General features: G+C 37.7%; 3 protein-coding genes across 3 annotated transcripts; all 3 read right to left on the bottom strand.

The window, feature by feature from the left end:
* Positions 1-7,583: 7,583 nt before the first annotated feature.
* On the bottom strand, positions 7,584-9,157 carry LOC120366005 (calcium-activated chloride channel regulator family member 3-like). The gene is made up of 3 exons (XM_039473951.2): positions 9,020-9,157; positions 8,660-8,807; positions 7,584-7,972 (listed from the first exon to the last, which is right to left on the bottom strand). The coding sequence occupies exons 1-3, from the start codon at positions 9,155-9,157 to the stop codon at positions 7,584-7,586; spliced, it is 675 nt and encodes a 224-aa protein (XP_039329885.2).
* Positions 9,158-23,086: 13,929 nt separating this feature from the next.
* LOC101038388 (calcium-activated chloride channel regulator 4) lies at positions 23,087-55,974 on the bottom strand. The gene is made up of 14 exons (XM_039473678.2): positions 55,735-55,974; positions 45,868-46,008; positions 45,583-45,730; positions 42,134-42,242; positions 40,379-40,556; positions 39,806-40,024; positions 38,193-38,420; positions 34,590-34,767; positions 33,147-33,253; positions 31,231-31,446; positions 30,074-30,341; positions 27,619-27,789; positions 26,119-26,352; positions 23,087-25,761 (listed from the first exon to the last, which is right to left on the bottom strand). The coding sequence occupies exons 1-14, from the start codon at positions 55,891-55,893 to the stop codon at positions 25,322-25,324; spliced, it is 2,796 nt and encodes a 931-aa protein (XP_039329612.1). The 5' UTR covers positions 55,894-55,974; the 3' UTR covers positions 23,087-25,321.
* Positions 55,975-91,916: 35,942 nt separating this feature from the next.
* CLCA1 (chloride channel accessory 1) lies at positions 91,917-130,277 on the bottom strand. The gene is made up of 14 exons (XM_003921348.4): positions 130,036-130,277; positions 125,651-125,791; positions 125,333-125,480; positions 124,011-124,116; positions 113,704-113,881; positions 109,796-110,014; positions 108,622-108,849; positions 104,723-104,897; positions 102,193-102,299; positions 99,915-100,130; positions 99,064-99,325; positions 97,789-97,959; positions 95,029-95,268; positions 91,917-94,226 (listed from the first exon to the last, which is right to left on the bottom strand). The coding sequence occupies exons 1-14, from the start codon at positions 130,195-130,197 to the stop codon at positions 93,835-93,837; spliced, it is 2,745 nt and encodes a 914-aa protein (XP_003921397.1). The 5' UTR covers positions 130,198-130,277; the 3' UTR covers positions 91,917-93,834.
* Positions 130,278-130,998: the final 721 nt, after the last annotated feature.

Here is a 130,998-nt window from a genome sequence, read left to right as displayed (position 1 = left end):
GACTGCACATCATTGTGAATGTACCAAAATCCAGTGAATAGGATTATTTACATTCTAGAATATTATTACTATTAATATATTAACATTCTGAGATAATAATAGTAACTGTTGCCCAAGCTGGAGTGCAGATGTGTGATCTGTGCTCACTGCCACCTTTGCCCCCCGGATTAAAGCAATTCTCATTCCTCAGCCTCCTACATAGCTGGGATTACAGGTGCACACCACCATGCCTGGCTAATTTTTGTGTGTTTTGTAGAGACAGGTTTTCACCATGTTGGCCAGGCTGTCTTGAGCTCCTGACCTCAAGTGTTCTCCCCAACTTGGCCTTCCAAAGTGCTGGGGATGTAGGCGTGAGCCCGTGCACCCAGCTAGAATATTGTTTTTAAAAGCAGAAAATAATATATCTTTCACTGTAGCTGTTTAAGACACCATAGTACTTTGAATTAGCTCTGGTAACAAGGTTTTTCTAATCTCAAATCTTACCATATGGCTGCCTTTCCCATGTAAAGTTAAGGGCTTGTACTTTAAAATGGTTTATTTTTTGTTATGTGAATTTTATGTTATTCAGTTAAATAAATCATGGTAATATTAGATTATAACTAAAATAAAATATCTCTTGGTCTATGTGAGATGAATACAAATGATATAAAGGAGAAATCCTACTAAAAGCATTGCAATTAGTAAATGAAGAACAAACGAAAACATAGAAATCACCATTAAGATAGCATAGTAGGCTGTGCATTATGACTTACAGCTGTAATCTCAGCATTTTTGGTGGCTGAGGCAAGTGAATTTCTTGAGCCCAGGAGTTCAAGATCAGTCTGGGCAACAAGATGAAACCCTATCTCTACTAAAAATGCAAAAAATTAGCCATCTGTGGTGGTGCATACCTTTAGTACCAGCTAGCTATTCAAAAGGCTGAGGTGGGATGATTGCTTGAGTCTGGGAGGCTGAGGTTGTAGTGAGCCATGATGGCACCACTGCACTCCAGTCTGCGTGACCTTGTTTCAAATAACAGCAACAAACAAACAAAATCCCATCACAATAATAACTGTTGCAGGTGAAGCCCATCTTTTCATATGCTTATTTTTGTTATCTCCTTTGCTGAAAATCTGTTCAGACTTTTTGCTTATTTTTTTCACTGGTTTGTTTATATTTTTATTAGAGTTACAGGTTCTTTATTAAATATATTATTTGGAAATACTTTCTTCCAAGCTTGTCTTTTCATGTTTTTTTCTAACAATGTCTTTCACAGTACTAAGTTTTAAATTTTTGATAAGGTTAAATTTTAGATTTTTCTTTTACAGATCATGCTTTTGGTATCATTTTTAAAAACTCATATTTGAATGGAGAACATATCAAAATTTTCTTTCACTTTTTTTTGGTCTTAGAAACATAGTTTTATATTTTGTATTTAGGTCTATATTTTGTAGTAAGTTCTTTCCCTATTTTGAGTTAATTTTTGTATGAGGTGTTATATATGTTTTAAGAATTTTATTTCTTTTTTTTGCATAAAGATGTCCAATTTTTCCAGCACTATTTGTTTAAGTGATACTTTTTCCTTTGAATTTCCTTTGCACTTTCATCAAAATCTGTTTCCGTTAACTCTATGTCTGCATATCTATTTCTGGACTCTATTCTGTTTGATTGATCTTTGTCTATTTGTTAGCCAATACCATATTATCTTGATGATTGTTGTTTTGTAGGAAGTCTTGAAGTCAGCTAGTGTAAGTCCTTCAGTTCTGTTCTTCTTTTTCAGATTTGTTGTGTTCTTGTCATTTTAGGTCTTTTGAATTTCCATTTAAGTTCAGAATTGTCCTCTCACATTCTATCAGAAAACCTGCTGGAGTTTTGATTGAGATTTTGTCAAATTTACGATCTATTTTGGCATAATTACTATTTTAACATTATTGATTCTATGGTAGGATTGTCTAGAAAGAACATTAGTAATTTTTCAGGTTCATAAACATGATATGTCTCCCCATTAATTTACATATTTAATCTCAGCAGTGTTTTCTACTCTTTAGTTTGTAATTTTTGAACACTTCTCTTATTATTCTAGAACATTTCATATTTTTGATGTAATTAAAAATGTTGTTTTTAAAAATGTTTCAGTTTCCAATTCTATGCTTTGATATAGAAATATAATTCAGTAATTTTTTTGTGGATTGCTGTTACATATTCAACTTTGGTAAACTGAGATATTAGTTTTAGTAGCCGTTTTGTGGAATCTGCTGGATTTTTTTTTTTTTTTTTTTTTTTTTTACATAGACAGTCATGTCATCTGTAAATAGAGACAGTTTAAAAATTCTTTCCAATCTGGATGGCTTTTTTAAAAAACTTATTTTATTACACTGCTAGAATACTGAATAGAAGAGTGAAGTTTGTTCTGAATTACAAAATATACCATGACTATAAATGAAAGTCTATAATGATGTTTCTAGACACCCTCCAGGTTATTTTAATCTTCAGCCATTTTTGAGATCTATTAACTTATAAAAACTTTGATTATTTCTGAGATCTCCAACCTCATCTGCTTTCACTCTCTTCTTACACACTCGGCTTCAGTTCCTTGAATATGCCAAGCTTATTACCATTTTAGAAATAAGGGTAATGGTTGACTTGGGAAACCACAGATGAGCAGGACTCACTCTCCATTTCTGCTTTTGTTTATCTCATCGTGTCAGTATTGATCTCTCAGACTGACTTTCTCCATAAGGCAGGAACCTTGACTACTCAAGTTTCTAGACTCACATATTCCCAGTCTGAGAAAAAGAGTGTATGTCTCCTATTTCAGTTTAAAAACATCTGGTGAGGGTCTATGGTTGCATTGCCTTAGGCCACATGCTTGCCCTCTGAACCAATCTCTACAACCAAAGTGTTAGAGTTCTATGACCGGCATGTCCAGAGGTAGTTGTACACTCTAGCAAGGGAATCAAAGTCCTAAAGCACCAATGAAGACTACGTGTTAGGCCAGGTGTGATGATTCCCACCTGTAATCCCAGCACATTGGGAGACTGAGGTGGGTGGATTTTCTGAGGCTAAGAGTTCAAGATCAGCCTGACCAACATGGCAAAACCCTGTCTGTACTATAAGTACAGAAATTAGCCAGGCATGGTGAAGTGTGCCTGTAGCTATTCAGGAGACTGAGGCATGAGAATTGCTTGATCTCAGGAGTGGTGGTTACGTTGAACTGAGATTATGCCAGTCTACCACAGCCTGGTCAACAGAGTGAGTTTCTGTCTCAAACAACAATAACAACAAAAATCTGCATGTTAGAATGGCAAATGAAGCAAAGGGAGCAATTGCAACCCATAAGAAAGGTGGGAGGTGGCAAAGGGGTGAATTACTGGGAGCTCTGGAATTTCCCTGGGCTGTGTCTTCTGCAGTTTTACACCCACACAAAAACTTGCAGCTTCCCAGCATAGCCTAACAATTGATAATATTCTCTTATGCAGGGCCTCTTTCATAATATTTTTCTAATGCTTGATATGAAGATATGAAGATCAAAAGAAGTGTTACTCTGCTGAGCAATGCCATATTCCTTGGGGCTCAGCCACACCCACCCCTTCACAGAGCCTTTCTTATTTATCTCACACTCACTGGCCTAGTGCAGTGATTCTGCAAGGCCTCTACTGAGGTTCTTGCTTTTAGCATCTTTTATAGGTTTTCATTACTTCAAGGAAACCCCTCCCATGACTGCTGTCTGCCTGCCCTTCCCAGCCAACCACATCACACAGATACGGAGTGATCATTTTCCTTCCTTAAACATTAAAACTTGCTGTAAACCAAAAGGTATCTTAAGACAGATCTCAGTCAGTTTAAAGGTTTATTTTACCAAGGCTAAGGAAATACCTGAAAGAAAAAAATGCAGAATCACAGAAGGAATCTGTGGTCTGTGCCTTTCTCCGAAGCTACTTTTGAGGGCTTCAATATTCAGAAGGGAAAAGCTGGCTGAAGGGGAAAGAGGGAGAGTCTGGTGATCTACATGTTACAGGGGAAAAGAGGTAGTTACTGGAATAGTCAGTTATGTATTCATCTCACACTCTGTAAATCAGTGCTTTACATAAGATAAGAACAGCTAGCTGTGGAGGTATTTAACATTTTATCTGTAGCTATCTGCTTAGGATCAAATGGAAATGCAGTTTCTTGCATGACTAGGCTTTCAGCTCAATTTATATTTTTTTTTTGGCAGAGTGACTTGGGTCCTGAGTTTGTAGCCATCAAATATAGCTCATGCAAGGAGAATACTCCAATACATTACATTAAGTCTGTTCTCATAGACAAATATGAGATGGCTAAGAACTTCGCTCCCATGCAAGGAACATTTAAAACATTATTTCTGAGGATGTGCCTACAATAGGCACTCAATAAATATTTGCCTTGTTGAATTAAACCTGAAGAAATGACTTTACTGATGGGAAGTACACATGTTAGAAGGAAAGAGGAAGTCTAAGGTAGGCCAGAGGGAAGTTCAGACAAGCAGGTCAGCTCAAAAACAGTGTTCCAAAACTACCTGCAAGTAAATGGCTGCTTTACACTTGCATAAGCCTGAAAGAACTCTTTTCTATGACAATAGCCAGATGAAAGTTTTATTAACTGATACTGTTTTTATGTATGGCCTTGCCAAATCTCATAGGCCGTGAACTGTAATCCCCAATGTTGCTGGGGGGACCTGGTGGGAGGTGATTGGGTCATGTGGGTGTGTTCCTCATGGCTTGATGCCATCTTCACAATACTAAATTCTCATGAGATCTGGTTGTTAAACATATGTGGCACCTCCTTGTCCCCTTGCTTCCACTCCTGCCATGTGACATGACTGCTCCCTCTTCACTTTCTGCCATGATTGGAAGCTTCCTGAGGCTTCCCCCAAAGCAGATGCCTATACTATGTATCCTGTAAGGCCTGCAGAACTGTGAGCCAATTAAACATCTCTTCTCATAAATTACCTAGTCTCAGGTATTTCTTTGTAGCGATATAAGAAATGCTTAATATAGAAAGTTGGTCCCAAGGAGGTGGGCCTTGCTAAACAAATACCTGAAAATGATAAAGCAATTTTGGAATGAGGTAACAGGCAGAGGTTGGAAGAATTTGGAGGGCTCAGATGAAGACAGGAAGATGAGGGAAGCTTTGGAACTTGTTAGAGACTAGTTAGATGGTTGTCACCACAATGCTGATAGTGATATTGTCAAGTGAAGTCCAGTCTGATGAGGTCTCGGATGAAAATGAGAAACTTATTGGGAACTGGAGCAAAGGTCACCCATGTGCTGCCTTAGTAAAGAACTTGTCTGCACTGTGTTCATGCCCTTTGAATCTGTGGAAGTTTAAAGTTAATTGTGATGACTTAGGGTATTGTTTCCCAGTGGAAGAAATTTCTAAGCAGCAAAGCATTCAGGTTGTTGCCTGGCTTCTAACAACCTATCTTAGATGTGGGAGCAAAGGAATGACTTAAAATTGAAACACATACACACACACACACACACACACACACACACACACACACTCACACTGTAGACAGAGTCTGTCTCTGTTGCTCAGTCTGAAGGGCAGTGACTCAGTCTTGGCTCACTGCAACTTCCACCTTCTGTGTTCAAGCAATTCTGCCTAGCCTCCCAGGTAATTGAGACTACAGGCACCCACCACCATACCTGGTCTACTGTTTTTTTGTTTTATTAGATACATGGATTTACCATGTTGCTCAGGCTGGTCTTGAACTCCGGAGCTCAGGCAATCCGCCTGCCTTGGCCTCCCAAAGTGCTAGGATTACAGGCGTGGGTCACTTCACTGGGCTGAAACTTACATTTAAGAGGGAAGCAGAGCATATACATTTGGAAAATTTCCAGCGTAGCCATGTGGTAGAAAAGAGAAGCCCATTTACAGGATAGGAATTAAAGCAAGTTGTGGAGTGTCCACTTGCTAGAGAAACTTGCATAAATAAGAAGGAGCCAAGTGCTAACAGCCAAGACAATGGGGAAAAGGCCTAGAAGACACTTCAGAGATCTCTGAGGCAGCCCCTCCCATCACAGACCCAGGAGTCCAAAAGATCTGAATGGTTTCAGGAGACAGACCAGGGATGCCACAGCCCTGTGCCACTCCAGGAGGCTGCTCCTCACCTCATGGCTGCTCCAGCTGAAGCCATGCCTCAAAGGCACCCAGGTACAGCTTGGGCTACCACTTCAAAGAGTGCAAACCATAATCCTTCACGGCTTCCATGTTGTTTTAAGCCTGTAGGTGCACAGAATGTAAGAGTGAAGGAAGCTTGGAGGCTTCCACCTAGATTTCAAAGGACGTATAAGAAATCCTGGGTGCTCAGGCAGAAATCTGCTGTATAAACCTGAGAGAAATTTTCTATGACAGGTGATAGAAAATGTTCTATGACAATTTTATCTGAGAAGTCCTTACAGAGAAACTCTATCAGCACAGTGCAGAGGGAAAATGTGATATTGAAGACTCCACACACAGTCCCCACTGTGTAACTGCCCAATGGGTTAACTTGCCTGCTACCTAGACAGACCCAATTCATCAAGGGAAAGGAATTACAATAGAGAAAGAGTACTTCACACAGAGCTGGCTTTGCAGGAGACGGGAGTATTATTATTACTCAAATCTGTCTCCCCAAGCATTTGCGGAGCAGATTTTTTTAGGACAACTTGGTGGGTGGAGGAAATCCAGTGAGACAGGAATGCTGATTTGTCAGGGATGCTATCATAGGGAGTTTAAGCTTCTTCTTGAGTTGAATCAGTTGCCAGGTCGTGTCTACAATATTATGTGAGCCAGTATCGATCTGGATGGTGGCTGATCTATTAATCCAGGGTTTGCAAAATACCTCAAGCACTGATCTCAGGAGCAGTTTAGGGAGGGTCAGAGTCTTGTAGCCTCTAGCTGCATGACTCCTAAAATGTAATTTCCAATCTTGTGGCTAATGTTACTTCTACAGAGGAAATCTCGTTCCCAGGCATGATAGAGGTCTGCTTTGGGAAAGGAATGTTACCATCTTTGTTGTAAACTATAAACTATAAATTAAGTTTTTCCCAAATTTAGTTCAACCTACTCCCAAGAATGAACAAGAACAGCTTGGAGGTTAGAAGCAAGATGGAGCCAATTAAGTTAGATCTCTTTCACTGTCTTAGTCATAATTTTGCAAAGGCAGTCTCAATCAAAGCATTGCCTAGTGGAGTACGTTTACTTTCAACATCTCATCTATTCATAATAGTGCCTGTGGCACCTAGAATTATATTTAGAAAAAAAATCCATTTAATACCTTATCCTTATTATTATCCTTATTATACTTTTCATTTAATAAGTATATCCTTATTATACTTTTCATTTAATCTTGATCTTTTCATTTAATAAGTATATCCTTATTATACTTTTTATTTAATCTTGATCTTAAAGAAAAGGAAGTACGAAAAGTACTTCCTTTTCTTTAAGATCAAGATTAAATGAAAAGTATAATATTATATTTACAAAGAAGCTCTAGCAGCTTAACTGATTTCAGTGAAACAGATTTCTCTTAAAAAGTGATGAACCAAGTGAAACAAGAGTGGGTAGGGTTGAACACCTATTCTCAGATATCTTGTGGTTTAGCCTACAGCTTTTTCCTTTCTCCTCTGCCCATAACATGTTTTAGCATGGTCCCTGTGAATACTGAAATTGTTTTCTGTTTCTGATTGATCTTGATGCCAAGGTAGAATCTCTAGAATTAATTGGAGACATACATGATGGGGCAGGTTGGCTATTGCAATGAACTGTATAAACATTCTCAGGTAGTTACCTGAGACAGCCTTTGTTTGCCTAGCATAGAAAATTAGTGAGTCATAAGAAAAAAAATTTTGAAAACAGATTTGTTCAATATAATGATACCTTGTTGCTTCAATAGTGTTTCTTCTGGAAATATAGAATGGCCGGTCCTCATTGTACTCATCAAGTATTCCCCACCGGAGATGTGCCCACTTGTGGACAAATACTCTGCCTGTGAGAAATACTGCCATTTGTATATTCATAGTTACAATATTTTAAGACAATTTTCTTATATTTCTCTTTAACCTCTCCCCAACCTAATTGAGTCAGGGTACTCCAGAAATTGATGCCTCTTATTAGGTCAAAACAGTTGAAATAAGTGCCAATAAATGACTCATTTTGTTTTAACACACACATACACACACACACACACACACCACAGAGAGATATAATTAAGAATGTAACTAGCATATTTTCAAGTAAAGATATTACTTAATAGCTATTTTTCTCTTCTTAATTTTGTTTTCTTAAACGATGGGATCTTGTTCTTGCTCTGTTGCCCAGGTTGGAGTACAGCGGCTTGATCATAGCTCACTGCAGCCTCAAGCTCCTAGCCTCAAGCAATCTTCCTGCGTTCACCTCTTAAGTAGCTGGGACTACAGGTATGTGCTACAATGCCTGGCTAGTTTTTAAAATTTACTTTTAGCTTTTTAGAGACTGGGGGCTCTACTCTGTTGTCCAGGCTGGTCTCTAACTCCTGAGTGCAAGTGATCCTCCTACCTCAGTCTCCTGAGTTGCTGGGATAAGTGTCAGCCACTGTGCCTGGCTTCTTTAAAAATTGTTTAAAATACCATTAAACATAGTGTTCTTTTTTTCACCAGTGGAAATAAGAACAGAAGCACATCATAGATATCTCTACCTCGAGGCCCATAGATAGGCAAATTATTATTCAACAAGAAGTTTGGAGTAAAATGTATATATTGTCCTTTTTCTCCACATTGTCCATATTGAAGTGTATAGGGATCATCTCCGTATTTCAGGTAAGGATCAGCAACTATGACATCTGCCTAAAAAGCGAAAGAACAAACAAAAACAAATTTCAAGAGGTACAGAAACGAGATTTTAGAAAAAGGACTTCTATTCATATCCATTACAAAATGTTATATTATTAATTTAATTACTAAATTAGTGATTAGTAATTAATAAAGAATTACAAATACTGAGTTTTTAAAAGCACAGGAGGAAAGAAGCAGTTTAGGAGTTAGATGAAATAGCCTACCTGGTCATATGATTCTTGTTTTGGCATTAAGTACTCAGGTTTTGATTTCCAGGTCATTGGAATTAAAATGCTTACATTCCTGAAATAAGTTCTTCGTTTGGTGGCATAAAACAGATAAGTAGAAGCTTCAGTTACCATTGCCTGACAAAATTTAAAATACCTTTTGCCCAACATGGCAAAACCCCATCTCTACTAAAAAAAAATACAAAAAATTAGCTGGGTGTGTTGGCCGGTGCCTGTAATGCCAGCTACTTGGGAGGCTTAAATCACTTGAACCCAGGTGGTGGAGGTTGCAGTGAGCTGAGATCCTGCCGCTGCACTCCAGACTGGGCAATAAGAGCAAAAACTCAGTCTCAAAAAAAAAAAAAATTTAATGACTGCCCTGCTGGGTTTCAGACTTGTATGAGCCCTGTAGTTCCTATTTTTGGCCAGTTAATCCCTTTAGGAACAGGAATGTTTATCCAATACTTGTATCCCCATTGTATCATGGAAGTAAATAACTTGTTTTGACTTTACAGGCTCACAGATGGAAGGAACGCGTTTCCACATGAGACTTTGGACTTGTAGTTCTGAGTTAACGCTGGGATGAGTTAGGACTTTGGGGGAGTATTGGGAAAGTATAACTGTATTTTGCAATGTGAGGAGGACATGAAGTTTGGGGAGACAGGAGTGAAATGATGTAGTTTGGATATATTTCCTTGCCAAATATCATGTTGAAATATAATCTCTGGAGTTGGAGGTGGAGCCTGGTGGGAACCAATTGGGTTGTGAGGGCAGATCATGCATGGCTTGGTGCTGTCCTCGTAGTAATGAGTGAGTTCTCATGAGACCTGGTGAAATTGTGTGGCCCTTCCCTGCCTCCTTGCTCTCACTCCTGCTGTGTGATATGCCTACTCCCCATTGCCTTCTATCATGATTGTCAGCTTTCTGAGATCTTCCTAGAAGCAGATGTCGGCATTATTCTTCCTCTACAGCCTGCAGAACTGTGAGCCAATTAAACCTCTTTACTTAAAAAGTACCAAGTTGCAGGTATTTCTTTATAGCAATGCAAGAATGGCCTAACACATTACTATTTCCTTTTTTTTGGGTCACATTCTATTTGCCAAGGATGCAACCTTCCACTTGAACTATAGTGATCAACCATTTACCATTCAGACTTTGTAAATGTGAATACTGCTATAGCAAAATAGTCAACAGACATTCACCTTTTTCTGAATGCCAAGAAGGATAAAAAGTACACATGAACAATAGAACACAAATGAGGTAGAGCTGAGACAGGATTAGGATGTCACTGAGGTGTATAAATGGGCTAGTTTTCCAAAGCAAATTGAAGCAAATACACTTAAGTTTTTTATTTCCAGTACCTAGCACTGCATTGACAAACTTAAAAGTCAACTGAATTCATAGCGAAGGCTTTTTCCTTCCTCCTACAATCAATTGTAATTAATTAATTAATCTTTCTTCCTCTCAAGTCCAAATTATACATTCTTCGAGGGTAGAAATCACATTTGCCTTGTTTACCCTCATGGCTTAGGACCTAGTGCAGATAGTAGATGCTAAGCAAATATTGTTGATATGGAAATTAAATTGTAGGAAGTCAGGAAAGAATAAAAGAATGATTGAACTCTTACTATTTAGCTGCCAGGTATTTTGATAGATGCAGTAACTACTTCACATTATTCTGCATAGCATTTCTGAAAAAAAAAAAGATACTATCATAATTTTACAGTTAGGAAGACTGGGAAGGATAACTTATGTTTCTATTTACTGTTTGCTCAGTCCTACGCTAGGAAATTTATATATGTTATCTATAAGTTGATCCTCAAAATACCGTGAAATAAGTGTTTTTTACCTTACTTTACAAATTTAAACAAAAAGCTGGCGTAGAGTTAAGAAGCATTGCTTCTAAGATTTAAATACAAATTTTCTGATTACACATTGAATGCAAATAATTAAATTTTCACTGAATGAATTCATGGATCAATGATTATTAATTCATTTATTGATACATATTTGTTTTTCTATAAAACTCTTATGAAAAGCAATGTTGCCAGTAGCACTTACCCTAAATAACTTTAAAATCTTCATCTGAATAATTACAATTTATATTTAAAAACCTTCATTTTAGCCTCCACTTATAACTTGAATAACATTTAAATCATCTCAGATTTAATTTTTTAATCACAATCTCTTCATATGATTTTCAAATTCTTCATATGACCTCTAAGTGATACATTCCAGTATTTAAGAGGTTCCATTTTCATATGTATATCCTCATGAAAACTCAATTTCTCTCTTGAGAAAAAATGCAACCATAATATATTTAAAAAATCTTATTCTTTATTTTGCAGAATAGCATCTTGCCTCTATGTTCAATGTCATTTTGTAAATAAAACTGGACTTTAAGAAAACTTATTTTAATAGCAACAACACTATTTTAATTTTTTTTGTTTGTTTCATGGCCTTAGGAAAACATTCTAATAATTCCACATTCTCATTTCCTGGTCCCAAGGTCTAAAGCCTTCCTCGTTTTTTATTTATCCCACCAATCTGTCTGCTAGACTGACGTTTACTGACGCCTCGTTCCTTTTCCTACATCTAGTAGAAGACTTCTTTTCATGGTTCTCTGTTAGAAGAATTTCCTTTTCAATGGAGCTCACAGCGTTGGAAAGTGTGGGCACAAAAATGCTTGCATGGTCCTTTGGAGGAGCTAAATCAAAAGGGCAAAGTGACACATTTGAGTTATATTGTTCTCTAATCTGTATTTTATTGTTAAAGAAAATGAAAAATAAAACTTTAGATCACAGACAGAATGTATCCTGTATATATGTAAGCACTTGAAACTTTTCTAATAATTATGTATGAAAGATCTAATCAAATCTCAAGAATTAAAGTCAGATTCAGAACAGAATTTTAAAATGTTGCTAATCCATTTTAAAATCTAAATGAATTAGTCATCAGCAGAATGCAAATTAGAATCACAAGATGCCACTGTGCATTCATTATGAAACCTCAGTAAGATGGACAATTCTCTAGGCAAATACAATTTATCAAAATGGAACCAGTCTTAGGAAACCTGAGTAGATCAAGAATTAATGTTTGCTCAACCAATCAATAAAAAAGATGAATGCTCCACTTAAAAAATGAATCAGACATAAATAGTTATTCATAAAATAAGCAAAACCAGCCAATAAACATGGAAAACCATGCATTCATTAGTAAGTATAGAAGTTAAAAAGATCAATAAAATATCATAAATTATCAAGTGACACAAATTTTTAAAAGGACGGTAACATCCACATTTGCTGAAGAAATTTGGAAGGCAAATACTGGCTTATACATTTGATAATAAAATGAATTGTTAATATTTTCTTTTGAATAAGCTGTCAATGTGAATTAAAAAACTTGAAAAAAGTTATTTGCTGTAAGAATTTCATCATAGAGAAAATTATCTGAAAAGAGTAAAGAATTGAAGTGAATCTAAATTTCCTTATATAAATTTTGTTATTAATATGAGTATTAAAAATGAATTTATGTTTTAATATGTTAATGAGTGTTGAACTTTAAAAGTTGTACACTAGTATAATGAGAAACAACAAAATACCACTGCACACAGCAATGTCAATGAATCTCACATACATATTTGAGTAAATGAGGCCAATCAACAATCAATATGTACTGTATCATTCCACTTCTCTAAAGTGCATAAACAGGCAGAAACAATCTCTGCCATTTGAAGCCAAGATAACTTGACTTCAACTTGACATTATCTCATATAGGAGATGATAAGTGGAAGAGAGAAGAAAGGGAGCACCTGGGATACTGGTAATGTTCTTTTCTTGAGATCAGCCTTGGTTACATGATTGTATTTGCATTGTGAAAATTCATGTAGCAAATGACAGAAGCCAAGGTTCACATGTACAAAGCCCTAGAGAAAAGATAGAAATGATGTAAACGAGATATTATATAACAAATAATTTAAATACCTCTCCTTGGCCCAATTCTATGCCTCCATCTAAGACAGCATGGATAAAATATTTAGTTCATATTCTATTATCTTTTCCATTCACTTAACAGTTATTAATTGCTAATTTATTATATAGCCTGGTCTAGTTCTAGTTCATGAAGTGAGCAAAACTAACAGGTCACTGCTCTTATGGAACCTATATTCCAGTGGGAAAGATAAACAATAAACATTCTAACATTCCATTAAAACTTAAAATATCAGCTAGTGTTAAATGCTCTACAGAGAATTTGATTTTAAAAGTTATAGTGGTGACTGAGTTGTTGCTTAAGAATAGGGTGACAGAGAAGGTCTCTCCAAAGAGATAAATTGATATCTGAAAAAAAAAAAAAAAAAAAAAGAGTCAGTAATTAGTAATCAAGTGGAAGGAACATCAAGTTCAAAGAAAAAATGACTTCTGGGGTTGAATGCAGGCACCTGGTACATCAGTGCTGATGTTTAGGTACAAATATAGAAATGTGACAGGATGATATAGCCAGATAGGAAAAGGCTGCATTTCTCAAGTGTGAATTAAGTTTTTAGCTGCATTTGAACGAGTCTGGCCTTGATATCTCCGTAACTGATTTGAAGGACTAATGTTCTTGGCAGATATAAACAGGGTCATTGGAGGAAATGGTGTTGAAGGGACCTATTAGGCAGAAGAAAATTCGTATAAAATTAGAATTGACCTAAATAGAGGCTGATTGGGAGATGAAGAGGAAATGTGAAACCAAAGTTTGTTGTTGCAGTAACAATGGGGCTATAGTTCAAGATACTTTTCCCTTAATTTAAGTGGAATGACTCAGCATTCCTGTCTATAGGTATAATATTGTTTTCCTGCTTAAGCTCATACAGTAAAATTGTTAAATTTTTAAAAAATTATTATTATACTTTTAAGTTCTGGGGTACATGTGTAGATCATGCAGGTTTGTTACATAGGTATGCGTGTGCCATGGGGGTTTGCTGCATCCATGTCCCGATCATCTACATTAGGTGTTTCTCCTAATGTTATCCCTCCCCAATCTTCCCACCCCCTGCTATCCCTAGTTTATTGAGAGTTTTTAGCATAAAGGGCTGTTGAATTTTGTTGAAGGCCTTCTCTGCATCTTTGAGATAATCATGTGGTTTTCGTCTTTGGTTTTGTTTATGTAATGGATTACGTTTATAGATTTGTGTATGTTGAACTAGCCTTGCATCCCCAAGATGAAGCCTACTTGATCATGATGGATAAGCTTTTTGATGTGCTGTTGGATATTTTTTGTCAGTACTTTATTGAGAATTTTCACGTCAATATTCATCCTAGATATTGGTCTGAAATTTTGTTTTTTAGTTGTGTCTCTGCCAGGTTTTGGTATCAGGATGATGTTGACATCTGTTGAGTACCCTTCAGGGAAGAAGCTACCAGAAGAAGGAATGGACAGCAATCTTTGCTGTTCTGCAGCCCCCACAGGTGATTCCCAGGAAGCAGGGTCTGGAGTAGACCTCCAGCAGACCTGCTGCAGAGGGCCCTGACTGTTAGACGGAAAACTGAAAAACAGAAAGAAATAGCTTCAACATCAACAGAAAGTCCACATCCAAAAATCACCAACTTCAAAGACCAAAGGTAGAAAAATCCACAAAGATGGGAAGAAACCAGCGCAAAAAGGATGAAATCACCAAAAACCAGAACGCCTCTTTTCCTCCAAGGAATCACAACTCCTCACCAGCAAGGGAACAAAACTGGATGGAGAATGAGTTTGCAGAATTGACAGAGCAGGTTTCAGAAGGTGGGTAATGACAAACTTCTCCAAGCTAAAGGAGCATGCTCTAACCCAATGTGAGGAAACTAAGAACCTTGAAAAAAGGTTAGATGAATTGTTGACTAGAATAACCAGCATAGAGGAGAACATAAATGACTTGATGGAGCTGAAAAACATAGCAAAAGAACTTCATGAAGCATATACAAGTTTCAATAGCAGAATCAACCAAGCAGAAGAAAGGCTATCAGAGATTGAAGATCAACTGAATGAAATAAAGAGAAAAAGAATCATTAGAGAAAAAAGCATGAAAAGAAATGAAAAAAACCTCCAAGAAATATGGAATTATGTGGAAAGACCAAATCTACATTTGATTGGTGTACCTGGTATCTGAATGTGATGGGAAGAATGAAACCAAGCTGGAAAACACTCTTCAGGATAGTATCCGGGAGAAGTTCCCCAACCCAGCAAGGCAGGCCAATATTCAAATTCAGGAAATACAGAGAACACCGCAAAGATATTTCTCAAGAAGAGCAACCCAAAGGCACATAAAAGTCAGATTGACTAAGGTTAAAATGAAGGAAAAAATGCTAAAGTCACCCTGAGGGAAAGGTTGAGTTACTCACAAAGGGAAGCCCATCGGAGTCACAGCAGACCTCTTGGCAGAAAACCTACAAACCAGAAGAGAGTGTGGGCCAATATTCAACATCCTTAAAGAAAAGGAGTTTCAACCCAGAATTTCATATCCAGCCAAACTAAGCTTCATAAGTGAAGGACAAATAAAATCCTTTACAGACAAGCAACTGCTGAGAGATTTTATCACCACCAGGCCTGCCTTACAAGAGCTCCTGAAGAAAGCACTAAACATGGAAACAAACAACCAGTACCAGCCACTGCAAAAGCATATCATATTGTAAAGACAATCAATACTTTGAAGAAACTGCATCAACTAATAAAAAAACAACCAGCTCACACCAAAATGGCAGGATCAAATTCACACATAAGAATATTAACCTTAAACGTAAATGGGCTAAGTGTCCCAATTAAAAAATCAGACTGGCAAATTGGATAAAAAGTCAAGACTCTACAGTGTGCTGTATTCAGGAGACCCATCTCACATGCAAAGACACACATAGGCTCAAAATAGGGAGAAGGAGGAAGACTTACCAAGCAAATGGAGAGCAAAAATAGCAGGGGTTGCAATCCTAGTCTTTGATAAAACAGATTTTAAACCAACAAAGATCAAAAGAGACCAAGGGCATTACATAATGGTAAAGAGATCAATGCAACAAGAAGAGCTAAGTATCCTAAATATATATGCACCCATTACAGGAGCACCCAGATACATAAAGCAAGTTCTTAGAGACCTACAAAGAGACATAGACTCCCACACAATAATAGTGGGAGACTTTAACACTCCACTGTCGATATTAGACAGATCAACAAGACAGAAAATTAACAAGGATATCCAGGACTTGAACTTAGCTCTAGACCAAGCAGACCTAACAGATATCTACAGAAATCTTCACCCCACATCCACAGAATATACATTCTTCTCAGCAACACGTTGCACTCTAAAATTGACCACATAATTGGAAGTAAATCACTTCTCAGCAAATGCAAAAGAACAGAAATTGTAACAGTCTCTCATACCACAGTGCAATCAAATTAGAACTCAGGATTAAGAAAGTCACTGAAAACTGCACAACTACATGGAAATTGAACAAGCTGCTCCTGAATGACTACTGGATAAATAATGAAATGAAGGCAAAAATAAAGATGTTTTTCGCGACCAATGAGAACAAAGACACAATGTACCAGAATCTCTGGGACACATTTAAAGCAGTATCTAGAGGGAAATTCATAGCAATAAATGCCCACATGAGAAGCAAGGAAAGATCTAACATCAACACCCTAATGTCACGATTAAAAGGACTAGAGGAGCATGATTAAGCAAACTGAAAAGCTAGCAGAGGACAAGAAATAACTAAGATCAGAGCAGAACTGAAGGAGATAGACACACAAAAAACCCTTCAAAAAAATCAATAAATCTAGGAGCTGGTGTTTTGAAAAGATCAATAAAATAGATAGACTGCTAGCCAGACTAATAAAAAAGAAGAGAGAGAAGAATCAAATAGATGTGAAAGAAATGATGAAGGGGATATCACCACCAATTCCACAGAAATACAAACTACCATCAGAGATTACTACAAACATCTCTATGCACATAAACCAGTAAATCAAGAAGAAATGGATACATTCCTGGACACTCACACCCACCCAAGACTAAACTAGGAAGAAGTTGAATCCCTGAATAGACCAATAGCAAGATCTGAAGTTGAGGCAGCAATTAATAGCCTACCACCAAAAGAAAGTCGAGGACCAGATGGGTTCACAGCCAAATTCTACCAGATGTGCAAAGAGGAGCTGGTCCCATTCCTCCTGAAACTATTCCAAACAATATAAAAAGTGGTTAGTTTTTGTGGTTCTTTTGTCAGCTTTGTGATTGATTCATTAGAACTGATATTTGGGAAAAGGCAGATTCCATGTTTTAATTTAACAAGCATTTATTGAGCTTGGTGATGGCATTGGGGATATGATGATGAATAAGAGCTTATCTTCTACCCTCAAGAATCACAGCCTCTGGAGGAAATAACGACAGGTAGATGGCAGTTATGAGACAGAGAGTTAATGTGAAACCCAGGGGTGGGAGTGAGAATTAGGTAAGGTAAGAGGAGTTTAACCCACCGGGGCAGGAGATTGGAGGAATTAGGGGATGCTTTCCAGGAGGAGTGACTCCAAAAACCTGAGAATGAGCATGAGTAGTTATTCAGTGACTGCAGGATGTGGAAGTAGAGGGGTAGTGGAGAAGTTGGCATCTATAGAGAATGAAAAGCACCTCACAGCCTTGGAATGAGAGATACTGTAATGTATTCAAAGAACTAGAAGTGGTCCAGGGTGGATGGAGCCCAGTATATAAGGTGAGAAGTTGTGAGACATGAAACTGAAGTAAGCTGGATATACAGGATGAAAAGCATCATTAATCATACCACAGGGTTCAGACTTCACTGGAATCAAGCAATGGTTTTGTTGCCTGATACTCACAGAAGCTAATACTATGGCACTGGCTTTTGAGAAAAGTAAAGAAAAAAGCCTTATTGAGAGTCAACTGGTAACGAGACATTAGGCAAGTTCAAATCCATCTCCCTAAGTAGGGGTGTGAGGCCACATATTCTAGTCTGAGAATAACAGTGGGAAGGATAGGAAAATGCAGTGAGGAGTGAGCTGCCTGGGTCATGCAAGAGGTGGTGATGGGTTTTTGGCTTTTAAGTCCGTAATGAAACAAAACAGGTTTTTCATTTCTTCTTAGTTACATCCCTGTTCCTTGACTCAAGTACATAGTTTCCACCTGTGGTAGGTTTTTCTATTCTGCTAGCTTTAGGATCTTGAATCAGACATGCTTGGTTCATCTAGACATGTCCATGTTACATGACATGCAACCTGGGGGGCCATGGCACTGCAAAGCAACTCATCCTTTTGTTACTAACAAAGGTAAACCAGACTGAATTGGGTCTGTGGTTACATTACCTTGAGTGCAAAGGAAAGTCATTAGAAGGTTTTAAATAGGAGTGCGACAGGATCATATTTGCACTTTAGAAATACTTCAGCTGCAAAGTGATTAGTGGTTGGAAGCAGCCTTGCATTATTAGCATATATATCTTGTGTGAATCAGAAAAACAACTTGTAAATTAGAAAAATGTGCCACCTCTGGGCAGATTAATGATCCAGTAGTGCTTCTGCAGCCCTGATTCTGAGTTTGGACTGTATTTCAGGCCTCATTCCCTCCTGCCCTCCATGGGTGTTTTCAGGCAGGGCACATTCTTCACAGTGGTTCACAATGGCTGTTTTGAAAAGGGTTTTGTAGGGAATATAGGTAAGAGATGCTGGGGGTATGAACTAGTGTTAGAGACAGGTGGAAGGCTTTTCATATTAAGAATTGACAAGACTTGGTGACTGACTGGATGTAGAGAGTAAAGAAGCAAGAATAGGAATGTCTCTGTACTTGTATGTGTGTATTAGAATATTCCGCACTCCATTCTTCCTCTTTCTCTTTTTTACTCTGTCTTCCCAGAATGTAGTCCCATTTTCCAAAGTGTTCACTATATAATTGAGAGGGATTAGGAGTTAGGGCTCGTGTCAGATAGTAAACAAATAACTGCATTTGGGTGTCAGATTTCTGTGTGAAGAATGGGACACAAACGGAGTGTTCTGTTCTGAGAGTGAGGGAGCGAACCAGGAGAGACAGGAGAAATGGGACTTTGAAGAAGGGGAATGTGGTTAGGAGGCAGAAAGGGCAGCTGAAGAGGGTGGAGTAAAGAAGAAGTAAAGAAGGAATGGTAAAGTATGGCAATTCTGACAAAGGCCCAGAGATATAAAACTGTGTGGACTTTTTGGGAAACCTAAAATCTTTAACTGATTACAGCTAGGAGATCAGTGGGGATGGTGTAATAAGAGATGTGGAAGTGGAAGCTAGGGCCAAATGATGGTGGGCTTTGCCACTATTCGTTTGACAAATATTAGCCATCATACAAGGTGCCTGCCAAGATGTGGTGAATACCTCAAAGTCTCTGCCTTTGTGGCATTTATACCTTATCTTGAAAGCAGTATGGGAACTGTTGTGGTTTTGTTAAAATTCATCTGTGGGGAGTATGGATTGGGAAGGATAGACTGAAAAGAGAGACCAGTTAGGGATCATCTTTTTAGAAGATGTTGGAGGCTGATTGAGGCAGTCACTGAAGAGGAATGGGGAAAAGATAAGGGTTAAGGAGATTTCACAGACAAGACTAATTCACTGATTTGACATAAACAGTGAAGAAATTGGAGGGTCAAGAAATGGCCTCCTGGTCTCTCGTTTGAATGACTGGATGACAAGGTACTTTTCTTATCTCTTTCTTTTATTTTCTGTCTGTCTTTCTCTCTCTTTCTTTCTTTCTGTTTTCTTTCTTTCTCTTTCTCTCTTTATTTCTTCTTTTTTTTTTTTTGTATTTTTAGTAGAGATAGGGCTTTGCCATACTGCCCAAACTGATTTCAAACTTCTGAGCTATCTGCCTTGGCCTCCCAAAGTGCTGGGATTACAGGCATGAGCTACCATATTCAGCCTTAAATAGCATTTTAAATGTCAGCAAAATGCTTCTAAAGTCACGTCCTATACAACTGTTTTTTTTTAATTATTATTACAACTTAAGTTTTGGTGTACATGTGCAGAATGTGCAGGTTTGTTACATAGGTAACAAACAGAACATAAAATATGTAGCACTTTGCTTACATTCTTCATGGGGTTAAATGTGTCAGGAACTAATTTGCTAATCATCACACAGATTACTAAAGAAAACGGTATCAGGATTATAAATCAAGTAATTAAATAGCAACAAATACTATCTGAACAGGTATATTTACTAAAATGCTTTTACAGATGCTAAGGATTTAAGATGACTTCCTGTTTCATGGAACAATATAGAGTCAATTATGAAGAATACATATTTTTCATGTGTCAGCTCTAAGAGTAGACTACCAGATGAGGATATGGAAACTGTATCCTCATGTGCTTTGGGAAACTCCAGGGGCACAGTTTGTAGAAAGTATGATTTGCATGGATTCCCTTAAAGTTCTGTAATATGGTAGCCATAGATGAGATTCATGGTTATGTGAAAGGAAAAGACAGAGCTATACAGAAGTCAGGAGTATGTAAGGCACCAGTGAGCAGGTAGCATTGGGCACCAGGAAGTAGAGGGTGATGGTAAGAGGAACATGATTGGGAAGAAAGACAAGGACTTGCCAAGAAGTTCAGCATAGGAAATGACTAGACATTTGCTGAAAGGAGGGAAAATGGATGATGGTAAGGTGAACAGAAGTGTTCTCTGTAAGAGGAAAGGAAGTGGAAAGACAAATGAGGAATTTGGTGCCTAGTGAGTAGGTCTGTATAGCAGTGGGTTTGTCATTGTTTGCTGTTTTTCAAAAACATACAAAGTTTTTGCAGTGATGATATTGAGTATTATTTTCATGAAACCAATTTATTGAACAGTCTCAATTCACTAGGATATAAATGAAAAAACATTTTTTTGAGTTACCATAACAAACTGTGTTCTGTTGAGTTCCTCTATTTCACTAGGTAGCAATTACCAACATCAGAGCCCAATTCCATTAGTACTGTCGTTGTCAGTTTGTAAAAAACACAGTATCTGTGAAGCACAATTAAGTGAAGTCCAATAAAACATAGTAAGTCTGTATATGTATACAGTGTGGAATGGATAAATCAAGCTATTTAATATGTGCATTAGCTCATCAAATTATTTTTTTTCTTAGCTAAAATCTATTATTTTTGTGAGTTTCAATTATATAGTATATTGCTATAACTATAATCACCATGATGTACAGTAGACCTCTTAAACTTATTTCTTCATCCCACCTCAGCCTCTGGTAACCCCCATTCTACTCTCTGCTTCTGTGTGTACAATGCTTTTAGATTCCACATATAAATGAGAATATATGGTGTTTTCATGTCTGGCTTATTTCACTTAATGTAATAGTGTGGCTTTGCTGAGGCAAGTTGAATAAACTGAAGCTACATCTCTCAGGAACCATATGAATCTGGGTAAGAGTTGCTCAAAAATAATTCGCACAAAATGTGGAAGGGAGAAGTAAAACAGCAGCCATAACTGTCTGCTGGAGAAATGAGAAGAGGCAGTAGGAAGCAGGTGCAGATGGACCAGCATCCTTGCTCCTCTACTCCATTTCTCACTCTTCTTTCTGAATGCTGACATTGCTGACTGACAGTGATCCTAGGCCCACCACAAGACTCTTGGCAACAAACCCACAGAGATTTTGTTATGCACAGGTAACAGTCTTCTACAGACTTCTACAGTGGCTCTTTTCATGGTCCCATTCCAGTTCCTGGACATGCCTGGATACCAACATTGAACACCCAACACAAACCTCGGCATTTCAGATAGGCTTGTTAGACTTTTTTTCTTACCTTCCATTTCCTTTCTTCAGTGCTTTACTTCCTCATCCTAATTCTTATAATAAATAAATTCCCTACTCTGTAATACTTATAGTGGCCTGTTTCCCTGACAGTACCCTGACCAATAAAGTTATTGGTTATTTTGATAATCTAGCACTCTGGACCAAACCATCCCAAAACTTGGTGGCTGAAAACATCAATCATTTTCTTTTTTCCCATGATTCTATTGGTTATCTGGGCTTAAATGGGAGGTTCTTTTGCTGGTTAGGCTTAGAGTTGGGTGACTGTAAATGGAATCATCTGGAGGTTGGGAAACAGGGAGAGTTAGTCTTCTTTTCTTCTCCATGTTTTCTTGGAACCTCTCCAGTGCTCTCTTTATTAGCATAGCTGTATTTTAACTTGGTAGGTCAGGGTTCCCAAGAACACTAAAATGGAAACATCTATCATTTTTGCTGTATTATGCTAATTAAGGCACATCATTCACGCAGCTCTATGTAAGGCTACAAATAATTGGAATTGTGGATATTTGGAAACTATTTTGGGAACTAGCTACCGTACTTTTCTTTTGGCTCCAATAGGCCTGGATCACTTCAGTGTTGCTTTGAGTTGAACTCCTCTTAGTCCCATTTTATACTTGTGTGAATGTTCATCAGGCACTGTGGTTTGGATTCCCACACTTACACATACTCTTCTAGAGTACTCTGACATGTGACAGCAGTCATCTCAGTGGTATAAATAGAAGCATTCAAAGGCGGTTCTCTCAGTCCTAGCTGAGCAGTTGCGACTATGAATGTGCATCATCTCTCTGTGCTAAAGCTTGGGGAGACCCTGGGGGTAGGTGTTTAGCTTGTGACACTGTAGACTGCCCACCTCCAGGAGTATCACTGACTTGGATATCTGGTGATACAGGTTTTTTTCTATTCAGGAAGCCTGTAGATGTTGGAGTCTCTGAGGTCAGTACAGGATTGGTCCTCTTCCACACAGGGCTGCCTCTCTTTCTTAATGGAATAGCTTAGATTTATTTTCTGTTGCCAGATTCTCTGTGAGAGGTGATGAACCTAAACTTACCTTCCCAGATGTGGTACTTCTTCATGATTAACTAAATCAAGTATTAGACCATGAATGCTCCTAGGCAGTTTTAATGGACAGCCCAGGCAGACTCCATACTGTAGGTACAATCGCTAGTTTATCCTGGACTACAGCTAGGGCTGGTTTTGTGTACATGCCATCTGTGCAGTTGCTTGGAGCTCTGTGCTTAGAAGGGCCCTGACTTGGTTTAATGTTTTGCTGTTGCTGCTTTGGAAGTCTTACTAATTTTAAAGCAAAGGCCTCTTATTTTCATTTTGCAGTGAGCAGCATAAATTATGTAGCCTGTACTGACTACAACAATGGTAACCATTTAGTTATCTTTCTGATTCTTAAGAATTCATAATTAACTATTTGATGCAGACCTGGGAATAAACAAAATCAAAGCCTGACCTGGGAGGAGAGAGTTCACTACTGGGACCCACCTCAGCCTGGCTATTGCACTAGAACATCAGAAGGGGAAATAACCAGGCTGGTACGCTTTGCCTCCAGAGTAATGGGATGAATGGGTGGAAAGGACATAAAGAAAATCTGACTTTTATATATGATTTTTGGTGCCAATATAGAATTTCAGGGCTTCACTTCCCTCTTGGTAAAAGGCCAGGTGTTCTACACTTAATACTTTTCCTGCATTTTCTCCTGTTCATCCCTAGCCATTAGCACAAGATTAACAGGAACCAGTCTGTTAGAGAAGCTAACAATTCCAATGGACCTTTTGCCTCAACAGCTTAGTCAACAAGTTGCCCTAGTGTGCAGCTCATTTTCCTCTGCACATTTTCTTCTGCATGCTCTGAGAGGAAGTCAGACTTTCCTAGAGTCAGGAGTCTTCTACTTACTTCTTCCCCTGCTCCTTTACCACTTCCAATTTAAACTACAAGGCCCTTTTTGTCAGCCCTGCTAATTACACCAAATTCATTATGCCAGGTCAAGATCTATGTTTGAAGATTGTTAAAAGGGACCCCTGGACTCAGCTTATATGGCTTTCATTTTTGTTTACTTCCAAATAGCAAAGAATTCCTACCAATGCTACATGAGATAAGAAGGCAGATGTGTGGATGCTGTTCTTCAGGTCCTCTTTAGTTCCTCCAGATGCTGAGTTATGATCATAAAAATTCCTGTTCAAAATGAAAAAACCACCCTTTGGAAGAACAAGGAAATTGTATGCTTGTAAACTTTGACTTAATGTCTACTTCATTCTATGAGGGGAATTCATTCTGCACCATCTTACACCATTGTTACATGCTCTGTGTTCCATTTTATTTACATCAGTAGGGCCTCTGGCAGACCTGGCTATGGTCTGCCGTATAAAACTGCTCCTTTCCACTTACATTTTCTGTTTAAGAGATCTCATTAGTCAATATGTTTGTGACCCTGAGAGATGAATGAAAATGTTATGTTTTGAAAATATTTAGTTTTGAGGCTGGGTGCAGTGGCTCGTGCCTGTAATCTCAGCATTTTGGGAGGCCGAGGCAGGCAGATCAGAAGGTAAAGAGATCAAGACCATCCTGACTAACATGGTGAAACCCTGTCTCTACTGAAAATACAAAACTAGCTGGGCATGTTGGTGTGCACCTGTAATCCCAGCTACTTGGGAGGCTCAGGCAGGAGAATCACTTGAACCCGGGAGGTGGAGGTTGCAGGAGAGTTGCTTGAACTCTGGGAGGCAGAGCTGAGATTGTGCCACTGCACTCCAGCCTGGTGACAGTGTGAGACTATGTCTTAAAAAAGAAAAAAAAATTTAGTTTTCTTTATCTGAAAACAAGGGCTATAGATAGGAGCTTCAGGAGTTCTTTCCTATAATAAAACAAAAACTATGCAGATAGGTATGGCTTTTTAAATGAAAAGAGATAGATATATGTTTATATTGAAATAAAATCAGGAAAAATTATAGTTTCACAGGTGGTAATCGAATTTTTTTCTATTATTCTCCTTAGCTATGAATTGTAGTAAACACAACCTTGGCAATTGTAGGGTATAGGTGGAGGCTTTGGATGAATACAATATCATCAATTTATTCTTAATAATACTAATACAATATTTATTTTTTTCCAAGTGTTTATTTGCTTTCCTTTAATTGTATTTTGACTACTCAAATAGATCCTTTACATTTCTTGATGAAATTTGAAATATCATTTCAGAAAACTTTTGTATCAAATAATATACAACCAGGAATGAGTATGAAAAAGGGTTTTTGTTCATCTCTATTTCTTACAAATAAAATAACAAATAAGTACAATTATTAAATTTAAATTTTCACACAGTTCTTTACATATCCATGGATGTTTTATTTAATCCAAGTATCCTTAAAAATTATTTTAGACATTTAAAATTATTTTTGTGAGTTTATGATCACACACGGGATGAATTTTGAGATTCAGAAATACCTTTTACTTATCCTGTTTTGTTTTCTAAAACCCTGTTCTAGGTCTACTTGTAGATTTTTCCCTTGTTAAGATTCAAATGGTGGTACTTAAAATAATGCTAAGAATTACAACAGACCCAACCACAGACAATACCAGGGTAGAAATATTAACTCCAGAATGATGATTTTTATCAGGAATAGCAGTAGTATAATTTTTATCTGGAGTAGGAGTAGTATAATTTTTGTCTGGAGTAGGAGTAGTATAATTTTCATCAGGATTTGCTTGAGGGATAAACAAAGCTACTTGAGCAATATTGGAGACTTTCGATGTCAAATTGCTTTTATCTATACTTTTAATGGCAATAAATATGTGGGTTGCATTTTCTTCTGAGATATTTCCTGGTTTAAATGCAAAGATTTCCTTGGAGTTGGCCTCCTTTGGTGACAGATCAGTAGTATTTACTTGAAGAGCATCATCAAAACTGTCTCTTAGATCAAGGATACTTCCACTTATTCTTATGATATAATGTTCAACTAAGAAAAAAAAGTTACAAGAGTTTAGAGACTGGAGTGCAGCATATTTATTTCTTTTTATTTATTCTCAAAAATGTCTAGTTATGCAAAACATGTACTCATATCAAAAGCCTTACTCATTTTTTAATAAAAGCCGAATTCTGATCTTAAGCTCTGCAAACTGCTATCTTCTCTGTGTAAAAAGTAGGACCATGTTAAAATGTGTCACTTGATTGATTGAAAAATATCAGATTATAAAATTAATGCTTCGCTAAGCTATCAATTTAAAACCATTCTCCCCTCACCCACTCTTACACCCTTGTTTTTGCAATTAGCACTTTTCACTTAAGTCAAAATCACATTACACTTCGTCCTTACCTTTTCCAACATCAAAATCATCTCCTGGTGCTGTCCATGTAAGAACAATCTCACCTTCATGAGGTGTGGCATCAAGGTCTGTGATTTGACTTGGGGGGTATAGGTCAGGCAAGGGAAGGCTTGGGACTTGTGATACCACAAATGCACCTCCGGACGCTGTTCGGCTGAAATTCTCCAAGGTGGCCTGAGTATCCTCATTATTTTCAGGTCTTGGTGGGTTTGCTTCAATTTCCCCTGCATTACACATTTCCTGGTTTATGATGGGCAAAACTGCTGGTATTTTTTAGAATTCAGTGAATCACCTTCTCTACCCCACTTGTCTTTTCCTTTTTAAAAAATATATACAGTCACATTTTTACTAAGTTTTGTGACAATCATAAGCATCCAATTGGTGAGAGAATCTTTGCTTGGACATTGTAGGACAGAATAAGATAATATATTGCTTTAGAATTAGGGCTACACTGGATGAGACTAATATTATATAATTTAATATGTGCCTTTTTTAAAAAAGGAATTGCTTTACTTCTTGAATTATCTGCTCTCTGAGAATATACCTGGAAAAATCATTGCCAGTTCTTCTCCACCCAATTGTGCTAAGACCCTCTCTCCATGCTGCAAGTGCTAAGGAATAATTCTTCTGATTGTATTTCAATTGCTAGTAGAAAACCCCTAAGAGTGATAAGGGACTAAATAACAGCTAGCAAATTATGCATTCTTAATTCTTATATCACTTTACTGTACATATTTTTTCTTTTTGACTTAATAAAATCCAAATAAATGTTTACTCTTATAGCATACATAATCTGAAGGATAAATTCTGCACTGGCTTGTGCTTAGACTCATAAATTGGTCTGTTTCCTTCATCTTGAGCTAAAAATTGGGCATATTACTGTTGATATACATAAGATGTTCCAAAGTCACATAACAACAACTGATGTTTTTGAATGAGATCATGTCTTTTGCAGGAACATGGATGGAGCTGGAGGGCATTATCCTCAGCAAACTAATGCAGGAACAAAAAACCAAAATACTGCATATTCTCATTTATAAGTGGAAGCTAGATGATGAGAATTCATGGACACAAAGCGGGTAACAACAGACACTGGGGCCTGCTTGAGGGCAGAGGTGGGGAGGGGGGAGAGGAGCAGAAAAAATAACTATTGAGTACTAGCTTTAGTACTTGGGTGATGAAATAATCTGTGCAACAATCCCCCATGACACGGATTTACTTATATAACCAACCTGTACATGTACCCCCAAACCTAAATTGAAAGATCAAAAAATAATAACTGATGTTTTTTGAGTGCTTGAGTGCTTATTAGGTGCCAGACATTACACCAGATGTTAGATTAATTTAGAGGCAAATCCTAGTCTGACTGAGAAATTTATTCCATCAGGAATAAAGTTTATTCCACTAGGGAAACAGACTGAAGCCTTCATTATATCAAATCACAATATTATTCAAACTATCACTGGATTATAAATATCATGAATACTCACCGTTTACTACCCAGCCTGGTATGTATGCAGCTCTACTCAGTGGATCCCGCAAGTTTAGCCTGGCAGTGTTTGTTCCTCCATGAGCCCGTACTTTTAAGCTGTATCTGCCATTTTCTGTATATGCTGTAAAATATCTGGAGTAGACCCCATCATTCTTGAAAGAATCAGCGCCTTGTTATAGAAATGAAGGAATAAAGTATTGTAAAGAGAAATGTATGCATTTTCTAAGACAAGCAATCAGCCTCTATAAGCATATTCTCTAGATTAGGCTCAATATTTTGAGGTTGATCCTTTGGAAAATATTTCCATTATATTCTGCCAAAACAATATATTGTTGAATCAATACCTTTGAGCTATTTTAATATCTATTATATCTATATAACACACATACGCACATTGATATTTATGTACACATAATAAATGCCTAAATACTTCACCTTTCTGTCCTTATTCATTCTTATACAGAATATTTCACACAGTACTCTTATAATTTCTCCACCACTTGTTTCGTTTTCAGCTTGCTTTCTCTCAACACATTAATTATGTCATCTCTCTGTTTAAATCAAAAGGGTCTCTACTAAGGAAAAATCCTAGATTTAATTCTTGTAACAGTCAACTAAAATTACTTAATTTGGGTATTTTTAGAGATATAAAATTCCCAGACTTCCTAGGGAAAGGTCCCAGCATTCTGTGTTCTTACAAGCCCTCCAGATGACTCCTTTGCACACTGAAGTTTGTCTGCAGAATAAAGACATTTGAAGACTAAAAAATGTCTGCTCTATGTCATTGTTAATCACCAATACCATCTCAGGTAAAGGCATTCCAAATTAGCAAATCTCCCCAATTAGCTAATTGGTCATTGAGCAAAATGTTGAAAAGGGAAATATGGTGCATTTAAGTTTTAATGTAGTATAGATTTGCAGAAAGGGGAAAAAGAGGCAAGGGATAGTTATGGAAATATTGGTATATCTGAAGAAGACATGGAGGTATGCAAAAGAACAATTTTACCTTCTCACTTTTTCTCAGGGGCAACTCTAGTTGAAGATATGATTATAAAATGATTGAATAAATTACATTGTGAAATATACTGATAGAAAACTCAGGTGCCTATCAATACAGTTATTTCCTTGCTCATAAACCTCTTAACAGAAGGTTCCATTCTTAGAACAATACAGAATCTAGGGAGAGGGGTTTTAGGCATCACCCATATGTAAAGACCAGGGAGACAGAGTATGGTCAACACTGTATCTTGATTCCTACCAGCCAGACCTGGTATCTGATGCCCCAGTGGTGAATCCTCTTCTCCTTTGGCAGTGCTAGCTGCCCTGGATCCCAGTCCTCAAGACTATATTTATACTTTGCTCCAGTTGTTTAGAATTACTTCTGCTTTCTTTCCCTGCCAGGGACCCAAGTTCTATCACTTAATCACATCTAGTTTGCTTGTGTTTCACTCTCTAGCCAGGATTTCTTGATGCTGTCCTCAGCCTCCTGAATGAGACCTTCCTAACTGGTGACAGATGTTGGCTGCTTGGATGACAAACAATAATGATAACAAAAAATAACATGTATGGCCAAACATGGTGGCTCATTCTTATAATCCCAGCAATTTGGGAGGCTAGGGTGGGAGGTTGGCTTAAGCCCGGGAGTTTGAGAACAGCTGGGGCAATATAGTGGGATCTTTTCTCTTCTGTAGATGTTTTCTCTACAAAAAATTTAAAAAGTTAACTGAATATGATGGCACACACCTGTATCCCAGCTACTTGGGATGCTGAGATGGGAGGACTGCTTGAGCCTGGGAGGCAGAGGGTGCAGTGAGCTGAGATGGCACTACTGAACTCCATCCAGCGTGTGTGACAGAGTGAGACATTGTTTCAAAAAAAAAACAAACAAACTCAAAAACCAAAAACTTTAAAATTTTTATTCATTGATTTATTTTTTGGATATTTTTGTTTTTGTTGAGATGGAGTCTCTCTCTGTCGCCCAGGCTGGAATGTGGTGGTATGATCTTGGCTCACTGCAATCTCCACTTCTCCAATTCAAGCAATCCTCTGGCCTCAGCCTCCCAAGTAGCTGGGATTACAAGTGTATGCCACCACACCTGGCTAATTTTTTGTATTTCTAGTAGAAATAGTTTTTAACCACATTTTCCAGGCTAGCCTTGATCTTCTCACCTCAAGTGATCTGCCCACCTTGGCCTCTCAAAGCACTAGGATTACATACGTGAACCACTGTGCCCAGCCCAAAGACATCGATTGAGTGCTTACCACATGCAAGACATTTGCTAAGCACTCTGTAGATTTTACCTAGATCAAATTTCCTGCTGGTCCTGCTATTCGTCCTTAATCTGCATCAATTCTGTTGCCTGTTTTACTACCCCACAATGCCATAGGCACTCACGACATGTTGAGTTAGGAAAAAAAAAATATTGGCTTACTTATGAAAACCTGTGAATTACCTGCACCATTATCCAAAAGTTCCACAACTTCCGTATTTCCACTCTGTGATTCAATGAAAGCAGTCACATTGGCTCCAAGAACAGGTACATATCCTTGTAGAATTTCTGCATAAACAATCATTGGGCTGGGGAAACTGTTTATGTCCTTATTCATTTTAGCATTCACTGTGATTGGAGGCACAGAAGAATTTGCTGCTCGAGAAGTTACTGTAATAGTTAATATTTCTGGGTTTGCTTTGGCTTGAATATTATATGCCCAAGTGCCCACCTAGAAATGTCAACGGAAATATAGTAAGTATCCAAAGTCAAGCTACTTTCTATGTTTTCATTATGTAATTCTAAAATAAATTATGTAATTGGAGAGTAGAATAAAGAAGTTTTTAAGGATGTTGAGGCTAAATGGGTAAGAGCTGAGGCAGTTCAGCCAGGGCATGCCAACTGGTATCATTCATGATGTGTATACTTTGCTACATCTCAATTGGAAAAAATAAATTTTAGAAGGTTATCCTTGATTTTGGCCTTAGAGTTCACAGATTCATCAATCCTGGTAGGGCTAATAAGGAAGGACCCTGTAGCTCTTTACCCACCAAGTTGTATAGACTTTTCCTACATTTCCTTCTTAAAGTTATTTTTAGACTATCTTGACTACCTTTTCTTAGTCTTTTTTTTTTTTTTTTGAGACAGAGTCCTTGGTCTGTTGCCCAGGCTGGAGTGCAGTGGCATGATCTCGGCTCACTGTAACCTCTACCTCCCAGGTTCAAGCAATTCTCTGCCTCAGCCTCCCAAGTAGCTGAGATTGCAGGCATCTGCCACCATGCCTGGGTAATTTTTTATTTTTGGTAGAGATGGGGTTTCTCCATCTTGGCCAGTCCGGTCTTGAACTCCTGACCTCATGATTTGTCTGCCTTGGCCTCCCGAAATATTGGGATTACAGGCATGAGCCACAGCTCCTGACCTCTTCCTTGTTCTTGATTCATAAGTTCTTTTTTCTTTTTTCCCACCATCATAATTTTAAGGACACAGGCATAGAAAGTACATACTATTTTATCTTAATTTTGAAGTTGAAACAATCTTTGGTACTCACATTTATGACATTAAACAATTTATGTTCAGATTTTTAAAAATGTTGTCAGGAAGTCTAAAAGCTGATTGCTTACCTTTGCAGTTCCTGGAATACTGAGATAAGCCATTTTGGAAGCTGCATCCACTGTGAAATTTCCCATTATTGTTCCACTGGGATCCCAGAGAGAAATACTGGGAGGCAGGCTGTCCCATGTGATGAGAAAGAATGTGTCCTTTCCCACTGTGCTATCAATTATGACAGTGTCATTCATCCAGTCATTACTGCTCAGTGTTAATCCCTTACTTTCCAGCTGTTTAAATAGATTTCAAAATTAATGACTTCAGAAGACAGTAATTTTATTCTTTTTTCAAGATGGTTCTTAATTTCTGGCCTGAGAACAAGCTTATAAATGGCAAAGCACCTTACACTTGTGATCTCTCTGCAAGTTGGTTATGATATGACAGTTATCAATTAAAAAGTGAGAAAGTAAAAGACTTAGAGCAGAAGCATGGGTTTTGCAGTTGTGAATATGACCTTATTGTTTTTTTCCGGTTGTCTTGGCAAGCATTCGTGGATATTTTCCTGATGTGAAATTTTGAAATAATTTTTTCACACAGATAGAGGGAGTAGCACTGGACTGATAGTTAAAGGTTGGACTCCTGAGAAGAGAGGAAATTGAAAATAGAATCCTTCTCTGAGAGGAACTTTAGAGAAAGTTGTCCAACTTTTTGTTGATAGCTCTTAGTCCAGGAGAGCCAACCATGTTTCTTTAGTTACTTATTTTTTAAACTGACAAAGAAATATGCATATATTGTGGAATGGCTAAATCAAGTGGATTCACATATGCATTGCCTCACATATTAATTATTTTTGTGTGTGTGGTAAGAATGCATTAAAAAATCCACTTAATGATTTTCAAGTATACAATACATTGTTGTTAACTACAGTTGCTACATTTTATAACAGGTTTCTTGGTACTTCTACCATTCCTTTACAATAAACAGAACAGAAAATAGTATCTTCAGAATCAGTTCTCTCTCCTTACTTGTCAATTTCAGTCACCATAATCATCATTTTCTCAGTCAACCAGTGTGGCCACCTCAGAAATGACCTTTATTATCCTTCAGTTTGTTCTCTGCACACTACCAGGCTAGCTCTCACAACAGTTTTTAACTTGTTTCCAGAGTATATCTTTAGATCAGATGTCCAAACCAATCTGCACATACTCTAAGCTCACATCCTGTATGTAACTTCTGTTCTTTCCAGTGTTGAGAAACAGAGGAAAATAGGTTTGCTTTGGGATCATGGCAAGTTTCAATATAGGCAATGAGCTGAGAGCTGGAAAACACAAGACAGAAATCTTGGCATAAAGTGACATGACATAGACTTGTAGGTATGAAAAGAAGAGAAACATTTTTTGTCTAACATGTTTTGAGGGAAACAGGCTGTGTTCACAGAGGACATGAAGAAAGAAGAATCAAAGTTTACTTAAAGTTTTTGAATCTAAGTAATAGAAAATGCTATCAAGATCCAAATGAGAAAAAATATTAAGTTCAGAAGAGAGGTGAATAAAACAAAAAGCCAGTGAAAGAATGTGGTTGAGGAGGTAACAGAAGACATATGTTTGTAGTTATCCAATGATTATTCACCCCTTCTTTCTCTTGCTTAATTTATTTCCAAGATAAACTTCCTCCATTTCCCAACCAGGTTCTTGAGTTCATGTGTCTAAATCTACTTCATAGAAGTTAAGCATGGGGAAAGCTTGAGAGCCTAAACTTTTAAAATACGTTCATTGAAAAATAGGTGCTTTATTTCGGAAACGTCCATTTTTGGTGAATAATTTGACATTATTAGGTTGTAATGTCATTTCTTAACCAAAGAAAAAGTTTAGATTTTAATTAAAAATTTATTTTGAGAAAAATATGGCACTCAAAACTTATTACTAACAAATTATTTTTTCTTTGTTATGGCAAAAGTGAACGTGAAAACCAAAGGAATGGGAACTCTGACCTGAAGGGACTTCTGGGAGATATCGGCATTTCCTGATGTAAGGGCCCCAAAAGCATCAATGAGGCCATTGTTCTGGGCTTCATCTGAAGCATAAAAATGACTTCCTCCTAAAACGTAAATGGATTAATTAGACTGCTTTCTAGAAAATATGTACATATGTTTTAGTGATTATTAAGGTAATACTTAAAACAAAAATCATAGTTTCAGTGTTATTAAAATAGACCAAAGGCACATAGTTGTGCAGATTAAATCTGAAATGCTAATTTTAAAATGTCAGAACTAGAGAATGAAAGCTACCATGATACCTCATTATCAAAATCTTAGGTAGCTAAAGTGCATGATAATTATAGAATATGAAAGATGTTACAATTCCAGGTATTAAAGCTGACAAACTTTACACACAGCCCTTTTAGAGAATCTTTTATTTCCAACAAAGTTGACTTTCAGATATTTCACTCAGTGTAGATATGTGAAATCTTTTCTTAAAAAATGTGTCAATCTTTTGTTTTAGTTCTAACAAAGTTGACTTTCAGACATTTCAGCCAGCAGAGATTAAAATCAGAAAATTAGAAAGATTAAAGAGCTGCTACATTTAGGCATTGTCACAATAACTGGCAATGAGCAGATAGAAAAATGGAAAGCAAGAGAGATAAATCCAAAAAACTACTACTTTTAAGGTGCTACTTGGAATAGAAATAAATTTTACAATGGCCATGAAAGCACTTTAAGATGATATGATTTTGTATAAGCATTAAAAAGCAGGCATATATTTAGTACCATTAGAAGCCAATTCAACATAATTTATATTATGTCATAAATTATATATTCTCTACTATGTTTAAGAAGGTATTAGAAATACGTAATCCATTTTCATCACATGTCTGTGTGTCTAAAATAACAGCTACCATAGTTAATGTTAATATAAAAACTTCATTGTTATGTAGATCTTTTCAGCCTGAGCTTCTGTTAATCACATACACCCGCCCCATAGCTTATGCTCTGGTCTCACGGATTTTCACCATTCCCACCACATGCCTTGCATTGTCACCCCAACATGATATTTTTTGCCATTGACCTGATCATCTTTTCTTACCATTTCTTCTACCCAGAGGAATTCAACACCTTGTTCAAAGCCCAGCTCAGAATTTAGCTAGTTTCTCATGCGTCCTTTCCCTGGCTGTATACAACTCTAGCAATTTAATGGCTTCCTCTGCTCACATAGAACTTTATTCTTCTATATTCCTCTGTTACAAAAGAATGTTATCTGATTATGTTATTTAATTAACATTTTTTATTTTTACTCCAAGTGCTATGAGAACAGCTTGGGTCTGGTCCCCAGCTTCAGTGCCTCCAGGGGAGAAACTCAAGAGAAATTGTTGAACTCTCAGCCTTTACATTTATGCATTGCTATTGAAGGCCTGGAATAAATGAACCATGTTTTACCTGTTATATTGCTCATCTCTATTACTGCTTCATCAGCATCTTTTCCCAAAGCGATAAAATGAACAATGGCCCCACTTTGTTTTACTTCATCAATACAAGAACTTGCAGTGTTATCCTCCCCATCAGTCAGCAGCACTATTTCAGAGCCATCGAGTTGAGAGTATAGCTCTCCAATCACCTGTAAATGTAATTCAGAGCACAGTTATCAACAGGCATTCCCAGATCAAATAGACCAATGGGAAATGAGACAAAAATTACAGAGAAAACAAACACAAGTTACACAGAATAGAAGAGATGGCCTCTATTTTAAAATAATAATTTTCAAGCAATAATTTTTTGGGGAAGTTAAACATTAATTTCTTTTTAACTCCCAGCAGCAGGGAATATTTATTTAAATGAATTAGGTGGGACCAGGCTTTGGAAAATCCTTTCTAGACTAAATGATGATAACATCTCAACCTGGGAAACTCAGGTCAATCAGATACCAAAGGTATAATTACAGTATATGACATTAAATAGTGTTCTGTTTTCTTTGACTGGACTACCCTCTGACAGATAAGCCTTCAGTTTATAAAGTCTGCTACACTTATAGCTAGATGCCTTAAGAATCCACTTCAACATTTTCAAAGTCAGTGATTACAAATTAGTAAACCCTCACTATGCTTATAAAGAAAAAATATGGAAAGTTCTAAGCATGTGGTTAGGGACCTTGTTATGCAACTTTGATTTACTTCTAATAATAACTGGCACAGAACTAAGCATATTGGTGATGCTCAAATAATACATGAAAATTATATTTGTAGCTTGAATCCTTTTCCTAAATGCCTTCAGTTTGAAACTCAAAGTTTTGAATCTAGGTGCCTGTAAAAGAGGATAAAGAGAACTTATCCTAGGATAACAACTATATTTCACTTTTTTTTGAGACTTTTAATTGGTAGTGGCATTTTGGAGCACCATTTTGAGATACTGAGTCCAGGCCAAGAGGCAACAAATGACAGATTATCAGTGTCTTTCTTTGGCATGGAGTGGAGGTGTTTGTGGAGATGTGCAGAAAAGGGTTTGGAATGTAGAAATCCCTAAGAAAGCTGGATTGGGGGATAAATTGACTACCCTTATGATATTTTTTGCATGTTTTGAGGCAAAGAATGACTAATACATATATTGCAATATATGGGAAATATTCTCTGGCATGCATTGAAACCAAACAAAAAGATAGGAAAATGCTTTTATACATGTAGGGCATTTGTAGCATCTCCATTCACACTTCTCCCATGCATTTAAGTACAAAATGAAGATCAAAGATGAAGCAGAGTTCTCTCTTTCATCTCTCCTTTTCTTGCATGTGTTTATTTAGCAAGCATTTACAATGTGTCAGTCACTGTGCTGGGGATTCAGTAGGAACTACATTCCTATATTAATAAATAATTGGGTTCAATTTAAGTGTTTATGGAGCTTTGTGACAGAGACTGAGGAGATCTACAGATGAGTAACAAAGACAAAACTAATATGTATTTGCCACAGAATATTCTATAGTTCAAGAGAAATAACAATGTAGTGTTAACAGTTTACTGAATACTTGCTATGTGTTAACTGTGTTTTATACGTTGTATAATTTAATCCAAATCCAAGCTCCAAAAGTGTCTTCCTATTACTACTGTTACTGCCTACAATTTGTTTTATTCAGGGCAATTGGAATCATCTTCCTGGGACATAAATAGATTATCAAACTCTGACACTTTAAACCATTCAGGAGCTTTCTGTTTTTCTTGAAACAAAATACAAGCCTCATATTTTTTGAAGTTTTGAAAGAGCTAGTCATTATTTACTTCTTCAACCACATTTCACACCCCCTCATTTGCCAAACTCCAGTGCCATTAGCTTCTATCATTTCTTAAAATAATCTAGTTTTTTCTCACCTTTTTCCTAAGACACTTTTGCACTTCCTTTTTTAACTGAAATACTGGCTTCTTCTCATCCTTCAAATCAGAGCTTAAATGTTAATATTTAGAGAAGCCTCATTGGCCTCTCTAACCAAAGTAATTCTCCTTTCCCTGTTATTCTGTCACATCTCCCTGTTTGGTTTATTCACAACACTATATAATCTGCAGTTGTTATTTTTATCTGTCTATTTATTTTCTGTTCCTTACTTATATAAATGTACCACAAGAGTGAAAAAGCTTTGCTTGGTGAATAAATTAAAACATGTTCGTATTTTGAATGAATTAAAACATGAGCAACCTTATGTGCTAGCTTTAATTATCCTGTTTTACTGATGAGGTAATTGAAGACTAGAGAGGATAAGAATCATGTTTGGGGTCATAAAGCTAATAAATGACAATTGTGATTTGATTGTAGGACTTCATGTTACAAACCTAAACTAAAATGTTATGCAATTCATGGAAGAGAGAGATTCAGTTGGGTCAGGAGTAAAAGGGAAGCTACATGAAGGAGAAAGGATTTTGAAGGATTGGTAGAATTTTAACATGCAGAGACAGGCGTTGGGGTGTGGGAAGGAAGCATTTTAAATATAGGAATTTGCATGTGCAAAGGTTTGGAGACTGTTAGTACACAGTGGACTTGGAGAACAATGTGTGTAGTAAGTTGGTTGGAGAATAAAACAGAGAGGGGAGAATTGAGAAATAAGGCAGTAAAGATACCTGAGGGCAATTTTACTGTGTTGGGGAGACTTTTTAGTAATGTCAGACTGAGAAATTGAGACAATTTTGTAGACTGTGAAGAGACAGTGAAGATTTCTTAACAGTAAAATGACATAATTGATATTAGTTGTGGGCTCAAGATGACCATTTGGCTAAAAATAATGTTGATGATAATTATACATATGTTTAATTAATATAAATAATTATATACTTATGATAAATTATATATTTATTGCATATAATATTTGAACTATATATTTACTATATAATATAGTAAATATTGTTCTAAGTATGTAAATGTATCATTTCACATAATACTTATAAGTATTCTATGAGGTAGGCATTCCTATTTCTTATATTGTATAGATAAGGTACTGAGAGTCCAAAGACACTGAAATGTTAGCCTAAGATTACACAGTAAGTAAGTAGCACATCCAGTACTCTGATGTCAAAGTTTTTGGTCTAACTCATATGTCTTACCCTAAATATGACTCACAGTCTTGCTACATCAGCTTTAAGAGGTACAATAAATAGTTTGCCCTAGCTGAATGTTACAGAAGCTCAGATGAGAACCAACTTAAAGTGGAATCGTACTATGTCATCTGTGTCACTGCCCCAAAATTGATGGCTTTTGCATCTAAGCACACTTATTTAACTAACATTTATCAAGCACTGACTATTGCATGGTAACAAGACAGCAAAGTCCCTTGGCTTGTAAGTGAGTGGCAAATTTATAGTTGTTTTTTCACCCATGGGTTTTTCATTCATTCATTGATCCATTAAAACCTCAAGAGAATTTTTTTCTGTATACTTATTCCTGTGCTTCTTAGGATTACTTATATTAAAATTAGGCAGCAAGCATGTGCAGCAGCACTTAATGTGAAAATCTCCTTCTTAACATGAAAAAGAAACAACAAACAAAATATATTTGCAGTACGATTTTCACCTGAAATGCGGATTTAATTCCAGAGCAGATGGAAGTTCCTCCCTGAGCATATGTAGGTAACTTTTCCAAGAGTGTATTTCTTTCATTGCTGCTTATTACTTGGATTAGCTTATTTATAATAGTGGCAGTACTATCAAAGTGAACCATCCCCACCCAGGACCCATTTTCAACAGTCTGTAGCAGGAATTGTTTTGCTGCTTGATTCATTCGATTCAGACGGTTATAACCCTAGATCAAAAAGACAAGAAAAACAAACAAGTAATTTTTGACTGGAAAATAATAGAAGATCACATAAAACGAATAAACAGAATTTATTGATAAGATGTTCTATGAACAGTAGTCAATGTTGTTAAATAATTGATAAAATTTAAAAAAGGTGGTGTGTATTATTGGACACATTTTGCATAGTAAGGAGCACAGGCTTTTATTTACAGCTGATTCTTAACTGCTAAGTACCCAAGTTAGTGGTGGAAGCTAGGGTGGGGATTGAGTTGAAATTGGGGTAAGGATACACATTTTAGAGACTCTCTAATTATTCCTGGGAGCTTCTGTGCCTTTTGTCTTCAGATAAAACAATACTCCCTAGCCTATAAATCAAACCAGATGATTGTGGACTCCAACCAGAGACTGGAATCACTCCATCCACGAGAAAGTAGACTGCTCAAAAGGTAAAACTTAACCCAAGCTTCATTTTAAATTGAGAGGCCAAGCCCCTATCTTCCCACTTTCTATTCCTAACCTCTTGCTGTCTGTCCCCTTTCCACCAATGGGTTTATTGGAATTGGCTCTTTGGTAATGCTCAGGACCCAGCCCACTTTCAAAGGTGATTGTCTAGGGTGTAAGCTTCTTCACGTGTTTATCTTCTCCAGTCCTTATCACCATATTGATCTGTTACTCCTCACCAACTTATGCCTACATTTCCTTCTGAACTCCCTGAACCGAATGACAATGAAAAACTTCTATATCTTCATTTAACATGCTCCCTCCACTACCTGCATTATAGTGGCTCGATTCCTTCAGCTTTCTCATTCTCTGCCTTTTTTAATACCTTCCCCCATTTGCTGAAGACCTTATTCCTGTTCTTCAGCATGCATTGTTCTGCCTTAAATGTGCCATTTTTCTGGTTTCTTATCACATTGCAGTCAGTTATTTGCCATCCATTCATTTCAACAATTATTTATTGATTGCCCATATGTTATTAACTTTATTCTAGGCAATGGGAGTAAAAAGATGAATAAAACATGGTTCCAAATTCTAGAAGATCTTAGGCTAGTGGAAGAGAAATGTGTAACACAAATATAATATACAGTAATAGAGGTATGTGTAGGGCATCGTTGGGAATCAGTAGGAGGGCTTTAACCAGCCTAGAAGCCCAGTCCATTTTCTGGAGAAATCGAAGGAGGAAGTGACCCTTGGATTAGGTATTTTTAATTATATTGGCATCTTTCTTTTACTGTGATATTTTGCTGCAATATCTTGAAGTCATGGTCATAGGGAATGATGGTACTTTATGCCACTTTACAATTTAGAACAATCTAGGTGCAGATAGAGTTCAATGTGTTATCAGATCTTCAAATATCCCACATCCCCATATCCAGAAGAAATGAACCTACCCCCATGCTTCCAGACTTATCAAGAACTAAGCACACAATTCTTTGACTGATCTTCAGCAATGAGAAGACAGGTGAAGGAGGTGATGTCACCATGGGTATTGTGTTTTTAAAGTCCTCAGAATTGCTGATCACCTCCCATGTACTTCTAAAATTGCACTTTATGTTTTGTAGGCTTGGAGCTTCTTGATTATGGTTTTTTTCATTACAGAATTCCACAACCTAAAAGGTTAATAAAATGAAAAAGTAATTTAAATATACCATGCATTTGAAAATCAAACTACAAACCTGAAAACTTTTTAAATGTGTTCTGCAGATATATTGTTTGTTGAATCAAATATGATTTGCTGAGCATCAATATTGCAATAAGGCAGATTTACCATAATAAGAATACTGATAACTGTAATAATCGATAAACACTAGATAACACTAGTTCAGCACTTCCTTTGTGGTAGCCAATGTTCAAAGAACTCTATTTCAATATATGTAATCCTTAGGTCACCTGAACATTTACTTTAAAAAATGACAATATGTCATTTGGTTATAAATTCTGGAAGCAATTATCACCATACTTACAGAATCAATACTTTGCATAAACATTATGGATGCTTTTTCTGTTTGTACTTTATCAGGAAAGAACTGACAATCTTTTTCATAAAGTTTTGTTGTAGAATCAACTCTGCACGTTCTAGTAAGACAGCTGCCTCCTTGACACGTAAAAACTCTATTTATACCAGAGATGCCTGTGGAACACCTGAAAATATATGACAGTTAACCTTTGAGGCAACTTAATCATTAACGCTAATAGAAATCCTTAGTGGTTCTATTCATTATTATCAAGATGTTTATTCTTCTATGTGTATCATGTACTTCCTATCCTGGCAGTAGAGTTTAAGGGTTCCAATCAAAGTAATTATCTATTTTTTAAGAAATTCTAGAGGGAAAATTTATGTGAGACCTCCAGATAAACACAATGGTCGAGTTCTCTGCTGGTATTAAAGCTGCTGGTCTCTTGCTTAGACATCTCTCCTGCTGGTCTTTTGGTGGCAAATACATTGTAGGGACCTGGATAAGAGACCTTGTGAGATAATTTACTCTGAGTACCACTTTAGTTTGAATTTCTTTGTAGATTTCTTCCCAAAGAAGATACTCCCAAAAGAATGGTACACGGCATAGACACAAGTGTTTTGATGATTTAAGGAGCATTTTTATCCAAAGTGAAATGTGACTGGAAGCGAAGATTAGATGCTGCCAAGAAAGATGGTAGAATAAAAAGTGATGGAAACAGTTTAGACATATGTTTTATGTATGAAATTGCCCACAGGTAGCCACGATTGCAGCAAATATGGGGATGTGAACATATTTTGTCTTTTCAATAGGTTTTCAGTTCAAATTCAGGAACCGGTTAGTAGTTTTTCTTCAGCTATTTAGGGATTTTCATAAATATGTCCATGCTTCTATTGCCCCCAAATCAGGTGGACATATTGAAGCTATCTATGTGGAAAATCTTGATGAATATTCTGCAGCAGCAGTTAGACATTTAAGGGGAATATGATATAAACAAATGCAATAAATGTAATACTCTCTAAAATATGTGCCTGAAAATTGGTGCAATGGGGCAGAGGAAGGATGTTGATTGAAATCATATACCTTTCAATTACACATTAGTTTCAAGTCTTCAGCCCCAGCAAGACATCTAACATTGATGAGGCAATAGCACTAATTTTAATTTTGAACCAATTCTTCCCAACAATTTTGCTCTTTTGACCGCATAATCAAAAGGAGAGTCTATTATTAACTATCATGCTAGATGGTATTATTAAATAACATTTATAATCTCCAAGAAATTTCTGCTTGGCTCCTTGAAGCTGCTTGATTTCTAACTCAGTCCACATTTAGCACTACTTAACCATGTTTGTGCATTATTGTGTAATGTAAATAACTCTGATCTTATCCCAGCATATTGTGAATCCATTTACATAGTGCCCAACGTCAGTGCAAGTGAGTTCTGGAAGGTACGTTAGAGAGGTATAAAATATGTTAAATTGCCAACCAAATGCTTGCCACTAAAATTATGTATGCTTTTTTCTCTTTTTTTTGTTTTTGAGATGGAATCTCGCTCTGTGTGAGGCAAGGCGCCTCGCTTTGGAAGCTCAATTATGTATATTTTAAATACCAATCAACTATTTTAAGATATGCTTTCTAAAAAAAAGAAAACATCATTTTGTAATATATTGTCTGCATTAAGACTGATTTTGGAAGAAATTAAAGTAAGGAAAATAAGAACAAATAAAAGCCTGAAGTCAGTTTAGAAAATTTAAATAGCCATGCCTTGTTGCTTCAATTTTTTTTGACTTAGCGCTGTAGAAAGGCTGATCTTCATTGTACTCATCAAACACTCCCCACCGGAGGTGAGCCCACTCATGGACAAACAGTCTGCCTGTGGGAAAGCATTTCAAATACATGATCATAATTCCAGCAACACATTTTGTATCAAAATCTTTTAAGAAGCTTCTCTTTAAATTATAAACTATATTTAGATTTTTATTTTCAACAACTACCAACATTTGTATTTTGGTGTATAAAAAAGCCGATTGCATTAAATTACATTATATTATGCTATATTATGTAATACATTATCTTCTTATTCCACAACATGTTAAATCAATGAAACACTAAGGGAGTATGTGCTATGAGCAGAGCAGACTGGGATTTGTGTTTTGGTTCTTGAAGGTAAAAAGTCTTAGATAGTACAACGGTTTATGGCTCTTCAAATTATAACCAACATAATTAGATATACAGTACATCTGTTGTACTAAAATACCATGTGGATGCGATTAGAAAAAAATGTCTAAAACTGCTCCCTATTATGATTTTATAAAACGGGAAACACTGTTATGGGCCAACTACAATTTCGGGGATGTTAAAATGAAGAACTTCATTTATGGTACTTAGCACATGTAAGCATTAATTATATGAAACAATTATTAATAATTTTCTATATATTCAATGCAATACTAGGTATTAAGAAATACAAAGATGTGTGAGATTTAATTCTTCAGGAAATTTTGAGAGAGGGAGTTCAAATAAAATGATATTAAAAATATTTTATTGCACTTTAGGTTCTGGGGTATGTGTACAGATCATGCAGGATTGTTGCATAGGTACATACATGGCAAGGTGGTTTGCTGCCTCCATCCTCCCGTCACCTACATCTGGCATTTCTCCGCATGTTATCCCTCCCCAAACTCCCTGTGCCCCACTGTCCCTCCCCTAATCCCCCACAACAGACCCCAGTGTGTTATGATCAAATGTTTTTTTAAGATAAGAATTTTACAATAAATGGAAGAATAAAAGTAAATCCACAGCTTGAGATGCTGAAATAAGGAAAGTAGAATTTTCATTTTAGCAATGTTGAGAAAAACTTTAGAGGAAACAGAGTTGGAGAAGGAGAGATTGGAAATAACGTCTCTTTTGCTACAATATGTGTTTCTGTAGCTCAAATTACCTCCTATGAATCTGACAATAGGAGGAAAATACCATAGTATGAAGAAGTCATGTTTCTTTTTTAAGTCCTTGCTATTCAAATTGTGATCCTGGACCACATCCATCAGCATCACCTGGAAGCTTGTTAGAAATGCAGAATCTTCAGGCCACCCTTAACTTACTGAATCAGAAGCTGCGTATTAACAAGGTCCCTAAGTTATTCTTCTACACATTGCACTTAAAAAACACTGGTTTCAGGTTTTCTAGGCAAATGGAACCAGGTTTGTGGGAGCAGAATTAGAACCTTAGTAGGAAAGGAGAAAGCCCTCATATCAGCTACTGCAGTAGGAATTTGGTGGATGTTAAGAAAAATTTAAAACTCCCTATACCTGGCTCTCTTCTTAGAGAATCCCCTCAGACTTGATTCCTTCTCAGGTTTCCCTGCCTCCCACCTTAATATCAGCCCTTTTGACTTAGAATTCCATTCCCATCTACATCATTGTCTCATTTCAAGCGATTCCTGTTTCCATTTCTAATAACATTTCTCTTTTCCCCCTCCCCCCACCACATGTCTGTGTGTACTTTTAATATGTACTGTGGCAGCCTCCAGCCATACTGCATTGCTTGCCTGGGTGATCTAAATGATCTATTGTGATTGTTGGTGTTGGTATTGTGATTATTACAAAACTGCATAGATTCTGAGAACTCTCTTAGTAATCTTATTTATCAAAAAATTGTTTTTTAGGATATGGTTTGTAGAATGTGAGGTTTTTCTTTCACAAACACATATATCACATTATGCATTTGTGAAAAAGAAGAAAGATCTGTCTAAGAAGAAGGGGTGACCTGTCAGTAAAAGAATAGGGTTGAGGTGTGGGATATGGAAAAATCAAGAACTGATATGGGGATATGGATCTTATAAATTAGAGAAGCCTTTCTCTTCTAAGAAAGGTACAGGTAGAGAAGGTATAGGTAGTAATGAGTTTGGAAATAGGAATAATATAGAGACATCTGTTTTATCAATCAGTGCATTAATGATGAGATTGAGAAGAGTGGCTGGATATCTTGAGAAAAATGGTAGAAGATTTAGGTCAGCTGCTATAGGAATTGAGAAAGGGAGTTGAGAAGAGCTGAGTAAAAATATTGTAGAGTAGCTTTGAGCACTTCATTGAGCTTGGAAAATGTGTCTTTATAATCATATCAATTGGTTTTATAATTTTCTTCAACATTCTTGAAAACATAACAGGAGCCAAAAATAAACTAGATGGATAATTCAGAAGATTTAGTAAACTGAATGAAACACAAGAATAAAAGTTGTAAGAGAATTGAACTATTTATACTTGTAGTTGAAATGACTGACTTTGCAGGACATGCCTGGTAGAAAGAAAGTATAACTAAAAGGGCAAAAAGGATTAGAGGTGCCAAGGAAAATAAACATGGTCAGGATAATAATGTATGCGGAAGATGTAAGATTGGGACATGAGGAAATTATGGAGTTTTCAAGACTGGAGAGGGAACTGGTCCAGGTAATGAATAGGACCAGATTTAGCTGAATGTTTGGCAGAGACAAGAGACTTAATAAGTGTTCAATGAACGGGAATAGAAGAGAGTGATATTGGGGTATAGGGATTCAGAAAGGTTCCCACTGAACAGTCACACATGTGCAGCACCCTCTTTTAACAATAATTTGCATTTTTGTCCATGCACTTTAGTTAGTTTTGACAAAATTATTTTAACATTTAGATTGAACTAGATGACACTGCCATTTTTATAGGTCAAAATGATCCATTACAGACAGTGTCATCTGTTTCAATTAAATAGGCTGATGATATCAGCAACCGATAGCCTAAGTGTGTTTTCTTGACCAGTAACTGGCAACATGACTCTTTCCAGCTTACTATACATCTGGCTTTCATGTAGCTTACCTCTGATTTGTTAATATCCAGCTATGGAGAACTGGAAATATTAAAATCTAAAAAGCATGCCTTAAAAAACATTTATAATTGCTTTTCTCTGTTTATATTTTTGTAGACACTCTACTGAGTACATTTATCTGGATTCTCTAGTTTAATGTAGAATAAATATTTTATAAGGTAGAAACGTTTATCTTTGCCATTTTGTAGGGAATAATCACAGAGGCAGTAGGTCACTTGCTTAAGGTCACACATAGCTAGTAAGTAGGGGAGCCAGGATTTGATTCTAAGGACTTTGACCCAATGGCTTGCACACTTAACCTGCATAGAAAGTTGTATGCTGCAATCATTAACTAATTGTTTTTTAAGCATAATTTCTACCTGATGGTCCATATTCATTCTGTTTTTTTCCAAGTAGAAAGTCAGGGGTGAAATGAATATGTTCGCCTTTCTCTCCACATTCTGTGAACTGCTTGGTGTATGGTTCATCTCTACCTGGGAGTGTAGGTGGTGCAACTATAACATCAGCCTGAGAATGTTGAAAAAGATTGTTAAGCACCAGAAATAAAAAGATAATATTCAGTTAGAAAAACTCTTAAATAATTTGTGGCAAAACTGTGGAATATCAGTAAATATAATTTTTTAAGAGAAGATTTTAACACTTACATGTTTATAGTTTTCATACTTTGGTCTTTTGTACTGAGGGTTTTCCTTCCAATTCTCAGGGACTAATATAGATACATTTTTGAAAAAGAATCTTTTTTCTGTGGCTTCAAACAGATAAGTAGAAGCTGTAGTCAACATATCCTGTCATTAAAGGCAAACATATGTGGGAATGACAAAGTTAGAGTGAACTAAATTAGCAGGGTTTTTTGACAGGCATTTCCCAATTTAAGAGTGGACAGAAAAGCAACAGACTGATGAGCAGGGTCTCTGCCTCATTATTCTAACTCTGCCACCTGTCAATCCTAAACCATCACTTAATCCTGCATGTTGAAAAGCTTCTCAGTCATAATCCTGCCTTAAAAGTCATGTAAATGACTCCAATACTAATGTTAGTATCTTCTGTGTGACAGATCTTGGTTGATTTATGCAATGCTCCGAAGCTCAGTTTCTTCATCTCTTCAGTGGACTATTACTGTCTATCAGTATGGTTTGCATAAAGATGGAATCAGTTATAAAGTACCCTACAAATAGGCAGTCTTAAAACTGTTCATATCATTACTATTTATATGAAATCTTACTAGAAAACAGCCTTAGTTGATGCAAGTTGAGGAGGACACTCTATAGGAATGGATCATTGAAGAGGTTTCTCATTATCCCAACCTTAGGAGAAGGAGCTGGGTTGTGAGCCTGTGTGGGTGGGAGGTGTGATGAAAAAAATCCCATAGTAGAAGCAAAACTTTGATCAAAGAACTATTGCTTTGCCACCAATCTGAAAATAGTATCACCTTATATTCAGAACTAGGAACTCGTTTACAAGGACAAATAAGAAAAATAGTCTCTCCCAGGGAAAAGCAAACTACTTGGAAAATGTATTTCAGGATATCATCCATGAAAACTTCCCCAACCTTGCTAGAGATGCCAACAGCCAAATTCGGAAAATATAGAAAACTCCTGCAAGACTGTACACAAGAATATCATCCCAAAGACAAAATAATCAGATTTTCCAAGGTTGAAATGAAAAAATGTTAAAAGCAGCTAGAGAGGAAAGGGCCGGTCACCTACAAAGAGAACTCCATCAGGCTAACAGTGTACCTCTCAGCTGAAACCCTACAAGCTGGAAGAGACTGGGGGCTAACATGGTTTGGCTGTGTCCCCACCAAAATCTCATCTTGAATTTTAGTTCCCACTATCCCCACTTGTTGTGGAAGGGACCAGGTGGAGTGGTTTTCCCCATCCTGTTCTCTTTGATGTAAGTTCTCATGAGATCTGATGGTTTCGTAAGGGGCTTCCTCCTTTGCTTGGCTTTCATACTTCTCTATACTGCTGCCATGTCGTGAAGGTCATATTTACTTTCACTTCTGCCATGATTGTAAGTTTCCTGAGGCCTCCAGCCATGCTGAACTGTGAGTCAATTAAATCTTTTTCCTTTATAAATTACCCAGAATCAGTTATGTCTTTATTAGCAGCATAAGAATGGACTAATACAGGGGTCTTTATACAGCATTCTTAAAATAATCTTTAACCATGAATTTCATATCCAGCCAAACTAAGCTTCCTAAGTGAAGGAGAATTATCTTCCTTTTCAGGTAAGCAAATGTCAAAGGAATTCATTAGCACCAGATCTGACTTATAAGAGATCTTGGAAGGAGCACAAAGGAAAGACTGCTACCAACTAATATTAAAACAGACTTAGACACACAGACCAGTGTCACTATAAAGCAACCACTCAAACAAGTTAACAAAATAACCAGCTAACAAAATAATGACAAGATCAAATCAACACATATTAACATTAACTTTCAATGTAGATGAGCTAAATGCCCACTTAAAAGGTACAGGGTGGCAAGCTGAATAAAAAAGAAAGACTCAATGGTACTCTGTCTTCGAGAGAACCATCTCACAATGGCATAATGACACCCATAGGCTCAAAATAAAAAGATGAGAAACCTACCAAGCAAATGGAAAACAGAAAAAAGCAGGGGTTTTAATCCTAATTTCAGACAAAATTGATTTCAACAAAGATTTAAAAAAAGACATAGAAGGGCATTACATAATTGTAAAGTGTTCATTTCAAGAAGAAAATCTAACTATTTTAAATATACATGTGTCCAACACAGGAACACCCAGATTCATAAAGCAAGTTCTTAGAGACATACAAAGAGACATAGACTCCCACTCGTTAATAGTGGGAAACTTCCACATTCCATGAACAATATTAGATCATTGAGGCAGAAGATTAACAAAGATATTTAGGACCTGCTCACCACTGGACCAAATGGATGTGATAGATCTATACAGAACCCTCCTTTCCAAAACAACAGAATATCCATTCTTCTCATCACTACATGGCACATACTCTAAACTCAACCACATAATTGGACATTAAAAAATCCTCAGCAAACGCAAAATAACCAAAAGCATACCAAACCCATTTGCAAACCACAGCACAATAAAAATAGAAGAGTAAGAAAATCGCTAAAAACCATGCAATTACATAGAAATTAAATAACATGCTCCTGAATGACTTCTTTTTTGGTAAATAATGAAATTAAGGCAGAAATCAAGATTTTCTTTGAAACTAATAAGAACAAACATAGGACATACTAAAATCTCTGGAACACAGCTAAGGCAGTTTTAAGAGGGAATTTATAGCATGAAATACATCAAAAAGTTAGAAAGATCTGAAATTAATAACCTAACATCACAACAGAAAGAATTTGAGAAGTAAGAACAAACCAACCCTAAAGTTAGCAGAAGACAATAAATAATCAAAATCAGAGCTGAACTGAAGGAAACTGAGATCCAAAAACCATTCAAAAGATCAACAAATCCAGGATCTAATTTTTTGAAAAAATTTATAAGGTATATATGCTAATAAATGAGAAAAAAAGAGAAGATCCAAATAAACACAATTAGAAATAATGAAGGGAATGTTACTTCTGACTCCTCAGAAATAAAAATAACTATCTGAAGCTACTGTGAACACCTCTATGCACACAAACTAGAAAACCTAGAAGAGATGGAGAAATTCCTGGGCACATACATCTCCCAAGACTGAACCAGGAAGAAACAGATTTCCTGAACAGAACAAATAACAAGTTCCTAAACTGAATTAGTAATAAACAGCCAACAAACCAAACCAGCCAACCAATCAACCAAACAAAAAAAGCCCAGGATCTTATGGATTCACAGCCAAATTCTACATGATGTACAAAGAAGAGCTGGTACCATTCCTACTAAAACTGTTCAAAAAATTTGAGGAGGGATCCTCCCCAACTCATTCTATGAGGCCGGCATCATCCTGATATGAAAACCTGATAGAGACCTAACAAAAAATGAAAGCTTCAGTCCCATATCCTTTATGAATATTGATGCAAAAATTCTCAACAAAATACTGGCAAACTGAATCCAGCAGCACATCAAAAAGCTAATCTACCATAATTACTTAAGCATCATCCCCAGGATGCAAGATTGGTTCAACATTCATAAATCAATAAATGTGATTCACCACATAAACAGAAGTAAAGACAAAAACCACATGATTATCTCAGGAGATGGAGAAAAGGTTTTCAATAAAATTCAACACCACAATAAAGTAGGTGTTGAAGGAACATATGTCAAAATAACGAGAGCCATCTATGACAAACTGACAGCCGATATTATACCAAATGGGCAAAAGCAGGAACCACTCTCTTTGAAAACTGGCACAAGACAAGCATGCTGTCTCTCACCACTCTTATTCAACCTAATACTGGAAGTCCTGGCCAGAGCAATTAGGCAAAATAAATAAATAAAGGGCATCCAAATAGGAAGAGAGAGAGTTAAACTATCCCTGTTTGCATATGACATAATTCTGTACATAGAAAACCCCACAGTTTCAGCCCAAACGCTCCCTCAGCTGATAAATAGCTTCAGCAAAGTTTCAGGGTACAAAATCAGTGTACAAAAATCACTAGCCTTCCTATACACCAACAACAGCCAAGCTGAGAGCCAAATCAAAAAGGCAATCCCATTCGTGATTGCCACAAAAAGAATAAAATATTTAGGAATACAACTAACTGGGGAGGCGAAACATTCCTACAATGAGAGTTACGAAATGCTGCTCAAAGAAATTGTGTCAGACAAGACAAAAACTAATGGAAAAACATCCCATGCTCATGGATAGGAAGAATCAATGTCACTAAAATGGTCATATTGCCCAAAGCAATTTATAGATTCCATGTTATTCCTATCAAATTACTGACAACATTTTTCACAGCACTAGAAAAAAGCTATTTTAAAATTCATATGGAACCAAAAAGAGCCAAACAGCCAAGGCAATCCTAGACAAAAAGAACAAAGCTGGAGGCATCGTGTTACCTAACTTCAAACTATACTACAGTGATGCAGTAACCCAAAGGGCATGGTACTGGCACGAAAACAAAGACCATCAAAACAGAATAGAGAGCCCAGAAATAAGGCTGCACATACACCACCATCTGATTTTTGACAAAGCTGACAAAAAACAAGCAATGAGGAAAAGATTCCCCACTAAATAAATGGTGCTGGGATAACTGACTAGTCATACACAGAAGATTGAAACTGGATCCCTTCCTTACACCATATACAAAAATCAACTTGATAGATTAAAGACTTAAATGTAAAACTGAAAACTATAAAAACTCTGGAAGACAGCCTAGGCAAAACAATCTTAGGCATAAGAACAGGCAAAGATTTTGTGACAAACATGCCTAAAACAATTGCAACAAAAGCATAAATTGGCAAGTGAAATATAATTAAATTTAAGAGCTTCTGCACAGCAGAAGAAACTATCAACAGGTAAACAGACAGCATGCAGAATGGAAGAAAATATTTGCAAACAATGCATCTGATAAAGGCCTAATATCCAGCACTTAGAAGGAATATAAACAAATTTACAAGAGAAAAAAAAACAACTGCATTAAAAAGTGGGCAAAGAACATGAACAGATGCTATTCAAAAGATGACAGACATGTGGCCAACAAGCATATAAAAAAAAAGCTCAATATCACTGATCATTAAAGAAATGCAAAAAAAAAAAAAAAAAAAAAAGAAAAAAGAAAAACCAACCCCACAATGAGATGTCATCTCATACCGGTTAGATGGCTATTATTAAAAAGTAAAAAAATTAACAGATGCTAGTGAGGATGCAGAGAAAAGGAAACACTTACACATTGTTGGAGGACATGTAAATTAGTTCAATCACTGTGGAAAACAGTATGGTGATTCCTCAAAGAGCTAAAAGCAGAACTACCATTCAATCCAGCAATCCCCTTGCTGGGTGTATACTCAGAGGAATATAAATCATTCTACCATAAAGACACATGCGCATGAATGTTTGTTGCAGCACTATTCACAATAGCAAAGACATAAAGTCAAATTAAATGCCCATCAATAACAGATTGGATTAAAAAGTGTGGTACAGGGCTGGACGTGGTGGCTCACACCTATAATCCCAGCACCTTGGGAAGCCGAGGTGGGCAGATCACTTGAGATCAGGAGTTTGAGACCAACGTGTGCAACTTGGTAAAACTCCATCTCTACTAAAATACAAAAATTAGCAGAACATTGTAGTGCATACTTGTAATCCTAGCTACTCAGGAGGCTGAGGCAAGAGGATCACTTGAACCCAGGAGGCACATGTCACTGCTGCACTCCAACCTGAGTGCCAGAGGAAGACTGTCTCAAAAAAATAAACCATGGTACCTATACACCATGGAAGACTACACAGCCATAAAAAAGAATGAGATCATGTCTTTTGTGGGAACATCAGTGAAACTGAAGGCTATTATCCTTAGCAAACTAACACAGGAATAGAAAACCAAATACTGCATACTCTCACTTATAAATGGGAAATAAATGATGAGAACTCATGAACACAAGGAAGAGAACAACAGACACTAGGGTCTACTTGAGGTTTGGGGATTGAGGTTGGGAAGAGGGAGAGGAACAGAAGGATAACATTGGGTACTAAGCTTAATACCTGGGTGATGAAATAATCTGTACAACAAACCCCCATGAGTTTATGCAACAAATCTTCACATGTACCCCGAAACCTAAAATAAAAGCTGAAAAGAAAAGAAAAAAGAAGACACTATGGGTCATACATAGACACACAAACTTTTTATGGGATGTAAAACTATGGCTAGTTTCCTAAGTAGAGTTGATTGTTTTAAAAGGGTAAAGAAAAGAGACAAATCATAATCATTTTTAAAGTTTTGAGTTTTTTAAAAAGCAAGTATTGAAATAAAAACATAATGAATGAATCAAACAGTGATTAGCTAAACTATGAATATTTGGTACACAAACTCATTTTCAATAAAAACTAAATTTTCTTAAACATTAAAAAAAGTCCTTCCCTAGACCTTACTATCTTGTGAGGAAATATAGGATAAAAGGCATTTTTTTTTTTTTTTTTTTTTTTTGAGACAGAGTCTCTCTGTCACCCAGGCTGGAATGCAGTGATGTGATCTTGGCTCACTGCAACCTCTGACTCCTGGGTTGAAGCAATTCTTATCTCTGACTGTATACTTAATGTGATCTTGGAAAAATAATTTTTTGATTTTGGACCCCCAGTATTTCACAGGATTTCTTGAAGATATTAAATGAGAAGACTTTGTGAAGGGCTGGGAGAATGTCAGGAAACATTGTGAAATCTGGAAACGTCTATAAACAATTGAATTTCTGCTTGTAGTTATAGAAGACTATGTTAAGAAAATTTTTGCCCATACAAGTAATTCTTTCAAATAGTTTTTTCTGAGTAAAGAAAAGTTTGATACTGATTTGTTGTCCTCTAGACACTAAAAACGTGTCATTCAGAATCGGCTGCATTAACTGCTCTTTAAACATGTTTAGTAAAATGAATCTTTATCTTCTTCTGAAGTATAAGAGGTACCTATAAGCAAATATCTCTGTGATGTAACAGAATTTGCAGGGAGTAAGTGACAAATGGCAGCCACAAAATCACTTGATTACAACTTAGGTCATCCCTATCACCTTATGTAGGGTAATTAAAACATGTGGAAGGATCCAACTGTGAGCAGCAGAACACAGTAGTGAAGAAATTAAATTAGTAAGAAATTAGTAGATGTTGATATCAGGGACAGGGAAAAATAATTTACAAGGCTACACCACCAAACTCTGTATTAATAGAATGTGATAGTTGAAAGAAACAGAATTCAGTGTCCTTGGTTTAGTCCTAGAGCCCTTCTCTTCTCCATCTGCACTTACTTAGTTATCTACACCCAGATTTTCATCCTTCATCATGAATTCAGATTCCTGCCTCCATCTACTTTGATGTTTCAGGAGTAACATAAATTCAAAAAGCCCCAACCAACTCACTCTTGATTTTCCAAATGCCAAATTTTCTCTGCTTAGTCTTCCCCTTCCCATTGATGATACTTTCATCCTTCCAAGTGTTCAAGCAAAACTCTTGAATTCTTCCTTGACTCTTAAATTTCCTTCCTACCCTCACCTATCCCCTACACATCTTAACCATCACATCACTTAGACAATCTTTACCACAACCTACCTGTTCCTAGTCACCATCACTGCCCATCTGCAAGAGTTTCCTACCGTGGGTCCTTCTACAGAAGTAAGCTGCCACAAAGTTTATAGAGGATGGGTGACAAGTGGAAATTCTTTACAGTTTTCAATACTGCAGTCAGTAATCCCAGAACATGCAGGAAAACACACCCTTCTCTGCTCAGAATCCTCCCATGGATTTTCATTACAGAGTAAAAGTCTTAAGTTTTTTCCAGTGGTCTAGGCCCTGGCACCTCTCTAACATCAGCTCACCCTACGCTTCCTCCTGCTCATGGAGAGCTGTTTTTTCAGTCACATCAAATGAATTCTCACCTCCATGCTGTTTTTCTCCCCTAGTTTTCAATGGGCTCTTCTTTCACTCATCTCAGGTCTCTGCTCAGATGACACATCATCAGTGAGGCCTTCCTTGACTGCCCTACCTGAAATAGCAACTCACATTCTCCCCCAACCCAGCCCCACCTTACACTCCATATCTCACTTCCTGATTTGTTTTACTCCACAGCAACCTGCTGTTAACTGACCTGTGATCCATTTACTTATTAACTACATCTCTGCAAAGAATATACACTGCATGGTGCCAGGGGCTTCTAAAAAATTTAACTACTCTTTAGCATGTCATAAATATTCAATAAAGAATTCTTTAAAGAACAAATAAGTCAAACTGCTAATTTACAGATCAAGAAACTCAGTGTTAGGGGGCCCTGTGCCTTGTCTTCTGTCTTGTTGCAAGACAGTGTAGAATGCCTGTAGAAGGCCATCTAAAACCTCCGTCTTCCTCTGCCCATTACCATACTGTCCTCACTGCACCATGCTGCTTTTAGCTTACTGAAGCACTAAGCAGTTTCTATAATATTATTAACTATTAACTTTGTTTTCTTCTCCATAATTCAAACAGAAGACATTCCAATTTTTTTTCCCCCAGAGACGGAGTCTTGCTCTGTCGCCCAGGCTGGAGTGCAATGGCGTGATCTTGGCTCACTGCAACCTCTGCCTCACAGGTTCAAGCAACTCTCCTGCCTCAGCCTCCAGAGTAGCTGGGATTACAGGTGTGTGCCACCATGCCCAGCTAATTTTTTGTATTTTTAGCAGAGACGGGGGTTTCACCATGTTGGTTAAGCTGGTCTCAAACTCCTGACCTCATGACCTGCCTGCCTCGGTCGGCCTCCCAAAGTGTTGGGATTATAGGCATAAGCCACTGTGCTTGGCTGACATCCTAATTCTTGGGAAAAATATTTGCAAACTATTTATCCAATAATGGATTAGTATCTAGAATACACAAAGAACTCAAAAACCTCAAGGCAAAGTAATGATGATAGTAATAATAAGATTTAAAAATGGGCAAATGATCTGAATAGGCATTTCTCAAGGGAAGACATACATATGTCCAACAAGTACATGAAAAAAAAAATGCTCAACATCAGTAATCATCAGGGAAATGCAAATAAAAACCAGAATGGGATATCATCTCAGCCCAATTGGAATGGTTACTATAAAAAAGACAAAAAAAATGCTGGATGTGAGGAAAGAGACCTATTATATATTATTAATATAGACATTATGGAAAACAGCATGGAAGTTCTTCAAAAAACTAAAAATAGAATGACCACATGATTCAGCAATTCCACTAGTGGGTATATATCCAAGGGAAAAAACATCAGTATATGGAAGAGATGTCTGCACTCCCATGTTTATTGTAGCACTATTCATGATGGCCAAGATATGCAATCAACCCAAGTGTCCATCAACAGAAGAATGGTTAAAGTGTTTAGTCACTGAAAAAAAATGAAATTGCTTCATTTGTGGCAGTATGGATGAACATGGAGGACATTACGTTAAGTGAAATAAGCCAGACACAGAGAGATAAATATCACATATTCTCACGCATATGTAGGAACAAAACCAGTGTATCTTACGGAGATAGAGAGTAGAATGATACTTATCAGAGGCTGCAAAGGATAGGAGAGAGAGGGAAAATGAAGAGAAGCTGGTTAATGTGTATAAAAGTACAGTTATATGACAGAATAAGTTCTAGTATTTGATAGTACAGTAGGAAAATTAAAGTTACTGATAATCTGTCATGTATTTCAAAATAGCTAGAAGAGAATAATTATAATGTTCCTAACACAAAGCAAACATAAATGTTTGAGTTGATGAATATGCTAATTAATCTGATTTGATATTTACAAATTATATACATGTATAGAAATATTACTTTGTATGCCATAAATATGTACAATTATATGTAAATTAAAAATAACAGCAAAAAACTAAAAATTAATGAAAGATATTCTATTTTGTTCTTACCTGTATTCGTTCAATTATTTTCTCATCTTCTGGCACACTAGGATCTATAACAATGATAATATCTTCAAAACCATTGTTATTTAGCCTAACAAAGGAAGTATTTGACCTGTGCAGCAGGTATAGAACTAAGAGGAAAACAAAACCTCTTAATAACTTCATTGTTCCTCTCTAGCTATACCTGGTTTGTTCAAGAGACTTTTCTTTTCTCCGTCTCTCTCTCTCTCTCTCTCTCTCTCTCTGCAAATATGGAGTATTTATATGCCTAAAAGTTAATCAGTATTGGCTGATTACGGGATTTTGACTGTATAAAGGTACAAGTGGGGAAAGATATGACTAATTCACATAATTGTTTTATTGCGTGTTATCAGAAAAGTGACTAAGAGTAAAAAATAAATCAGATTTTTAAATACAATGCATTGCACATTTCCTCTTTGAACACATTTTTATTTTGTTACTGTTTTTCATATTCTAAGGTATCCTTGACAGCAGGGATTTTTTTTTTTCAATAGGTTTTTGGATGACAGGTGGGGTTTGGTTACATGAATAAGTTCTTTAATTATGATTTCTGAGATTTTGGTGCACCCAACCACCTCAGCAGTGTACATTGTACGCAATGTGTAATATTTTATCCCTTAAACCCCCTCTTAGTCTTTTTCCTGAGTCCCCAAAGTCTATTGTGTCATTCATATGCTTTTATATTCTCACAGCGCCCACTCATGAATGAGAACATACGTTTTTTGGTTTTCCATTGCTGAGTTACTTCACTTAGAATAATGGTCTCCAATTCCATCCCGGCTGCTGCAAATGCCATTATTTCATTTCTTTTTATGGCTAAGTAGTTTTCCCTGGTGTGTGTGTGTATGTATGTAGGTATGTGTGTGTGTGTGTGTGTGTGTGTGTGTGTGTGTGTGTGTGTGTAAAACATTTTCAGTATCCAGTCGTTGATTGATGGGCATTTGGGCTGGTTTCATATTTTTGCAATTGCAAATTGTGCTGCTATAAATATGTATGTGCAAGTTTCTTTTTCATATGATAACTTCTTTTCCTCTGGGTAGATACCCAGGAGTGGGATTGCTGAATCAAATCAAATGGTAGCTCCACTATTAGCTCTTTTTTTTTTTTTTTTTAGATGGAGTCTCACTGTTGCCGAGACTGGAGTGCAGTGGTTCAGTCTCAGCTCACTGCAACCTCTGCAGTGAGGCATGCCCAGCTAATTTTTGCATGTTTTTCTTTTAGTCCAGACAAGTTTTTACCATGTTGTCCAGGCTGGTCTCAAACTCCTGACCTCATGATCTGCCCACCTTGACCTCCCAAAGTTCTGGGATTCCAGGCATGAGCTGCTGTACCTGGCCCACTTTTAGTTCTTTAAGGAATCTCCACATTGTTTTCCACAGTGGTTATACTAGTTAGCATTCTCACCAGCAGTGTAAAAGTGTTCCTTTTCACCACATCCATGCCAACATCTTTTATTTTTTTTTATTATGGCCATTTTTGTAGGAGTAGGGAAGTATTGTGTTGTAGTTTTGATTTGCATTTATCTGCTCATTAGTGATGTCGAGCATTTTTTCATATGTTTATTGGCCATTTGTATATCTTCTTTTGAGAATTGTCTATTCATGTCCTTAGCCCACTTTTTGATGGGACTGTTTGTTTTTTTGTTTCTAATTTGAGTTTGTTATGGATTCTGGATATTAGTCCTTTATCAGATGCATAGATTGCAAAAAATTTCTCCCACTCTGTGGGTTGTCTGTTTACTCTGCTGATTATTTATTTTGCTGTGCAGAAGCTTTTTAGTTTAATCAAGTCCCAACAATTTATCTTTGCATTTGCTTTTGGGTTTTTGGTCATGAAGTCTTTGCCTAAGCCAATGTCTAGAAGGGTTCTTTTGATGTTATCTTCTAGAATTTTTATGGTTTCAGGTTTTAGATTTAAATCTTTGATCCATCTTGAGTTGATTTTTGTATAAGGCGAGAGATGAGAACTCAGTTTCATTCTTCGACTTGTGACTTGCCAATTATGCCAGCAGGCTTTGTTGAATAGGGTGTCCTTTCCCCACTTTATGTTTTTGTTTGCTTTGTTGGCGATCAGTTGACTCAAAGTATTTTGGTTTATTTCTAGGTTCTATATTTGGTTCCACTGGTCTATATGCCTGCTTTTGTACCAGTACCATGTTGTGGTGGTAACTATGGCCTTGTAGTATAGCTTGAAGTCAGGTAATGTAATACCTCCAGGTTTTTTCTTTTTGCCTAGTCTTGCTTTGGCTATGGAGGCTTCTTTTGGGTTTCATATGAATTTTAGGATTGTTTTTCCTAGTTCTGTGAAGAAATATGGTAGTTTTTGTTAGGAATTGCATTAAATTTGTAGATTATATTTGGCAGTATGATCATTTTCATAATATTGATTCTACCCATCCATGAGCATGGGATGCGTTTTCATTTGTTTGTGTCATGTATGATTTATTTAGCAGTGTTCTGTAGTTTTCCTTGTAGAAGTCTGTCATCCCTTGGTTAAGTACATTCCAAAGTATTTTAATGTATTTGCATTATTGTAAAATGGGTTGAGTTCTTGATTTGATTCTCAGCTTGGCCCTGGTTGGAATATAGGAAAGCTACTGATTTGTGTACATTAATTTTGTATCCCAAAACTCTGCTGAATTCATTGACCAGTTCTAGGAGCTTTTTAGATGTGTCTTAAGGATTTTCTAGATATATGATTATGCCATTAGCAAACAGTGACAGTTTGACTTCCTCTTTACCAATTTCGATGATCTTTATTTTTCTTGTCTTGTTGCTCTGTCTAGAACTTCTAGTACTATGTTGAATAGAAGCAGTGAAAGTGGACATCTTTGTCTTGTTCTAGTTCTCAGTGGGAATGCTTTCAACTTTTCTCTGTTTAGTATAATGTTGGCTGTGGGTTTGTCATAGATGGCTTTTGTTGCCTTAAGTATATTGGGGACACATTTTCTATACTAATTTTGATGAATTTCTTAAATATAGAAATATTCTTTATATTTTCTATAGAGTAGAATGTGAATATTAATAAAAATCCAAATAAAATGAACAGATACAGTAATACTAATGTTGTCCTTCATTTTTACAAAGCAATTTATCATCATTACAATGGTAAAAATAATGGAAGGGAGGATAAGATAGTTAAATGTAATTAATAACAAAGTAGTTAAGATGGTTTTGAGGTCCAAATTAAAGATTTTAAAGACCTTGATAAATTTAGAAATCAAATTATTAACCTGAAAATACTGTTCAGTAAAGAAATAATAAAATTTGTTTCCATACAAGCATATCAAAAACTTTATCTGGTAGTTTGCTGGTTACTATTGGGGCAGAGTAAATCACATTAATAGTTCACATTTATTCAGTTCTTACCAGAGCACAGATTGTCTCACTTAACCCTCAATGCAACTCTCTAAGGTAAGTATGCATATTACCTTCATTTTATGTATGGAGGAACTGAGGCACACAGATTTAAGTAATTTGCCAAGATCACATGGCTAGTAACTGGTAAAGTCAGGATCTGAATGCAGCATTCTTATCCCAGAGCCCATGGATTTAATCACTCCATCACAAGGCAATTCTGTTAAAACAGAATTCTGTAAACTAGGCTAATAGTGTAATAAGGTTTTATGAAAAGGAGAAAGAGGATTAGGTTAGGAGATGTTACTGAATTATGAATGTCTTGTCTTAAAGCAAAAGATGCCAGGACTCATCAGAAATCCATAAAAAGGACTGAAAACAATAGCAGAAAATGTCTTTAAGAGTTCAGGTGAAGGATATGATGTTGAATTCTTGGCAACATTCCCAGGATAGCAGCTTTATCATATGTGTTCAAACTGTCCTCTTAGATAGCATACCACACCTTCCTTCCGCTCCCTCAGGAATATTACACTGGTAGCTCTGGGAAACTGAGATTATCTGGAGTGAACAGATTGGGTATTAACAAATACATCATATGCACTCTTGCCCTCACCGACCTTCCTTTTTCTTGCTCCGTACTTCTCCCTGAACTCCAGCTTTGGTGGCTCCAGGAAAACTAGGCATGCTTCCATCCCATAGAACTTGTGCTCAGGAAATTGTTTTTGACTGGTTGACTAACTGAATAAGTGAATGATTACTATTTTAACCAAAAATAACAGCTTATCACAATGCCTAAGCAGAAGCTTGTCCAAGGCCTTTGAAATATTGAGGAAGCCTGGTGGACTTAGATCCTCTCTATTGTTTGGGGAAGCATTTAGTTTATTTTGAGGAGGTGCTATCATTGCCTTAAAAAACTCAGGAAACTCTAGGTTACACAATTGGAAGGGAGATAATTCTTCTTTGCCAAAGCTGTTAGGAAAAGCTCCCTTCAGGCAATGAGCACATGCAGCCTGGTGAAAATAGGTGAATATTTACAACAGTCTCTCGCTACTTGTTCCTGTTGTCAGAGGAACCTCGAAATTGGAGACAAATGTATGTCCTTGTCTTATTTTCCATTTATACCCCTGGTTGAGTTTCTAATATTCTTCTTAAAGAGAAAAGTGGCATGATGCTGTGGTAGTCTCAGAGACACCCCCTTCCATACATAACCAGTCCACATCTTACAGTTTCCAGGTCAGCTGGTCCAGCTATAAGGGCCATTGCCTCCATCAAACCAACCTCAGGTAGACATTCCAGCAGAAGCTGGCTTGTCATAAATCAGAGAAGACTGTGCTAAGTGAGTCTAAACTAGGTTCAACTCGGGCAAACAGGCTCACTTGAGTCATTCAAAAGGTATGAGTTTCCTTGTCTATTACTGGGTCAAAAAGAACCATGAAAAAAACAGTTGTTATGTATTTGTTTACTGTGTAATAGAAAGATGTATCCAACATATCAGACTTGTGTTTTCACAGATATTAGTCAGAATAACACCGTATTTGTTTTTTCTCTTTTTTATTGAGAAATAGTAATTGTATATATTTGTGAGCTTCATGTGATATTCTGATACATGCATACGATGATCAAATCAGGGTAATTAGAATATCCATCACCTCAAACATTTATTATTTCTTTGTGATGGAAATGTTTTAAATCTTTTTTTCTAGCTTTTTAAAAAATTATTATACTTTAATTTTTGGGGTACATGTGCAGATCTTGCAGGATTATTACATAGGTATACACCTGCCATGGTGGTTTGCTGCCTCCATCCCCCCATCCCCTACGTTAGGTATTTCTTCCAATGTAATCCCTCCTCAATCTCCCCACCCCCGCTATCCCTCCCCAAGCCCTCCCAAACCCTAACAGACCCCATTGTGTGATGTTTTCCTCCCTGTGTCCATGTGTTCTCATTGTTCAACACCCACCTATGAGTGAGAACATGTGGTGTTTTGTTTTCTGTTCTTGCATCAGTTTGCTGAAAATGATGGTTTCCAGATTCATCCATGTCTCTGCAAAGGACATGAACTCATCCTTTCTTTATGGCTGCACAGTATTCCATGGTGTATATGTGCCACATTTTCTTTATCCAGTCTATGTCTGATGGGCATTTGGGTTGGTTCCAGGTCTTTGCTGTTGTAAACAGTGCTGTAATGAACATACGTGTGATATGTGTCTTTGTGATAGAATGATTTATAATCATTTGGGTATATACCCAGGAATGGAATTGCTGGGTCAAATGGAATTTCTATTTCTAGGTCCTTGAGGAATCACCACACTGTCTTCCACAATGGTTGAACTAATTTACACTCCCACTAACAGTGTAAACGTATTCCTCTTTCTCCACATCCTTTCCAGCATCTGTTGTCTCTAGATTTTTTTAATGATTGCCATTCTAACTGGCGTGAGATGGTAACTCAATGTGGTTTTGATTTGCATTTCTCTAATGACCAGTGACGATGAGCATTTTTTCATAAGTTTGTTGGCCACATAAATGTCTTCTTTTGAAAAGTCTGTTCATATCCTTTGCCCACTTTTTGATGGATTTGTTTATTTTTTTCTTGTAAATTTGTTTTAGTTCTTTGTAGATTCTGTATATTAGCTCTTTGTAAGATGGGCAGATTGCAAAATTTTTTGCCATTCTGTTGGTTGCCAGTTTACTCTAATGATTGTTTCTTTTGTTGTGCAGAGCTCTTAAGTTTAGTTAGGTCAAATTTATCTATTTTGGCTTTTGATGCCATTATTTTTGGTGTTTTACTCATGAAGACCTTGCCTATGCCTGTGTCCTGAATGGTATTGCCTAGGTTTTCTATTAGGGTTTTTATGGTGTTAGGTCTTATATTTAAATCTTTAATCCACCTGGAGTTAATTTTTGTATAAGGTGTAAGGAAGGGGTCCAGTTTCAGCTTTCTGCCTATGGCTAGCCAGTTTTCCCAACACCATTTATTAAACAGGGAATCCTTTCTCCATTGCTTGTTTTTTTCAGGTTTGTCAAAGATCAGATGGCTATAGATGTATGTTTTTGCTTCTGAGGCTTCTGTTCTGTTCCATTGGTCTATATCTCTGTTTTGGTACCTGTACCATGCTGTTTTGATTACTGTAGTCTTGTAGTATAGTTTGAAGTCAGGTAGCATGATGCCTCCAGCTTTGTTCTTTTTGCTTAGGATTGTCTTGGCTATGCAGGCTCCTTTTGGTTCAGTATGAAGTTAAAAGTGCTTTTTTTTTTACAGTTCTGTGAAGAAAGTCATTGGTAGCTTGAAGGGGATAGCATTGAATCTTAATTACTTTGGGCAGTATGACCATTTTCATAATATTGATTCTTCCTAACCATGAGCATGGAATGTTTTACTGTTTGTGTCCTCTCTTATTTCCTTGAGCATTGGTTTGTAGTTCTCCTTGAAGAGGTTCTTCACATCCTTTGTTAGTTGTAATCCTAGGTATTTTATTCTCTTTGTAGCAATTGTGAATGGGAGTTTGCTCATGATTTGGCTCTCTGTTTCTCTGTTATTTGTGTATAGGAATGCTTGTGATTTTTGCATATTGATTTTGTATCCTGAGACTTGCTGAAGTTGCTTATTGTCTGAAGGAGATTTTGTACTGAGACAATGGGGTCTTCTAAATATACAATCAGGTCATCTGCAAATAGAGACAATTTGACTTCCTCATTTCCTAATTGAACGATCTTTATTCTTTCTCTTGCCTGATTGCTCTGGCTAGAACTTCCAATACTATATTGAATAAGAATGGTGGGAGAGGGCATCCTTGTCTAGTGCCAGTTTTCAAAGGGAATGCTTCCAGCTTTTGCCCATTCAGGATGATATTGGCTATGGATTTGTCATAAATAACTTTTATTATTTTGTGACATGTTTCTTTGATACGTAGTTTATTGAGACCTTTTAGCATAAAAGGCTGTTGAATTTTGTTGAAGGCTTTCTCTGCATCTATTGAGATAATCATGTGGTTTTTGTCCTTGGTTCTGTTTATGTAATAGATTACATTTATAGATTTGCATATGTTGAACCAGCCTTGCATCCCTGGGATGAAGCCTACTTGACCGTGATGGATAAGCCTTTTGATGTGCTGTTACATTTGGTTTGCCTGTATTTTATTGAAGATTTTTGCATCGATGTTCATCATGGATATTGGTCTGAAGTTTTCTTTTTTAGTTGTGACTCTGCCAGGTTTTAGTATCAGGATGATGTTGGTCTCATAAAATGAGTTAGGTAAGGAGTATTCCCTCTTTTCATATTTTTTGGAATAGTTTCAGAAGGAATGGTACCAGCTCCTCTTTGTACGTCTGGTAGAATTTGGCCATGAACCCATCTGGTCCTGGGCTGTTTTTGGTTGGTAGGCTATTAATTGTTGCCTCAACTTCAGACCTTGCTATTGGTCTATTCAGGGATTCGACTTCTTCCTGGTTTTGTTTTGGGAGGGTGTACACGTCCAGGAATGTATCCATTTCTTCTTCATTTGCTGGTTTATGTGCATAGAGGTGTTTGTAGTAATCTCTGATGGTAGTTTTTATTTTCATAGAATTGGTGGTGTTAACCCCTTTATCAATTTTTATTGCATCTATTAGATTCTATTCACTTTTCTTTTTTATTTGTCTGGCTAGCAGTCTATCTATTTTGTTAATCTTTTCAAAAAACCAGCTTCTGAATTTATTGATTTTTTGAAAGGTTTTTTGTGTCTCTGTCTCTTTCAGTTCTGCTCTGATCTTAGTTATTTCTTGTCTTTAGCTAGCTTATGAATTTGATCTTGCTCCTTTAATTTTTTTAATTGTGACAATAGGGTGTCAATTGTAAATTTTTCCTCACTTCTCATGTGGGCATTTATTGATATAAATTTGCTTCTGGACACTGCTTTAAATGTGCCCCAGAGATTCTGGTTCTTGTGTCTTTGTTCTCATCTGATTTCGAAGAACACCTTTATTTCTGCCTTCATTTCATTATTTATCCAGTAGTCATTCAGGAGCAGCTTGTTCAGTTTCCATGTAGTTGTGTGGTTTTGAGTGAGTTTCTTAATCCTGAGTTCTAATTTGACTGCACTGTGGTCTGAGAGACTGTTTGTTATGATTTCTATTCTTTTGCATTTGCTGAGGAGTGATTTACTTACAATTATGTGGTCAATTTTAGAGTAACTGTGATATGGTGCTGAGAAGAATGTATATTCTGCAGATTTGGGGTCGAGAGTTCTGTAGATTTCTATTAGGTCCACTTGGTCCAGATCTGTGTTCAAATCCTGGATATCCTTGTTGATTTTCTGTCTCATTGATCCATCTAATATTGAGAGTGGAGTGTTAAGGTCTCCAACTATTATTGTGTGGGAGTCTAAGTCTCTTTGTAGGTTGTTAATAACTTGCTTTATGTATCTGGGTGCTCCTGTATTGGATGCATATATATTTGGAATAGTTAGCCCTACTTGTTGCATTGATACTTTTACCATTATGTAATCCCCTTCTTTGTCTCTTTTGATCTTTGCTGGTTTAAAGTCGGTTTTATCAGAGACTAGGACTGCAACCCCTGCTTTTTTTTGCTCTCCATTTTCTTGGTAAATCTTCTTCCATCACTTTAAGTCTATGTGTGTCTTTGAATGTGAGATGGGTCTTCTAAATGCAGCACACTGCAGGGTCTTAAATTTTTATCCTATTTGCCAGTCTGTTTCTTTTGACTGGGACATTTAGCCCATTTACATTTAAGGTTAATATTGTTATGTATGAATTTGATCTTGCCATTTTGGTGCTAGCTGGTTGTTTTGCCTGTTAGTTGACACAGTTTCTTCACTGTGTTGATGTTCTTTACCATTTGGTACATTTTTGCAGTAGCTGGTACAGGTTGTTCCTTTCCATGTTTAGTGCTTCCTTCAGGAGCTCTTGTAAGGCAGGCCAGGTGGTAATGAAATCTCTCAGCAATTGCTTGTCCTTAAAGGATTTTATTTCTCCTTTATTTATGAAGCTTAGTTTGGCTGGATATGAAATTCTGGGTTAAAAGTTCTTTTGTTTAAGTATGTTGAATATTGGCCCCCGCTCTCTTCTGGCTTATAGGGTTTCTGTCAAGAGATCCACTGTGAGTCTGATGAGTTTCCCTTTATGGGTAACACGACCTTTCTCTCTGGCTTAGCACTTTTTTCTTCATTTCAACCCTGGTGAATCTGACAATTATGTGCCTTGGGATTGCTCTTCTTGAGAAATATCTTTGTGGTGTTCTCTGTATTTCCTGGATTTGAATGTTGGCCTGCCTTGCTAGGTTGGGAAAGTTCTGCTGGATAATATCCTGAAGAGTGTTTTCCAGCTTGGTTTCATTCTCCCTGTCACATTCAGGAACACCGATTAAATGTAGATTAGAACTTTTTACATAATCCCATATTTCTTGGAGGCTTTGTTCATTTCTTTTTGCTCTTTCTTCTCTAGTCTTGCCTTCTTGTTTTATTTCATTGGTTTGATCTTCAATCTCTAATATCCTTTCTTCTGCTTGATTGATTTGGCTATTGAAAATTGTGTATGCTTCATGAAGTTCTCGTGCTGTATATTTCAGCTCTATCAAGTTGTTTATGTTCTTCTCTAAGCTGGTTATTCTAGTTAGCATTTGCTAACCTTTTTTCAAGGTTCTTAGTTTCTTTGCATTGGGTAAGAGCATATTCCTTTAGCTCAGAGAAGTTTGTTATTATCCACCTTCTGAAGCCTGCTTCTGTCAATTGTTCAAACTCATTTTTCATCCAGTTTTATTCCCTTGCTGGTGAGGAGTTGTGATCCCTTGGAGGAGGAGAAGTGTTCTGGTTTTTCGTGATTTCATCCTTTTTGCACTGGTTTCTTTCCTACTTTGTGGATTTTTTTAACTTTGGTCTTTGAAGTTGACGACTTTTGGAAGGAATCTCTGAGTGGATGTCCTTTCTGTTGATGTTGAAGCTATTTCTTTCTTTTTTTTTTAAGTTTTATTTCCAACTGTAAGGCCCCTCTGCTGCAGGACTGCTGGAGGTCCACTCCAGACTTTGCTTGACTGGGAATCACCCTTGGGGGCTGCTGAACAGCAAGGATTGCTGCCTATTCTTTCTTCTGGTGGCTTCACCTGAGAAGGTTACTTGCTAGATGTCAGCCAGAGCCTTCCTGTATGAAGTGTCTTTTTGGATATATGGTGATCAGGGAGCTACTTGAAGAGGCAGTCTGTCCCTTATCAGGGCTCAAGTGCTGTGCTGGGAGCTCCATTGCTCTCTTTAGAGCTGTGGGGCAGGGACGTTTAAGTCTGGTGCAGTGGAACTAACAACCGCCTCTTTTCCCAGGTGCACTGTCCCAGGAAGGTGGGGTTTTATTTATAAATCCTTGATGTACTGCTACCTTTTTTTTTCAGAGACGCCCTGCCTAGCAAGGAGGGAGTCTAGTCACAGTCTACCTGCAAAGGTGCTGCTGAGCTGCTGCAGGCTCAGTCCAGCTGCTGTATAAACTTCTCCATGATTTTATTTATACAGGTATGGTTAGAACTGCGTAGGCAGTGGTTCACACCCTTCCCCACACTGAGCTCAATCATCCCGGTTTGAGCTCAAACTGCTATGCTGGCTGTGAAACTCTCAAGCTGGAGGGTTTCAGTTTGCTCATCTTTATAGGGGAAGTACCCACAGAGCCAGATTACTTGGCTCCCTGCCTTCAGCTCCCTTTTTTTTTGTGGGAAGTGAGAGGGTCTGTTTTGCAGGTGTTTCAGGTGCCAGCCAAAACCTGTGGTGCCAACTGAAATGGCCACTCTGATTTGTGTTGGTAACCCGTGGCACTTGTTGGCCCATTGAAAATCTCCTGGTCTGCAGCTATAAAGACCATGGGAGAAGCACAGTATCTGAACTGGAGTGCCAGAGTGACCCAGGATAAGTCCCTGATGGCCTCTGTTGGGTAGGAGGGGATCCTCTGGCCAGTTGCAGTTCCCAGGTGAAGGGAGCACCCCATCCTGCCTCGGTTTGCCCTCCTTGGTCTACACCCACTGTCCAACTAGTCCCATTGAGATGAATCTAGTACCTCGGTTGGAAATGAGGAGATCACTTGCCTTCTCTGTCACTCTCGCTGGGAACTGTGCTTCAGAGCTGTTCCTATTCAGCCATCTTGGCAGAAGTCCTTTTATTTTTTTTGAGACAGAGTTTTGTTCTTTTTGTCCAGGCTGGAGTGCGGTGGTGCAATTTTGGCTCACTGCAAAGTGGTTCTCCTACCTCAGCCTCCTGATTAGCTGGGATTATAGGCATATACCACCTCACCAGGCTAATTTTGTATTTTGAGTGCAGACAGGGTTTCACCATGTTGGCCAGGCTGGTCTTGAACTCCTGATCTCAGGTGATCCATTTGCTTTGGCATCCCAAAGTGCTGGGATTACAGGTGTGAGCCACTACGTCTGGCCTCTAGCTCTTTTGAAATATGCAATAAACTATTGTTAACTGTAGTAACCCTACTATGCTGCTGTTGAACATTAGAACTCATTCCTTCTACCTAACTGTATGTTTGTACCCATTAACCAACCTCTCTTCATCCTCTCATGTTCCCAACTTCTGGTTATCATTATTCTACTCTTTACCTTCATTAACATTGAATTCTCCAGAGACAGTCAGGACTTCTCATTTCCATGACAACAGAAAGGTCTCCTGTCACTGGACTTTTAAATCATGAGTCAGTTACATGCTAAGAGAGTAATAGTCATTTTCTTTATTAGAAAATTTGGATTCTTATTGAGGTAGTCTATGATTTCATTTTTTATTTCCTGGAAGAAATAATATTTGTAAAATTTTTATTTAAAAAAATGAAAAGAGCCTCTTCTTGAACTGAAAAGCTGAGTAATCCTTATAGAGTTTTCTGAAGGCAACATTAAATTTTAATTATTACAAGCTATTCACTATCAACAGAGAACCTGAGATATAAATAAGTTGGAATTTATTAAGTGAGGGTTAGTTTATTCCTCTTTTCTTTTGGATACACATACAAGCATGTGTATTTCTTATGCTCTGGATTCCTTGTGCTAAGCATATGTAGGTCAGGGTTATATCTTGCCTTCTAGAGGCAGATCCAGAAACCAATCTCTTTTCCCTATTCCCAGTGCCAATTTATGTGGAATTGTGATTCCCTTTGTACCTAGTCAGATAGATGCCTGCTTTGTAGACTGTTCTAGGGAATGAAAGAGGAAGTGTCTCTATGAGCTCTAGACTTAGAGAGAAGCATTAGAAATCCCAATTGTGACTCAAGGTCAAGCTGTACTTGTTAATTTAGCTTTAGCATATATGGAGCTAATATTTTTATCATCTGTCTGACTCCTATGTCTATTTCCTAATCAGTTTTAAACTCTGAAAAGAAAAATGGCTAGGTTTGCTATGTTTCATTTTTGTTTTTTGCTGTTTTATTTATTTATTTATTTATTTATTTATTTAGAGACAGAGTCTTGCTCTGTTGCCCAGGCTGGAGTGCAGTGGCATGATCTTGGCTCACTGCAACCTCTGCCTCCTGAGTTTAAGCAATCCTCTGCTTCAGCTCCCCCACCACCACCCCCAAGTAGCTTGGATTACAAGTGTGCACCACCACATCTGGCTAAGCTGTGTATTTTTAGTAGAGATGGGATTTCACCATGTTGGCCAGGCTGGTCTCAAACTCCTGACCTCAGGTGATGCACTTACCTTGGCCTCCCAAGTGCTGAGATTACAGGTGTGAGGCACCATGCCTGGTCCTGTTTTTCCCATTTTAATATACTAAATATACTAAACAGGAAACAATGTGACATCACCTATTTTTGTACATTCTTGGGATTCCCACCATTAAGGATTTCTCATTGGCCTGCCTTTCTTCCTACTTAGTGCCCAGTTTTCCCCTCTCCTTCCCTTATTCTCTGCTTTTTACCCCTTCCTTTTGGGATTGTTAAATTTCGGGAACTCCAAATACCTTTTCCCTGCTCTACAAAGTAACACTTCAGCTCTTTCCTGCTCCTATTCCCAAACCTGCACATTTGAACCCATCAAGGGGAAGTGATGATATGTATAAAAGGCAATAAAGTCTTACATGAACCAATAGAAATTTACAGGTTCTCTATGTATAGATGAACTGTTGGAGATTATTCCATTTTCTCTCACTGTTAGAGGACTGTAGTCTCTTTAACCTCTCTACATATTAACAAAATGGTATAAAACTCTCAATTTTCAAATATTTTTCATCTCATAACTGGAGAATTTGGCAGTCTTCTTAAAGATTTCTTAGCAGTATCTTTCAGTTCCAATCTATCTTGCACAACATCAGATTGCCTTATGTAAAATACTACCTTTTCTTTTTCAAATTCTTCTAGAGTTTATCATTACCTTTATGTTGGCACAATCCTTTACTCAGTATTCAGAATTCATCATAATCTAGTTCCAAATTATAATTTCCAGTTTTATCTCCCAATATTACCTATGATAAATCTTTTCCTCTAGTCAAAATCTGTGGAAACTTATTTTTACTTTCCACTATTATGCCCTTGACCATACTCATTTTTCTAATTCTATCCAGCTTAAATTCTACTTCTTTATGAAGACTCCCCTGAGCAATCCAGCCTGTCATTTCCTTTCTCTGAACCCTTTTTACTACAACAGAAAAAATTCTATATTTAGGATTTAGGAGTTGAGATTTTGAATATCCATATGATAGAATTTTCATGCTAGAAAATACCTTAAAGACCATCTAATTCACCTACTGGTGTTACAGATGAAAACACTGATGTCACAGGAAGGCAACTGAGTTAACGGCAAAACTCAAACTGGAGACATTTGACTTTTAGCCCCATGTTACCTCTTCTCATGCCTTCCTATTCACCAGTGCTGCAGAAACCTCTCCTTACTCTCTCTAGCTGCTGCTTCTGCTGCTGCTATTTGTACACCAGCAGTATCCTAAGCTTAAGGCATCCCTTTCTTCTTAGAAGCTGCAAGTTTAGCAGATGCTATAGAAATATTCTAACATGTGGCTCTTAAGTTTAAAAATTTCTCTTTGTGTAATTAGAAGAATTGAAAAAGCCATAAGGAGAAGTAGCCTTTGAACAAAATTGCTTTGAAGAGAGTTTGTCTGAAGAATGTTGTACTAGGAGAAAGTACTTATAGATTCATCCACTATATCTACAATCCATTCATTCAAGCCCTCTCTCTGAGGAAGAATATTAAAAGCAAATGATTAAAATGCTAGTGCAAAAACCAGATTCTGACAAATTTTACAATTTTCTTTTTCTAATGCAGAAGCTTTTAACTTTTGTAATTGAGCAGCAATAGAAATCTTGTCTAGGAGAAGCAAATTTAACTGGTCATATAGTGATGAAACTAATTCCTTACGTGTTTATGACGTATTTCCTTTGTGTTAAGCTGAGAAAATAAAGAGTTGCTTGCCCTTAAGGAAACCACAAATTATTGAAGGCAACGTCCCAGTGAAGACTTATGACATGATCTCATAAATGCCATAATAAAATTATATAATAGCAAGGAGGAAGAAACAAGAAATCATGACCCTAGGGGATTCCCTGGCTGAGTCAGGGCTAGTGATGGAGTTAGAAAATTATGATATTTAAGCTAAGTCTTCTTAACAAGGCCTGCCCTCAGGAAAAACTATTTAACCAGAGCCTAACCTGTTGGGGTTTCTTCAGAGCCTAACTTACTTGAAGGAAGGAGAATATCCAGATCCAGCCAACTGTAACCACCCTGTCTCATCTAAGGAGGGAGAAGAACCTGAGACACATTTGTGACATTTTGCAGTCCAGAGGCATAAGCTCACTAAAAGATTAATCATGGGATGACGGGATGAGAGGACATTTTCCCTCCTCCACCCCCACCACCTTACCACAACCCAGAGTTCTATACCCTGTGAAATTATTCTTCAAAAATTAGGGAGTAATAAAGAGTTTCTTAAACAAAATTTAAGAAATTTTGTTGCCAGCAGTACTGCTTTGCAAAAAATGTTTTAAAAGTTCTTTAGAGAAGAGGGAAATTATATAGGTCAGCAACTCGGATTTTTATAAGAAAGGAAGAGCACTGAAGGAGGAATAAGTGAAGATAAAACAAAAACTTTTGTATATCTTATTTTCAATTGTTCAAAAGTAATAGTAATAATAGATTACGTATGTTTGTATACATATTATATATCATATAGAGATAGATGTATGCTATATCTACATATGTAGATACAACATCCATCTTTCTACATATCATATATATATATAACATATATATGCTTATATGTGCTTACATTTTAGTGAAATGAATGGCAGCAAAGATACAAAAAATGGGGCAAGATATGAAAAATGGGGCAGAGGAATTAGAATTATTTTGTATTATAAGGTACTCACACTACCTGTGAAGTGATGTAGTGTTATTTGAAAATGGAATTGGATTAGTTGTAAGTGTATATTGCAAATTCTAGGGCAACCACTAAAAAATGTAAAAGAATCATAACTGATAAAGAAAATAGATCATATAATTAAATCAATAATTAATAACTTCTTAATACAGAAAGCATCAAGTCCAGATGGGTTCACTGGTGATTTATACCAAACGTTTAAGAAAGAAATTTAAAAAATTCTTATTCTGTGGATATCAACAAACTGGTTTTAATGTTTATGCAGAGAGCCAATGCGCAGAATAGTCAACATAGTATTGAAGGAGAAGAACCAAATTTTGGTACTGACACTACCTGGATTAAGGACTTATTACAAAGCTATAGTAATTCGGACAGTGTGGTATTGGAGAAAGAAAAGGCAAATAAATTAAGGGCACAGAATAGATAGCCCAGAAATAGACCTATGAATATGGTCAACTGATCATAACTGATGACAAGGGAGCAAAAAAAATAAATGAAGTAAAGATAGTTTGGTGCTGGAACAATTGGACATCCACATGCAAAACAAAAAAGGATTTAGACACAAACCTTATACCCTTTACAGAAAAATTAGCCCCAAATGGATCATAGTCCTAAATGTGAAATGCAAAACTATAAAACTCCTTGAGGATAACATAGGAGAAAACTTAAATAACCCGTATGTGGTAATGACTTTTTAAATACAGTACAAAGGCACAATTCATGAAAGAAATCATTGATAGGCTGCATTTCATCAACATTTAAAACTTCTGCTCTGCAAAACACAATGTCAAGTGAGTAAGAAGATTAAGTCAGAGACTGGGAGAAATATTTGCAAAAGACACATCTAAGCTTTTTGAGATGGAGTCTGTCAGTCACTCGGCTGGAGTGCAGTGGCGCGATCTTGGCTCACTGCAACCTCCACCTCCTGGGTTCAAGCGGTTCTCCTGCCTCAGACCTGGGGTGTAGCTGGGACTACAGGCACGCGCCACCACGCCAGAATAATTTTTTGTATTTTAGTAGAAAAGGAGAGATGGGGTTTCACCGTGTTGGCCAGGATGGTCTCAATCTCTTGACCTTGCAATCCTCCCCCTTGGCCTCCCAAAGTGCTGGGATTACAGGCATGAGCCACTACACCGGGCCAGATGACCTAGGCAGGTCTTTTACTCCTCCTCTGCCTGTCCCGCTAGCTTATTGGTCCATACTTGACACATTAGTTCTTCTAATCTATATCTATTTATTAGGAAAGTTTTCAGTTATAATGCCTGATTAATAGTGGGCGAACGAAACATGGATTTGTTTTCTTTACAAGGCAGCCTAGGGCTGGTATAGTAGCTTAATGATGACAATAATGAACACAGGTTCTTTCTATATTTTTTCTTCACCAACCTTGGATTATGGCTTTTTACTCATCATAAGATGGCTGTTGCAGCTGCAGAGGAATGTTTCGGCCCCAACAACGTCTGCTCTTTTATCAGAATAGCAAAAGTGTTTTTTTTTTTTTTTAAGATGGAGTCTTTCTTTGTCACCCAGGCTGGAGTGCAGTGGCATGATATCGGCTCACTGCAACCTCCGCCTCCCAGATTCAAGTGAATCTCCTGCCTCAGCTTCCTAAGTAGCTGGGATTGCAGGTGCATGCCACCAAGAGCCTCAGAAAATTTCAGTTTTCATCTGACTTGCTATATCTCCTAATTCTGTATATCTTGCTGTTAAAAGTGTGGTCTATGGGCTGGGCACGGTGGCTCATGCCTGTAATCCTAGCACTTTGGGAGGCTGAGGTGAGAGGATCATTTGAAGTCAGGAATTTGAGATCAGCCAACATGGTGAAACCTCATTTCTACTCGAAATACAGAAATTCGCTGGGCGTGGCACATATCTGTAATCCCAGCTATTTGGGAAGCTGAGGCAAGAGACTCTCTTGAACCTGGGAGAAAGAGTTTGCACCACTGCACTTCAGCCTGGGCCACAGAGCAAGACTCTGTCTCAAAAAAAAAAAAAAAAAAAAAAAAGTGTGGTCTATGGACCAGCTGCATTTTAATCAGCTGGGCGCTTGTTAGAAATGCAGTTTCAGGCATTATCCCAATCCTACTGAATCAGAATCTGCATTTTAACAGGTTCTCAGATGATTCATATGCATATTCAATTTTGAGAAGCATTGATGTTGACCATTTGGCTGTAATGGCCAAACTATTCCTTTGTTTCTTTGACTTGGATATACATGCATTATTATAAATCATTTCTCTGGTAAGGTCAAATAGGCTTATGGTGGCAGCCCTACCACCCACATAATCCTTCATGGTTGATCTAGTTTCTTTGCTAGGCATTCACATCTTTGCATTTCTCTACCAGGCATGGCCTTCATTCTTGATACAGAGTTAGCTGTGCCATTCTTATCTTATTTCAGCTTTTGAATTATTCTTGTAAAACCTGCTCAGACAATTCTCTTGCCACTTGGGGGAGGGTTAGTGGAAAGAAATCTCTCTTTCAATGAAATACTTGCCCAGCTAATTATTGGTTGGGCTCCTTGTTTTTCATCTTTCTACATACATGTGCTTCAAAGTAAGCAAGTTGAAAGATATTATTGAGCTCCTTATTTAGTGAAATACAGTGTTTCTGTAATGGGTTTTCCCTCTAGATAGAAATTTAATGTTTCTGTGTACTTTGAAATATTTTATTCAGAAGATTGTCACAGAGCAAATCTATTTTAATTTTCTTTTAGACAAAGTGCCTCCAACACAAGTCAATAAAAAGTTTTCTCTGTTTCTTTTATAAGCAAATTCCTTTGACAGTTATTTAAGACAATATGTCTTTAAGGGAGAAAACTTCATAAAATAGTAATATACTTCATAAAGTATAATGTAAAATAACAAATAATATAAAATAATATAAAGTATCTAAATAAATAATACATAATTAAATACTATATAATATAAATAGCATAAAATGTTAAAAAATTTGCCTCTAGATTATATAGCATGCAGTTGATAAATAATGTGCTTCATCATTCACTTGTTAATAACTCTCACCTGAAGAACTGGATAAAATGTTTGAATAACTGAAAAATTGGAAAGCTGATATGAACACAGAATAAAGGTCAGTAGGGTCTAAATAAACTGCTTAGTTGAAGGGAGGACAAAGACTAACATAGAGTTAACTAGGAAAAAGTATGAATTTTGTGTATTAGGCACAAAATGTAGAGTATTTCAATACCTTCATACCAGTATGCATAAAAATAGAAAGAATATTATCCTTTGGGAAGTATTATTTATTTCTATGATTTTTAAGAAGTTTTCTTTCAGTGTAGGATTCAAAAGTAAGTATGAAATTTAGAGTATTCAGAGTTGCCAGAAAGATAAACACTGGTCAAAAATGTTAGAAACTTCACAATGAGACACTACTTCACACTTGCTAGGAAACTATTATCATCAAACCAACAAAACAATAAAATAAAATAAAATAAAATAAACAGTGTTGGCAAGATTGGGACACTTCTGCATTGCTGGTGGGAATGTAAAATGATGCAGCAATCTTGAAAAATTGTATTGTAATTCTTCAAAAATTTAAACACCGAAAAACCATATAATTCAGCGATTTCACTTCTGGATATATACACAAAAGAACTGAAAATAGAACTCGAACATATATTTGTATACCATGTTCATAGCAGCATTATTCAGTTAACAACCCAAGTGTCTACTGATGGATGAATGAATAAAAAAATGTGATATATATGTGCAATTGAATATTATTCTGCCTTAAAAAGGAAGGAAATTTTGACACATGCTACAAAATGGATGAACCTTGAAGAAATTATGCTATGTGGAACAAGCCAGTCACAAAAGGACACAAATATTGTTATGAGTCAGTTTTTATGAGGTACCTATAAAAGTCAGAGTCATAGAGGCAGAAATTAGAATGATGGTTGCCAGGAACTGGAGAGCGGCGGGAATGGGAAGTTATTTTTTAAAGGGTAGAGTTTCAGTTTGAGAAGATGAAAAAGTTCTAGAGATAGATGGGGGTGATGGTTGCACAAGTGTGAATGTATTTACTGCCACTGTATTGTGTACTTAAAAATGGTCAAAAAGGTAAATTATATGTTATATATTTTACCATAGGGAAAACTTTTAAGAGGATGAAGGTTCAACATTTTCTGTTATCTCACGTGTTTAAGTTAATGAGTTTAGCACTTACCACAGTGTTATTGCCTTTATTAGGTAGATTGGTGTCAGGAATTGGTAACCTCAGTTTTCCAGGGTTATCAATAGTTCAACAAGCATTTGCTGAGTGCCCTACTGACTATTAACCAGGCACTGTAGTAGGCCTTAAAGATACAAAAAGAAGTTAAATATAGCCCTTGACTTCAGTGAGGTCACAGATTAGCACAGAAGACAGATATGGAGATAAATGATGCAACTTAGTGTAATGCAATGTATAACAGAAATATTTATGACATTCTGGTTGAAAGAGCAGGTTCTAGAACACACTGGCTGAATTTAAATCCTGGCTTGATTACTTTTACCAGTAGTGTGATCTTAAGCAAGTTACTAAACCTGTGCTTTAGTTTCTGTAAAACGGGGGTAATAATGATTCTTACGTCATAGGATTGATGTGAGATTAAATGGGTTCTTATTGTGAGATGCTTAGACTAGTGCTTAACATGTGATAAATACTTATTAGATCCAAATAAAGACTGAACAAGGAAGTGTGGGAAGGTCAAGTTACAGCTAATTTCAGGAGCAGCTGAAACCAGGAACTTACACATTCTCTCTCCCTCCTTTGTTTCTACTGCTTTTAATCACTTCCATTCACTCTTATGAAGGCTGACCTTCTCTATATGACAAGAAATAGAGGAAATAACAGAAATCAGGTTTTATGCTTTCAGGCCTCTCTCACCGGAAAGGAACTGATTCATTCCATTTTTTAGACAAATACTTTGATTGACCTAACTTGGATTAAGTACCCATCCCTTGGCCAACTATCAGAGTGGGAGGGGGATGAGATACTATAAGTGGCTCATCATGGGTCACATGCCAATCTCTAAACCAATCACCTGTGGCCAGAATATGGAGGTCCTATGGGGAAAAAGTTCTAAAGTCATAGGGATCTGGATGCAGAAGGCAGTTCTCATCCAGAAGGACAAAAACCTATAATTATGTACTATCATCTTTTTATAGTATACATGTCTTATTTCCCTAACAAAATCGTAAGCTTCTTTGAAGCATCAGTCATGCCTTATATTTTACCTTCTTTTGTAATTAAGGATTTTTAGTAGGTAGTTACTGATTGACTTATTGTCATATAGAACACACTGGGTGTCATTAGAAACAGAGGAAGAACCACTATATTAGAAATCTGGAAAAATGGTTTCTGAGTCTAACTTTGCCACCTTTCTGAGCCACACTATTCATAATAGCAAAGACATGGAATCAACCTAGGTGACCATCAATGGTAGATTGGATAAAGAAAATGTGGAATAGTATGCAGCCATAAAAAGGAACAAAATTACACCCTTTGCAGAAATAGGGATGTGTTTGGAGGCCATAATATCAAGTAAATTAATGCAGGATCGGAAAACCAAACACCATGTGTTCTCAGTTTTAAGTGGGAGCTGAACATTGAGCACTCATAGATATGAACAATAGACACTGGGGAGGAAGAGAGGAGTGCATGAGTTAAAACTACCTATTGTGTACCATGCCCACTACCTGGGTGCATATGTCCTTTTGGTAGAATAATTTCTTTCCTTTTGGTATATACCCACTAATAGGGTTGCTGGATTGAATGATAATTCTATTTTTAGTTCCTTGAGGAATCTTCAAATTGCTTTCCACAGTGGCTGAATGAATTTACATTCCTACTGACAATGTATAAGTGTTCACTTTTCTCTGCAGCCTGCCAACATCTATTGTTTTTGACTTTTTAATAATAGCCATTCAGACTGCTGTGAGATGGTATCTCATTGTGGTTTTGATTTGCATTTTTCTGATTACTAGTGATGCTGAGTATTTTTTTTCATATGTTTATTGGCTGCTTATATGTATTCTTCTGAGAAGCATCTGTTCATGTCTTTGGCCCACTTTTTAATGGGGTTGTTTTTGGCCTGTTGAATCATTTAAGTTCCTTATAAATTCTGGATATTATACCTTTGTCAGATGCATAGTTTGACATTCACTAATTCTTAACTCTTTTCAATTATTGATTAGCTTGTATTTTTGACTCTCTTGTTTAAACAAAATTATCTTTTAAAATAGTGAATTTTTAAATTTCAGTCAGACTTCTTATATAGACCAGAATTCTATTCACATGTTTCTTTAGGCTGTCAGAACCTTCTTCCTAGGTTGTTTACATACATGGCTTCCTCCTTTTCACCTTTGCTTTACTTCTTATAAGCAGAAAAACTAGGAAAAAATAAAAACAAAAACAAAGGTAATAATCATAGACTGAGAGTTTGAAATGTCCTAGGTCACTTTTCATGACCTGAAAAGTTTTGAAAGGGACTGTTTGGAAAGGGTTTTGGGAAATTTGAAAAAGGACTAGTATGGGTTGGATTTTGTTACCCCCAAAATTCCTATGTTAAAGTCTGGACCCCTAGTACCTCACAATATAACTTTATTTGAAAATAGGGCCATTAAAGATGTAATTAATTATAAGATTAAACTGGTGAAGCCCCTATTTCAATATAACTAGTGTACTTATAAAATGGGAAACTTAGACGTAGATACCCAAATAGGGACAACACCATGCAAACATAAAGGCAAGGGATCAGGTGATGTGTCTATAAGCCAAAGAATGCTGAAGATTGCCAGCAAACTACCAGAAGCTAGGGAAAAGGAAAGGGAACAAACTCTGTCTCATAGCCCTCAAAAACTCATAAGGAAACAACCTGCCAGCACCTTAATCTTGGAGTCCTAGTCTCCAGGACTGTGAGACAATACATTTCTGCCATGTTTGTGGCACTTTGTTATAGCAGCCCTAGGAAACTGTACAGGGACCAAAATTTTCTTCCCTAGTCACTCTTTAACTTTGTAAAATTTTGTTTACTGACTCTTTGCCTTAATTATAGAGCTAAAAATTACAAAAAGTCTGGGTTGGAACCAAAATTTTCCCCAAAGAACCAAAGTTAAATATAGCCCTTGACTTTAGACTCATCAAACAACTTTAATCTCATAACATTAAAAGGAAAATGTAATAGATTCTTAAGCATGCAACTGAAGCACTATGGTTCCTTTTCACAACTTTTGAAGGAAATAGAAGCAACATTTCTCTTAGGGGTTATTTTAGTTTAAGATTCTGGGGAATCAGTAGGGGAAATCTAATTATTTACTTTAGGCAAAGGTTTTTACTCTTTGGTCTAATTAGAAGGGATATCTCATACGACAAGTACAATTAGACCAGTACTACTGGTACTATTTACTGGTATCATTAATAGTTCCAATACTACTGGAACTATTAACTCACCTCACTCCTTATCTATCAGCAAAAGGCTTTGATTCCTACTTCACAAAGAAATTACAAGCTCCTGGACATGAACTCCTTCAAATGCTTGCCTTCATGACTATTTCTTTCCTTAAGCATAAGATAACGCTTATCATTACCTTTTTAAAGGGTAATCTCCGTACATTTATACTCTTTATTCTCCATTCTCGTACAGTACCTTCTTGATGTATTATTTGTCCTCTCTCTTTTTTATGCTTTCTCTTCTGGTTTCCTACTCCCCCTGACCCTGCCCCAACATAGAAAAATGATACAAACCTTCCTCATCTTAAAGAAAATGCAGTAATTTGTATATATTGTTACATACAAAGAACAATTTGAAATACTTGCATTGCTAGACCTCTCTGTAATATTTGAGGTTGTTGCTATCATTCCCTCTTTTTTGAAACTGCCCCCTTTCTTGGTTTTCATAATGCACTTCTGATTATATTTGTAAATCTATGGGCATTCTTTCTCAGTCTATCTCACAATGCCTCTTCTTGTTTCTCCTTAAATGCTGGGTTTTCTCAGAGTTCATTTTTGGTTCCCTTCTCTTCCCCTGTGTTTCAGTTGGTGATCTCCCTCCCACACATAGCTTCAGTTATCCTCTGTATGCTGACGATGACCAACTACATATCTAACTCAGAGTTTGGAACAGCAGTCCTAGGTACAAGAAGTAGTAGAATATATTTTCAAACTGTTTAAAGAAAAAAATTAAACCTAGTATTTTTAATGATCACTTACATATTAGCATGAAGTGGAAACAGTATCAAAGATACTAAGACTCAGAACACCTAACATACATGTTAAAAGCACTTTTGGGGAAATTCTCCAGTTAGAAGCAAATAAGATATAGCAAATAAATGTTAGTAAATAATTTAGTAAAAGTTCTTGTCTAAAAAAATAATAAATAACAACAACAAAAGTCTATCAATGTTTAAACTTTAGAAATCACCAACATGAATCAGGTTGGTGTTGTAGTCCGGAGAGACACAAGAGCTTACTAAGGCATTTCTGTTGAAAGTGAAGGGGATAAGAAAAATATAGCTACTGACAAGCTTTAGAATTCTATTACTGTAGGAAATAAATCAATGAATACTAAAGATAAGAACACATCTTTTTTTTTTTATTTATTGCATTTTAGGTTTTGGGGTACATGTGATGAACATGCAAGATTGTTGCATAGGTACACACATGGCAGTGTGGTTTGCTGCCTTCCGTCCCCTCACCTGTATCTTTCATTTCTCCGCATGCTATCTCTTCCCACCTCCCCATCTTAAGTTGAGAAAACACCAGAGGACTAACGCCGTAATGTGTAATTTTCAAACCAGCAGAGTAAAACTCAATCTATCCAATAGATGTTAGCACAGGAAGAAAACAGAAGAAACAAAAAGGAAATACATGAAATGGAAGAAATAAATGCAAGAAATAAATAAATAAACCTATGTGAATTTGTTAAACTCACTTTTAGTAAGACAGAGACTCTCAGTATAGATTTTTAAATGATGCAATAGTGTAATGTTCATAGAGAAATATTTAAAATGATAATGTTGTAACAATTCTAAAATTACCTATGTGTAAAAGAAAATGTAAGAAAGATAGATTTTTTGTAACAGGTAATGAGAAAGAAAAAAACAGTTGATCCTAAAATATTTTATTATGCCTCATAACTTTGTTCAGCATCTCTCTAGCTCAAAGATTGCTAACTCTGTTCTACAGAACTCTTTGTCTCTATCTTGTTTGCTCTCAATATGTCCTGCAACACAGTCTAAGTTAAAACATGATCCAGTCCTGTTGCTGCTTTTTGCAATCATTACGCATTGCCTATAGGATAAAGTCCAAGATCTTTGTCATGTTATTTAAAGCCTATCTTGATTTGTGTTGGCTATTTCCCTATTGCCTCTCCACCCTTGGCCCTCCTGTTCTCTCCTCTTCATGCTTTGGGATGAAACATTTGCACTTTTCTAAATAGAGCATTATAGTTCTCATTTATGTACCTTTGCCTATTTGGCTGTTTCTGACTGGCATTTCCTTCTTCCTTGTTTGTCCATCAAGACTTTGAGAAGGTACCACCCTCTCTATGATACTGTCTTCTTTATTATCCTATATTTATATGACATTATATTACATCACATTGCATTACTGTGTTGTCCTGTCTGTATCCCATACTAAATTTTAAACTACTGGAAAACAGGGATCACATGCTCCCAGCTTCCAGCACAGTGTCTGTCATGTGATACAAATTGTTCTTCATGAATAGATGAATCCGAGACAGCAAATATTATGTCTCAGGTGCTGGACAGTATGAACTCAGACCAAGAGGTGAGAAACAAAAATTTATGAAATAGGTTCTGTGTACAAAGGTTACAATAAGTGATTTAGTTAGCTCAAAAATGGAAATTAACATAAGTTATTTTCTGAAATTTAATAGTACTGTATGAGTATTACACTTAGGCAGTACTCTGATGGTTGCATGTGACAGAAAACCAACTCAAATAAGTTCATTAAATACACAGTATATATAAAAAATATTGGGCATGTCTCAAATAGCATTATAAAGGTGAGGCTGCCCCTACAGCTCAGGTTCAGAGGGAACTGGGAAAACTGGGGTTGTGAATGTAGCCAGTATTCTGACCATCTCTTGGTCTACTGGCCTCACCTCTTATACCAGCTTCCCTCTTTCAGTAGGAAAAATGGACAGAGAGAATCCCTGAGCCTTATAACACACAGTTTTGCTGTCAGAGACATTGATTTTCTTCACTGGTTCCTGTTGAATAAGTCCTGGAGAAGAGCTCTGAAAAGCCTTCTGAGTCAGGTGCCCATCCAGGGTGAATCAATGATAGCAAAGAGGGCAAGGGCAGATAGCCAAAGGTATGAGAAGTGGGGCAGTCTCAATCCTTGACATGCAAAATGAGGTCCTCCACTATCATCTGGAGCTTATTAGATATGTAGAATCTTAGGCTCCTGAACTTACTGAACCAAAATCTGCACTGTAGCTCCCAAGTGATTCACGTAGACATTCAAGTTTAAGATGCATAGAACACATTAACCAGGAATGACCATTCTCTATTTTTTTTTTTGAGAAGGAAAAAATTAGTACTGGTTTTAAGTTGTAGCAGGAGGTGTTTCAAGGAAATGTTTGCAAGATTATCTTGCGTTTAAAACATAGAATACAACAGTATCTTGAAAAAATTTGGAATTTTCTTTTCTAAGAAATTTTACAGAGAAATATTCACTCTTTTTCTCTGGAATAATTTGTCATATATGCAACAAAATAGACATTCAAATTTACTTTACTCTCCCATCATTTCTACTCTCCCATCATTTCTGAAACAAATTCATCTATTTTGAAAACAAATTTACCCCAGAGACTAAATACTGGCACCTGGAAATACCTATTTCTATACCAGTGAATTATTTCCCCTTTGGGCCTCATGCTAATTATGTTTTCCCCACAGGATACTGATTAAGCAGTTGGACATTGACTGTAACTCCCAATGTGGTCCTGTGTTGGTATCAATACTCTTTTTTGGCTTGTGTAAGAGTAATCTGTGTCAATCAGTCATCAAATGAGACTCTGGGCCCTCTGTGCTAAGGGCTGTACCCAATGACATGGATGCTCCTGGAAAGAATAAAAGAGAATCACTTGTATATAAACTTAGTAACATGGGCCAGGTGCAGTGCTCATACCTGTAATCCCAGCACTTTGGGAGGCTGAGGCAGGCAGATTACTTGAAGTCAGAAGTTTGAGACCAACTTGGCCAACATGGTGAAACCTGTCTCTACTAAAAATACAAAACTTAGCTGGGTGTGGTGGTGTGCACCTGTAATCCCAGATACTCAGGAGGTTGAAGCAGGAGAATTGCTTGAACCTGGAAGGCAGAGGTTGTAGTGAGCCGAGATCATGCCTGGGCAACAGAGTGAGATTCCATCTCAAAAACATAAAAAATGAAATGAAATAAAGTTAGTAACAGGTTTCTTAAATGTACCAATCCTTTTTTCCTAGCTTATTCCAGGTGAGGTCTAGAAAATGCCTTTTGACAGTAAAGAATTTGTTCTTGGGTTGAGTGGAGCAAAAAAACATTTTCAAGAATCAACCATTCTCTTTATCTTCTCTGCATATTAGAGCTTAAAAAAAATCAGATGATGTCTTTGCTATTAGTCAAAATGAAGGTTGAGTACAATAGTTTCCCAAAGGATTAAAGGACAGTTCCAAAGAAATATTGGCTTTTTACATAGAATTGTTTATGTCACTTATTGTTGATGAATTAAATTGAAACATGACAGATATTTTTTCTATAGTAGCTTTTTTTTTCTTTAATGGTTTAAATCATTTCAGGTGGTGATTATTTTTTCTTTTAAGATGGCGAATAGGCTAGGTAAGGTGGCTTACACTTACAGTCTCAGCATTTTGGGAAGCTGCGATGGGAGGATCACTTCAGGCCAGAAGTTTGAGAACAGTCTAGGGCAACATAGCAAGATCCCTGTCTCTATGACACACACACACACACACACACACACACACACACGCACACACACACATATATATATATATATATATATATAAAGATAGACAAGTTGTAAGAATTTAAAGCATCTAAAACCAGTTTCAGGATTCTGATTTAAAGTCTCACTAGTTTCTCAAACCAGCTAGTCCACAGTGACAAACATTAGCAAGATGCCAGTTCTCCTGATTTAAGAATTGATTCAGCAGTAAAACAGAACAACTAAACAAAAACCTCCAACTAACTAGACAACTATGTCATGTTAAATTAGCAAATTTGATTGACATAAATTATCCAGTGATAAAACAGAAAAATAAAACAGACAAGCAAGCTAGGTCATTAACTATGTACTTTCAGTTAGTAAATTTGTTGGACACACAGTCATAAAGATTCCAAAGTCAATAACAATGTTAAGAATAGTCCCTTATTCCAGTTCTTCCTTGAATCTATGTAAATTTCCCCTTATTTCCTGGTTCCTGGCTGTATTGCAAATATAGATAAGGAAGGTACACAGGACATTGAATTAAATACAAAATTTTTCCTGTATATGGGACATTGGCTACATGATAAAAAAAATTAGGTCTATTATGAAAGTATTTAAAAATTCTTTTCTGAAAAGTAAAATGCAAGAACAACTGGCTAATGTTAGATATTCATCAGCTAAACCAAAATGTTCCTGAAGTTTCTTGTACTATTATTGTAGAAGTATTTATAGATTCTCTTGTCTGGATCAGTTGCTTTAGTTCTACCTGCCTGCAAGTAGAACTCATTAACACAGAGATGGATCCATGTATAGTGAGAGATGGCTCTAAGTAGCTAGCAAAACTGTCTGGATTCAACTAACCCAGTGCCTTGTCACTAACTGGTTGTGTGACCTTACTCAACTTTTTGAACCAGTCTTTTCCTCAGCTTCCTGACTTGTAAATGTGGTTAATAATATTATCGACATAGGGTTTCTGTGAAGAAAAATTCTTTTTTTTTTTTTTTTGAGACGGAGTTTCGCTCTTGTTACCCAGGCTGGAGTGCAATGGCACGATCTCGGCTCACCGCAACCTCCGCCTCCTGGGTTCAGGCAATTCTCCTGCCTCAGCCTCCTGAGTAGCTGGGATTACAGGCACGCTCCACCACGCCCAGCTAGTTTTTTGTATTTTTAGTAGAGACGGGGTTTCACCATGTTGACCAGGATGGTCTCGATCTCTCGACCTCCTGATCCACCCACCTCGGCCTCCCAAAGTGCTGGGATTACAGGCTTGAGCCACCGTGCCCGGCCGAAGAAAAATTCTTGGTATTACTAAGCAATAGTAAGTATTTTGTTATTATTCTAAATATTCTAACTGTCACTACTATAAGGAAAGTAGTTTTCAGCTTCGTTCTTCATCCAGCTAATAATGTGTTGTGAATAGCATTTATATAATTGTGACTATGTTTCCGCAGTGAGCCTGCCAATGAATTAACCTGAAAATGCTTCTTAGCTATAGGGACTAAAGCTGTTGAACATCTGAGGCTTGTACAGTGTTGGCCCAGTTCATGCAACTAAGCTTCTTTCAAGAGATATAATAAACTGATTAAAGAGTTTGGTTTTCAGAGTCAGACTAACTCTGATTTACATATTGCTTAAGTCACTTACCAAGTGGTGTTGCAGGCAGATCATTTAGCTCTCAGTCTTAGTTATCTGTCTACACAGCCTTTTGATAAGACATTTCTTCCCCTTAATAGGCTCAGGGCCAGTTTCATGGGTATGAGAGAGACCTGTGTAGTCACTTATGGCCCTACACTCAAAAGGGTCCTGTGTTTGGTTTAATCCTCTGTAGCAATTGTCTTAAAATTCTTAATAATTTTATGTTTGAACCTGTGTTTTATAAGGCAAGTCCGATGGGACAATAGAGAGTGTGTGTAAGTAGTAGAGATAGGTGTAATATGTGTATCTGCCATTCCTTGCTGTGCCATTTGCATATAGTTTCCTGATGCCTCATGAGTAAAGGATTTGGGGTGGACATAGAGTACATGGAAGGTCAGTGTGGCTCAAAGTACCAGATTAGCATGCCATTTCTAGGACTGAGTAAGCAGGTGCCCTGAATTCTTGAGATAATACTTTCAGTTCAAATCAGAACTTTCTTCAAACACAAAAAGAAGACAATGACATTCCAAGAAACATGAATGACCAAGTGATTGTATCTATTCTTTCTTATTTGTGTTACTTCCCTGTATTTGCTAATTACTTATGCTGAAAATGATAACACAGAACGAAGGAGATAAATGGAGCAGCCTGTAGTTCCTCTTCCTTTCAGTCTTATTCATCAGTAAGCTAAAGGTAGAGAGTGTTGGTAGAATGTGAACATATTAAGTGAAATAAAAACACTTGAGCCAGTTTTGTGCAGTATTTTCATTGTTTTGATGAAACAAAATATGTATGCATGTATAAGCCACAAAATACAAAATGTGTATTCAACATACAAATTAAAAGTTCTTACATTTGTGTTTAAAACTGGCAGTGCATAATATAGATGCATGGTGAAATTCATATGAATACTTTAAAATTATAATTTTTCTTTACTTTGAACATTAATTGACAAAAACAACAACAACAAAAAAACAAACAAACAAAAAAACAACACCATGACAAGCTGAGAAGCACTGTGGAAGAAACAAAAATTCTTTATATTTTAATAGCTTTAATTATACATTTTTTCTGATATTTGAATGAGGCCTTGGTCTTACATTTTCATTGTGTTCTGAATCCTCCAAATTATGTAATGTGTCCTGTACTCTTTTGAGGGAGTGGAGAGTCCACAGGACCAAGGAGTTGTGACACCCATTGTGTGTCCTCCCACAGCCCCCATTTCTAGAACATGTGTGATGTACCCAACCTGAAATTCCCTCACAAATGACTTATCCTCCTTCCATGGTCTGTGTGTGCCACAACTTACATGGGTGCCAGGGCCAGTTCTCCCTAGGGAAGATTGTGACAAAGGTATGTATACCTCCAAGTTGGAAAGATGGACAAAGGGTAGCTGCTGATGTGGTATGTGGGCTAATGAGGCCACACCCATGTGCATGAGACCCATTGCAGTTTGGACTGTGGAGTGGAGAAAGATAGGAAGAGGGCGAACCATGGCTCATCTGCTCCCGAGCTGCCATGTTCCACCATCACACTAAGAGGTTTCCAAGAATTTTATATTTGAACCTGGTCTTCCAAATCATTATGAAGGTAGTATATTTGTCAAGGTAGGAGATAACACATTGTAACAGCTTGTTCACCTGATTTATAATGTTTACATATTTAGACACATGGTAGTGGATCTACATTTGTCCTCTTGCCTCAGGACACTCAAATATTAGTGGAGGGCCTAGATGTAAATATGTGAAGCACTTAGTGCCTGGAACTTGATAAAAAAAAAACAAAACCGAAAAACAAAAAACCGGGAAACAGTAGCTGTTATCATTATCAGATAAAATAAATAATGATAATGATGATAATATCACACCATTTTCTTCTCAGTCAAGGCCCTGAGTTCTTCTCACCTCTCTCTCCCCCTGCACTTTTCCCAATCATTTGTTGTGGTAATGGTGGTAGTATTCTGCTTTCCAACCCTCAGATTAGTATCTTGGGGAGAGAACTTTCTCTATATGGACTGGTTGCCTGGATCCTTAAAGTGCTGTCTGGGGTCCCACTTATAGTGCATTCCTGTGCCTGCCTGAATCATTCATGAACTCAGTGTATCCTCTGGAGTTTGAACTGTGCTGTCGGTTCCACAGGTCATCACTTTTTTAAGTCTTCCCTTCCCCTTAAGAATTCTGAGCTCCTTTGAAATTTAGGGAAAGGTTTATCTCTAGAAACAGTGAAAATATGTTAACATGTTTCCCTTTTGGCATGTGGGTTCAGGAACTGAGTTAAATAGATTTTTCTCAATTACAATAACTGTGCATTACTTGGGCTTAATGCAATGACTTTCTTGTCCTTATGATTTAGTTCTTATCTGGGTTGTTAAATTTGATTGTCTATGTGAAATTTTACTGTACGCCTCCATGAACACTACTTTGTTGATTTGTCTCTCTTTCTTAGTTTAATGAATCACTCTAACAAATTTTCTTGGGAAAGATTTTGGCATTTCTTTAAAAGTCTGAAACCATGTAGAATTACTTGGAGGCAATTAAAATCAATTTAGGTCATATATCAGGTATATTTTGAAAGTATAATTTAAAGATTATAGTGCTTATATTTTCTTTATTTTTGATATGGTTCTGGGCAATGATTTTTTGGATTTGACTCCAAAAGCTCAGGCAACAAAACTAAAAAATAGACAAATGGGAATTACATCCTACTAAAAACCTCCTGCACAGCAAAAAACAAACAAACAAACAAACAAAAAAAAAACAAAAAACAAAACAAAAAAAAACAATTAACAGAGTAAAGAGGCAACCTTTGCAGTGGGAGGAAATATTTGCAAGCCATACGTCTGATAAGGAGTGAATATCTAACACATATAAGGAACTCAAACAATTCAATAACAAGAAAACAACCTGATTTTAAAAATGGACAAAGGGCCTAAATAGACATTTCTCAAAAAAGGATGTATTAGTCAGGGTTCTCTAAAGGGAAATATGTACATACAGATAGATGGATAAAGGGGAGTTTATTAGGTATTAACTCACACAATCACAAGGTCTCATAATAGGCCGTCTGTAGGCTGAGTAGCAAGGAGAGCCAGTCCCACTTCCCAAACTGAAGAATTTGGGTCGGATGTTCAAGGGAAGGAAGCATTCAGCATGAGAGAAAGATGTAGGCTGGGAGGCTAGGCTAGTCTTTGTTTTCACATTTCTCTGCCTGATTATATTCTAGCCTCACTGGCAGCTGATTAGATTGTGCCCACCCAGATTCAGGGTGGGTCTGCCTTTCCCAGCCCACTGATTCAACTGTTAATCTCCTTTGGCAACACCCTCACAGACACACCCAGGATCAATAATTTATATCCTTCAATCCAATCAAGTTGACACTCAGTATTAACCATCCATTGTCAACTTGAATCCATACACCACCCCTGAGATCATACATAATCTTCAAATAAAGACACTAATGTCATGATTACACTTAACACAATACAACTATCCTTCATACAATCCACCAATTCAACAAATAGTCAACAATACATGAAAAAAATGTTAAACATCCATAATTACTGGGGAAGTGCAAATTAAAACCACAATGAGATATAACTTCAAAGCTATCAGAATGGCAATTATAATAAAGACAAAAAATAGTAGTTGGCAAGGATGTAGAGAACAGGAAACCTAGTATACTCTTGGTGGGACTCTAAGCTAAGACAATCATCATGGAAAACAGCATAAAGGTCACTATAAAGACTACATTACCATATAACCCACCAATTCCTCTTCTGGGTATATATCCAAAAGTTTCAAAATCAATATGTTGAAAATATTTGTACTTCTATGTTCATCACATCATTATTCACAATAGCCAAGTTATGAAATCAGTCTAAGTGTCCATCCATATACAGAACATTTTATTTATCTATTCATCTGTTTGGATGCATGTATGCATATCTGTGTATGCATACATATACAGCTGTATATGTATATACATTGTGTGTGTGTGTGAGTACACCACACATCTACATATACACACAATGGAATACTATTCAGCCTTAAAAAATGAGATTATGTCATTTGTGACAACATGGATGAACCTGAGGGACATTATTCTAAGTGAAGTGAGCCAGGGACAAAAGACAAATGCCATATGTTCTCACTTATTTGTGGAAGCTAAAAAAATTGAACACATGGAAGCAGAGAGTAGAATGGTGATTAGCAGAGGCTGGAGAGTTAGAGGAATGGGGAGATGTTGATCAAAGTATATAATGTTTCAGTCAGACAGGAGGAATATATGATAAGAATTTGAGGTGATGTTTTTCTTAATTAGCTGGATTCAATCATTCCATATTGTATATATATATATGAATCATTTTGTACCTCATAAAATATATACAATTACAACTTGTCAACATCTAACAAAAAATTAATTTAAAAAGAACTCAAAGCCTAGAGGAATTCCAGAGTGTACCTGAAAGTAGAGTTTGCCCAAAATGACTTATTCCAAGATGTAGTAATATTTGGAGAAACAGAGGTTTTATCAGGGTTATTTTGCTTCATTTCTTTCTCTTGCTTTTCCCTTATTTTATACATATACCCAGACATCATGAAAGTGGAAGGATCACTTTCTCTGGCAGATATCACATATGGATTAGGTATGCAAAGCATGAGTTCCTATAATATGTGCTTCCCTGAAACAGATTCTACATACTGTGCATTGCCTTTTTGTTTGTTTGTTTGCTTTTAACTTTTATTTTAGGTTGTGGGTACATGTGGAGGTTTGTTAGGTAGGAAACTTGTGTCATGAGGGTTTGTTGTATAGACTATTCATCACCCAAGTATAAGGACCAGAGGACAATAGCTAATTTTTTTCTGCTCCTCTCCCTCCTCCCACCCTCTATCCTCAAGTAGACCTCAGTGTCTGTTATTCTTATCTTCGTATTCATGAATTCTCATCATTTAGCTCCCACTTACAAGTGAGAACAAGTGGTTTTGGGTTTGCTGTTCCTGCATGAGATTGCTATGGATAATAGTCTCCAACTCCATCCATGTTCCCACAAAAGACAGGATCTTGTTTTTTTTTTTTTATGGCTGCCTAGTATTCCATGGTGTATATGAACCACTTTTTCTTTATCCAGTCTGTCATTGATGAAAATTTAGGTGGATTCCATGTCTTTGCTATTGTGAATAGTGGTGCAGTTAACATTTGCATGCATGTGTTTTTATGGTAGAATGATTTATATTCCTCTGGGTATAAACCCAGTAATGGGTTTGCTAGGTCAAATGTAATTCTGCTTTTAGCTGTTTGAGGAATCACCATAGTGCTTTCCACAACAGTTGAACTAAGTTACACTCCCACCAACAGTGTATAAGTGTTCCCTTTTCTCTGCAACCTTGCTAGAATCTGTTATTTTTTGACTTTTAAAAAATAGCCATTCTGACTGGTGTGAGGTGGTATTTCATTGTAGTTTGATTTGCATTTCTCTAAAATTTAGAGCATTTTTTCATATGCTTGGTGGCATGTATGTCTTTTGAAAAGTGTTTATGTTCTTTGCCCACTTTTTAACGGTGTTGTTTTTCTCTTGTAAATTTAAGTTCTTTATAGACCTGTGCATTAAGTGCTTGTTTGCTTGATTGTATTTTAGTTGGCAGAAACTATGTAGCTTGTTACCCATTGTAATCTTAGTGTTCGACATGTAACTTGGGATACAACATGGGTATGGGTACTTTAAAATTATCTTCTGAATACATAAATGAATGTCTCAAGCACACAGACAATATGCTTAATGTAAAGCTAGAGATTTTCAGGGCAGGTGTGTTGAGAGGGTAAGTAGATGTGGGAGTTGAGAACTTGTCAAAGGAGAACTTGAAGTGACACCCCAAGGCATATAGGGACCATATAAAGAAGGAGATGATGGACTAGTTAAAAAGAAACAATCAAGTGATGAAAGTCATCATGAAATTACATGGTCAGTTCAGCGGGGTAGGAAGTGAACAGCACAGAGTTAGAAGGTTGTGGCCATAATAGGATACTGGATTTTAAGATTTCACAGGTGGAGTTGTTTCAGGTCATTATTAGATGAAAATTGTGGCCTTAGCAGTACTTGGTCAAACCATATGAAATTGCCAATATTCTCATTTTTTACTTATAAAAAGATACTGTTTTTATTCAAACAATCGTTCGCTAAAGTTTAGTGGAGGTGGGGTGATGATCAAGGAATTTTGTGGCTGAGATATTAATTGACTCATTCATATAGATTCTGACACCACTCAGTGATTTTAGGAGGTGAAGGGGGAAGAGTGTTGAACCTAGTTTGGGCGAGGACAGTAAATGACAGTGAAGAGAAGGGATGAAGAATGGCATAGATCAATGGCATAGGATGGAGGCTTTAAACAAACCACAGTAGACCATAGGGGTAATATCTTAGCTTGGAATTTGGAAAGGGGAGTTTGGATAATATTTTTCCCTACCTTCTTTTGATGCTGGATACTTGGATATTAAGAGAATTACCAATGCCTGGGACAGATTTACCAGATACTCACTTAATTGGCTTATCAGAAACTAAAGAAACTCAGGCCATTGTGGGTCAATAATGGCATAAGGCAAAATTTTGACTTATTTTATCACCTGTGACAATACAGATCTATTTTGCAATAAACTTTCCTATAACCCAGAGTACATAGATTGTTTTTTCTTTGTTGTTCTCTATTTTCTATCTTATCTACAGGCTGACATATATCTCTTCTTCTCTGAAGTCACATTGTATGCCCCTCCACAGTTTACTACTATATCCCATGCTATCTTTCACTGAATTCACCCAAATGAGAAATTAAAATCTCAGTGAGTGACTTATTGGAAATTTCCCAGGATAAACCCATGGCAACCATGTTCTGTGAAGTTAGGACCTCAGACTCATTTGTCACATGGGGAAGGTAAGTGGCCTTCTCATCAGGTTTGTGCTTGGTTTGGTTTTGTAACATTCAGAAGAGGACTCCAAACTAACTCTATGCCCATTTAGTTGGCAAAGCAACTGGATGTGCCCTCAATAAAAAGTACTCACTTTAGGAGCATCAAGGTCTTCCTAGTCTTGGAACTCTCTGCTGCATTTTTTGGGTCCCTGTATAGCTGGCTTTCCTGAACAATGCTGTGGTGCTACACCTTTGGTTTACAGTGAAGGATATAATTAGTACTATATTAAACTTTTTGTTATGATTATTATATGGATGCTGCTGTGGCTGCAGGCCTTAACATCACAGTGCCCTAATAAACAGAGGACCCATGGATAAAACTTCCTGTGGGTCTCATGACTAGGAAAAGCCATGCTTCTCCTGAGCTTCTGGCTTGCTTTTCACTATAGACTCTGTTTATCTTGTTACTATATATGCCTCCTTTATCCTGCTTACTTGTCACAGAGTGAAATGTGTGACTAGGCCATAGCAATTGTATAGAACATTATATTATGCATTCGATGTGGTGATCCTTTAGTTTTTTTTCCCCATGCATTCTTCCTAGATTTACACATGAACCCTTATTCTAATTTTTATGATATATTTACTTCACTTTATTTCTTTATTTTTATGTTTATTGCATGTATAACTAAGATGCCTCAAATCTGGTTTTGAAATAAGAAAGGTCTACAAATAGAGAAAGAAATTTTGGGTCTATACAGAAACAATATACTAGATATTTTGTTTTCAATCATAAAGAGATCCACCCACATCTTGACCTCGTTGTGCTTATAACTGAGAACTCGAAACAATTTTCACAAGAATATCTACCCCTGCAGGCACTGGAATCTGTGACTAGTCCTTCATGAGGACCGCCATACTGCTAGGCCTATACTTGCATCCCCTTTTCCTCTTCTCCTTCCCCTTTCATCTTCTAGGCTGCTGGCCTTTTTCACACTTATTAAGGCCTTCATTGGTTCTCAGAGACCCCCTTCTCAAGCATATCTCTGAGCATATCTGCCTCCTGATTTCAAAAACAAATCCTCAAATGCTCTTTTTTGTTTGTACAGGAAAAAGGCCAATGCTTACTTATCTTTCTATTAGAAACTAGCATTGGCCTGGAAAATAGTAAGCAGCCGGTGAACATTTGTTGAAAGAAGTGAATTACATTATGCATATAAGACATTAGTAGGGCCCTAGGCACAAAATACACAATAAATGTTTATTTCTCAATCACTTTCACTTCTCACCTGGACTGAAGCTACCTTTCCCACCTTATCCCCTCTCTCATGGCTTAAAGCATTGCTAACTCTTGTAATTTCATGCACGTAACATTCATTTCTGTGCCTAAGGAACTTTCATGCTGTTCTTTCTTTCTTCAATGCTATCCCTTCCTTAAATGCAACATCATTGCTCAAATTTAGAGAAAATAAGACATATTTCTGGTGATGCTGGTCCAAAACTTTTATATAACAAGTCATGTCTTTTATGTTTAAATAATTTAGATTGGTCTTTTCTTCACCAAAAGAAACCGAACAACTTTTAGCAACTCTATTAGATATATGCAATTGCATGTTATTTTAACTGGCAAAGCTCCTTAAAACAAATAAAAACATAATTCCATTTATTGATGCAAGCATTGCTTCTTTCTAGTATTCAAAATCATTAATAAAAGACGCAACGATTATTAAATTTTTGCAATTGAATGGATAGCATTTATGCATGTGTACCCAGTTGTTTAGCATTTTAGTATATCGCCCCCTACAGGAAGTCTAAAATACATTTTAGAACATTTTATAATCCAAAAAAAGGATGGATAATTTATTTATCTCACAAAAATTCAGCCCTAGGCTATTGTCAGCTGCAGTTCTCCTAGCCACTTCCACATAATTTTTAAAATGTGAATGCCAGGAATGGTGCTGTTGATATGAATATCAGGACAAGGAGGAGACATTTCATCGGGACTAGGTGTCTCTGGCGGAGTCTGTGCAGGAATAAACAAAGATACTCGTGCAATGTTGGATAGTTCTGATTTCAGATCGACCTTATCAACAGCCTGAATAGCAATGAAAAGATCTGTACCATTTTCAAAAGTAATGTTTTCTGGTTTAAACAAAAAGACTTCCTCAGAGTTGGCCTCCTTTGGGATGAGAGCAGTAGTATTCACTTGAAGAGATTCATTGAACTTGTCTCTGAGATCAAGAATACTTGTACTTATTCGAATGATATACTTGTAAGCTAAAATGAAAAAAGCAAAACATAACTTAATTCTGAAATATTAAACTTCTTAAGCAGTACAGCTTTAAAAAATATTTTAAAAGCTTTAAAAGTCTATTAGAAATTATATCACCAAACCATAAGGTTCCCGAATAAATGAAACTGATGGCCCTATTTACAAGAGTTACTATCTCTTTTACATTCTTGTTTGTATATAATGACACAGTGATAAACGTAAAACTGTATTGGGCATGACTTAAAACCTTGGTTAGCATTTCTAGGCATAGTACCCGGAAGAAAGAAGAGACAGTTTAACTACTGTAGTAGTTAAACCAGTGCTTCTCATACTGTAATGTGTGTACAAATCACCCAGGGCTCTGAAAACACTTTCTAACAAGTGTTTATGGGATCCCCATGCCGCAGTCCACAGACCGCACTTTGAGAGAGAAAGTCTGGTAGGACTTGAAGTTCCTTCCAGAAGACAGCTCTGTCTGTAGACATCTATGTTCTGTTCCCAGTTCTTCCCCAGGAATCACTGCTCCCCAGGAAATGGAGTTTGTCAAAGGACAGTTTGGCAAGATTTCAGAAACAAAGCAAGCTTTACCTTTCATGGCTGAAACCTCTTACTCCCAAAGTATACCAGTTTTTCAGTTTTTAAACCTCTCTTCTTTAAATACATTTACCCCTTGTTTCAAAGGACCAGCAAGATCTCTCCTGCCTTCTGTCCCCTAAGCATCAGAACATGGCTGCCTGCCTCACCCAGTTCTGCTTCTCTGCTTGGCTGCTAAACTCCTTTATAGGGTCCACACCAGGTTCCACTTACCTGTTCCCTGGTCATAATCATCCCCAGGAGCTGTCCAAGTCAGATTAATGAGTCTGCCTTCATGAATTTCCGCCTTCAGGTCGGTGATTTGGCAAGGTGGGAAGAGATCAGGTATGGGAGCCTTTGGGACATCAGAAGCCACAAATGAGCCTCCCGAGGATGTTCTGCTGAAACATACTTGCTTGTCTTGAAGATCATCCTTATTAATTTCAGGTCTTGATGGATTCCATTTTATTTCATCTGCATTTAAAAAATTACTCAAAATATGATAAGCAATACCACTAAATGATGATATCTCCCTCTGTTTTCTTATCTGATCACCCTCTTCCCTTTCCCCAGTTCCGCTTCTTTCCCTCCATACATGGAATTAATTTTAAATATTTGGAGACAAGCCCCCAAATCAGGTTGCTTCAGAGAATCACAAACAGAGAATCACAACTTTTTTTCTCTCTTAGATATTTCCTGGATATTTAGTGGAACAACCTTTTGGAATTTATTTTCATGACATTTGTCCTGAAATTGCTTCTTTTCCCATCTTTTTGCCCATCCTGATTTTGTCCTTCCACAATGTCAATTTAAATACTACCTCTGTTTTTGTTTGTTTGTTTGGGACAGAAGTTTTGCTCTTGTCGACCAGGCTGAGTGCAATGGTGTGATCTCGGTCTCTGCAACATCTGCCTTCTGGGTTCAAGCTATTCTCTTCCCTCAGCCTTCCAAGTAACTGGGATTGCAGGTGCATGCCACCACGCCCAGCTAATTTTTGTATTTTTAGGTAGAGACAGGATTTTGCCATGTTAGCCAGGTTGGTCTAGAACTCCTGACCTCAGTTGATCTACCCACGATGACCTCCCAAAGTGCTGGGATTACAAGCATGAGCCACCACACCTGATCTAAATACTACCTCTGTTTTAAACCTCAGACTACTTCAAGAAATGTCTTCCACCCAAATAAAAATGTGGGTTTCTTTATCTTCTAATTTATTTGGCAACTAATCAACTGGACCTTCAAGAATGCCTTGATTATTCATTCTATGCATATTTCTTTCACTTTCTCCATGTTCGTTTTCTATTTTTCTTATTAAATTTCAGTTTTTATTGAAATGTTTTATGTTGGAGGTTCCAAAATTCTGTGCTTTTGAAAGATTTGATTTTCTCAGTGAGTGCATGGGAATCTAGTTCTTGTAGCAATCCCAATTTCATTCACATTCTTGAAAACACGTATAAAAGTGTCCTGGAATTAAAAAAAATACCCTGACCTGTTTGACCTGTAGAATTCTTAGGTTCTCTTCTTTTCAATAAAAATATCTCATAAGATCTTAACATAGCATTACTCAGAATTAGCTTTCTCATAAACTCTTATCTGTTAAAGATCGTTTAATCTTTATACCCATTAATCTGGTCCTCAGCAAAGATGAAGTGAATGCTGTAGCAGGTTCAGGGTTCATATTCAAAGAACCAGTAGAGACTGCCATTAAGGCTTATTGAGTGATAGAGGGAAGAACATGGCCTTCTCATGCTATGCCAGGCACTAACACTGTTAGTTATACGGACCCATAACCTCTCTAGCTTCTGTTTTCTATCTTTAAAGAGGGATACTTACGAGAATAAAATGTATTACTCTAAGTAAAATGCTGTGATAAGCATTTTAGCCACTAAACCAGTCCCCTTCTGCCTCTTTCCCCTAACTCAAAAAGCAGTGGCATCTTTTAAAACATTTTCCCCCATTATCATTTTTGCATGAGAGACACCATGTGTCTCTGAGTCCTCTCCTTGCTAATCACACACCCAAATAAAGACTATAGTGGGAAGCCTCTTGAAGAAACTCTTCTCCTTCCTCCAAACCAACATCAGGAAAAAGCCTGCCCAGGACAGGGTAGAGATCGATGGAAAACAAGTCCTGTAACCCATTGGGACACAAACTTGGTTTTAATTTCTGCTCTAGTGCAGGGCAAATGTTTGTAACCAAAAGTGGTATGGCACTATCTGTTTCATGGACGTAATTTTCCCACCTGCTTACATGTGGGCTCAGTGTGCTGGCCTGCATGAAGTTCATCAACTATGCTCCCTGGTCTAAGCAGGAGGAGAAAAGAGGAAATACAGACAGTGAACTTTGATAATGATATTGATGTAGATAACAAACCCTATATTATTACTTTTTAAAATTCTCTGGAAATGCTTCATTAGAATAAATTAGAAATGCTTCAATGGAAAGAACTTCATTAGAAATGTTTTTAAAGTAATGATAAAACCTTTATTAAACACTATTTGCCAGTAACATTTGTTAGTTGTATTTACTTATTTATTCTTTGTGACCATCCTACGGGGTAGCCGCCATTATTATCTTTATTTTACAACTGAGGAGAGTGAAGTAAAAAAAAATTACACAAAATACTATATTTGATAGAGGGCTGGGCTTTGACCTGAGTCAAAAGTTATGTTCTATCTAGTGATTTTCAGCTGGAGGCTTGTCTAGTTTGTCCACGTAAGGGACAGTGGACAACATATGGAGACATTTTTGATTGTCATGACTAGGAAATTGCTATTGACAAATAATGGGTAGAGGTGAGGGATGCTGCTAAACATCCCACAGTGTGCAGGATAGCCCTCCACAACAAAGGATTGTCTGACATTAAAATGTTAATAGTGCCAAAGTTGAGAAACCCTGATATAATCATGCACCATTCTGCCCCACAGGCTTAATAGTTTCCTCTGGAAATCAATCCTTTTGCACAAGCCAGGTGTGTTATTACAGATTACTTACCATTCTCAATCCAGCCAGGTATGAACATTGCTCCATTCTGCTGGGGTATCGTTCTCTGTCTGGCTGTGTTAACTCCTCCCAGAGCCCACACTTTTACACTATATCTACCGTTTGTGTCATAAGTTGTGAAATACCTTGAGTAGACACCATCGTCCTTAGTGGCATCAGCACCTTGATAAAGAGTGAAGGAATTAATAAATATCCTAAAGGTAACCAGGAGTGTATTTGTGTATTTCCAACTCATATGTAGACTATAAATTTTCAAAGCAACAAGAAATTCAGCATTAGCTCCAAGAGACATTAAGATTTTGGTGTGCTGAGGATGAGGCTTACTTCTTTTGTCACTGTGTATGTAGTGTGTGTGGTTTTATGTGTACATTCTGTCTTCTTGAATTGTTGACTTTCTTCTTGAAATCTAACATAATATCTTGTCTCTGTTACACCCAATGTAGCATAAGGTAACTACTCAATAAGTATCTGTTGAACTAAATTAGACTGCTATATGTGACTGTGGAGGAAAAAAATGTTGTATGATTATTTAATAAAATTCATAACTTCTCCCCAGAGTAGATTTAGGTAGGAAATTCATTTACAGAATTCATTCTAATAAGGTTACTTGCTTCACAGTAACAGACGTGTTTTTTTCCAAAAAGAAATGTAGAATTCTCTTTCTCTCTTTCCCTGATAAACTTCTTAGATACAAGAATAATGGGTAGAATTTTCACTTGGGGGCAAGCTAATATAGAGTCTGCATAGATATAGGAATCATGCAGGACTGTGCTTGAATCTCTGTCTGCTGCTTTCTAAATGTGAGAGCCTCAGTTTCTTCACCTCAAGCTATGTAATCTCAGAAAAGTGTAGTGAAGATATTATAAACAAAGATAATATATGTCTTTGTATATATGTATTACTGTATATATGTATATGTGTGTATATATATATATATATATATACATACACACACACAATGCACCTAACACAATATGGTTATTGATTTTCTTCTTTTTCTTTTTGGAGGTTGTGGAATACCCTATGACAACTCCCTGGAGACCCTGAATCTATTGAGCTTGAGCTACTAATATGTTTTGGGTCTTGCAGAAGCCGTCCTGTTTTCCAACATTTTTAAATGTAGGAATTGTGGGGAAATGGAGAACTCTCCCAACCAGACCCCAGTGCTGTGCTGCCTTGCCTGTCTAACTGCCCTCATCAGACCATGCCCTCTTGCCTTACCCTGGTTGCTTCTTAGACAATGAAAGATATATTTTCCAATTGTACCTGCTCCATTATCCAGTAGTTCCAAGGTAATTGTTTTTCCATTCACTGATTCAATCAGGGCTGTGACTCTGGCCCTGAGAATCGGGGAGGCTCCTTGGCGAATATTTGCGTAAACTATCATAGGGCTGGGGAATTTGCCTGTGTCCTTGTTCATTTTGGAAGTCACGGTAATTGGAGGCAGGGTAGCACTGGATGCGCGGGACGTGACAGTCAGAGTCAAGGTTTGTGAGCTTGCTTGCAGACTGTATTTCCAAGTGCCAACCTGACCAAAACACGTGTAAACATTTCCAATGAATAACTTCAGGTGACACAGACCTGACTTCAATGTCACATACAGAAAAAGCCTCTGATACAAGCATGTTGGAGGCATATCTAAGAAGAGGTGTGCATGTTTGATACTCTGTCAGTTATGGGAGCTTCAGTGTGTTTGAACTAACTGTATCATTCCCTTTGTCAAGAAAATCCCATGGTGGCGGGGTGGATGGGGGTTGGTAAGGTCTGAAAGCTATATGCTTATTATTGCCTTGGTTTTATCACAGACAAGTCCCTGAGATAAAAGAAATAGTTTTTATGATCCAAAACTTCGATGATCATTTTGCATCTTAAATTACTATGTAATTTGAAGGTTCTTCTTTTAGTACCTGGACAGAATATCACCTGTTTCCTTTTTCTTTACTTGCTGGCATACTGAGTGATTTTCATGGGATGGAGTTTTTTTTCTTTGTTCTCTCTTTGATTCAATATTGACTATCCTTTTAACTGCCAACATTTAAAACGCGACAATTATTCTGTGAATTAAATGTTATTTTATTTTGTTGCATTATGAGAAAGGAAAAAAGGTGACTTCATACCTTAGCAATGCCTGGGATTTGGACGTAGGCCATTTTGGTGTTTTTGTCCACTACAAAGCCATCTTGCTTCTTTCCACTGGGATCCCAGAGAAGGATTTGGGGAGGCTGTGTTGTCCAGGTGATCAGAAACAAAGTTTCCTTTCCTACGGTGCTGTCCATGATCACTGTGCCATTCATCCACTGGCTGTTCTGGAGGGTTAATCCCTTACTCTCAAGCTGTTGAGAAAAACAGCTCTTACTTTCTAGAGAGTACAGCTCCCATCACATGGTCTTTCCTCTTTTGCCCCTTTCTCCCCAGGGCCCCATTAAAAAGACTTCAGTGGTGCCTGAGTCCTTGATTTGGTATTAGGACCTATTATGATGCAGTTCTCAGTTACCTTTCTAGCCTCAGCTTTCACAATTTTCCTTCCTCCACCCAAACAAGACTGCTTCCCCAAAAGATCCTTGTGAATCCCTGATCCTTTGACTTGATCATTGTTCTCTTTACTATTTCTAGAAGCCTTTACATTTGTCTTCTCCATTTATCTAAGCCTTCTTAGTCTTCTCTATTTGTCTAAGCCTTACCCATCCTTCAAAATTCAGATATTACTTTCTCCATGAAGGTTTCTCTGCTGTCCATCTCATTTACCAGTTGTAAATAATCTCCCCTTCCTCTGATCTCCTGTAGGATTTTATTTCTATCAATCCTTTGACATTCGTCATATTGTGCTTCACCCTATATTTATTGGTATATACAGCTCATCTTATTTACTAGACTTTGAACGCTTAAGGGAACTCACTGTGACTTATTTTTCACCCACTCATGGATTGTCTGAATTACCTAATTGCTAGGTCAGGTAGTATTGCAGGCCCTGTGGAGATAAATAAAATAAGCCAAGGCCGACTTGTTTGGAATAGAATAAGGGAGCTGCAGAGCAGGAAATGAGGTAGGGAAGGATTAACAAGGCTTTTTTAGAAAATGTGATTTTGAGCATTATCTCCTAAGTAGTTATTAATTGTCTCAAGTTAGCATCTATTAGAAGACAGACTGGCCTGGTTATGGAGCCAAATTTCCTGTTTTCACAGGTAGATTACAAGCTGGTATGTGGAGAAAGTAAAGGGCTCTTAGACCTGGTTCTTGTGGCACACTGGTGAATGAGTCTTGCTCATTTCTCCATCTCTCTCTCTCTGCTAGGTTTCTTAAATACAAAAATCATGGGCGAAAATGTTCTAACATGGGTGAAATTGTACTTTTATCACTTTAATTATTTTTCTAGGACACATTCCTCCCTTTTCCAAACCAGGCCCTTTAGTTTAATTTTCTAAATCTGAACCAGAATAACCCTAATGAGTATAGCTGCTATCTTCTTAGATTGAATAAATGCTACATTGGTGTGCCAGAAAGCCTATCATTATTAGGCTTTGACATTACGGTATTCCTTTATGTTTATCTGAACTTTCATCATAAAAATTATAGTTTTCATCATAAAAATTCACACCAGTGTGAATGCTGATTGTTCGCTCTCTCTAGTTTAAACATTAATGTGAATAATTTCTGCAATTACTAAAAAAGAGGATTGAAAAAACTACATTTGTTCCTTTTTCTTAATAGTTCCAAGACTTTTGAAAGGCAATTTGGTTTTCTTTAAATTTTAGAACCAGATAGGCCATTGGAGGTTTTCTGATCTATACCTGGTGGAGAAATGAAAATCCACAGAGGTGAAGTTCTTGGCCTAGGTCACATAGGTAATGGCAGACCCAGGACCAAGATCCAGGGATCTGGACTGACACCACTGGCTTTTTACAGCACAAAGCACTTTCTGCCCATTATATGTAAATCTTGGCAAACATCAGAAATTTGATGTAACGGAAAAATAAAACAAGTAATCCCTGAACACTTGTCCCAGAAAATTTGTAATTGAGATGCTCTACTCTGAAGAAAATTCCGAGCCAATTATATTGCTTTAGTTGCTTGTTTAGAGATGTTAAAAAAGAATTATTGGCTCTACGATATTTTATGCTGCTAATTTTTATGAAGAAATCACTTAGTATTGTTTCCAAACAAGTAAACACTAATTGCCTTGTTTAAATGATAGTGTTGCATTTTAGAAATAATATCTAATATCAGGCCAAACCTTCTATTTTAATTTTAATTCAATACCAGAAGAGTGATACTGAATTAAATGGAGTTTAATTTAACTTAAATACTGAATTAAAACTTAAAACTTTTAGCCATTAAATTCTCCATCTTGGCTATGATTATGTGTAAATATGAAAACCAAAGATTAAGAACTCCAACCTGGATGGAGCGCTGAGAGACAGCTCCATTTCCTGATGAAAGGGCTCCAAAGGCATCAATGAGGCCATTGTTCTGAGCTTGATCAGAAGCATATGTCTGAAAACCTCCTAAAATGCAATTACATTTTCGGAAATTATTTTCCAGAAAGCAAATATTTGCAACATTTAAGCTGTTGTTTAGAGAATATACAAAATAAATATGCCATTGTGTAATTAAAGTATAAATAGAACAACATCAAATAGGTGTCTACATTAACTCAGAATTCGATACTATCTTTTCTTAACTTATTTCTTTTTTTCTGAGACAGGCTCTTACTTTGTTGCCCAGGGTGGAGTTCAGTGGCACAATCTTGGCCCACTGCAACATGTACTTCCCTGGCTCAAGTGATCTTCCCACCTCAGCTCTCAAGTAGCTGGGATTACAGGCATACCCGACCACGTCTGGCTAATTTTTGTATTTTTTTTTTTTAGAAACAGGTTTTGCCATGTTGCTCAGGCTGGTCTTGAACGCCTGGGCTCAATCAATCCACTGGCCTTGGCCTCCCAAAATTCTGGGATTACAGGCATTAGCCACCACACCCAGCCACTAATTTTTAAATCTTAGTAAATAATAGCTTCACCTGGCTATTCACCTGGCTACATCTTAGATAAGACTTCATCTTAGTCACCTGGCTACTTCAACTATCTGCAAAGTAGCCACGAATCTCTGATATGATTTGGTATCAATTTGTATCATAAAATCTACCTATTAAAGGTTCTGTACTTTTACATGAGACAATTCATTAAGCTGTACTCCAAGACTATTGGTTTACTCTTATTTGAAACATAATTCTAACAAACCTGGCTTCAGAGTTTTCTTCTAAATGAGGAAAGACACATATGTGACAACAGCAAGAAATAACAGTGGACAAAGGGACAGTTACAGAATAGTATATCGTTAAAACATGATTTTACACCAGGCCAGGCAGTCTTGGGCTGTTCAGAATAGGTGTCACTAAGTTAGTTGATGTGAAAGCACTTTTTAACTATTAGAATTCCATCTGAAGTTATGGAAAGAATTTCAGTTGATGTCCCACACACATCCCCTTACCCAGCCAAGTGCATTTCTTCCCTGTTGCTCTAAGTGTTGTCTTATAGCTGCCTCCTCTTCCAGAAAATTATCTCACCAAAAGGGGCCACCCTACCTAGAGAAATAACATGCCCCTCTCCTCTGCCCTGTTCTAACAGTCTGCAGCCAAAGGCTGATAGACACAATGGCACAAAAGGCCACCCTCCTCCCTCAAGGTGAGACAAGTCTGTGATGCACTTTTCTTTTTTCTTTTCTTTTCTTTTTTTTTTTTGAGACGGAGTTTTGCTCTTGTTACCCAGGCTGGAGTGCAATGGCGCGATCTCGGCTCACCGCAACCTCCGCCTCCCAGGTTCAGGCAATTCTCCTGCCTCAGCCTCCTGAGTAGCTGGGATTACAGGCACGCGCCACCATGCCCAGCTAATTTTTTTGTATTTTTAGTAGAGACGGGGTTTCACCATGTTGACCAGGATGGTCTCGATCTCTTGACCTTGTGATCCACCCGCCTCGGCCTCCCAAAGTGCTGGGATTACAGGCTTGAGCCACCGCGCCCAGCCAGTGATGCACTTTTCATTTCGGAATCCCCTATGGGTGCAGCTAGACTCTATTAGGTCTGCATCAGTGCTTAGCTCCTTCCCTGGCCCTATCCTTTCCTCCTTCCTTTTCTTCTGAGAGCTCTTCCCCCTATACACTGCATGCACCCAAATCCCTGTCTTAGGCTCTGCTTCTAAGAAACCCAGCCTAGGACAAGTAGCATTAGGAGCAAACAGCTCTGGCAATTTAGTGGCCTCAGAAACAACTCTCAATAATAATTGAGAACCATAATATTATCCCTAAGTTAGACAAGAAAAAAATGTGTTCCCCTACTCTGCTAAAGAAGCTGGGGACATATGAAATCTATTTTAACCATCTGTCTGTGTATGGGAGTTAGACATACAATACGTTAAGGTTTTATGGAGAAACTGCATTGTATTCTATTTTAGGAGTGATCTTTTGCATTGTAACAGGCCCTTTCCCCTTCCTTGCTACTCCTCCTGCTTCTTGAATGCTTCTTCTTTGGGTAAAGTTAAAGGTTCCCTTATTTGTGCTTTATTGTACTTTCTGTTGCTAATATAACACTTGTGCCATGGTGTTATGTAGTTAGTGGCTTGTCATCTGTCTCCCCTAGGTCTCTTGGCCAGCTGCCACTGAAAGCGAGTGGTTCCTGGCTGGAGAAGAAGGTCCTAAGTCCTCACCAGAGTGCTGTGCTGGTTCCATCTTCTCCAGGCTTCCCTAGTCCTAGATCCAAAGCTTTAAAATAAATGGGCAGAGTGCATTCAAATAGTCATTTGGGGATAAGCGTGGCGAGTTGGCCAATTAGGTTATCCTCTCTCTCCATCCCATCCTTCCCCTACTCCCCAGTTCACTGGAGCTCACAGTCCAGTAGGAGAGACAATACCTGGGGTCTCAGCAAATCATCCCTCACCTGTCATTTTGGACAGCTGCTCTAGTTCTTGAGCAGCAGAGGGCCCCAAGGCCACTGTGTGGATGACGGCACCACTTTGTTTGACCTCATTAAAGCACCTACTTATAGTGTTGTCCTCCCCATCCGTCAGCAGCACAATTTCAGATCCATCAGTTGGATATTTCTTCTGAATCACCTAAGGACAGAATTCAGGGCATGAGTTATCAGACTCAGGGAGGCCAAGGTGTTTATGAAAATTCTGCTTACAGGAAAGGAGAAAAGAAATTCCAGTGGGAATAAACAAAAGTGTCTGGGAATGACCAAATATCTGTCTGTGTTGAAATGATACAATCTTAACCCAGCAGCATTCATGGAACTTGACCGCTGTCTTTCCTCATGGCTAGCCTGCTGCAGAGAGAGATGGTGTGGGATGCAGGGCAACTCTAGGGATGGACAGCACTGGGGAAACAGCAAATAAGGTGTTTCTAGTTTCCTTCATGTGGTCTCTCATTTATAGGCTTTCAGAGCTTCCAAGATGCCTTCAGAAACCATCCTCATTTAATGGGGACTATACAAGGGGGATATTAGATCCAGGGCAGACTTTCACTTGTGTGGTATTCACCAATCTGACAATATCAGCTATTTATGGCTGGCGTTGGTTCTGATTGGTCATTACCTAGGTCATATGAGTTGTCAATAGTTTTAACAGCCCTTCCGATTAAAGCAAAACATTTTGTTTCCATTTATCCTCAGTTCCTAGTTGTTCTGTGACACCTATGTCTCAACTATTCCTGGTAGATTTGGATTATTTATTTATTTATTTATTTATTTATTTATTTATTTATTTTTTGAGGTGGAGTTTCGCTCTTGTTACCCAGGCTGGAGTGCAATGGCGCGATTTCGGCTCACTGCAACCTCCGCCTCCTGGGTTCAGGCAATTCTCCTGCCTCAGCCTCCTGAGTAGCTGGGATTATAGGCACTTGCCACCATGCCCAGCTAATTTTTGGTATTTTTAGTAGAGACTGGGTTTCACCATGTTGACCAGGTTGGTCTCGATCTCTCGACCTTGTGATCCACCCGCCTCGGCCTCCCAAAGTGCTGGGATTACAGGCTTGAGCCACCGCGCCCGGCATTTATTTTTTTTTACATGGTGTAGAGAGGATACTCCTGCTGCCAATGTTGAATAAGATTGGGACAGGAGGAAAATTAGATAAAAGAATAATGCTATCTATTTAAGAAAAGAATGCAAGAGTCCCCTCTTCCCCTAGAAAGAGTGGAAGGAGAGAACCAGAAATAGGGGAAACAAGCAATCAAGCCTAAGCATCTCTCTGGCCTAGAATCTCAGAAAAGAAGGTGTCCTCTGAAGGCCTAGAATCTCAGAAAAGAAGGTGTCCTTTGAAGGCCTAGAATCTCAGAAAAGAAGGCATCCTCTGAAGGCCTAGTCAGAAAAAAAGGCATCCTCTGAAGGTTGAAGGGAAAGCTGAGGACAGAGGAGTCTTCTGCCCCACTCTGTTTCAGCTATTAGAGGAGGCTGCCTTGACTCCCTAGAAGAGAACAGAACTCTGACTGTTGCTGTTGCTGTGTCAAGGAGCCCAGAGCCCAGAAGCCGGTCAGCTGTGGCCATGGCCTTGGCCTTATAAAGCTGCGGGCCAGAGAGGCCCAATTTGGATTTTTTTTTTTTTGTCTCACTTCCCATAACTGCTGTGTGTCATGGAAAACAGGCAGATGTTCCTACATATCCTACAGAGGAGACAGAAGGCAGCTGAGTTGAGTGTTGGCAGGTGAGAGAAGGATAATCCTGCCACACAGACTGAGGAGGAGTGTACAGTGTGGCTAGAGACTGGAAGACAGAGTGGTGCTCAGGACTCTGCTTCAACAGAGAGAGCCAGAGTGGAGCTGAGTCAGTGGGGGAGGACCACTGGGCCTTGAGCAAGCCAAGAGAACAAGCCAAAGTCCTATGGCCACAGCAGACACCACAGCAAGGAGCTCAGGGCAGACCTGACCAAGGCCTGCAGCAGGGACCAGCAGGGGTCACGAGGATAGTGCAAGATCCAAGGTCCTTTGCCTCATCACCCTGAAGCCACAAGAGCTTCTCCCACCTCATACCCAGACTTCACTCCAGGGGGTATCCTAAATTCCATTGGTATACCTCACACTCTCTCTCACTCATCTGAATGGAAAATGTAGAATCAGAAGTTCTCTCTTCGCCACATTGCCATCTGACATTAGTCATCTCCCCTAGTCTTGCACAGCAAGAGTTTGATACAGCACATCGGGATTTCATTGTCAATTTTCCTTCCTTATTTGCTCCTCTAGTCAAAGCTTGGGTGGGTGACAGGGGTAATAAAATGTAGATGCATGCAGGCTTCTGGAGAAGGGTTTTATAGCTGACTGTGTATGCAATAGAAACTACTTTTAGGGAACTGATTTTCAAGGTGGACTAAAACGGTCAGAGTGATAGAAAGCACTTGAGGAAATGGTCAAGCCCATTGTCCACATCAAGCAGTATGAGCTGGAAACAATATATTCCTGCTGCTACATGGGAAACTGTAACAGTGCTATTGGGTGTGATGTGCCCAATGAGCAGGCTTTGCACTGTGAGGCTTGGAGACCTTATGCCTGCCAGCCTTTTTCAATCTACTATGTTGTTTCATGTGGCTAAATAGCCTGCAAGTAAATATGGAATATTGCATTTTATATTTGCAGCAACTAAACATCAGGTGTTATTAGTGCATCAAATAATGAATTCAATTTTATTTACTAGGAACCTCTGGCATAAATGATATTGTACTAACAGTCTGGGAGATAAGAAGATAAGTCCTATTCCTAAAGTAGTTCTGCTCAATTGAAATGGATAATTAGAATGTAAGACAGGCTAGTTAGATATCATAAGAGATAATTTTTTTAAAAGTCATATGCTTCAGAAAGCAATTCTATCTGGTGGAAAGAATCAGGAAAGATGTTAAGAAGTAGGTGGTGTCTGAAATGGGCCTTTAAGAATGAGTATGATTAAAAGTTCAAAGAATGGAGGAGAAAGTGCTCTTAGTGAGGAACTAGTGTGGCAAAGATGTGGAAGCTCTGAAGGACAAGTTGTCCAGTTTGCTTAAACACAAGCTGCCTGGAAGAACATTCCTGGTGCTTAAGTCTTGAAAGGTAGATAAAGACTACATAATGATAGATCTTACACATTAGATAGAGAAATTTTTACTTAATTATGCTGAAAATGGAGAGACAGGGTATCTAAATAGAGGAATGATGTGATTGGATGGTCAGATGAGATATTTAGGTATGACACCAATACAGTCATAGTTATAGTTCCTAAGTCCTCCTGCTTCAATAAATAAACCTCTTGCTTTCCCAAAAGGAGGTCCAATATGCCTGGAAGTTTGGAGTGTTCAGTTGCCTCAAAGCTTAACCATATTCATAGGTCTTTTTATTCCCATAGAAGATACCCTCTTACATGACTGTGTACCTTTACTTCATAGCACTCATTACGGTTAGTAAATATACACTTATTTGTGTTATTTGTTGGTTAATGTGTCTCCTCCAATAAGATGAGAAGTTCCATGACAGAACTTCTCATCTTCCATGACAGAAGGGTAGTGTCTGTTTGGCCCTCATGGTATTCTTAGGGCCTACAACATTGCCTGGAATGTAGAAGGCACACCATGACTATTTTGAATGCAGGTACATATGCAGAAAAGCATGAAGGCACAGATGCAAAAGAGCGCAAAAATGTAAATGAATTGGTTACTAATATCTTTGGAGGTCTGTGTCTTTGCATCATTTGAATCATTGCTCTGCCCTTGGTTATCTCATCTAGTTGGACCCTAGGCATGTATGGAAAGAATGGAAATAGAAATTTGTTAGGCAACATGAATTGCAAACATTTCAAACTACAATAGAAAAACACGTCTCACAGTAAATGCTGATCGAAGCCCGGTGCAAATGGATGTCCCTCCTGCAGCTGCTGTAGGTAATCTTTTGGTGAGTGTGTCCCTGTCACTGCCACTGTTTATCTGCACGAGTTCACTTTGTACATAGGCAGCACTGTCAAATGTCACCATCCCAACCCAAGACCCCAGCTCAACCGTCTGCAACAGGAAAAGCTGGCCTGCTTGATTTAGTCGATTGAGGCGGTCACCGGTCTAAATGGAGAAGCAAAAGAAAAACAGTTGGTTAGGCTTAGATGGAAAGACTAATAACAGAAAAGGCCATAGGGAATTTGGAAGTGGCTGCCTTAATGTAGAGCAAATGACTATAAGATTACTTGAGGCATATCCTATGGGGGAAAATTTCTCACTTATATTTAGCAGCATCTTTGGGTAGAATTTTAGGGCCAGTGTATAAATAGTAAAAGATAACAACAGATTACACAATAACTAAATTCCAATATATTAGTAATAATTCTAGATAAGTTCTAGATGAGGTGATATGGTTTGTCTCTGTGTCTTCAACCAAATCTCACCTCAAATTATAATTCCCATTTAATCCCCCCATGTCAAGGGAGGGAAATGGTGGGAGGTGATTGGAATATGGGGGCAGTTTCTCCCATGATGTTCTCTTTATAGTGAGTGAGTTTTCACAAGATTTGACGGTTTTATAAGGGGCTCTTCTCCCTTTGTGCATGCTCTCTCTCTCTCTCCTGCTGCCATGTAAGACATGCCTGCTTCCCCTTCCACCATGATGGTAAATTTCCTGAGGCCTCCCCTCCATGCGGAAGTGTGAGTCAATTAAACTCTTTTCTTTATTAATTACTCAGTCTCAAGTATTTCTTTATAGCAGTGTGAGAGTAGACAAAAGGCTATGGACCTATAGACTTATATATTGTCAGTGAACCATAAAAAAATGTTATGCTTATATAATTGATCAGATCTTTGCTCACAAACTGAAAATTAATTCAATTTGGCAAATGAGATAGTTGATGCTGAATCTTTGCTGAACAAAGTGGAAGTGGGCATTTCTGAAAACAATGTTACAGTTACAATTGCTCTGGCCCTCAGATTGTGTTTACTAATGACCAGTTCTGAGTCAGAGTCCAGAACATGCATATCTGTGACCAGCATCCAGAAGACCAAGACTCATTGAACATACCACCATGCTTCCAGATTTATCAAGGACTAAACACACAATTCTTTGTCCAATCTGCAGCAATGAGAAGGTGGGCTTCGGTGGCTGTGTTGTCATAGGAGTGGTTTTCTTAAAGTCCTCAGAATCGCGAATCACTTCCCATGTACTTTGGAGATTGCATTTTTGATTTTGCATGTTTGGAGCTTCTTTATTGTGGTTTTGTTCTGTACAGAATTCTACTATCTGAAATTGTCAATGAAATGATATAGATAATGGTAAACTACTTGGCAAAATCTTTAATAATTTAAAAGAAATATTTTATTTTATTTTATTTTATTTTGAGACAAGGTCTCACTCAGTCACCCAGGCTGGAGTGCAGTGGCACATTAGCTCACTGCAGCTTCTGCCTCTTGGGCTCAAGTTAACCTCCCACCTCAGCCTCTTGAGTAGTTGGGACTACAGGTTCATGCCACCATGCTTGTCTTCTTTTTGTATTTTTAGTAGAGATGCGGTTTCAGCATGTTCCTAGTCTGATCTCAAACTTCTGAGCTCAAGCAATCTGTCCACCTCAGCCTACCACAGTGTTGGGATTACAGGCATAAGCCACTGTGCCTAGCCTGATAGAAATATTTTAAATTTACATTTAAAATATTTTAATCCTCTGCCCTTCTCCCATCTGCTCTGCTAATGCATAACCTTGGCTCAATTGCACAATCACTGTAGAGCAGTGCCAGGGAAAATCATAGTCATAATACAGAGATCTTACCTGAAACCAGAGCTTCAATCTCATTGGACCCTTAGTGCTCCTCAGCAATCCATTTATCTCCCCTTTTTGGTTTCCTTCCTACTCCTCAAATTTACCATTTCAAGCCATCATTACTCTCTCCATGGCACCCTCTCCAGCGTTCCTCTCTTGGAACTGTCTTGTTTCTCCATCCTTATACCACCAAATTCCACTCCCTTACTTCCCAATCATTTACCAACACACTATATTCCAACCTTCAACTCCTAATATTCCAGCTGTCTCCAAAATCTGCTTGGATGTTTCACATGCTCCTCAAACTGCACATGTTCATATTGACATTGTGAACGTTATGACCCTTTCTCCCATCTGCTCCTCCTCCTCATGTATTTCCTAACTTGATGTCACCACTGTGCACCCCATCATCAAAATTAGGAAACTGGAAGTTTTCCCACCTTTCCCCCACTAAAAAATAACCAATACCAATACATTTCACTACCTCTCCATTTTGTCATCATTCATACATCTCCCGTGAAATACCCATCATCCAAGCCATCACAGTCCCTCCCTCAGATGACTGTAGTTTTCCATCCTGCTTACTCTGTTTGGTCTACCTCACAGCTGCGTGAGAATCTTCCCTCTTACTCCTTTGCTTAACATCCTTTGGTGGCTAATGGTTGTTTAGACATTACAATCCTCTCCTTCATATGCCAAATGGCAAACTCCATGACTTGGAGTTTTGTTTCATTCTCCATTCTCATTCTGGCTGTGTATTTTATGTCTCTAATTTACCCTACTATAGCCTATCAGTTCCCAAACTTCCAGACTTTGGCATCTCTAAGGCTTTGCTTAGAGATGATACGCACTTGGTCAAGAAGTTCCTGCTCCTCCTCTGCCTTCTACATTGTAAACTCTACCTTCATATTCAGCCAAAAAGTCACTTTTGAAATATTTTCTCATTTTCTTTTCTTCTACCTGAGAATTTCCATTCCACTCTTTAGAGTCTCACAGTATCCTGCAGAAATTTCAGTAAAGTCCCTTTAACATTGCAATGCACTTATTGGGCTGTAAATCCATCTGAAATGCTTTGGCTCTGTGTCCTCACCCAAATCTCATCTCAAGTTGCAATCCTCACATTGCAAGGGAGGGACCTGGTGGGAGGTAATTGGATCATGGAGATGGTTTCCCCCATGCTGTTCTTGTGATGCTAAGTCAGTTCCCACAGTATCTGATAATTTTGTAAGTGGCAGTCTCCCCTACATTCTCTCTTTCCTGCCACCTCGTAAGGTGTTCCTTGCTTCCCCTTTGCCTTCCACCATGATTGTAAGTTTCCTGAGGCCTCCCTAACCATGTGGAACTGTGAGTCAATGAAACCTCCTTTATTTATAAATTACCCAGTCTTAGATATAGTTCATAGCAGCGTGAAAATGCACTAATACACCATCTATTATAGAAACCTGCCTACTACATTTGGCGTCCTCAAAATTTGGCTCTAGTGTCTGACACATAACAAAAACTCAATATAATTTTGTTGTTTTTAAAATAACATTAACCTTTCTGCACCTGAATTATTAAATCTACAAAACGGTGGTAGTTATCATGCAGGGAATAAATGAGAATATATGCACTAGAGTCAATCCTAACACAGCCAATAAATGATGGTTCCTGGTTCCTTTCCCTTTCTTTTTTTTTTTTCTTTTTTTTTTTGAGACGGAGTTTCGCTCTTGTTACCCAGGCTGGAGTGCAATGGCGCGATCTCGGCTCACCGCAACCTCCACCTCCTGGGTTCAGGCAATTCTCCTGCCTCAGCCTCCTGAGTAGCTGGGATTACAGGCACGTGCCACCATGCCCAGCTAATTTTTTTGTATTTTTAGTAGAGACGGGGTTTCACCATGTTGACCAGGATGGTCTCGATCTCTCGACCTCGTGATCCACCCACCTCGGCCTCCCAAAGTGCTGGGATTACAGGCTTGAGCCACCGCACCCGGCTCTTTTCCCTTTCTTATGTCATACAGCACTTGCTTATGTTTATATCCCTAGCATGTGGGGGATTTTTTTAAAGGCATAGTATACAAAAGAGAAGTAAGTAGTTCCTCCTCTCAGTTACAATGTTATCATTGAATTACAAATACTAATATCTGGGATTCTATTAATTTAAAAAGTAATTATTTGTTGTACAACATTTTTCCCTTTATGTGCATTTTCAGGTTATCTGCTTTCATAATGTTTTTATGTTATAAATATGGATACTTTTTAGGAAAAAGAGTTGAAAAACTTTTGTGTTAACCCCAGGAAGAGGGTACCACACTTGACTAGGCATCAGATTTAACTCTGTGGCTAATTTAAAATACATAATCTGAGCCTCCTCCTGGAAGTTTCTGAATAGGTCTGGTAATGGACTGCAATGCCAAATTGAAGAACGATGGGCCTGGTGAGCTATGGTGCATCAAATTTTAAAAACTTACGCTGCATTACTATTGGCAGACTCTTACAAGTTATTTCACCCTCCATTGCAAAAGGAAAATGTAATTTTATATGAGAGACTGGAAGATAAGACTTCCCACTGATGTCAGTTAACTGATGCCTTCAATCTCATTTTGTGCAAAATTTCTGATTTATATAATTAGCAGTAATATAAATAACTGGTCAAGTTCATTTTATGGCCAGTTGGTCATTAAAAAAATTACAAATTTTAAAACTATTTAAAGCTGTTAAAACTATGTATAAACTCCCTAACATAACCATTACTCTGAAAAAGACAGAAAATTTCAGTTAGCCACCAAAAGCAAACATGCAGGCTGAAAAGAGCTCTCTGAAAGTTAAATCAAGAGCCTATTGATCATGTCTTTATTAACTAATAAAAGGAACTGCCTAATCCCCCTGAGTAAAGTCCTTATTTAAGTAAGAATGTCTGTACTTGTATGCCTTTGTGAGTATTTAAAGTAATCCTAAGCACTTGAACTAAAAAACGAGTGAGAGGGAGATGACGGAGAAGAAAGCATGGATACTAGGAGGGTTAGGGGAAGGAAGATAGGACTTTATCCTTGACTTGTACTCCCAGCTTGTCCCAGGGAGAATTCACTGCTCACTGATGATTTCTCTAAAATTTGATTCTCCCTTAGAGCACATGGAGTAAAAGCCTCACTAAATTCATAATAATCTAGGGGGAAAAAAAGAACAAGATACTTACAGAATCAATGTATTGTGCAAACATTATAGAAGCCTTCTCGGTCTGGTGGGTTTGGGGTATAAATTCACATCCTTTTTCGTAGAGTCCTGTTACTTTATTGAACGTGCATTTTTTGTTGTAACAGCTGCCTCCCTGACACTTTTTTACTACATTTATACCAGCAATACCTGCTGAACATCTGAAAATACAGGAAGGTTATATGTTTAGGTGATGTCACCATTTCAAAGGGTCAGAGTCTATGCTCAGTTTCTGACAGATTGCCTTAATGCGATTTCCTCTCATGATCCAAGAAACAAGGACATCCCCTGTCATAGCGAAATTATTAAATTGTCATCAGAGTCATTTCTGTTTGCCAGAAAATAGGGGATTACAAAAACAGTATCAGAATATATTTCTATGCAGCAGAAAAGCCAACTCTGGCTTAGGGCTGCTGTTAGCATTAAAACAGAGAACTAAGTCCTCAGGCACCTCTGAATCTATTCCCCTCATCCCTAGAAAGTGAAGAGCCCTCTTTTATTTCCAAGAAAAGATTTGCTGACATTTCTTGTTTGTTTGTTTCTTTCCTAGTTTATTTCATATGGTTTTTGTAGAGTTCTGGTGTGTTCATAGTCACTTTAAATGTTTCTGTATATTAGATATTTATGAGTTTTGTTGCTGTTATAGCTGGAATGCTTTCCTCCTACATCTTATTGTTTAATTGTATTTTTTAAGAATAACAATGCATTAACACTATAGCAAATTTGGAAAATGGCAAAATGCATAAAGAAAAGAAAAAAACATGTCTCACCATCAGAAATGAGCTAGTGTTACCATGTTGAAGGATTTTTTACTTTCTACATATTAACATAACATTGCACATATAGCTTTGTTTCCTGCTTTTTAAAAAAAACTCAGCATATAATTTTGTGATATATTATTCAACATCAAAATGTGGTTGGGTGTGGTGACTCACACCTGTAATCCCAGCACTTTGGAAAGCTGAGGTGAGTGGATTGATTGAGGCCAGGAGTTTGAGACCAACCTGGGCAACATGGCGAAACCTAACTCTACCAGAAATACAATAAAAATGAGCTGGGTGTGGTGGCACACACCTGTAATCCCAGCTACTCAGGAAGCTAAGGCACAAGGATCTCTTGAAACTGGCTTGAAAAGGCAGAGGTTGCAGGGAGCTGAGATTGCACCACAGAGCTCTAGACTGAGAGACACAGTGAGACTGTCTCAAAAAAAAATTCAAAATGTTAATAATTTTTTATCTTTTAATACTATCACATGTATTCAGACTAACATGTTTAGTTTATTTATTCTTCTCCTTTGTCTATTTTTCTATTAAGATGTTACTGTTTTACTGAATTTTTTTTTTTTTTTTTTTTTGAGACGGAATTTCACTCTTGTTACCCAGACTGAAGTGCAATGGCGCGATCTCGGCTCACCGCAACCTCTGCCTCCTGGGTTCAGGCAATTCTCCTGCCTCAGCCTCCTGAGTAGCTGGGATTACAGGCATGTGCCACCATGCCCAGCTAATTTTTTTGTGTTTTTAGATGGGGTTTCACCATGTTAACCAGGATAGTCTTGATCCCTTGACCTCGTGATCCACCCACTTCGGCCTCCCAAAGTGCTGGGATTACAGGCGTGAGCCACCGCACCTGGCCTGTTTTTTAAAAAGGTCTTTATGTGTTACAATACTAAGCTTCTACAAGCTTTTTTATTTTTGGAAATATCTTTTTCTGTTTTTTCCTTTTCATTCAGTTTATGTTTGGTTTGTGTGCAACAAAATTTTTAATTTATATGTAGTCACAATTATTATTCTTAGTTATATTTTCCAATGATTGAATGCATTGAAAGAGCTTTGCTGTTTAGGGATTTAATGCTTATTAACATTCTGCTATTTTTCATTATAATTTTGCTTTTTATCTTTAATGAGTTCATCCAATTGGAAAAGAGCATGTGAATTTTTTCTCACATAGTTAAAAATTGTCTATCTCGATCCGACTTCCAAGATGGCCGCCTAAGAACAGCTCAGGACTTCAGCTCCCAGTGAAAGTGCAGAGGGTGAGTGGATGCCGCATTTCCAGACGAACTCTTATTGCCCACAGACCAGGAGATACCCAGGCAGAGGGGTCGCCAGCGTCGCAGTCCCAGCCGGTGCGGCTGTTTTGGCCCCCGCGGGGCTGATTCCGCCCGCGCGGCTGCTGTGACCACTCCCTGTTGCTGCGGTTCTCCGTACAAAAGCCACTGGTCTGGGAGCCCTCTTAGCTGGCGAGCAGAGCCTTGAGACGGCAGAATAGCCCATTCATCTGAAATAGCGAGCCAGGCCAGGAGATTCCTAGGCAAAAAATCCGCCAGGAGCCGGCGCCGCGGTCCGAGCCGACTCCGTGAGTCGCAGCACGGGAGATCCCGGCGCCTTTTCAACAAGCGACCGGAACGCGGGGTCGTTCAACTTAAAAGAAAAGACTCTCAGTCAGGGAGCCAGGTGATCAGGCTCGGTTGGTCCCACCCCTCCACCCCCAACAACAACGAAAACAAAAACAGTAATTGGAAACCCTCTGGGTTGAGCCCTTCAAACCAAGCACAGCTGAACCGGGACGGTCCGGCTCCGTGGGGGAGGGGCTTCCGCCATTACTGAGACTCTCCACCGCTACGGAGGCAGGCTGCCGTTGCCGAGGCAACCCGCCGTTGCCGAGGCAACCTGCCACAACAGAGAGAGTCCGCCATAACAGAGGCGGGGCCACCATTGCCCAGACAGTTCTAACTATGCCCATATAAAAAGGACTACAGGGAAGAGCTCAGGGCAGCTGGGCGGAGCCCACAGCAGCTCAGCAAAGCCCCTGCGGGCAGGCAGAGGCTAGGCGTGCTGCTAGCTGGGCGGGTCCGACCTGAAAAAAAAAAAAAAAATCAAAAAAGGCAGTAGTGCAACGGAAACTCATAAAGCTCCAACTCCCTGGGACAGAGACAGACAACAGGTGGATAAACCCACAAAAATGGGTAGAAACCAGCGTAAAAAGGATGAAAACTCCCGAAACCAGAACACCTCTCCTCCTAAAAGTGATCACAACTCCTCACCAGCAAGGGAACCAGACCGGATGGAGAAGGAGGGTGATGAAATGACAGAATCAGACTTCAGAAGATGGGTAGTAAGAAACTACAATGAGCTAAAAGAACATGTTCTAACCCATCGCAAAGAAAATAGGAACCTTGAAAAAAGATTGGACGAACTGCTGACGAGAATGGACAGCATAGAGAGGAGAATAAGTGAATTGATGGAGCTGAAAAACGCAACACGAGAACTTCGTGAAGCATGCACAAGCTTCAACAGCCGAATTGACCAAGCAGAAGAAAGGATATCAGAGGTCGAAGACCAACTCAATGAAATAAAAAGAGAAGGCAAGAACAGAGAAAAAAGCGCAAAAAGGAATGAACAAAATCTTCAAGAAATGTGGGACTATGTGAAAAGACCTAATCTACGTCTGATAGGTGTACCTGAATGTGATGAAGAGAATGAATCCAAGCTGGAAAATACTCTTCAGGATATTATCCAGGAAAACTTCCCCAACCTAGCAAGGCAGACCAATATTCAAATCCAGGAAATACAGAGAACACCACAGAGATATTCCTCAAGAAGAGCAACTCCAAGGCACATAATCGTCAGATTCACCAGGGTTGAAATGAAAGAGAAAATGCTAAGGGCAGCCAGAGAGAAAGGTCAGGTTACCCACAAAGGGAAGCCCATTAGACTCACAGCAGATCTCTCAGCAGAAACCCTACAAGCCAGAAGAGATTGGGGGCCAATATTCAACATCCTTAAAGAAAAGAACTTTCAACCCAGAATCTCCTATCCAGCCAAACTCAGCTTCATAAGTGAAGGAAAAATAAAATCCTTTGTGAACAAGCAAGCACTCAGAGATTTCATCACCACCAAACCTGCTCTACAAGAACTCCTGAAAGAGGCTCTACACATATAAAGGAACAACCAGTACCAGCCACTCCAAAAACACACCAAATGGTAAAAGAGCATCAACACAATCAAGAATCTGCATCAACTAACCAACAAAACAGCCAGGTAGCATCAAAATGACAGCATCAAATTCACACATAACAATACTATCCCTAAATGTCAATGGACTAAATGCCGCAATCAAAAGACACAGACTGGCAAATTGGATAAAAAGCCAAAACCCATCAGTGTGCTGTATCCAGGAAACCCATCTTACATGCAAGGATACACAAAGGCTCAAAATAAAGGGATGGAGGAAGATCTACCAAGCAAATGGAGAGCAAAAAAAGGCAGGAGTTGCAATTCTCATCTCTGATAAAATAGACTTTAAAGCAACAAAGATCAAAAGAGACAAAGAAGGACATTACATAATGGTAAAAGGATCACTGCAACAAGAAGAGCTAACGATCCTAAATATATATGCACCCAATACAGGAGCACCCAGATACATAAGGCAAGTTCTTAATGACTTACAAAGAGACTTAGACTCCCACACAATAATAGTGGGAGACTTTAACACCCCATTGTCAATATTAGACAGATCAACCAGACAGAAAATCAACAAGGATATCCAGGACCTGAACACAGACCTGGAACGAGCAAACCTAATAGACATTTACAGAACTCTCCACCCCAAATCCACAGAATATACATTCTTCTCAGCACCACATCACACCTACTCTAAAATTGACCACATAATTGGCAATAAATCACTCCTCAGCAAATGCAAAAGAACAGAAATCATAACAAACAGTCTCTCAGACCACAGTGCAATCGAGTTAGAACTCAGAATGCAGAAACTAACTCAGAACCGCACAGCTTCATGGAAACTGAACAACTTGCTCTTGAATGTTGACTGGATAAACAATGAAATGAAGGCAGAAATAAAGATGTTCTTCGAAACCAATGAGAACGAAGACACAACATACCAGAATCTCTGGGACACATTTAAAGCAGTCTCTAGAGGAAAATATATAGCAATGAGTGCCCACATGAGAAGAAAGGAGAGATCTAAAATTGACACCCTATCATCAAAATTGAAAGAGCTAGAGGAGCAAGATCAAAAAAACTCAAAACCTAGCAGAAGACAGGAAATAACTAAGATCAGAGCAGAACTGAAGGAAATAGAGACACAAAAAACTCTTCAAAAAATCAATAAATCCAGGAGCTGGTTTTTTGAAAAGATCAACAAAATAGACAGACCACTAGCCAGATTAATAAAAAAGAAAAGAGAGAATAACCAAATTGATGCAATAAAAAACGATAAAGGGGATATCACCACAGATTCCACAGAAATCCAAACCATCATCAGAGATTATTACAAACAACTCTATGCACATAAACTAGTAAACCTGGAAGAAATGGATAAATTCCTGGACACCTGCAACCTCCCAAGCCTAAACCTGGAAGAAGCCGAAACCCTGAATAGACCAATAACATGGTCTGAAGTCGAGGCAGCAATAAAGAGCCTACCACCCAAAAAAAGCCCAGGTCCAGATGGGTTCACAGCTGAATTCTACCAGACATACAAGGAGGAGCTGATACCATTCCTTCTGAAACTATTCCAGACAATCCAAAAAGAGGGAATCCTTCCCAAATCATTTTACGAGACAAACATCATCCTGATACCAAAACCCGGCAGAGACTCAACAAGAAAAGAAAATTTCAGGCCAATATCCATGATGAACATAGATGCAAAAATCTTCAATAAAATACTGGCAAACCGATTGCAACAGCATATCAAAAAGCTCATCCACCATGATCAAGTAGGATTCATCCCGGGGATGCAAGGCTGGTTCAACATACGCAAGTCCATAAACGTAATTCACCACATAAACAGAACCAAAGACAAAAACCACATGATTATCTCGATTGATGCAGAAAAGGCTTTTGACAAAATTCAACAACCCTTTATGCTAAAAACCCTCAATAAACTAGGTATTGACGGAACGTATCTCAAAACAATAAAAGCTATTTACGACAAACCAACAGCCAATATCATACTGAATGGGCAAAAAATGGAAGCATTCCCTTTGAAATCAGGCACTAGACAAGGATGCCCTCTCTCACCACTCCTATTCAATATAGTACTGGAAGTTCTAGCCAGAGCAATCAGGCAAGAAAAAGAAATAAAGGGTATCCAAATTGGAAAGGAGGAAATCAAATTGTCTCTATTTGCAGATGACATGATTGTATATCTGGAAGACCCCATCATCTCAGCCCAAAATCTCCTGAAACTGATAAACAACTTCAGCAAAGTCTCAGGATACAAAATCAACGTGCAAAAATCACAAGCATTCCTATACACCAGTAATAGACTTCAAGAGAGCCAAATCAAGAACGAACTGCCATTCACAATTGCTACAAAGAGAATAAAGTACCTAGGAATACAACTAACAAGGAACGTAAAGGACCTCTTCAAGGAGAACTACAAGCCATTGCTCAACGAAATAAGAGAGGATACAAACAGATGGAGAAACATTCCATGTTCATGGTTAGGAAGAATCAACATCGTGAAAATGGCCATACTGCCCAAAGTAATTTACAGATTCAACGCTATTCCCATCAAGCTACCAATGACCTTCTTCACAGAACTGGAAAAAAACACCTTAAACTTCATATGGAACCAAAAGAGAGCCTGCATAGCCAAGTCAATTCTAAGCAAAAAGAACAAAGCGGGAGGCATCACACTACCGGACTTCAAACTATACTACAAGGCTACAGTAATCAAAACAGCATGGTACTGGTACCAAAACAGAGATATAGACCAATGGAACAGAACAGAGGCCTCACAGGAAATACAACATACCCACAACCATCTGATCTTCGACAAACCTGACAAAAACAAGCAATGGGGAAAGGACTCCCTGTTTAATAAATGGTGTTGGGAAAACTGGCTAGCCATGTGCAGAAAGCAGAAACAGGACCCCTTCCTGACACCTTACACCAAAATTAACTCCAGATGGATTAAAGACTTAAACATCAGACCTAATACCATAAAAACCTTAGAAGAAAATCTAGGCAAAACCATTCAGGACATAGGTGTAGGCAAGGACTTCATGACCAAAACGCCAAAAGCAATGGCAACAAAAGCCAAAATAGACAAATGGGACCTAATCAAACTCCACAGCTTCTGCACGGCAAAAGAAACAGTCAGTAGAGTGAATCGGCAACCAACAGAATGGGAAAAAATTTTTGCAGTCTACCCATCTGACAAGGGGCTGATATCCAGAATTTACAAAGAACTAAAGCAGATCTACAAGAAAAAAACAGACAAGCCCATTCAAAAATGGGCAAAGGATATGAACAGATACTTTACAAAAGAAGACATACAGGAGGCCAACAAACATATGAAAAAATGCTCATCATCACTGGTCATCAGAGAAATGCAAATTAAAACCACACTGAGATACCATCTCACACCAGTTAGAATGGCGATCATTAAAAAATCGGGAAACAACAGATGCTGGAGAGGATGTGGAGAAATAGGAACACTTTTACACTGTTGGTGGGAATGTAAATTAATTCAACCATTGTGGAAGACAGTGTGGCGATTCCTCAAGGACCTAAAAATAGAAATCCCATTTGACCCAGCAATCCCATTACTGGGTATATATCCAAAGGATTATAAATCATTCTACTACAAGGACACGTGCACACGAATGTTCATTGCAGCACTGTTTACAATAGCAAAGACCTGGAACCAACCCAAATGCCCAACGATGATAGACTGGATAGGGAAAATGTGGTACATATACACCATGGAATATTATGCAGCCATCAAAAACGATGAGTTCACGTCCTTTATAGGGACATGGATGAACCTGGAAACCATCATTCTCAGCAAACTGACACAAGAGCAGAAAATCAAACACCGTATATTCTCGCTCATAGGCGGGTGTTGAACAATGAGAACACATGGACACAGGGAGGGGAGCACTACACACTGGGGTCTGTTGGGGGGAAATGGGGGAGGGGTGGGGGGTGGGGAGGTGGGAAGAGATAGCATGGGGAGAAATGACAGATACAGGTGAGGGGACGGAAGGCAGCAAAGCACACTGCCATGTGTGTACCTATGCAACAATCTTGCATGTTCATCACATGTACCCCAAAACCTAAAATGCAATAAAAAAAAAAAGAAAAAAAAAAAAAATTGTCTATCTCAAGAAATCCTACCTTTTTTCATAGATTTGTAATTCTACCTATAGTACCTAAATTATCATATATGTAAATGTCTGTCCACATTGTTTTAATTAATTTAGTTTTATAGCATATTTAAAATTTGAAAAGTAAGAATTTCCTTTATTACTTTTTTCCCCAAAGTGATCTTAGCTACTATCTACTAAATGAACTCATGGATTTTTTTTAATTGATGTACTTCTGACTAGATTTTCATAAAACCTACATATGAATTTTGTTTGAGTTTATATCTCCCATGAGTTGAATGTGTCTCAATTTGTCTTGGTTTTCTTTTAATCCCTTGAGAAGGATTTTGTAGTTTTCTTTAAATACATCTTTCACATTTCTTAGAGTTGTTTCTACTTTTGTTATACCTTTCATTGCTGTCTTGAATGGAGTATTTTCCTATTATGTTTTTGAACTGGTTATTGCTAAGATATGGAAAAGTAATTTGAATAATTATTTTATATCTGGTGACCTTATTGGCTTCCCTTGTCAATTTTAATTTCCATTTATTTCCTTGTGTTTTCTAAGTGGATCACATCATCTGCATAACAGTGATTTTCTCTCTTCCTTTCTAGTAGTCCATCTTTTTACCTCCCCAGTTTTATTACATTAGCCACAACTTCCTAAGCAAGGTTCAATAATTGTGGTAATAGTAGCTGTTCTTAATCCTGGCAATGTCTCTAGTGTTTCCCTATTAAATATAATGTAGATTGTTGGCTTCCAACAGATGTTCTGTATTATATGAATGAAGTAAACTTCTGTGCTGGGCAGTACTGACATTTGTGTGACTGCTTCTAAGCCTTAAAAATAATTTAAAATTTTGAAGATAAAGAGTAATACATATTATTAATATATTAAAATTAAAAGTTTTAAAGAGTATGTAGTAATCACGTCTTATCTGTGGAAGGAAAAACATGCTGTATATGTACACATTTCTAGACTATTTCTAGAAAGAAATATCACAAATCAGCCTTTCTGCCAAGGCAATAGACAGTGTCTAACTATCTGGAAGCTTAGGAAAGAGAACTAGGAAAGATAGATGTTAGGTTTGGAACAGTGCCCATTGGGTTTGAAAAGTCAAAGCAATATATAATTGCATCAGAGAAGCCCCCAGAGGCTGTGGTCCGTGTAGTGCAGAGTGTACAGGCTGAAGCATCCGGTAGGCTATGCATGGCTCTAGGAGGCAGCAGTGCACTTAGTCTCTCTCTCTCTCTCTCTTTTTTTTTTTTTTTGAGATGGAGTCTCACTCTGTCATCCAGGCTGGAGTGCAGTGTTACAGTCTCAGCTCACTGCAACCTTTATCTCCTGGGTTCAAGTAATTCTCCTGCCTCAGCCTCCTCCCGAGTAGCTGGGATTACAGGTGGGTGCTACCACACCTAGCTAATTTTTTTGTATTTTTAGTAGAGACCGGGTTTTGCCATGTTGGTCAGGCTGGTCTCGAACTCCTGACCTCAGGTGATCTTGCCTCGGCCTCTCAAACTGCTGGGATTACAGGTGTGAGCCCTTTGGCAGGCTAAGGTGGGAGGATCTCTTGAGCCCAGGAGTTCAACAACCAGCCTGGGCAACATGGTGAGACTCCATTTCTACAGAAAATATAAAAATTAGTCTGACATCATAATGTGTTCCTGTAGTCCCAGCTACTCGGGAGGCTGAGGTAGGAAGATTGCTCTAGCCCAGGAGGTTGAGGCTGGAGTGAGCCATGATTGCATCACGGCTCACTCCAGCCTAGGTGACAGAGTAAGGTCTTGTCTCAAAAAAAAAAAAAAAAAAAAAAAATTATTCTTCCCTCAAGGAACTGAAGAGCCTCATTAGCTCTGTCAATGTCACTGATGCTGGTATCGGATGATGGAGACACTGAACGTAGCACTGAACATAGATTTATTATAGTTGGTACAATTTTTTTAAAAAGGAGGCAAATGATTTCTAGCTACAGAGTGAAGAATTCAATTAACTGAAGCACTTGTAAAGTAAGCAAAATGGTAGTTTTGTGGGAATCTGAAAAAGAAGGCACTAAGAATGAATTTGAATTAGAAAATACAACAGGGCATGCATTTTTAAAAGTAATCAATTCAAGAAAAAAAAGTTTGCAATTTAAAATAGTATAGAAAAAGTTAAACCAAAGTATGTATACCTTACTGCTTGGATTTTTCCATTGGATAAATAAAATTTCTCGTCATTATTGTACTCATCAAATACTCCCCATCGTAGATGAGCCCACTCATGGACAAATGCCCTACCTGTGAGAAAATATTTTAAAAACCTGATTACAATAAGAATGGCAAAATTACCTTCTCACACTGGAAGAAAGCAATTTTTTTTGGAATGTTTATGCTTTGCTCTGTTGATTTTTTAGACTTGATTTATTTAGATCTAATATCACAATTGTACATTTCCCTAAAATATAAATACTTATTTTGGCTCGTCAAATGTTAATCAGGCACCTAGTAAGTGCCAAGCAGTTATTCAGACACAGAGAAACAGCTGCCCTATCGTCATATAGCTCCTGGTGTAGTGGAGGATATTTGTGATTAGAAACGAAAATGCCTGGTAGTGCAGGTATGATGACAGAGGTCAGCACACGTGGCTATGGGAGCCCAGGAATTCCTATAGCAGCCTGGGCAGCATCCTCAATCAATTCTCCTCCCTGGTGGCTCATATGCCATCAAACCTCAACGTCTGCCTACTCCACCTTAGTCTTTTTGATCCATTTCCACCTTTCCAGGCTCATTGCCACTTACTCCTGAATTGCTGCAATAGTCACCAGATTGGCCTCCATGTCTCCATCCTTCAGGGTAAGTCCAACTTCTCAGCATGCTGTACAAGGTCCCTGATGCCTCAGGCCTGCTCTTCTCTGCAGCCATTTTTCTTGCTGTTCTCTACTTATTTCCCAACTCTATAATTATGATGAATTTCTGAACTCCTTCTTTTGCTAGGTCACATCATGCTCTTGCTTAACTCTGGTCATTCTTACATATGTTTCTGTAGCTTGGAATACTTTCTTCCTATCTTTGTCTGAGTGACTTGTATTCTTTTAAAACCAAGCTTCTGTGTGCCTAGAAGCCTGCACTTCTGCCAGCACTGCACATATACGTCATCTTCTGGCTATCATATGTATTGCAGGCAGAAGATTTAATTCAGTTGTCTCCTTACAGATCCGTAGAAACTTAATACAAATTAAACTCCTTTTCAGTTGTAGTATAATGTATAATAATAATTTATGAAAATTCAAAATATCATATTTATACATGTATCTAAAGTAATTCATTAGCTGAGAAATGCTAGAAGTTCTAAGTGAAATGCATGTTCTATTTTAAGTGAAAAATGCTATAATGTTTTATCTCTAATAGTTTATTTGGCTTATATGTGCTTACTCACAAAAATAATGCTAGTGTCGATACATTTTTAATGTAAAATAGTTAAATTGTACGAGAATTAAGGTAGAACATTTCATACCTTGTGGTCCATGTTCTCGTAACTTTTTTCCTGATACGAAATTAGGAGTGAGGTGGATCCTTTCACCCTTCTCCCCACACTTTCCCATCTGCTCAGTATAAGGTTTATCATTCTGTGGAGGAGTAGACTCAGCAACCAGAACATCAGCCTGAAATTTAACAAAAAGTTTTATCATCACAAAGTTTCAGCAAATAAAGTAACTTTATTCACACAGGAGTAAGTTTTAAACATTTGCATTTGATTCTAGAGTATTTTGATTTTAAAAAATCTGGGTTACAGGAAAAAATGGAATTTGGAAGAAGAACTTGATATTCTCACATTTTTGTAGGTCTCGAGTTTTGGTCTCACATAGTCAGGTTTTGTCTTCCATGTTTCAGGAATCAAAATGGCAACATTTTTGAAATAAAATCGTTTTCCTGTAGCTTCAAACAGGTACAGAGATGCCTGGGTCACCATGTCCTGGGAAGAAAAAAAAACACATAACAATTTACTGAAAATAAATTACCAGTGATTCAAATTCCCATCTGGATTTCACATTTTCAAAAATGAGTTATTTGTTAAGGTGAGAAGAAACGTAAAAATACCTTTTAATAATACCAGCTAAGCTTTGTGAGCATTTACCATATACTCTGTGTCACAGCATCATCACTAACAATGCAGACTCTAGAGGCAGACTCTAATCCTGGCTGCACCACTTTTTGTGGGACGTTAGGCAATTCCTAATTCTGAGCCTCAGTTTTCCCATTTACAAAATGGAATATTATAGTGACGAGCTGATAAGGCTGTGGTAAAGAACAAAGTGAAACATGTGATGTGCTAGGAACAATGTTTACTTTGCACAAGCAAGTATAAAGTGTTAGCTATGAGTTTCATTTCATTTGCTCCTTAGAGGATCAATAAACCTTTGAGGGTGAAACAGAATAATTCTCAAGGTTTCAAAGCAAGTAGTAGTGAAGACATAAAGTGAACGTGATTTTAAAACCTGCTGACTCTTTTAATAATTTTGGGATTATATACTACGTTAAATTAAATGTATTACTAAACGTTATGGTATTATTTAATTAATTAATTTATTTATTCATTTTTCTTTTTTTTTTTAACTTTGATGGAAGTATTTTTTTTGTACAGTGTAGTACAAAATGACATAATTATATATTTTCAAATTACATCTAATTTTACTTTTCTAAAATGAAATAGCTACAGTGTTAAATTATAAATGTCCCTACAGATTCCCTGAGTTGCATTACAACAAGAGAGTAGGGAGAGCGATAGAAGATATTGTCATAGAAAGGGGGCAGTGGGTCTGTTAGGACTGAAAACCATTTGCTTCAAAAGTGAATGTAGACAGAGGAAAGAAGAGGCTGAAGACTGAGCCCAGGCCCAGCATTCAGAGGTAGGAAGAGGAGCCAGTACAGGGACCTCAGAAGGGCAGTCAGTGCCTGTGGAAAAAATGAGAAGCCGTGGGATGAGAGCATTGGAGGGAGGAGGGCATGATCATCAGTGTCAAGCACTGCTGAGCTATTACTTAATATGAGGACTAAGAACTGATCACAGGACTTGGCAGCATGGTGAGCCCTTGTAGCAGAATAAAGACAGCAGCCCCATAAGAGAGGATTTGAGAAAGTGGGAGGCAAAGCAGTGGAGATAGTGAATACAGATAACAACAGGTCAAGAAGTTTTCCTGTAAACTAAAGGGGAATGGAGAAATGGGCAGCACCTGGAAGTGTACTTCAGGACAAGACGGTTTATTTGTTTTAATGGAAACTATTATAAAATACTTCTATGCTAATGGAAAAAACCAAAAATGCAAAAGAAAAAGGGATCATTGGAAGAGCAAAGTCCTTTTGGGAACAGATCAGAGTGACTAGACTCCATTTCCTAGTGGGGATGGTCTTAGGAGCAGAAACACTTCATCATTTTATGGGGAAGCAGCACTTGGGTATTAGTGCAGGGGTAAGTCCTGCTGTGCCTCTTACCAAGGGATACATTGGAGAACTTATTTTACCTCTCTGAGCCTCAATTTCTCCCTTTCAGATAGTGATAATAATGGTTGCCTCTAATTTTTTTTGTAAATGTTCTTAATGATTTACATTTTCCTCTTCTAAAACTCCCAGATTTTTAACACTCACTAGCAGAGTTTAATATTATGTCACTTTAAAAAATAAAATTAAAAAATGAGGCAAGATCACCAAAAACTTGAAAAGTAGGTGTAAAACTTTATATATTAGAGTCTTATCTTATCATTTGACTTGTGAAATGTGAATTTTTGATGTCTCCCAGGAAGAATAAGTAGCATGAAATGCTCTTGTTTTCCCCACGGTAATAGAAACAATAACAAGGGATCTTTGTTTTGGCATCTGTTCCAGATTTTCAGAACGTGACCTCATTTCCTAATACACACTTAAACTCTCAGGCTGAGAGAAGGTTGGCGGTGACAGTTTATAGGATGGGCTAGAAATTCCTTCAGGACAGGGACAGTATATTGACCACTGGACTCCTAGTACCTGACATAATTTAGATGCTCTCTAAATGTTTTTGAATGAATAAACGAATGGATAAATAAAATAGGTTTGGTAAGTGTCAAACTGGTTTAGCAGTGCCAACACAGGCAGTGCCTGGGCTCCTGTGCATTGCAGAGACCCCCAAAATAACCCTATCATGTACCTTCTCGTGTATGTGTGTGTGTGTGTGTGTGTGTGTGTGTGTGTGTTTGTGTGTGTGTATGTATTTGATGGGGGGAAAGACAGCTTCCCTGACTCTCCCTTTCTCATCTTGTGTCATGTATTACCCTGGCTAATATTAGCAAGAGTGCAGCAGATGAAAGTGGTACAGAGCCATCAATTAGTCTTGTAGGTAGGGAAATCTGGGGAACGTTCTGCTGAAGCAAGCATTTTAAAAGCTAACAGAGAGGCTTTTGTCCCCACAAGGGAACCAGGGGAGAGTCTCTCATCAGCAATTAGGTTGTTGGAGCAAAGGGAGGAATGGTCGGGAAAGGTGGCCAAGCTCTCAATGAGGTCCCTCAACTCTGCAGATCTGGAACATTGAATAGGAAGGAGTTAGGGACTCTGAGCATTCTATTAACTTTAATTTAACTCTAAGTGTTCTTGTTACAGAGAAGGAAATGGTGGAAGCCAACTTATCTCACCCTCAAATTTAGGATCCATACTAGAAAGCCAATTTAGTAATTGTAGTGAGAAGTACATATCTCAGGAGGAAAACCTCCAAGGACAATGAAGTGGAAGCACTTTGAAGTCTCTAAGCACTACATACTGTAGATACAAATGACCATGTCATTAGAGTTGAATACAGCATGTACATTCTCCTTCTGGCATATTACTGAATCCCACTGTCTAGCCAGAGACCGAAACACACTGTTTACATTTTTGCTGACACCATTTCCAAATTTAGAAACAATGAAAAACTCACTCAACATTTTAGATTAGAGATTCAAGAGGTCCGAATCTCTCTTTTATCACAGACAGCCTGATCCTCTTTGGGTTGAGTAGGTAAGTTTTATGGTGAGTGGTGCCCTCCACTCTGTTCCTCATCCCCTACTGCTGCAATTCCCTAACTACACATTCCTGGCAGGTAGAGATGGTTTTCTTTCCAAACATTACCTTTCTGTATTTGCCTCTGCTTAGAGCAAGGGATCTCTGGGGAAAACCCTCTGGGCCCTTGTACTATTAATTTTCCATCCAGAGAGATCAAAATGGGACTGGTAACCAATGACTATATCCACCACTTATTGAGCTCTTACTATGTACCAGGCACTATGTATGCATTTTTAAAGTTATTTTTTAAAGTTCTGAGATAAATTTAGACTAATTTATTATTGCACTGCATTCTTACATACTCTTCACCCAGACAATGTTTTGCACCGTATTCTTACATACTCTTCATCCAGCTTCCCTTTATATGCATGCATTTTAAACTTTGAACCTCACAAAATCCTATAAGGGAGATATTTATTATTATTATTCCCATTTTACAGACTAGTACTCTTACTAGCACAGTACTTCCTCTGGATGTGTTATAGCCAAATTCCAGGGTGGTCTTTTATAAGGCATTTCCCTCTTATTTTTATCTGTTTGCTCTTGTACAAGACCTTCTCTAACACTGTAAATGCTTCTGCCAGGACAGGAAGTCTTCTTCCCTTCCCTTCTGCCTCATAGGGGGTAGCAAGAAATCCCTGAAAGGATCCCTTGAATTGGGGCTGAGAAAATGCAAAGTGTTCTTCCATCAGAGGGTCAGGGTTGTTCTTACATAGAAATTTGCATCTTGGGCTCCTTTTAGGATCACAGGGAAGGGGGCTTCAATTAGGAGAATAAACAGAGAGTCTGGTACAAGTCAAGAGCAAAATCAGGCAAAGGATCTGTGCATCTCACGTATCTGTCAAATGTAGCTGACTCTGCCTTACTATAGAACTAAATAATTTTCAGTGGTATAATCCACAGCAGTACATCATTTATCAGCCACCAACAATGTATTACTCTGAGTTATGTGCATTGCATTTATTATCGCATATGACACAAGAATCCTAATGGTTAACTTGTTATTATCTCAGTTTTAGAGATGAAGAAACTGAGACTTAGACACAAAAATAACTTGCCAGTGTCATGCAGCTGGAATAGGGCAGTCATGTTCTCTCTATCACAACATTATGCTTATTTTTTAAAAATCATGGACAATTAATATGAGCTTACCTTTATTTGTTGAATGAGTGTTTCGTCTTCTGGCACATTGGGGTCGATTGCAATGACAATGCCTTCATAGCCATTATTGTTCAGCTGAATGAGTGAATTACTCAGGACCCCTTCTAGAAGGTGAAGAATCAAGATGAACACAGAACTCTTAAATGGCCCCATTGCTGCTCATGTCCCTGTGAGTTCACTCTTTGGAAAAGGCTAGTTATGAATGTGTGTTTCTTTACCAGTATATATATATATGAAAATGTAGACACATGTTTCCAACTTATCAGAAGTGGTTTCTCACAGGTCTTTAACCCTTTGACCTAAATGTGTTTTACTATTGCTTTTGTCTTCAATAGGAGAATGATAATATCTTAGCCTCAAATTGTGTACTTATTAAATATTTCAACTTGAAAGGAGTGTTGGCCTTGCCTTCAGCTGTGCCAGATGCTGGAGTAAGGGTGGGGGAGCCCACATCCGGTTCCACGGGAGCACTCACAGGTGACAAGCAGCTTGGTCATTGAAAAGCTTGTTTACTTCTTACAAATGTTTACCAAGCCATTGACACCAACCCACCCAAAGCCACCCATATCCCCTCCTTCCCAGGAAAATTCAGACTGTTCTGCATATTCAGTAAACATCTTGTATGCCATATGTCCAGTTATCCCTCACCGTGGTCTTTAGCATGATGGTAGTTTTGTTTCCTTGACATAACCTCAACACCTCTTCATGCTCCCCTTAAACAATAAAATATTCAATTATATTTCACATCCATTTGCACTGAAAGCATTAGAAACTGATGTAGATATTATTGAATATTTTCTAATGGAGAGAAAAGATAAAATGTATATCTTACTTTGCAAAGCACACTCCCTCACTTTTCCTCATGAGACCTCTGCTTTCTCTATTCCATAGCTCCTACCAATCAATACAATTCCAATTCACAGCATTAAATTATTTTGCTGAAACTAAATGTTC

Source organism: Saimiri boliviensis, chromosome 11 (genome assembly GCF_048565385.1).
Source record: "Saimiri boliviensis isolate mSaiBol1 chromosome 11, mSaiBol1.pri, whole genome shotgun sequence".
NCBI classification, from domain to species: domain Eukaryota; kingdom Metazoa; phylum Chordata; class Mammalia; order Primates; family Cebidae; genus Saimiri; species Saimiri boliviensis.
The sequence above is the reverse complement of the archived record's forward strand: the minus strand, read 5'-3'. Positions and strand labels throughout refer to the sequence as shown.

Coding starts and splice junctions, on each gene's coding strand:
- CLCA1 (XM_003921348.4), bottom strand. CDS start 130,197: ATGGGGCCATTTAAGAGTTCTGTGTTCATCTTGATTCTTCACCTTCTA. Junction 124,117..125,332: donor ACGAGAACATGGACCACAAG/GTATGAAATGTT, acceptor ATTTTCTCACAG/GTAGGGCATTTGTCCATGAG. Junction 97,960..99,063: donor ACTACTGGATAATGGAGCAG/GTACAATTGGAA, acceptor CTCTTTATCAAG/GTGCTGATGCCACTAAGGAC.
- LOC101038388 (XM_039473678.2), bottom strand. CDS start 55,893: ATGAAGTTATTAAGAGGTTTTGTTTTCCTCTTAGTTCTATACCTGCTG. Junction 38,421..39,805: donor ATAAGTCTGGAAGCATGGGG/GTAGGTTCATTT, acceptor TTTTTGATCTAG/GGTTATAACCGTCTGAATCG. Junction 26,353..27,618: donor ACCAGGCTGGGTAGTAAACG/GTGAGTATTCAT, acceptor TGTGTAATGCAG/GGGAAATTGAAGCAAACCCA.
- LOC120366005 (XM_039473951.2), bottom strand. CDS start 9,157: ATGGTAACTGAAGCTTCTACTTATCTGTTTTATGCCACCAAACGAAGA. Junction 8,808..9,019: donor AACAAGAATCATATGACCAG/GTAGGCTATTTC, acceptor TTCGCTTTTTAG/GCAGATGTCATAGTTGCTGA. Junction 7,973..8,659: donor GCCTATCTATGGGCCTCGAG/GTAGAGATATCT, acceptor TATTTCTCACAG/GCAGAGTATTTGTCCACAAG.